This window comes from Bos mutus, chromosome 21 (genome assembly GCF_027580195.1).
Source record: "Bos mutus isolate GX-2022 chromosome 21, NWIPB_WYAK_1.1, whole genome shotgun sequence".
Taxonomy (NCBI): domain Eukaryota; kingdom Metazoa; phylum Chordata; class Mammalia; order Artiodactyla; family Bovidae; genus Bos; species Bos mutus.
In genome coordinates this window covers 29,651,144-29,755,205 of record NC_091637.1, presented here as the reverse complement: position 1 = coordinate 29,755,205, position 104,062 = coordinate 29,651,144, and the positions used below count along the sequence as shown (strand labels likewise).

The 104,062-nt window shown below is 46.8% G+C and overlaps 1 protein-coding gene and 1 long non-coding RNA gene across 2 annotated transcripts; one reads left to right on the top strand and one right to left on the bottom strand.

Annotated features, from left to right (window-relative positions):
* Positions 1-2,449: 2,449 nt before the first annotated feature.
* Positions 2,450-11,964, bottom strand: LOC138984358 (uncharacterized). The gene is made up of 3 exons (XR_011461622.1): positions 11,907-11,964; positions 6,672-6,803; positions 2,450-5,278 (listed from the first exon to the last, which is right to left on the bottom strand). It is a non-coding gene; the product is annotated as an uncharacterized lncRNA (long non-coding RNA).
* Positions 11,965-12,989: 1,025 nt separating this feature from the next.
* Positions 12,990-103,116, top strand: TBC1D2B (TBC1 domain family member 2B). Its single transcript, XM_005906610.2, has 13 exons — positions 12,990-13,425; positions 34,229-34,382; positions 46,560-46,725; positions 70,798-70,961; positions 74,387-74,619; positions 75,304-75,699; positions 80,640-80,750; positions 82,086-82,279; positions 85,127-85,621; positions 88,398-88,515; positions 94,143-94,328; positions 95,989-96,110; positions 99,893-103,116. The coding sequence occupies exons 1-13, from the start codon at positions 13,069-13,071 to the stop codon at positions 100,086-100,088; spliced, it is 2,892 nt and encodes a 963-aa protein (XP_005906672.2). The 5' UTR covers positions 12,990-13,068; the 3' UTR covers positions 100,089-103,116.
* Positions 103,117-104,062: the final 946 nt, after the last annotated feature.

Below are 104,062 nucleotides of genomic sequence, written 5' to 3'. Positions count from 1 at the left end.
AGAGAAGCAAGTGCAAAGACTATGAAGTGGGCCTCTGCCCTCTGATCCCCTAGCAGGGCTGCCATAAGGCCTTTGAGAGGAAGCAGTGAACCAGGTAGGGCCCAGGATATTTGTTCATGCAAACATCCCTGAACTTTTAATGTGCTTCCGAGTTTCATAGCAGAAATCCAGGCTTGGGTGACGGGGAGGCAGGGGATGTTGCAGCGAGCCAGCCCCAAGGACCTGGGTTAGAATCATTACACTGGCCGCGGCCTGAAGGCAGTTACTAAGTGGCTGCACATAGCTCAGTTTTTTCATGTGTAGAATGGGAATGATTTTTAAAAAGCTACCTTCTAGATTCTAGGGCCATTATGACAACTAAAGGAGATAGCACAATGGTTAAGAATAAGTTCAGTCACTCAGTCGTGTCCAACTCTTTGCGACCCATGGACTGTAGCACACCAGGCTTCCCTGTCCATCACCAGCTCCTGGAGCTTGCTCAAACTCATGTCCATCGAGTCGGTGATGCCATCCAGCCATCTCATCCTCTGTCGTCTCCTTCTTCTCCTGCCTTCAATCTTTCCCATCATCAGGGTCTTTTCAAATGAGTCAGTTCTTCGCATCAGGTGGCCAAAGTATTGGCGCTTCAGCTTTAGCATCAGTCCTTCCAATGAATATTCAGGACTGATTTCCTTTAGGACGGAGTGGTTGGATCTCCTTGCCGTCCAAGGGACTCTCAAGCATCTTCTCCAACACCACAGTTCAAAAGCATCAATTCTTTGGTGCTCAGCTTTCTTTATAGTCCAACTCTCACATCCATACATGACTACTGGAAAAACCACAGCTTTCTCTAGGTGGACCTTTGTTGGCAAAGTAATGTCTCTGCTTTTTGATATGCTGTCTAGGTTTGTCATAGCTTTTCTCCCAAGGAGCAAATGTCTTTTAATTTCATGGCTGCAGCCACCATCTGCAGTGATTTTGGAGCCCAAGAAAATAAACACTTTCACTGTTTCCATTGTTTCCCCATCCATTTGCTATGAAGTGATGGGGCCAGATGCCATGATCTTCGTTTTCTGAATATTGAGTTTTAAGCCAGCTTTTTCACTCTCTTCTTTCACTTTCACTTTGCTTAAGAATGAGGGAATGTATGTATAAACCCCAAAACTGGTAGAACTGACCAATAACAATAGAAGTTAGGATAATGTTTGCCTTGGGGAGTATATGATAAGCAAGGGATGAGGGGCTGCCAGGTGGTGATCATGTTTTATTTCCTGATCTGGGTGGTGTGTTAGGTAAATGTATTCACTCTGTGAAAATTCGTTGAGGTCTGGGCTCATGACCTATGCATTTTTCTATGTATATGTTCTACTTCAACAAAACAGCTCACTTACTAAAAAATGAGGATGCTGCAGTCATATTTCCTTGGTTCCAATCCCAGCTGACCAGCTATGGGACCTTGAGGAAATGACTTAATTTTTCTGGCCTTCAGTGTCGTCATCTTTGAAACAGGGACAAGAACATGACCTGTTGTTTGGAAGGTAAGATGAGTTATGTCCTTAGAACAGAGTTTGGAACACAAGCTATTAGGATCAGCTCTGATGATACTGTAATGACTCTAAAATACAGTGGGCCCTCCCATTGGTAATTATTTTCATTATTACTATTATTATTACAATTTCATCACGGTCACCTCAAATCAAGATAAAGTGATCGATGGCAAGTATGTAATACATACAACTTAGAGGAAAGGCCAGGGCATGCCACACACCTGCAACCTCCACCTGAACAGCTTATTCCCCGTCTCTGAGGCTCATTTCTCACATCTGTGAATAGGGCTGCAAGGCATCTACTTGCCTCACCTGTCGATGGAGTGAGCTATTGCAGGTCATGCTCTTCACATGGGATAGGCCCATAGGCACACAGCAAGGATCCCCAGGGTCAGCTACTGGGAACACCACTTTTATAAACAATTTCCAGCCTTGACAGAGAGGAGTCAACTCCAGCCAAGGGATCCTGGAGGGATTCATGTACTTGTGAAACTATCTTCCGGTCACAGCTGTAAGCCAGGGATACACTGGGGTCACAGTGGAAATCACAGGCCCAAACTGGCAAAGACTGGAATTTCCTAAGTTGAGGTGGGGGAGGAACAGGGTGGATTACATCTTTATCTTCCCCAATCTCTAACTGAAATTCAGCATTTCCTTCCGTGACGAGTGCGGAGAACAAACCTTATTAGTGTTCATAGAACTTGTGACTTGGTCACCAATGGAAATTACAGATATTCTCATATCACGTTACAGCTGTGGCAGACATCTTCAGATATTGATTTTGTTCACCATTACTTCAAAATAACTAAGCCCAAAGCCGGATCTTGTTCTTTAACATGCTAAAAGAGAAGCACACTGTATTACTACATCACAGATTTTTGAATAACTTTATATCAATATGATTGATTTCCATTGTGATTCTATGTATTTTATTTCATGCATTTAAAAATATTATTCTGAGAAAAAGTTCATGAACTTCATCAGATACCAGAGAGATCCACCGTCCAAAAAAGGCCAAGGAAACTGGGGTTAGACCCAGAGTTGATTTGCTGCCAACACAAAGTCCTGGAAGTATTCAAATACAAAGAAATGTGTTTCTGTAATTTTCCATGAGGTGTTATCTCTCCAGCTCCCTCTTAGGTGGGGTACTTTTATGAGCAGAACTTGGCTATTTGCATAAGGCGACAAAGGTTTTGTGTAGGGGAAGGGGGAGCCCAGGATGGCTGCGGGCCAGATATGAAGATTCCAAAGGCAGGCAAATAAAGGGGAGTCTATTTTTACACTCAGAGGAAATGGGGGTGAGGAGGAGGTGAGGCCAGGTTTGGGGGCATCCAGTGAGCTCTGTGAGAGACTGAGGGGTTGGTTTTCCTTGAAGGCACTCCATAACCCACTGTTCCGTTCATGGCCGTGTCACCTGCTGGGAGCTGGGCCCTGGGACGGAGAGAAGACTCCAGAACGCCCGCCCTGCTTCTCCATCCCTGGGTGCCCAGAGGTGTAGGAAGAGGAACTGAGAAGATTCAGGCTTTTGCAGCCAGACTAAGCCACTTACAATCCTGGTTCCCCCATTTGCTGGCTTGGTGACTTTGAGGGAGGTACTTAATCTCCGTGTGTCTCAGTTTCTCATCAGTAAAAATGAAAGGGATAAAAAGTACTCATAAAAAGTACGCACCTAGCAGGGTTTGGGGATCCAGTGAGCTGATCCAATGCAGAGGAGAGGCCGGGAGGCACGGGGCACAAGCAATAATCATCAGCCCCAGCTCCAAGTCATCTCCCCACTGGGAAGTCCCCAGAATTCTCTGTCTCATCAAAACTTCCTTCTCCTGGGTTCTCCATCAAGGCCGTGCTTCTGCTGTAGGACAAATAGATGGTAACTGATTATCCAGTAAATTACTCTGTCCCAAGGGTGCTCAGTCCGCTGTGCCTTCTCAGGCAGAAAGCCCTCAGACTTCTCCAGAAAGGTGCTCAGAGGCGGCGTTTTTCCAGTCCTTTGACCGAGGCTGAGTATGGCGCACCCCAGCACTGCCGCTTCCACTCCTCCTTCGCTGAGCCTGTGCTGTGGGACCCAGCACACGGCCAAGTGCTGCTGGCAGCCAGCCTCCATGCAGAATGCCAAAGGGGGCTTTTCAGTACATTTTAGTCATAGGTTTGCTTTAGTTTATGAACACTGCATTCTTGTGCCCCTTAGTTGGTTATTCCATTAGAATTTGTTCCACAATAGTAGGGAGTGCAGAATGAACAACCCTATTTCTTTTTTTCTCAGACTGTCTGCCTTATTCTCCACTGTGCTCTGTGCCTAGAACCATGTTTGGCATAGTTAGATGCTCCATAGGTATATTTTAAATTATCATCCAAATGTGTAATACATCCACATGGTTTTTAAAAATGAAAAGTGTAGTACTCCCCTGGTGGCCCAGTGGGTGGGAGTCCGCCTGCCAATGCAGGGGACACGGGTTCCATCGCTGGTCTAGGAAGATTCCACGTGCTGAGGGGTAACGAAGCCCACGTATCACAGCCACTAAGGCCCCGCGCTTTAGAGACCGTGCTCTGCAACAAGAGAAGCCACCACAAAGAGAAGCCCACACACTGCCATTAGAGAGTAGCGCCACTCACTGCAGCTAGAGAAAGCCTACATGCAGCAACAAAGACCCAGCGCAGCCAGAAATAAAAACAAACAAATAAATAATAAAAAGGATAAAAAAGATATCCCTAACAATCTTCTTTCTCCAGGCATTAAAACCCCATCCACCCAGTGCCACCTCATTCCCACAAAAACCCACTCTTATTCATTTCTTGCATGTTCTTTCTGGGTTTCTTTATGCATATTCAAGTAAATATGTATATTCTTATTTTCCTCCTTTTGTTATATAAGGGTAGAATCCTATGCAGTGTCCTGCACTTTGTTTTGTAAAGCTCTTTAGTAATACATATGAGTTCCTTTCATAAGAATACACAGAGGGATGCCATTCTTCGTGTTACAGCTACATGGCTGCACCATCATTTTTGTAACCAGTCCCCTAGTGACGATCCCTTGGGTTGCTTCCAGTGTTTTTATATTTCCCACAATGCAGCAGTGGATAACCTTATACAGATTTGATTAAGCACAAGGGTGAGTACATCCATGGAACACATTCTCAGAAGAGATGGCTCAATCAAAAGGGTATTTGCATTTGCCATTTTGATAGATGTTGCCAAATTGTCTTCTTTTGGAGTTGTAGTCATTTACACTCAAGAAATACTGAGTGAATGAATAGACAAATAGATAATATATCCAAGCTCAGTCATTTGGGGGCCCCCAGCTAGCAAGAAAAACTGGGAGGGGGCCGATGTTGCTCCAGAGAAGTCACCAATGTTACTTTGACTTTTTTTGCCCCTTTGATGTCACTGAGAAAGCTCATCTTCTCATCTGTAGAGCATGGCTCTTGGGGTAGGAGGGCGGTACAATCATCCCACCAAACAGGCAGTTCTGTTTTAGTAATATTTACAGGACAATGGCCAGGTACTGAGAACTTTACAAGGGCTGGTTAAAATGTCTGAGGCCTGAAAAACAATAACATCAAAAAACCCTACCAGTATTCGCTCCCAAATCCAAAAGAAGAAAGCTGCAAAATCACAACAAATGTATAAGCAAATGTCTATACAATGTATCGTTGCGTCAACTTCATTCAGTATTCATAAAAGTTTCACCACATCTGAAAATGGTTTGGAGGTCAGACTGTCTTAATCTCAGAAGAATCCCCAAGTGTGCAGGAAAACTGCCAACAGATTGTTACCAATTGTCAATTAAATGAATTCTCAAAGCCAAATCATTCCAAAGCAAAATTATAAAAGTAATCATTTCCAAAAGAGTTCAAAGTAAAAAAAATTATATATGTTGTATACATAAGATATAGAATATTATGTCATATATACATGTCATATTAATATTAATGATATATAATATAAAATGTTAATATTATAGTGTATACAATTTAAAATGTGACTGTGACTATATTTATATATATATACTATAAAATGTTAATATTATATTGTATATAATTTAAAATGTGACTATGCCGTTATATTTATATATTTATATATATATTTGTATATATTTATTTATGTGCTATGTAGTGAGATGCAGACTCCAAAGTGCCCTGGACCTTTGCAGGTGCACTCAGTCATGTTCAACTCTTTGCAGGCCCATGGACTGTAGCTGCCAGGTTCTTCTGTCCATGGACTCCGGACAAGAATACTGGAGTGAGTTGCCATTTCTTACTCCAGAAGATCTTCCTGACCCAGGGATCAAACCCACATCTCTTGTGTCTCCTACACTGGCAGGTCCCACTCCATAGAGTATCCTTGCTCTGGGCCTGTGGGCTCCTGACAATCCCAGAGGAAAGTAAACCCACCCCTCAGATCAGAGGGTCTCCCCCATCAGCAGTACCTCTCAGTTTTGGCAGCAAGAACAAGATGTAAATTAGTTTCTCTATATATTTTCTGACCTCACCGGTGAGTAGTTCTGAGTCCTGTGCAAAAATGAAAAGCTACAGAATTACATGCCATTTGCTCATGAGAACTAAAGAAGAGACAGGTATATAGGAACCTGTTGAGGAGATCAGGAGCCGAGGACCATATGTTGTAAAGCTTGTTCTACAGTTTCTTGGAGGCCAGGGGATTGCCATGGGTCACGGCACACCTGCCAGTTTGGACATCCGGGGCTGCCCCTCACTGCTGGGAAATGGGGGCCCATAGGAGCTCCGTAACGATGTTGAGCCCCTATCGTGTGCCAAACATTTCAAATACACATATGTGATTACCTTTCCCTTTTATAACAGGTAGATGAGATAGCATTACTGTCTCCACTTGTGCCCACTGTAAAGATGGAAACAGAGACTCAGGGCTGAAAACGGGCTGCTCGAGACAAAGAGTAAGTCACTGGCAGGGCCGAGACCAGAAGCTGGGGGTCCTACCCCACTTCCTCATATATGCTGCATCCACCTTCTATGCCTTTGCTCTTGACCCTTCCCCTACCTGGGGCTCCTTTCCTTGCTACTCAAACTCTGTAAGTACCTAAAAAATGCACTAAATCAAAATTGATTAATATTTTGTTAATATATTCAAGCTCCAAAATACAAAACCAATCTGAAAACGCTCTCCTTTTCTCACCAAATCAGCTCCTTCCAGGTCTCCTTACTGCCCAGTATCACATCTTGATTGCCTTCTGGGACCTTCCTTCCAAGACAGTGGCCTTCCCTCCAAGGCAGCGGTCCCCAACCTTTCTGGCACCAGGGCATGGTTCTGTGGAAGACAGTTTTTCCACGGTCGGAGTTGAGGGGGATGGTTCAGGTGGTAATGGAGCGATGGGAGAGGCAGATGAAGCTGCTCTGGCTTGCCAGCTGCTCACCTCCTGTTGTGCAGCTCGGGTTTCTAACAGGCACCACCTGGGGGTGTTGGGGACCCCTGCTCCAAGGTCGTGTCCCCTTATTGCTTTGCTTGCACAAGCACCTTTTTTTTAAAATTATTTATTTATTTTGGCTGTGCTGGGTCTTAGTTGCGGCTCATGGAATCTTCACTGCAGCAGGTAGGATGCAGTTCCTCAACCAAGAATGAAGCTGGGCCCTGGGCGTTGGGAGCGCAGAGTCTTACCCACTGGACCCCCTGCACAAGCACCTTTTAAACTCCTTTGGAGACCCCTTTGCCCAACCAAGATGATGTCTGTACTTCTACCATTAGAACAGCAACTCTTCAAGATTTTAGTTAAAATGCCCTTACCTCCCAGACTGGGCCTCACAGTGAGGGCTGAAGTCCCAGGGCTTGTGTAAGCAGGGAGGAAGAATCTGAGCTCAAGTTTGGCTGAGGGATAGGGGGTCCTGGGAAGGGGATGGCAAGAGGGCCCTTGGGAAAGAGTGGGGAAAGCAGAAAGGCTTACAGTGTCCTGGGCGCAGTGCCAGGCCCAGAAGCAGGACAGTGACCGGAAAGGACAGGACCTCTGTAGCTATAGCCCCACTGTCTTCCTGGGGATCCAGCCCTCCCCTGCTTCCTGGGCAGTATGGCTCTGTAATGCCTATGTGGACCTCCGCTGCCTGGCACCCAGCCCCTGCAAGCCTTCCACCCCACCCTCCAGTGCATCCAGGCCTCTACCTATCTGAATCCTGGCTCCCTTGTCCTTGGGACTGGGAGCTTGGCAGGCATCCCAGATGCCTTCCCTCTAGGAAAGAGAACCACAGGTGTGTTAGATTTGCCTGCCAATTTGGTAGGGAAACGAGGCTTCCTGGAAGCTGGAGATAGCAAATCCAGGCTGACAGGGTCCCCTGGTGGGGCTCTTCTCTGTGAAGCTCCCCCACACTCCTTTTCGGAGTTTCAGCATCACTCAAAACCAGGCAGAAGCAAAGAGCAGGGGCTGGGGATGTTTGTTGAATGAATCAGCTACCATTCTGAGGCCTTACCACATGTCAGGGACTGTGCCAAACACTTTTGCATTTATCTCGTTTAAGCCTCGTAACAGCTCTAGGAGGTAAAGTGGTCATTATGTCCCGTTCTACAGATGAGGAAACTGAGGCACAGGGTGGCTGGGAGATCCACCCAATGTCATACAGCCCCTCCTTTATTTGGGAGCCCCCTCCCCCACTGCCACTGCTTCCAGCGCCTCATCCATTTCTCCACTGACCCTCTATCAGGGCAGGTGGCGTGGCGCTGAGCTGTATGAAAGCACTCAGCCAGCACTCTCAATGGGTGGTGGCGGTGGCGTCTCCCAGTGGTCAATTCAGCCCCACTCTGAAGATGGTCTGCCTCTCCCTGTTCCTTCTCACACCCTCTGGTGCTCAGCCCATTCACAGCTGCAGTACCCCAGCCTTGACCCATGAACTCCAATTTCCTCCCCATCGAGGCCAACTTCCTCCAGATGTGCTCTGGGTTGAACAAAGCCCCACCAAAGTTGCACTGTGTCCCCCAGCCCCAAGCAGTGGAGCCATCTCTGCCGGTCCTCTCTGCCTCAGGCACAGAAGGCCTCCATGTGTGCCCTTTGTGTCAGGACAGCTTCTCCAGCAGGGCCAGGGGAGAGGCGAAGTGGTCAGGCTTGCACTAACCAGAGCGGGCGGCCAAGCTTGCAGGATAAGACAGAGTCCTAAAAGCAAGGGTCAGGTCTGTTGTAATAGCTAGAAGAATCAAGAGGCCTTTGAGCATGAAGGCTCAAAAAACAAAACAGAGCCTCTGCTGGTCTGGGGAGCTGTAGGGAGAATGACCAAAGGCCCTCACAGCTGTGCCTTATGCCACTGATACATTTCAGAGCAGGTGGGCAGGGCCCTTACAGATCACTTTGCCATCCAGTCCCTCGTGGAACAGATGGGAAATTGTAGCCCAGAGAGGGCACAGACATGCCAAAGGACACACAGCATATCAGGTGGTAAGGTCTACTTTCTCTCTGGGCTCCCCACAGGACTGCGGGCTGCTTCTGTGGCAGGTTTGGGTCTTAGCCAATTCCATACCCTGGGGTCTGGGAATTAAAAAGGCGGTGGGTGGCTGGGTGCTTCTTAGAGGCCTTTCACCCTGTTCCCTGCTAGGGAAACTTGACTAGGATGAGTCACTAGCTCTGTGTTCCCCCGGGGTTTGCCCAGAGGCTGGCCATGTGGGAGCAAGTTCATTGTCCAAATTTCCTCTTTTCAGTAAACAGCAGCCACTTCCTCCTGGGTTGCCCACTTCCTTCTGGTCACTGGGTTCCTGAGAGGCTCGAGGGGCAGGGGCTCACATGGACAGGCAGGACAGACCTTCTGGCACCAAGCTTGCCTGTACTGGACACCAGGCAAGCACACAGGCTGTGTAAAGCTGGTGTCTGACCATATGTGCATGCTAAGTTGCTTCAGTGGTATCCGACTCTTTGCAACCCCATGGACTGTAGCCTGCCAGACTCCTTTGCCCATGGGATTCTCCAGGCAAGAATACTGGAGTGGGTTGCAATGTCCTCCTCCAGGGGATCTTCCCGACCCAAGGATCAAACCAGAGTCTCCTGTGGTTCCTGTATCACAGGTGGATTCTTTACTGCTTGAGCCACCAGGGAAGCCCCGACCATAGGACACTGACCTTTAATCTACAAGACTGGAAACTGCAAAATGTCAAGAAGCTATTGAGGAAGAGTGCCAAGCAATTAGGAACCACCAGGGGCAGCCCCAGGATGACCATGTGGGAGGACCTTGAGGGGATGATCTGGCTAGAAAAGGGGGGGAAATGAAGCTGCATTTGTTTAGCATTTTACATAAAATATAAAATTGTCCAAAATGAATTTGGAGAGAGCTGCTAAGAGAGATGAGATGAAGGTCCTCCATATAGGCCCTTCAGCTTTTAGTTTTAGGAAAACAGGGGGGTGGGGTGAGACAATGCAGGGTTTGTTCATGAAATAACCAGCATCCCAGGATGACCCAGAGAGAACTGGCAGGGCAAGGGGCCTGGGAGAAGTCTGGAGAGTCCAGAGGGTGTCGGGGTTGGTGCGGGAGCCTTGGAATGCTTGGGCCACTTCTGCTTGGCTCTGCAGAGATGTGGGGCCCTCCAGAGGTCCCTGCTGAGATGTTGCCCCCAGTTTTGAGGCCTCCACATTTTGCCTGTCTCACTGGGGTCTCTGGGCTTGCAACTGCGCCTCTTCAGAGAGGGCCATATTCTGGCCCTGGCAAGGGCCAGGAGAGTTTATAGAGTTTTTAGATAGTGTAGGCTCAGCACCACAGGGATTCCCTTGTAGCTCAGTGAGTAAAGATTCTGCTCGCAATGCGGGAGACTCGGGTTCGATTCCTGGGTGGGAAAGATCCCCTGGAGAAGGAAATGGCAACCCACTCCAGTATTCTTGCCTGGAGAATCCCATGGAAACAGAAGCCTGGCAGGCTACAGTTCATGGAGTCACAAGAGTCAGACACGACTTAGCGACGAAACCAGTACCAGTACAAGTACCAGCACCTGGATCTGCCAACTTTCAAGGGACCTAGGAAATGTCTGTAGACTAGAAAAAAGGTACCAGCTGTAAACCTCAGGAAAAGAGGAAAGTCAAAATTAATAAACATTTCATTACATGTCTGAAAAGTGTAACATTATGTCTACTTCATTAAAATGTCATAAAAACATTCCTCCCTTTGAAAACAATTTATATGTTGGATTTTTCTCACTTGGCCAGGATTCCCACACAGACATGATATCTGCCAAGATGTAGTAGCCAAATGTATATTAAAAAGGATTCCTTATAGATACTCTCCAGAGCATAATTCTAGAAACTCCTTCAAACATTTTTAGAGCAAATATTATGACTATGTTTACTATGGAATGTGGGGCACTGTAATATGTTTGATATGATGTGGGGTATGGCCTTCATGAGAAAGAGGGCCTGCGAGTGTGTTAAAATGACAGGGAGAGTGGAAGTTCAAGTGCCGGAGGGTCAGGCTTGAGGCCAGCTTGCCCACTGAGAAGCACAGATTCCAGCTCTGCCAGGGGCTGCAGAGACCTGGCCAGCCAGGCTGGACCCACGCCCCAGGGTGAGGGGGCTCACTCCTGCTACCTGTGAAGGGCGCCTTCCTCGCGCCTAGCAGATATCTGCCTCCACCAGATACCCCACGGGCTTAGTCTGTCCTCTGTGACAGCAGGCTATTGCCATCCTTACTTTTTGGCCAACTCACTGCCAGAGTGGAGGATGGAGGGGGCTGTACCTGCTCCTGCCCTGTGGCCTCCTGTATACCTCCTGTGTAGCTGTGTACTGTCGCTGTACAGACCCAGTTCTCCCAGCTCTTCCCCTTCCCATAGGACTTCTTGGTCACACCCTACTCTGGCTTCCTAACCCACAACTCAACTAATCACAGTCCCTCTTGATCACGGCAAGGCACAAATGAAACACGGTTTCTTTACTCTCGAGGGTGGCCCATCCCACTCCTGCAGTGCATTCTCTGGCCTCCTATGTATTGGGGATGCGAGATCCCCCTCTCAGAATCTGCTGATTTCAGAGGATATCAGTGCTAACTGTACGACAGTAATAATCGATACGCTGAGTGCTTACTGTGCTAGGCGCCATGTTAAGCACTTTCACATGATCTCGTAATCTTTATAAGAACAATGGAAGTAACAACTCCTACTATCCCCATTTTATAGACGACGAGACTGAAGTTCAGAGAGGTAACATAACTTAACCAAAGTCACACCACTGGTTAGTAGCAGAGCTAGGAGACAGATTCCATCAGTCTGGATTCACAGTCCAGTCTTTAACTTGATGCGGTATTGCACTCAAAGAGATCCAAAGGGTGCTAAGATGGAGGTGCCGTTGCCACGGCTACCCAGGCAGATCCTTGAGGGGCCTGGGGAGAGGTGGGGTAACACAGGGCCAGCTAACAGAGCCCACAGCTGGTTGGCTGGCTGTGTGAGCTCACTCTTCCAACCTACCTCCAAGTAAGCAGTCTTATTCAGGGCCCATCCATCTCAGAAAGTTTGTTTTCCACCTATGTAAAAACATGCAAACCGAAGAAGGTGAGATATTGTTTTGATCTGGCCCTTTCACAAATATTGCTATGACCTTCCTTTTTTCATTAAGTAAAGTGAGCTTTAGTATTCACATTTCCCTCACAAACTTGCATGACTCATTCCCTCACATCATCTAGGTCTCTGCTCCAGGTCACCTCCTCAGTGGGGCCTCCCTGATCCTCTGAAACGCAGCCTGACCCTCCTGCCCTCCTCTTACATTATTGTGAAACAAAGGCACTTGCCTCTTGAAGTTACTGTGAAAGTTCAAATGAGCTAATATATAAAACACTGGTAACAATAAGGGCTATTTAAGTGGTAATCCTTTTTTAAGTTACATCACTGGCATGTAGACAACACAGTATACTTTTATATGCCTTTTTATGTGGGTATCCTCTCTCTCCCTTACTAGACTATTATCTCCATGAGGGCAGGGGAATGATTTTGCAGCTTGTTCACTATCTTGTCCTCCAGCATCTGGAACTGTACTTGGCACATAGAAAGGGCTCAGTACATATTTGTTGAATTCACAACGTGAACCCACTGAGGTCTGGAGAGGTGGGAAAAGTTTTGAGTTTCATTCACCAATTCTATAAACATTTACTGAGCACCCACTCGGCGCCAAGCAATAAGCTCTCTCGGTTGTGCAATACTAGCCTATGAATCTGGCAGGGCAGAAATTTAAAAACAAAGTTTTGCACTGAGGTTATAATTTATATAGAGAAAAATGTACAATTTCAAGGGGACACTGATGGATTTTTGAGAACTGCAAGTTCACACTCCCATAAAGAAACAGAACAATGTTTCAGCTTGGCAACGCGGGGTTTTGAGCCCAGGTTACACGAAGGCACAGAGGGCAGGCGGTGACGCTACCTGACCTGCCTCTGGGGTGCCTGCGGGAGAGCCCCGGGTCGAAGCGGGCGTTCCTGGGGGCGGGCGGAGGTGGGACTACAAGTCCCAGATTGCTTTGCGCGCTCGCAAGCCGTGCGGAGCGGCGGGGCTCAGGGGAGGGGGCGCGGCAGCGGCGGCGGCGGTGGCGCCGAGGCGCTGGGGGCCCGGGCGCCGGCGGTTGGCGCGCTGGCTGGCAATGCCGGGGCCCGCGGCCCGCGGGGAGGAGGGCAGCGGTGGCGAGGGCGCGGCCCCGGGGACCGCGGCGGAGCCTGGGGCTGGGCCGGGGCGGGAGCCGGCGCGGCTGTGCGGCTACCTGCAGAAGCTGTCCGGTAAGGGCCCGCTGCGCGGCTACCGCAACCGCTGGTTCGTGTTCGACGCGCGCCGCTGCTACCTCTACTACTTCAAGACCCCGCAGGACGCGCTGCCCCTCGGCCACCTGGACATCGCAGACGCCTGCTTCAGCTACTCGGGCCCCGACGAGGCGGCCGAGCCCGGCGCGGAGCCGCCCGCTCACTTCCAGGTGCACAGCGCGGGAGCCGTCACGGTGCTCAAGGTGGGACCGCGCCCCTGCAGCCCAGCACCTGCCTCCTGGGGACGCGCGCGCACTCCCTTCTTCGGTTCCCCCTACTTAGCCTTGGGACTGCCCCCTGGCACCCAGCTCAGCCCAGCTCCTCTGCCCATCTGACTTTGTCCGTCCACCCTCCCTTTTCTAAAGCCCGTCTGCCAGCCTTTCCCCGTTTCTTTCTCGGACTCTGTCCCCGTGTCCCCATCTCAAGCTCTTCACCTGAGTTTAGACCAGAATGGCTGGGCGCTCCTCAGCCCTTGACCCTTTATCACCCTCTGCGCCCTCCCTCGGGTCCTTCTCTGTCCACCTCCCCTCCCCTCCTCAGCCCTCTCCTGTGGATGTCCTGTGTAACCCTCCTAGGCATTCATGACTGTAGGCTTCCTGTCCTTGACCAAATTATTACTCTCTTCAGCTGCCTCATCTGTAAAATGGGGATAGTAGTAGTATCTACTTCTTGCGGGAGTTGGGATTACATGAAATATACGCTAACCACTGGTAAATGTGATGACATCCAAGGTTATAGACAGAGACAGTCAGAGATGGCAGGGCTTTTAGAGAGAATCCACTGCAGTCCCCTCCAGAGTGGGCAGGGACACTGCTGCTAAGTTCAGTCAGTCAGTAGCAGAGCCTGTTTGCTTCTCCCTGCTTTGGCTGGGAGAGGAGGGAAAGGGTTCCTTCAACCAGTCCTGCCTTGCCCATTTGAAGCTTCCTGTGTTGAAGCATGGAACTTGCATCAGGAGTCACCCTGGTGCTTAGAAGCCCCTCGTCCCCCCTCGTTCTTGGGGGGCTCCCATCATCTCCTAGGGGCCCTCCTGCTTCCAGCACCTGAGTGTCTGGGCCTTGCCCTGGAGTCTGGTCTCTCTCCCAGCCTCCCTCCTTGCCTGGTTCCTGTGAGCCTCCACCCTCACTCCTCTCTGTCTCTGTCCTCTTCCGTATTACAAGCTGGGTTTCTCCAGAGCAGCAGGGCTGGGCTGGGATGTATGAAAACTCTCTGCAAAGCTGGCCAAGTAGAGAGCAGAGTGGGCTGAGCCTAGCGCCCTTGGCGTTGTAAGCACAGGGCCGTTCCCGGGATCTCCGAAGCCAGCAGCAATTGGAGCTGCTCCCTGAGGTCGGTTTTCAGAGTTCTGTCAACTGAATTCTTGCTGTTGCAAGCAGAGTCTGACGACTTGTGTGCTTGTATCCTTTTAGATTCTTCCGTCCCTTCTTGAGGGGGGTGCAGACAGCCTGGTTCTCCAGAGGAAGCCAAGCAGAGTTGTAGTTCAACTGGGGTTTACTTAGAAGCATTTGTGTAAACTTGGGAGTACACAGCAAGTACACAGGGACTTTTTGCCAAAGAGAGACTTGTCCTCACTATCATGGACTGTCCCTTTGTACAGCTGAATTTCCTGTAGAATTGTTTGTCAAAACAGAAAATAGAGCATCCTGTTTCAGATTTTCTCAGATGACTTTGGAGCCCTCTATCAGATATTTTCATCACAATTTTTTGAATGGTGGAGGTATATACATAAGTGGGGCTACAAAATGCAGTATCAAGAGTGTGGCTTTAGAGTTGGGTGGACTTAAACTTATGGCTTGAATTTGCCGCTCACAGGCGTTGAGCAAATTATACAACCTCTCTGTCCCAGTTTCTTCTTCAGCCTAATGGGAATCTTGCCGTCCTCACTGGTTACTTTTGAGAATTCTGGAAAATGGCTGGCACAGAGTAGGCAGTACATGGCATCCATGAGAAACAAGTAGTGTTTTGGGCCATTATGTAGTATGGTCGTATAGTGGAATATTATGCAGCAGCAAACATATAGGAATGAGAGCCGTAAGTGTCAACATGGATGACTCCCATAAACATAAAATAGAGAAGGAAAAACAAAGTTACAGATCGCATACAGAGGTATGATTCATGGAAAAATTGAGATCATGTAGATGCGTATGCTGTGTGGGAATGGGAGAGCTCTGTTGGGGTGATGAGCCCTGCATTCAGGATGGTGGTTCCCACTTGGGAAGAGAGGGGAGTGTGAGTGGAAATGGGTGCCCGGGGGCATCCACTGCTAAGCAGTGTTTTATTTCTGGCACCAGGTGGTGTTTGTTTTATTGTTCTATTTTTCTTTTTCTATGTTCAGAATATTTCTCTCTCTCTCTCTCTCTCTTTTTTTTTAAATGAAATGGATCTTCACGTAGGTTACTGACTATGGAACATTTTGGTATGTAAAGCTGAATTAGTCATAGAATAAGAGAGCGTGTCTGAGGCCAAGGGTCTGCTTTGTAAAAACAGTGGAAATGGAAACACAGACTAGGCTCTTCAAAAGAAGAGAGCAGTCAGACTGCAGGGTTTCAGAGTAAGGAGTGTCTTTTAAGAAAGATGAATTTTAGGGTACGGTGATTCCTTCTGAGCTGTGGGAGTAAAAATTTTATGGTGGTAAAAGTGGGAACTAGCAATTTATCTTTCTTTTCACCTTTCACATCCAAGAACTGATTCCCATGAACTTTAATGCTTCGGTTTAGGGCTGCTCAGCTGTAGTGCAGACCTTGATTTCTAAGGGGATTGTAGGTTAGTGAGGATTAATCCCTACTCAAGGCTTAGCTAATGTATATAATTTTATAGATACCATTTCTTTTGATGGGTTAAAAAGAAAAAAAATCAGTTTGCTCATTGTATTATCATATGGTTCTTATTTTAAAGTGACTTTCTGCCTACTCTGGAAGAGCTGTGGTTTTGTTGAACTTTTCCAAAATGTTTTACTGCTTGAGTCTTAATGAAAGCTGATATTGGAATTTCTTAGTAAACTTTTCTGTTCCTAAACTCAGAGATGTGGTCCATGCCTTATTTTACCGATGAGGGAATGGAGGCCAGAGAGGGAATGTGATTTGTCTGAGATCATGAAGATAGACTGAGACCTTCTTGGATAGTAGGCTCTAGGAACAGTGAGTGTCCAAAATGCCAGATATCTAATTCTCTTATCTGTTTTGACAAGTCTTTTTTTTTTTTTTTTTTTTTAAACTTCTATTTCAATGGCTTGGGATTAGAAGTCATGGTTTTTTCTTGTAATGTATTAAATTTCTGTCCTTTTCATACAGAATGAAAGCACCAGCAACATTGTACCTACTGATTCTTTACCAGGATGTATGGTACTTGTTATTGGACGTTTGGAAACTGCTACAACAGTCAGATAGAAACTGATGCTTCTTGTGGTGCTGTGTGTGTGTGTGTAGAGGTACTAGAGGCTCCTCACTGAGCTTTGCTGGGATCTGAGACACAGGAGTCAATTCTGGAGTGAGCTGTCCCACAGAGAAGGAGAGCACGTGACTGACTGGGAGGAAAGCTTGAATGGCCCTGGCCTGCCCGACTTCTGCAGTCCCCAGAGTGAGGAGCATCATCAGACTGTCAGCAGATTCACCCCACTCCCCCTGCTCTGTTTCTTGAAGGCATGTGGTGCACAAATGGACATGTGTGCTGGTTTTTGAGCCACACGTAACCGAACAATCATGCATGCCTATTCTTAACCCACTTTTGTGGGAAGGACGCACATTCTCTGGTGTTGAAACTGCTCTCAGTTTAATGACAAACATTTGTTAGCTCGGGTAATCATAGTGTGTGCGGTACAAAATAGATGGGGTGTACCGGCATTCTTGGCTAAACGGTTCTGCTAAGCTGTTTGTCCCTGGGGCGTCTGCTCAGGGGTCTTGAAGTGTTAGTTAAATCTTTTATCAAGACGTAACTTTTCATGGGTTTGTCGTGGCTTCCCAACGAGTATGTTCCTTAAAAGTAGGTACAGTTTCGTGGGTGTGGAATCACAGAGTCTTTCTGTCTCCCACCGCCTGTCATACAGGCCTCACTGTAGTGTAGCTGCCCCACTATTTCCTGCTCAGGAGGACCCCCAAGGGCCGCTGTTTGTATCCTCGCCTCCCAGAACAGCGCCTGTATAAAGTAGGTGCCCAGGTAGACATTTGTTGAATGAATGAGTAGAAGGTGGTTACCCAGTAAGCCTTGGTTTTGGTGTGAGCTCCAACCCTTTAGAAGTGATCAGCCAGAATTCTCAGATGTCTCAAATGACATTCTCACCACGTGTCATGGAGGTGGCTGCCATTCAGGGAATGCTCAGTGAATATAACAGGCATCAGGGATCCAGAAGGGCGATTACCATCAGTCCTTAATTTTCATGTCTCTCGTATTTCATGCCTGCAGCTTAGACTCTGGGGGCATTGTTGTGGCAGTGAGTGAGTGATTACGTGGTAAATATTTGAGGTCTTGCACCAGTGCCGACTCTGGGACTACTCTGCTCTGATGTTCTAGTACAGAAACAGCTGTAGAATGAGCGTAGATGTGTTCCCATCATTTTTGTTTATGGACTATGAGATATGAATGTCATGTAATTTTCACATCATAAAATGCCGTTCTTTTGATTTTTTTTTTAACTATTTGAAAATGTAAAAACTGTTCTTGGCTTATAACTGTGTAAAGACATGAATTAGGCTAGATATGATCCTCAGCCATAGTGCACTGACACTGGTGTTTTAGGAAGGCCTGGCCGGGCACTTCTCATTCATTTGTTCACTCACTCTCACGCTATGCTTAGGCACTGTGGGTATAGATTGAACAAGGTGAGCATAGTTCCTGTCCTTGAAGAGTTTTCTGGGTTGCCCAGAGACAGGCTTTAATTAAAATAAAGCAACACCAACCAGTTCTGTGAAGTTTAAAAGTAAAGAGATGGGATGCCTGTGTAACAGGGGCTCTGGATCTAGTTTGAAGGGAGGAGGGAAGACTTCTTGAGGAAGTGACTTTTGAGCTGAGGTATAAAAGGCACATTGATGTTAACTGGAGGAGTGGAGAGAGCAGCAGAGTGTTCTAAGGAGAGGAACGGCAGGAGCAGAGACCCTCGGGCGCGTCTGAGTGTGTAGGGGATTCAAGGAATGCCCAATGGTAGCTGGGTGGCGGGGAGGGCCTTGTGGCCCTCGCTGTAGGAATACGCAAAGACTTTTCAGCTGGGCTTGACAAATAGTTATGTTTTTCTTTTTTTTCCCTCCCAAACTGATGGTTGGATCATGTCCAGTATTTTCGTCTAATTATGTTGGAAGATGTCTTGTGTATTAAGAGTTGAAATATTAATATGTTACGCACCGGCAGACAGGTTTTAAAGAAGATAAATGCAGAGTTGAAGATCTGGTAGTCCGTTGCCTCTTAAAGCAGCACTTAAGCTCAGAAATGAGCCGGGGCTGCTGGCTCAGGGCTCCCTGGCTGCACTGGGCTGCCTTTCCTGCAGCATTCCTCACGGCCGCCTTCCTTGCCTTCTCTCCTGTCCCACTTGCTCTGCTCACAGGCATGCATGTTGCCCATTTCCTTCCCTTGTGGAGGGACCTGTTGCTTGAGACATGGAGAGAGGGGCCACATGCATTCAGGTTGAGAGCTGGTGAGCACCAGCGCTCCCATCTCACTGAGGCTTTTGAGGGGCAGACGGTCTCCTTGTTCAGCTGCCTTCACCCATCAGCCTTCCCATAGAACAAAATATAGGTAATAACCCTCTGTCCAAAGGAAGAAAAGAACCCTATTATTGTAGAAATGACTCTCCAGTTGTGGGAGCGGAAGGGGTTTTGACTAGGAATTTTCAGTTCTTTTAGAGATGTATATGGTAGGGCAGGGGTCCCCAGCCCCCGGTCTGTGAACCAGTACTGGTCTGCAGCCTCTTAGGAAGCAGGCCGCACAGAGGAGGTGAGCGGCGGGTGAGTGAAACTGCATCTGCTGCTTCCCACCGCTCCATCACTCGCATCACTGCCTGAACCATCCACACCCCCGCCACCACCCCAGTGCAGGGAAAAGTTGTCTTCCACCAAAGAATCTGGTCCCTGGTGCCACAAGGTTGGAGGTTGCTGTAGTAGGGTCTTAATGACATTTGAGTGGGTGTTTACCTACATCCTGGCCGGGCAAGTCCTCAGTGGATTTTGCTCACTTTCACAGAGTGAATATTACAATATGGTGAATTAGGAAGTAGTGACGCTTCTGACTAATGTTCTGCTAAATACTGTACTTAGAGAACTTGGTGAAGTGAACACGCTGGGCGCTTGTATGTGTGAGGGAAGCCCCAAGAGTCAGGAGGCTAAGGCAGTCTCTGGAGAGGCTGTGGGTTTCATGATCATCCAGTAAATAATAGCTCACCAAGCAGCATAGGAAACCCCGAATGGACAGATTCAGGATGGCATTCCTCCCTAAAATGAGTCTTGTTCTGTTTTGGTTTTTGAGCATCTGATGCTATGTCCTGCTAGAGTGTAGGTTTCCTGAGAACTTATACTTCTTGGTCACATCAGCCTTAATACTTAGCGGAGTGTCAGCCACAGATTAGATGCCCTGTGTATATTGGTTGGATTGAATGAACACTTCAGACCCTTATTTCCTTTTGGGGTGGGAGTGTGGTGTGCTCGTGTTGCGTGGTCAGAAGGAGGTTTGCAATGTCCTTTTCTCCCTTTAGAAAATATTTTTGAGCATCCACCATGTCATAAACATCATGCTTTCTGTGCAGATAGAGCAGTGAAAATTTTCTGTTTAAGAAACTACAGTGCTGAGACTTTAAAAATAGATTAGCACCTGATAGCTTTGAAAAAAAAACTTTGGAGAGAAACCGTATTTGTCTGTAGTATTAATCGCTGGGAGTAAACATCAAGTGTCTGCAAGTTTTTTGATTGTGAGGGAGGTCTGGAATCTTTCCATAGTAAATGAAGAGGGGGGCAGGGAAGCCTGAAGGTAAAGTACAGATTTGGATATCACCCGGGGACAGAAATCTGTGGTTCGTACCATGATTTCCCTGGGCATTGCCGAATTGGGGAGGTCTGTGTGACTGAACATCGGGATGATCCCTGGAGAAATGGGCTGAAGAGTTGGCTAGGTTTTGGTGTAATTGTATAGCTGTTCAAAGATTTCGTTCATTTTGGGCGAGTGAGAAGTATTCCCAGTTGAATGGGAATCAGCATCTTTTCATGAGTTTGTATGCCAGGCCATTGCTTAACTTTTTTTTTGATTGATTGTGTGGGAGAACTGGAATCTGGAGGAGAAGGGAACAGTCAGGAGCTGAGATCCTTTGGCCTCCTTCCCTGGTGGCTCAGTGGTAAAGAATCTGCCTCCCAATGCGGGAGATGCGGGTTCAATCCCTGGGTTGGGAAGATCCCCTGGAGAAGAGAATGGCAACCCACTGCAGTATTCTTGCCTGGGAAATCTCATGGGCAGAGAAGCCTGGCAGGCTACAGTCTGTGGGGTTGTGAAAGAATCAGACACAATTTAGGGACTAAACAGCAACTGGCCCTTTCCAAGGTCAGCCCTCCTGGGAAGAGCAGACGTTCCTTGAGCAGTCTGCCCTCAGGCGAGAACCTGTCGGGGTGTCAGGCCTAGAGGTAGACTGGAGGCGGACAGGCCAGTGCTATCAGAGGTGTTGCTCCTGGGTTATAGGAATTATCTCTAGGCAGTGAGCCCAGTTTTCATTTCCCTTTCCAGCTCTCTGATGTCCAGGGGAGACTGTGCTTGCAGAAAAGGGGCCTGCATTTGGAAATCTGATGCAGCCACTGGCCATTCACTTAACAACCTTGGTTGGGCAAGGCCCTGATGGGCATCCAGCGCCAATCAGGTGTTGCCTCTGGCCTCGGGGAGCTTGTTCTGTCCAGCCCTGGGTGTCATTAGAGCATTGTCATCAAGTCTCTCTGTGAGGTGGAGGAGGTCATCAGTGTTTTTGTTCCAAGGGTCATTATCCCTGAGTCAGTACTGACAAGACCCTCAGATCAGCCTGTCTTGCTCCTTGTATGACCGAGTAAGAAACTGAGTCCCATAGCTAGTTAGCTGCAGCCCTGGCACTAACCAACCCCCTCCACACACACACCTGAGTGGTATTTAGCTATTTTAAACCCAGTGGTTTTATGCTATTTGCTTCACATTTCCATCTTACTCCCTTAGTAGGAAATAGGGCTTCTTCTGTTTTTAGTTGTTGGACACAGATTGTAAAATTACACATTTATGTCTTAGGTACTGTGGTACAGATGTAAGATGTTCAGTCATATGGAGATTGGAAATTAACAATACAGATGATAAACTTCCAGTGGGGGTTGATTGATAATAGACATTAGTGGTGTTTCCCTGGCAGGGACTAGACTTACACATTCCTGTTCAGGAGCCTTCTCTTTGGCGCCTTTCCTCTGTGCAGAGGAAAACTAACCCTTCATGTGTGTGTTTTTCTCTTTCTGCTCTGTCAGCCATGCCCTCTGGCCTCAGAAGTGAACCAGTTTTTTAAGCTTCACAGTTTACAGCTCTCTTACATTTACTGTCCCGGAGGTAACATGCTGATAAGGCTCTCTTTGCTTTCTGTCCTTTAAAGGACATCTCCTGGAGAATTGTGGTTCTCAAATTTAGTGTGGGGAAGGCGCCTCCTGGGATCCTGCTAAAATGCAGGCGGTGGGGGTTCCCCCCAGAGATTCCGGTTTAGTTGGTTGGCCAGGGTGGACCTCAGGAATCTGCTTCCTTATCCACTGTCCCGCCCCTTCTGCTGCAGACCTCTGGTCCTTTCTTTGAGAAACACTGCTCTCTTCTAGATCATGAATGAATGTCCTCTTTGACCATGAAGTAAAGACTGGCCCTATGAGAGGATGGTTTTCTGAGTGGACTAGAAATAACTAAACTGCGTGGGTGGAGACCAGTGAAGTGTGAGCCCTTTATCCTTAAGTTGACACTCTGTGGTTTATATCTGCCCACCTTCTTTGCATTCTGAGTTTCTTTGCTCCAGAGCAATGGTTTGGGGCCTGTGACTCCCTTTCCCCAGTGGCCCTGAGGTTTCTGTCCCCCCATGCTGATCACTTAGTTGGTGGCACACCACCATGTGCCAAGATTTCCTCCTGGGCCATTCAGAGGGAGGCTCCCGGAGGCCATCCTTAGGGTGTTTCTGGGAGAGGGGGTTTTAATAATCACCACCACCAAATAACTGGTAAGGAGACTTGTAGAGCCTCCGGCTTTTCACCCAGAGAGGGGTTTGATATAGGAGAACCATCTGGCACTTTCCTGAGATACCAGCTCTATCTTAAAAAGACTTAGAAATCAACATGCTTCCCAAACACTCCAGTAAATTGACTGAAAGTTCAAGTAGATTTTTGGTACCAGGCTCCCATGTTCCCCGTAATCTCCGATGGGTGGAGCCTGGGAGTCTGCCCCTCCCAAACCCCAGATCATAAAACTTCATATTAAGTCAGTCATTCCTGTGTCCTCCTTTTAAGTTAAAAAACATCAAGCCAGAACATTGCAGTGTTGCATGGTGTATGGAAATCATCGCAGGCAGAGGTGGCGTGCGGCTGTTCACCCGTTTGCTTGCCATTGCTACAGGAGTTCTTGTTTATCCTGAGCTCATAAAACCCTGGCAGTCTCTTATTGTGCAATGGCAGAGCTGATAGGGAGCTGTAGGAATGCAGCCCTGTGGCCACTCGGAGGCCACATGCTCGCCTTCCGTCTGAAACAGAAAGCGTTTTGACAGGCTTCCACATTTCCTGCAGGGAAGAACAGGCCCAGAGAGTGGCCTTGTCCTTGCCCGTGTCTTGGTGAAATCTGTCATCTAGGCCAGGCCCCTCACAAGCCCAGTTAACTTTATTGACCTCTTTTCCTGTAACACGCATTTGTGTGTGTGTAGGCACTCTTTTCCTAGTTTAATCTCTGTTAAACTGTTAAGGATGGGTTTAAGGAGTATCTGTTCTCTCAGGGTGTTTGCTTTTTAAAAGAAGATGCTTGAGAGTTAGAAATGGCAAAACTCCTCAGACTACCACCTCCCAGAATGCAGGAGAAGAGGGGCAGCTTCGGGGGAGAGGCTGCCCCCTCCCTCTCAGACCGTTTAGGGAAAGTGATGGTGGGAGGTCTAGGTTCTTTAGATGAGAATTCATGTAATTATTTTGCGTAATAAGTTATATGAAAATGCCAACTTCAGGATAGCAGTTTAAAAAGACAAAGCAGTAAGAACTTAGGGTGTTACTAAAGGAGTGGAGGTCCCTATAGTCGCACTTCGTTTTCCAAGGAGCCAGGAGACTCAGTATTATTTCCCTTCTCACTGTCTGTCGCTGGGCTGAAATGAGATTTCAAAACCTTCCCAGGGGTTTTTGAAAAAAACTGCTTCCCCCACCCCCACCATTGGTAGTGGGCCAGATCCCTTGAGATTGTTCGCAAGCTTATGATATTGAAATGTTCAGAAGAAAATTTGGAACCTAAAATTATTTATCAGATATGAGATTGTAGTCTTTTTTTCATCTGAGATGTGTTTTGCATTATCAGGCTATTTATGATATTCTTGTGCTTTTTATTGTTTATGGAAGAAGTACCTTGGAAATCCAAAATAACCTTCTTTCTTTCTGTTTTTTTTTTTTTTTTGCTGCACCTTGGGGCTTGCCAGATCTTAGTTTCCCAACTGGAGATTGAACCCAGGCTATGGCAGTGAAAGTGCCGAGTCTTAACCCCTGGATTGCCAGGGAGACCCCAGATACCCTTCTTTAGATTTAAGGAATGAAAATTCCTTCATTATGAACAGGTATTGCACATCCTTTTAAGATATGACTGAGTCAGACTATCCGTGCAGTCTCAGTCGCTTTATACGACTTAGCAGACTTAGTCTGTATTCTCCTTGTGACTCCGTGGTGACTGTCGGTTATGCAGTTGGCCCTGACCCTTTGGGGAGGAGCCCAGAGTTCACAACCTAAGTGGGCAACTGAAGTGCTGTGTCATCGTCATGTATGCAAGATAGGTTCTGTAAGAGATATCAGATGGCCTCCTAGATAGGATGTGTGAACTAGATCTTGAGGAGTGAGTAGGCATTTGCATGTGGGTTTAGTGCAATAGGAGCAGGGGTCATTGAAGCTCAGCTGGCTTCTGTGCGCCTGTTGGGTGGGGAAAGAAAGGCTCTCGTCCCGTGGAGTGTGGGGCAGCGTGGATCAGGTGACCATGCCACATTGCTCAGCACTTGGGAGCCACTAGAGAGTTCTAAGCATGGGACAAACATATGATTTTGTTGGCTGCGTGTAAGAGAGTTTGGGGAGGGAGGCTGAGGACAGCAAGACCAGTTAGGATAGTCTCGCAGAGGCCCGAGGTTGAAGAACCAGAGGAACGACAAGGAGCGAGAATCTGAGAGACTGACGAAAGGGTCTTTCAGGCTTAGAGACCTTGTGATCCTTTTATGTTGGAGAACAGTTCCTTTCTTCTGCATATTTGTTTATGTTTAGTCTTGTTATTGCTCACTGTAGTCTATTTTAAAAGAAATGTCTTTAGAGCAGAACTGTGGCTCAGAGCATCCAGTGGGAGAACTTTATAGCCAATTGATGGTCATGCTGTCTCCAACCCAGTAGGACTATGCTGACCTCACCCATTCCTTTGATGTCCTGAGGACCTTCTGTACTGTCAGAGAGCCCAGCCTCTGATGTGGGAGTTGTCTTTATCCAGGAAACCAACATACTATTTTTATTTAGTGTGCATGTGTGCTCACTCAGTCATGTCTGACTCTTTACCACCCCATGGACTATGCTCCTCTAGGCTCCTCTGTCCATGGAATTTTCCAGACAAAAATCCTGGAGTGGGTTGCCATTTCCTACTCCAGGGGATCTTCCTAACCCAGGGGTCAAATCCACGTCTCCTGCATTGGTAGGCGGATTCTTTACCACTGTGCCACCTGGAAAGCTTTATTTTTAATTGCTTATTTATTTTTGGCTACACTGGGTCCTTGTTGCTGCATGCAGGCTTTCTCTAGTTGTAGTGAGTCCAGGCTACTCTGCAGTAAGCTGTGCGTAGGCTGCTCATCGCAGTGGTTTCTGTTGTGGAGCTCGGGCTCTAGGATGCGTGGACTTCAGGAGTTGTGGTGTGTGGGCTCAGTAGTTGCGGCTCAAGGGATCTAGAGCTCAAGCTCAGTAGTTGTAACACATGGGTTTAGTTGGCCCATGGCATGTGGAATCTTCCCAGACCAGGGATTGAACCCGTGTCACCTGCATTGCAAGGTGGATTCTTAACCACTAGACCTCCAGGGAAGTCTGGCAACACACTTTAAATTGAACTTGGCTGTTGTTGAGGTCATCAACATTTCAGTATCTGAGAAAAACCATAGAGGAACTTCTAGATTTCTGCTGAAATGTTGAGAGGATAGACTTTGTCTTGGACATGCACTTCTCCTTCTTCCCCTTGATAGTAGGGAACACAGACCTGGGTTTGAATTTTGACTGTGCCAACTGGCTGTGAGATCATGAGTGATCATGATAATATGGATAGTTGATGCCTAATGAGTAGTTAGTGTGTGCCAAGCACTGTTCTGAACTTAACACGCATCAACTCATTTAACCCTCATAACAGCATAACGTGAAGTAGATTCCTGTTATTCACATTTTACCAATGAGAAATCTGAGGCACATTAAGTAGATTGGCTATTACAGCCAGCAAATGGCCGAGCTGGGATTTGAACTCAGTTAGGCTCCAGAATCGGAGAAGGCGACAGCACCCCACTCCAGTACTCTTGCCTGGAAAATCCCATGGATGGAGGAGCCCGGTAGGCTGCAGTCCATGGGGTCGCTCAGAGTTGGACAGGACTGAGCGACTTCACTTTCAGTTTTCACCTTCATGCATTGGAGAAGGAAATGGCAACCCACTCTAGTGTTCTTGCCTGGAGAATCCCAGGGACAGGGGAGCCTGGTGGGCTGCTGTCTATGGGGTCGCACAGAGTCAGACACGACTGAAGCGACTTAGCAGCAGCAGCAGCAGTAGGCTCCAGAATCCAGTAGGTGATACTTTGGGCAAGTGGATGATACCATCTTGTGAGATTACTATGAGCTTTATTTTTTTGTTATGAGCTTTAAATGATAGCGTGTATTAAGTGTTTAGTACAATGTCTGGCACATAGTAATCATTTACTTAATAGTATCTAATACTGTTAGTAATATGAATGTAAACATTATGAAATAGTCTATATAATTTTTTTCCATTTTTGTAAAGAAAATTGCCATGTGTATTTATGGATAGAAAAGTATCTGAAAGGATATACTCCAAAGTGCTGACTGAGGTTATTACTGGTGATATGGTTATGTACATTTTATTTTCTTCTTTGTTTTGCTGTGTTTTTGAGATTTTCCGCAGCAGACGTGGGTATTGTTATTATTTGAAATAAAAGTCTACGGTTTGTTATTGGGTTTTGTTTTTGTTTTTTAAAGCTACGGAGGCACTCCCAGGCATACAGGAGCTCTTTAAGCGCCAACAGAGTGAGGTGTCCCTGCAAGGCTATGGAACTCCACACTGTGCTCAGCAGCTTGGAGGCTGTTTGGTCTTTTTCTCACTTTGTCTTTTAATTTTGTATGGTGTTTTGGACACACACATTTTTTGCTGCTGTCTTTCTTTTGGAGTTTAGACAGGTGTTTACATTCCTAGAGAACAGAAATGTTACAGCAGGGATTATTTCCATGTTGCTGGGGTGAGTGATCAAGCCTGTGGAAATCAATGCCTCCCTGCTGCTGCTCAGCCTGGAGTCAGGTCCCTTGAGTTGCCTGTGCAGGAAGCAGCTGTGTGGCTTACAGTCTGAAGCTCTGCCCTCTGAGGACGTGGGGCTCAGTCCTGAGAGGGCGTTGGTTTTCCTTGTCCACAGCATCAGGGCGCACGGCATTTGTCGTGGCTGCTGGCTGTGCTTCAGCGTGAGCTCTTCAGGAGTTCTCTGCACAGATCTTCCTTGTCAGTTTCTGATGTGCCGATGGCTGGATCAAAAGTCACATCATCCCTGTGTGACTTGAAAATTTGGCAGAAATCTATGCACCTGTTGTTAACAAGATACAGAAAGAGACAGAAACTTTGATTACAAAGGCATCGTCTACTAATTTAAATGGTTTCTATTTTGCATTTAAATCTTGAATCAATGTTGACTTTATTTTCTTTTATGTTGTGGCCTAGGTTTCAAACCTATGCCATAATTCTTAATACTTTTATTTCTTTCCAAAATTTTAGCCAATTGTCATAATGCCTTTGTTTAATAATTAATACTTTTTCCACTGATTTGATTTGAAATGCCGCATAAATATTTTTATATCTACTTAGCCCTGTATTTTGATTCTCTGGCAGTAGAGTACTGGTTTAATTATTGTGACTTTATAATATGCTTACCCATTTGGTAGGTCAAAGCCTCACAACTTGTTTATTTTTTCAGAATTCTCAAAGGTTAAACTTCAGATTAATTTTGTAATCTCTTTGGTATGCTTTGAAGAACTTTTTAGAATTTTGGCTGGATTTTTTTTTTAAGTTTCTACTGATACATAAGGATTTCTTAAATATATACCTATGCATTTTATGTTTTGTTGTTTTTTTAATTTTTTAATTCTTAAAAATTTTTTCTGCACTGTGTGGCATGTGGGATCTTAGTTCCCTGACCAGGGATTGAACTCGTGCCCCTCTGCACTGGAAGTTTGGAGTCTTAACCACTGGACCACCAGGGAAGTTCCACGTTTTACACTTTGATTGTATTGTGAACATGTTTTTGACTGTCTCCTGCAGGTGTAAAGGAAGCCATTTGCCCACCGGGAGGGTCTAAGAGCCAAGAATTGACCAGGTCTCACCCAATACTCTGCCCCTAATGTTGACTGCTGCATTGGCCTAAGTCAGGCTCTTAATAAGTATTTGCCAAGTGAATGAATAAACATCTCTATATATGTGGTGTTTTCTTCTTTTGGATTCTTTTAGATAGATTCCTAGGAATGGAGTTTTGGATCAAAGGAGATGAGCATTATTATAGCTTCTAAAATGTGCTGAGTCTTGGTAGATGGAGGTTCTTTACCAAAGGGCTGGAGACCCAGATGGTAAGAGGGCTTGGGTCAGTTTGTGGTGCAGTGAGAATGCAGCTAGGAGATGAGGCCTGACTCCTGTGTATGTGCACGGTTGCAGCTCTGGCCCCTGTGCCCAGTAATGTGCTTGCCTGCCAGGGTAGGCCCTTAATAAACATATCTTGAGATGAATTAACTTTATTGTGGGACTTTTCAGAGCACCAAGGAAAGAGCTAGGCTTGGAGAGAGGGAAGTCCCTGGGGTCCAAGGGCAGGGACAGGTGTCTGGAGTCCATCTCCCCAAGAGTTGACTTCTGGGTTTTGGGCTTTTGGTGGTCTGGGCACAAAGGCTTGTGGGAACAGCTGGGGCGTCACATGGTTCTCCTCGCCAACTGTCAAGGGCTGAATTCCACCTCAAGCTGGACGTGGCATGGCCTGGTTTCCATTCTCTGAACTGGCATCTCAGGTTATGGCGCCTAAATGCAGCAGATGTCTGTCATCTCAAATCTGTCATCACGCAGTCCTTGTCTGCCCTCCCAGCTCCCCAGGACATTCCTGCAGCTGTGTAGGGACAACCAGAATGGCTTTCCCATATGTTTGGCTTGATTTCTCATGTTGGGATTGGTGCCATATTTGAACTAGAGTTTTAGCCGTTTTGAGGCAGTAGCAGTAGCTGAACGTAGGAGAGGATGAGTCAGATATTTGAGTGTTTAACTGTATTCCAGGCACTGTGCTAGGCATCTTGGACCATACTGAGGCCAGAAGGTTTTGCCTCTGCCTTCAAGGAACTTAGACTAATGAGAACACACAGGGAGGGCACCACTGCCGTGGGAAGCTGTCCTGGGCTGTCTAGTGTTCTGAGTTCCCCATTCTGAGTGTGCAGAGAACATTCAGGCTCAGGTCAGTAAGCCTTATTTGCATTTTGAATTGGGTTTTGCAGACTGAGTAGGAGATGAAGAGACCAGTGTTTATGGGAGACTCAGGATATGACCCTGGTGAGCCTTCAGACAACAGATGTGACATGTGGCCTGTTGGATGCTTGTCTGGCATCTGCTCTTATTCTCTTCTGAGCTGGAAGCTTTGCCTCATTTCTGCTTTTTCCAGCATGGTTGAATGTCTGTCTGGTTCTCCAGAATGTGGGACTAAAGCATTTTAAATGGTGATTTGGGTAGGGTGGGGCAGCGATTGATCCTCTCTGGGTCATGCTGGTGGTGGTGATAAGCCTCAGCACTGTCCGGCTCATTTGTCACCAGGTGGGTATAGCTCAGTGGAGGGAGTTCTGGTGATGGACTCCTTCAGGTGCCCTGTGTGAATGAAGACAGATCCCTCGAGGGTCCTACTTGCCCTCCTCTGGGAGAGGGCAGGGAAGATTCTGAAATGTGAGCCATCAGCTAGGCCAGCCAGACTCATTCTTTTAGGTCTCCAAATAATGTTGGCATCTCCATGGATATTAACAGAGCAGGAGGTGGTTGGGGATATGGGGGGTACTTAAAGAAGAAAGTTGTTTGAGTCATAAAGTTCTGTGGGAGGTGAAGAATGTTGGCTGCCCCACTGTCAGGAGCCCCATGCCCATGGCCATCCCTGAGGGCATTCCCACCTGCTGGGTTTCCCACCTCGCCAGATCTCCTGCCAGCCTTGGCTCTCCCAAATGGTACTTGCCATCATTATCTAGAACAGCCCCATTCAATACAAATACGATGTGAGCCAGATATATACTTTTAAGTTTTTGGATAATCACATTAAACAATGGAATTCCACTGTTTAACAGGTGCAATTATTTTAACTAATATACTTTATTTAATCCAGTGTACCTATATTTTATCATGTGGCACTAGCCATATTTCACATGCTCACAAGCTGTGTGTGACTAGTGGCTACTGAGTTGGCGGGGCAGATCACCAGACTGACTTGCATGACCGACTAAGACTGGAGCAATGAAGAGACTAGTTTGTGATTCTGCATTTAGTTAGGACTGAACAAGGCCAAATCTCAGTTCAGTCTGTTTAAAAGATATCAAGGGGAAACACAGAGGCTTTGTGGATTTCTGCTGATTTTGCTGTTTTACTTTTAATCCTGTCCTGTCTTACAACCTGTGTGTGCTTCTGTCTTTGGGCCTCAGCTCCCTGAGGGGAGGACCTCTGGGGGCTTTTCTGCCTCCTTGATCTTGGCACATGCCTGGGAGCCATGTGCCCCGAGCAGCCTTTCACAGCTGCTTGAGGATTGAAGTCAAGATACTTTTCCTGATTTCTAGGTTTTTTTCTTTTTCTTTTTGAAGAAAACAAACCCCAGTTAATCTTTGTCTTGAGATAATTTTGCTTGCCTTATTGACTAGATTTCTGTAACATGAATAATATGCCAGATATTGAAAGCATGTGATCTGAAAGTTTAGCCCCAGGAATTTAGTAAGAGATGATTAAGAGGTTACTAATTGTTCCTCAGTCAGATTTAATACTCAGAGATTTAAAGGGGGAACAGCTTTCTTTTCTTTTTTTAAAAAAACTTGTGCTTTAATTGAGTGATCGGTTGGCTGCACTGGGTCTTCGTTGATTTCGCACAGGCTTTCTCTAGTTGCGGAGAGAGGGAGCTACTCTTGGTTGTGGTGTGCGTGCTTTTCATTGTGGTGGTCTCTTCCGTTGCAGAGCGCTGGCGTCCATGGTTGGAGCACGTGCGCTCAGTAGTTGGAGCACACAGGGTCAGTAGTTGTGGCTCACGGGCTTAGGTGCTCTGCAAGCCAAACCTGTGACTGCTGCATTGGCAGGTGGATTCCTATCCGCTGTGCCACCAGGGAAGTTGGGAAAAAGCTTTCTTGTAACAGGCATATTTCTCATGGTGCCAGCATTTCAGGAAACAGCCAGAGAGGTCAGTGCTTAATCTGACTTCTCCCTGGGACAGGATTGGGGGCCAGGCATGGGAACTGGTGTGAGGACCAGAACACACACATGCACATGCACACACATGCACACACTGTCAAAACACACACACTTTCCCCTAAGCTGGAGGTTGGGAGACGAGGGGCTCAGTATAGACTCTGTGAAAGGAGGGAAGGGGGAGGGGCTGGGTGGGCTTTGGGCTCTGACTGGGCTTTGTCCCAGCCCCTTACTCTTCCAGTCACTCTCTCCTCTTCTCTGGGAATGCTGCGTTCTCTTTGTCTTGCTTCAGAGCCAGGCTGAGCCCCCGCTGTGCACCCTGCGACCAGATTGCCACTCAGACTCCAGCTTGAGGGCTCTTGGGCCCTAGCTAATCTCCTCCCCTACCTGAACCCTGGCCCCACCCCCTGCTTATCCCAGCCTCCCCCTCCCTCATTCCCCTGCCAGCCTCCCTGTCTGTGCTCTCTCTCCTCGGCCTTTGCACACACTCTTCTTTCTGCCTGGAGCTTCTTTCTATCTTGTCCTTCTGGCCACCACCTGCTTCCCCTTTAAGACCAAGATCATGCATCACTTCATGATTGTTTGTTCATTCATTTCTTCACTTATTTATTCAACAAAAATGTGTCTGGCACTGAGCTTGATGCTAGAAAAATGGAGACATCTCAGAGTTTATGTTTATTGGACAAGAAAGACATTAAGCTCACAGTATGAACCTTTGAATCTATAGGTAGCAGTTTTCTTAAACTTTCAGTACCTGACCCTTGTCCCATTTCCTCTGCTTGATTAATTATCTTCCCTCAGCATCTCCAGTCACACCAGCCCCACCTTACCCTCTCTGACCTCTGTCACAGCACTTAAAACACTCTTGAAATCACTGATTTATTTTTCCTATCTTTCTCACAAGCCCTGATTCCAGGTTCCTGATAGATGTTAAGAGTAAATGTTGACTGAATGTATGGATGAAATGATGACTTGGCTGATAGTTGGAGGGATTCTCTGTAGGATACCAGCAATCATAAACTGAGTGGTTTTCCTTCCTAGGGCCATGCCTGCAAGTGTCACTAAAAAGAATCCAGGCTGTAGCCAGAGCACTTGGAGGTTGTCCTTTGCTTGTGGACGGTAGAGGTTTGATCTCTGACTTGTCACTTGCTTTAAGCCTAAGAGCAGTTGTCCAGATTGCCTCTGACCCTGAGGCAGAATTTATAGGTTCTAAAACCATGGGGTCTGATGTCTGTACCCCTTACTGGATGCCAGTGGTTGCCACCATAATTGTGCCATGGCATCCTTCTCCTTGGGGCTCCTTTGTGGGGGCAGCCTGGAGACCTGTGACCCACACTTGCCATCTAGTTTGTTAGTTAATAGCTAGGTTCATCATTTTGAGTTCCCTCTATATCTTGTTTTTTTTTTTTTAATGTATATAGTGAAGGTCACTGTGGTATATAGTTCTTTGAGTTTGGACAGATAAGTAGAGTCGGGTATCTGCCCCCATTGTCATGATGCAGAGTAGGTCACCCTCCCCACCACATCCTCTCATGCTGCCCCTTTGTAGTCAGCCAGCCCTTTCTCCCAAGCCCTGGCAACCACAGGCTTGTCGTCTGTCCCTATAAATTTGCCTTTAGAAGAATGTCATGTAAATGGAATGTGTATGTAGCCTTTGGGGGCTGGCTTCTTTGATGTATGCATGTAACATTCATCCATGTTGTGTGAATCAGTGGTTTGCTCCTTTTTACTGCTGAATAGTATTCCATGGTATGAACGTTCCACAGTTTGTTTATCCGTTCACTGGATAAAGGACATTTGGCTTGTTTTCAGTCTTTGGCGATTATGAATAAAGCCTCTGAGCATTTGCATGCAGGGTTTGTGTGAATATGTATTTTGTATTCCTCTGGGGTGAACACCTAGGAGTGGGGTTGCCAGGCCATTTGGTAGGTGTATAAGGAACTGCCACCCCGTTCTCCAGAAACCTACTCTATTGTATATCCCCACCAGCAAGGAAGGAAAGTTCTAGCTGCTCTGTGCCCTTTCCAGCCATTGATATTGTCTGCTGTTTAAAAATATGGCCATGGTCATAGATGTTCCATCTAGTTTTTTTCTTTTTAATTAATTACTTATATTTATTTGTTTATTCTTGGCCTCACTGGGTCTTCATTGCTTCGTGCGGACTTTCTCGAGTAGCGACGAGGAAGGGCTGCTCTCTTGGTGCAGTGCGCAGGCTTCTCACTGAGATGGTTTCTCTTGTGGAACATAGGGTCTAGAGCTCAGGCTCAGTAGCTGTGGCACGTGGGCTGAGCTGCCCCATGGCATGTGGGATCTTCCTGGACCAGGAATGGAACCTGTGTTCCCTGTATTGGCATGTGGATTCTTAACCACTGGACCACCTGGGAAGCACACCACCTAGTTTTTAATCTGCAGTTTTCTTTGCTCACTTTCTTAGGTGCTGACAGGATTTAAATACTGTTATTAGATTTGATTTGGCAAGGATGTCATCCATACCTATGTGAGATGTGGTTTCCTCAGATAGAATTCATAGGTACTCAGAACGAAAGGGCACTGAGAATATCAAGCCTTCCAAAAACCTTTTGAGGAAGACAGTAAATTGTATCATTCTGTAATTTCAGAATTTAAAAAGATTTCTTATTATTAGGATTAAATTCTTTATGTAAAAGTTGCTGTTTTCTTGACCATTTGTAGTGAACGAAAGTTACTGATCTTGAAATTTCTTTGAGTTGTTCTTTTTAAAAATAATTTTGTATATTTATTTATTTTTGGCTGTGCTGGGTCTTCGTTGCTGTGTGGGCTTTTCTCCAGTTGCAGCAGGCAGCGGGTATTCTCAAGCTGCAGTGTGAAGGCTTTTCATTGCAGTGGCTTCTCTTGTTGTGGAACACGGGCTGTAGGGCATTTGAGTTTGAGTAGTGTGGCGCATGGGCTTAGTCGCTCCAACTGTGGGATCTTCCCAGACCAGGGATGGAACCTGTGTCCCCCTGCATTGACGGGCAGATTCTTTACCACTGAGCCCCCAGGGAAACCCCTCTTTGAGTTGTTCTTAACTCTCCCTGCCATGTGTCAAGGTGTGCAGTCTGTCCTCACAAAACTTTTTTTTTTTTTTTTTATGCTGTTTATGCTCTTGGTGACCATAACACTTTTTCCCACTCCCTCTTGTAGGCCCCTAATCGTCAGCTCATGACTTACTGGTTACAAGAGCTTCAGCAGAAGAGGTGGGAATATTGCAACAGCCTCGACGTGGTAAAGTGGGACAGCAGGACCTCCCCGACGCCTGGGGACTTTTCTCAGGGCCTCGTGGCCAGAGATAACACAGGTGGGTGAGGGACGGGGGCTCCCGTGTCAGTGCTTTTTGCACTGACGTTCCATGTATTAAGTCAACTTAGCAGAAGAACTGAGAATGAGAATGATGATGATGATGCCTGAGGAAGGGCAGCATCCCGTAGTTACTGAGGGCCTCTGCTTTCATGTACAGACTGTACTCAAGCCCAACAGCACCTCAGGAGTCAGGCAAAGCTGGTGCCTGGCACCCTACAGCGATGGTACTGCTGAGGGCAGTGGGCAGTGCACCGTCATGCTGAAGTCCAGTCTGACCCCAGGGCCAGCCTTCTCTCCACTCCCTCTGAAGGTGAAGCACCAACACCCACAGTCCTGTGCACAGATGTGTGTGCCCACTGGGAAGATGTTCTCAGAGCTCTCACTGTGATTCACCGATGCTTCTTGGGAAGACGTTAAACCAGACGATAAAACTCTGGTTCTGTTTTATCTTGGACCTGTGGCATTTTCACAATTCATGCTAAGCCCTGGCCAGTTGCAGTGTGGAGATAAAGCGGTTTTATATTTGAATATCAAAAACATTAAAGCCCCATGATCGTCTCACAACTGTTTGGTTGCGATTACCATATTAGAAGAGTAGGCGGATAGTTATTCAAAGCCCACCCGTCCAACCTGGCTCCTGCAGGGACTGTGGAAGTGGAGATGGGGGGTGCTGTACTTGTGGCTCTCTCTTCATAGAGGGAGCAGGGCAGGCCCAGAAATAGCCAGCCCCTGGGCCCTGAGGTAAGGTGTGAGAAGGCCAGGCCATCACACCAGCATTTCTTAAGGAGTGCACTTTGGAATTTAGCTGGAATGGGTGGTTCTCAGGCCTGTAAAGAGGTGTGGTGCGAACTTTTTAACACCTTCGAGACGTTCGCTCGGGAGAGCACAGGCTACTGTAGATTACCGGTGACCTGGCAACGTGTGCAGCTGACTAGTGGAAAGCCTTCTTGGACTTTTAAAATTATTTTTCCTCCAAATTCCTGTTTTACTGCCTACCTCGTTTTTAACCAGTCAGCAGGTTAACCCTCTGGTCAGTGAGAAATTACCGTATACTTCACACCTGTTAAAAATGCTATGCAGCGAGAGTTCTTAGGTCATTTTCATGGATGACTTAACACCAACAATAGCAGGAGCTGAAGGGATGCCTGCCTTTTCAGGCCAAAACCCCTCTATGTTTAGTTCACATGTCTGCTCATTGATGACTGAGTTTTTTAAAAAGCCACTATTTTAGAGCTTTAGATCAAAAGAATCTCCATAGCTCAGAATCAGTCACTGGGAATGTTTGGAAACCCTGCCGGGAAGCCGGCAGTATTCAAGGCAGTAGCCTTTGGCACAGGCAAGCCTGGCTTTGCCTTGGTTCCTTTCTTCTGAGGACACCAAGTGTTTCCATCTAAGGGAGACTCAGGCATTAGACTGAGAGGAGAGCCACAGGAATGGCACCCAGCCCTGCAATCCCTTCATAACACAACCTGCCTTCTTTTAAGCTGAGGTGCTGAGGCCGGGGAGCCGGAGAAAACACCTGCAGCCCCCCTTGGCTCTCTGCATTTGGTTTGGGGACTGTAGTGTGGGAATTTAGAGTTGGCATCCTCTGGCATTTACTCATTCAGGAAGTAGATGCTCATGCCAGGCCTGGATCCCCCTCACAGAGTTTATAGTCCAGCAGAGGGAAAAAAAAGTGAGATCACATGAGAGGGAAGGAACAGGGTACCAAGGGCCATGGATGGCTTACGCACAGCTTTGGGGTGGGTGGGGACCCTCTCTGAGACCTGAGGATGATCAGGTAAGAGCAGCGCAGTGCCCTCCAGGACTAGAAGGAGGTGAGGCTCGAGGAGGAAGGCAGTGGGCAGGGAGCCAAGCTGGGGGGCACACCCAGGGCCAGGGTCGGGAGGGCTGGACTGTGGGCTTGGGCTTCTGGACTTTGCTAAGAGCAGTGGGATACCTCTGAAGATTTTATGTGTAGAAATGACTAATTTTGAACTTATGCCAATTTTGTAGATAACTTCTGAGAATAAATAGTTAAACTTTGGATGACCAGGTGATTTGGAAGACTGTAGTTATTCAGGAAGACAGAAAGTCTAAAGGAGGTAGTCGAGAAGAAAAGGCTAGATTTTACCCCCTCCCCCATTTTAATCATCATTTTAGATAAAATTGGTTAACAGATAAAATGTGTTAAGGTTTGTCATGGTGCTCTGTGATGTTTCTGAAGCCATGCTAGTAGTCATCTGCTCAGCCTAAATCATGCTAACTCTAGCTAAGATTGAAGACACGTTTTTATTACTCTGATTTGCATTAAAAAATGAAACTTTTCCTACTCTCCTCTCCATGTTACCCAGTTTTTGGTACAGTCTTCATTTGTTGCTAATGTTGTGGTCCATCAGTACTTGCCTAGCACCTAAAGTCAACCCCGGGAAAGATACATGAAATTGACGTTTCCTGGACAGCAGCTCTGTCTAGTGGAGGAATCCCTGTGGGCCTGGGTTTGAGTCTTGTCTCTGATGTTTACTGTTTGTCAGACTCATGAGTGTGAGTCTTTTTTCTCTCTAGTAAAGAGTAGCGGACTGCAGCCTGTGGAAATGAAGTTTTATTGGAACAAAGCACCACTTATTTATTTCGTATTGTCTGTGGCTGCTTTTGCACACCAGTGGTAGAATTGAATAGTTGTCACAAGAGCATTTGGCTCACCAGTCTAAAATATCTACTACTATCTGGCCCTTTAAGAGGAAGTTTTTTTCTGACCCCTCCTGTAATGTCTTGAGCGTCCCCCTCTTGTTGAGCCTTAGTTTTTTCAACTATGAAATGGAGATTGTTTATTCAGTCTTTCACTCCAGGCCTTCTTATATTCTAGGCATTGTGCCACTGCCTGGGATATAAAGACAGATAAGTTGTGGGCCGTGTTCTTGGAGAGTATGTGGTCTAGAGAGGGACCCAGACAGGTAAAGAGGCCTGCACAATGCAGTCTGGTAAGCGTAGGGGCCTGAGGTGGGCACAGGAGGCTTACCTACACTTGCGTGTTGGAGGGTAGGATGTTGGTGGTGTCTGAGAAGGCTTCCTGGACTAGGAGATGACTGAACTGAGTCCTGAAGTCAGGTAAGAGCCAGCCTGGTGAAGCAGGGAGTGGAAAGGCCTAGAGGCCCTGGAGATCAGGGCCTGATGCACATGTAGAGAGGGTGGGCAGGAGTGTCAAAGAGAAAGCTGGATGGATGATCAGGGACTAAACCTGGAGGGGCTTGTAAGATAAGCAGCAGCACGACCAGTGATTGGGTTGGATGTGGATTTCAGATGATTAACCATGGCTGAGAGGGGGAAGAATGGATTCCTCAGCAAGAGGAGAGGAAGGGAGACCAGTTGGAAGGCTGGTCCAGCCTAGAAATCACAGTAGCGGGTAGCAGCAGAAAAGATGGAAAAAAGTGTGCAGAGTTGGAGATTGTGTAGTGAGAGAATTGGAGGATTAAAGGTGGGATTAGCTTTCTGGGAGCAAGAGGGCAGAGGGTGCTGTCCAGGCCCCAGGCCCAGGCAGTTGGCTGGATGGGATTGGGAGGAATACTCACCATAGCCTTGTCCCCCACCTGTCCCCACCCGCCATAGTTCTCTTATGTGGATCAGGTGGGAAACTGCGTTGTTAAGTGTAAAGATATACATTATATATATACATTGGAATATACATTATATTCCAATCCCAATATACATTGGAATATACATTATATTCCAATCCCAATATACACTGGAATATACATTATATTCCAATCCCAAAGAAGGGCAATGCCAAAGAATGTTCAGACTACCACACAGTTGCACTCATTTCACATGCTAGCAAGGTAATGCTCACAATCCTTCAAGCTCTAGGCTTCAACAGTATATATAAGCTTCCAGATATATAAGCTGGATTTAGAAAAGGCAGAGGAACCAGTGATCAAATTGCCAACATCCGGTGGATCATAGAAAAAGCAAGAGAATTCCAGAAAAAAACATCTGCTTCATTGACTACACTAAAGCCTTTGACTGTGTGGATCACAACAAACTGTGGAAAACTCTTACAGAGATGGGAATATCAGACCACCTAACCTGCCTCCTGAGAAATGTAGGTCAAGAAGCAGCAGTTAGAACTGGACATGGAACAGTGGACTGGTTCAAAATTGGGAAAGGAGTACATCAAGACTATATATTGTCACCTTACTTATTTAACTTTTATGCAGAGTACATCATGCAAAATGCTGGGCTGGATTAATCACAAGCTAGAATCAAGATTGCTGGGAGAAATATCAATAACTTCAGATATGCAGATAACACCACCCTAATGCAATGGCACCCCACTCCAGTACTCTTGCCTGGAAAATCCCATGGACGGAGGAGCCTGGTGGGCTGCAGTCCATGGGGTCCCGAAGAGTCGGACACAACTGAGCGACTTCACTTTCACTTTTCACTTTCATGCATTGGAGAAGGAAATGGCAACCCATTCCAGCGTTCTTGCCTGGAGAATCCCAGGGACGGGGGAGCCTGTGGGCTCGCCCAGATTCCGACACGACTGAAGCAACAGCAGCAGCAGCAGCAGCAATGGCAGAAAGCAAAGAGGAACTAAAGAGCCTCTTGTTTGAAGGTGAAAGAAGAGAGTGAAAAAGCTGGTTTAAAACTCAACATTCAGAAAACTAAGATCATGGCATCTGGTCCTGTCACTTCATGGCAAATAGATGGGGAAAAAATGGAAACTTTATTTTCTCAGGCTCCAAAATCACTGTGGACAGTGACTACAGCCACGAAATTAGAAGACGCTTGCTCTTTGGAGAAAAGCTATGACAAACCTAAAGCAGACACAGTACTTTGCCTACAAAGGTCCATCTAGTTAAAGCTATGGTTTTTCCAGTAGTCATGTACGGGTGTGAAAGTTGGACCATAAAGGAGGCTGAAAGTTTAAAGAAAGTTTAGTCGCTCAGTCGTGTCCGACTCTTTGCGACCCCATGGACTGTAGTCTACCAGGCTCCTCTGTACATGGGATTTTCCAGGCAAGAATACTAGAGTGGGTTGCCATTTCCTTCTCCAGAGGATCTTCCCAACCCAGGGATCGAACCCAGGTCTCCCATGTTGTAGGCAGACGCTTTACCGTCTGAGCCACCAGGGAAGTCAAAGGACGCTGAGCACCAAAGAACTGATGCTTTTGAACTGTGGTACTGGAGAAGACTCTTGAGAGTTCCTTGGACAGCAAGGAGATCAAACTAATCAATCCTAAAGGAAATCAGCCCTGAATATTCATTGAGAGGACTGATGCTGAAGTTTGAAGCTGAAGCTCCAAAACTTTGGCCATTTGATGTGAAGTGTTGACTCATTGGAAAAGATCCTGATGTGGGAAAGACTGAGGGCAGGAGGAGAAGAGGTCAACAGAGGATGAGATGCTTGGATGGCATCATTGACTCAATGGACTTGAGTTTGAGCAAGCTCCAGGAGATAGTGAAGGACAGGGAAGCCTGGCGTGCTGCAGTTAATAGGGTCACAAAGAGTCGGACGTGACTGAGCGACTGAGCAACAGCAACGTACACACATGTGTACGTACATATATGTGGGCTTCCCTGGTGGCTCAGTGGTAAAGAATCTGATTGCAGTGCGGGAGATGTAAGTTTGATCCCTGGGTCAGGAAGAACCCCTGGAGAAAAAAAATGGCAACCCACTCCAGTATTCTTACTGGGAAATCCCATGGACAGAGGAGCCACGTGGGCTACAGTCCATGGGATCACAAAGAGTCAGACACGACTGAGAAACAAACCAACAACAACAATACCTATATATATGATATTATCATTTTGAATCCCTTAGGGACCCATTCAGCTGCAATTAGTGGAAAACCTAGTAGGGACTTACAAGTAGAGATTTGTGTCTCACGATGGCAGTCCCTGGTTGGCAAAGCTCCCCTCCACCAGTGCCATTGAGGGACCCATTCTGTCCTCCTTTGGAAGTGACACCCATATCAAATAGGAGAAAGCTTTCCTGGAAACTCTTATCGCCTTATGCCTCATTAGCTAGAACTGTCCCAGGACCAGCCCTCGCTGGAATGGAGTTTGAGGAGGCAAGTGTTCTAGCTGAGCATGTGGCCACCGTCAAAACCAGGGTCTGTGAGGAAGACCTGGAACGGGGTTTGGATAGGCAGTTGGCACTGTCACATAATTGCCCACATTAAATTTGTTTTCTAGGGTTCATGTTTCCAGAGGAAGAATCTGTTCATCTGTGTGATTGAAATTTGCAGCCGTATATTAGTCAGACAGATATTATAAAGTGGGATGACTTTGTCACCGTTTTATCGGGTCTGTCCGCCTTTCATCTCCAGCCTGGCCTCTGAAAGTATGCCACGCCTCAGACGCTTCTCTGTATGTCTTCCACGTTTGGATAGATAAAGACCTAGTTTCAACACAAAGGAATAATTTGCAAAGATAAAATCAAGAACCTGCTGACCTGCAGAGCTGTTGGGAAAGAGGTAGCCAGAACCCAATTACCAGATGTACGTGCCGCATATTCTGTATACTCCATTTCCCATCTAAACGAATAGGCGAACAAGCGAGGGGAAACAGGACTTTGTTTTTTAAGACTTCTTGAGAATTCGGGAGTACAGAAGCCCTTACCATCACAGGAGGCTTCAGTGCCCAAGTGCCTGTTTGAGTTCGGGGGTATTTCTTGCAGAAAGTGGTACGGTGAGGACGGTTTGAGGGATGACTGCACGTTTCCTCCTCTGAAACAGCTGCGAGAGTAACTGCTGTGGTGCTGGCGGCTTGTGTGGGAGCGGGGGAGGGGAAGGGAAGTAGCCGCTGCGTCCAGTCCTCCCCCAGCGTGTGCTGGGCGCTCTGTGTACGTGCTGGGACTGGAGGGAGGGAAACCATAGGGTAGGATGCAGACCCCACATTGGCAAAGCTGCAGGAATTCCACCAACTCATTTAATGTCCCAGTTCCCCAAAGTCATCAAAGAAGCTGTGCTTTTATGTAATCCTGTTTGTAAAATTCTACAGAACGCTATGTGGTGTTGTAATGTGTAAGTCATGGTGATTATCAGCCTCGAGGCTGAGAGGCAGCCTGATCTAGTGCAGAAAGTGCATGGAACTTCGGGCACACACCATTTCCCCGCCTGGGAACAAGATGCTCCCTGAGGTTCCTTCTGGATTGGAGTTTCTGTGATTCCTGACATCAGGCTGTGACAGGGAGGGAGACGATGAGCAGGGTTAGATTCCAGCTGTATCTCTGGGGGAGCCCATGGGAGCCTCCTGAAGAAGATCTGCAGGAGACTGTCCACGGTGGGCTGGACCGTGGTGCCCGTGGAGACGGGCTGAGCCCAGCTTTGGGTGGGGTGGGGTCAGTGAGTGTGGGGGGTGGATGGGGGCGCTGGGCATGACGCAGGAGTGCATGGAGGCGTGAGAAGGCAAGAGAGAGAAGCCCTGGATTGGGGTATGCTCCCCCCATGTCACTCAGGGGGTCTCTCAGGGGCGAGGTGGCAGGAAGGGGGGAGTCAGGAGGGATGGTGAGCACAGATTCTTAGAGAATGGCAGGGCCCGCTGCCTCCTGTCCTCAGCCTGCAGCAGGCCCTTTCTCCACACCACGACCATCGTCCTTCATTTCTTCCTTCAGCCATTTACCAGTGTTTATCGAGTCTGCTGTGGGGTATGTGGCCATCAGCACATCAGACAGAGGTCCGATTCTCACAAGATTTACATCCTTGGTGAGGCTGGGGAGAGAGCGGATGGACAAGTCATTAACCAGACACGTGGGCTGGTCCACCCCGGGGCCTCTGAGACCCCAGCTCGCTGCCTCTGCTTCCTTTGGGGGTAGACGCCCACTGTGCCCTCACTTGGAAGGTGCCTGTGCTGCTTCCGACCACTCCTCCACAAGCTGGGTTAGACTCACTTTGATAAAGGGGAAAAAAGCTTTTTCAGGTTAACCCCACTCTGAGTGACCTCCTCCAGCTCCCAGTGGGGACCCACAGGCTCTCTTTTGCAGTAACTTTGACACACATGGGAATGGCCTTTCCCCAGAGCTCTTTCCTCATTTCTTGGATGACGCTGCATCTTGGCTGTCTGTTCTGCCCTCTTCAGGTGGCTGGCGGGGGGCTAGGAGCAGGAGAGGAAGGGAAGACTCACGGAGGTGACCAGATGTGAGCAGGAGCCTCCCCTGTGTGGGGTCCCCGGTGTTAGACTGCGTCCGGTGGGAAAGACTCCTGGAGATCTGGGAGTGGCCACACTGGGACGATAGAGGTTCTGCTGGAATCAGAACCCAGGAATGTAAAATTTGTAGTCCAAAACTTGCTCAGGAGTATCATTTAGGCATTTGAAAATTTTCAAAAATCACAAAGATCTAAACACCAAAACTCTTCAAGCACAGACTCTTCCCCCGCTGCAGCTGCACGGGAAAGCACATGTTTGTGACCCCAGTCCATCTCTTGGGGCTGCCAGGAAATACTGTCCTGTCCTAGTTTCTGTCCTCCTTGAAGTGGTCCCCTGAATGCTAATGTTGGTACGTGTATTGAGGAGAAGCCAGCAGCTCCGCTTTTAATTAAGGAAACCTCCACGTGGTCTTTTAAAAACCCCAAACCAGACAAAACAATAATAGCTGAAACTGGGAAATGGCTTCTTTTTCACGTCAGATAATGACTTTTAGAAATGGTCTGTTTTGCCAACATCCTCCCTGGCTCCAGTCCTGTTTCTGCACCCCACCCCCAGGGCCCGAGTTCCTCAGGAAGCATTTCCAGCGTGAGCCCAGGGCTGCTGCAAGGGCTGGGTGTCCTGGTCATGGGCGCTGGGCTGTGCTAGCGCCCTTGACAGCCTCACCCGCAGAAGGGCCGTGCGTCACCTTGCTGCCGACCCACACAGGAAGAAGGGGCTGGACTCGGCTCGAGCAGAAACAGGTGCAGTGTGCTGTGCTTATTTCCTGGCTTGGCTTAGAGCTGTAATGCTTCGCCTGCGAGGGGTCTGTGAAAGACCAGCCTCTGGAAAGCCTGGGTGTTGACTTTACCTTTGTCTAAAGAAGAGGTGTGCCCGTGTGCCCACTGACTGACACATTCTCACAGATGTCGGGTGTCCGCCTCTGCCCGGTACAGTCACTGCACTGCCATGCAGCTGTTGCTGCAGAGACTCTGGTCTTCCATGTCCTGACAGATGAAGTAGGTGGAGGAGACTGGACCCCATTAGTGGTGTTTGAACTTGGATTTTTTTCGTTTGTTTTTTGGAACTCTTTTTTTCTTTCCCCAAATGTAATCTCAAGGGGAACTCCAGGATATAAAAGAGTGAAAAGAGGAACCACTGTGGTTGAAGCTGAGGGCAGGACCCCTTCCTTCTGTCCTGTGGAAAATCCAGAGGAAGGTCTGGATACCAGGGACTCCATGCCTTCAGTGGTGACTTGGAGCTTAACATTTTATTATTTTATGTCTTTCTCCTAGATGTGTTCTCCTTTAGGGCAAGGACTCTGTCTGATCGTTTGTTGTCCCCTGAGCACCTCATGCTTCATACACAGTCATCATTTGAATCAGGAATCAGGTGGTTTGTAATTTCTGGCCTTCTTGACTTAATCTTGTAGTCCATTGCCAAGCCCATAGTTCTTCTGTCTCCCAACACAAATTCTTGCTCTTCCTACTCAGAACCCTACTATGAGCCAGGTGTTGACTCTCCTGGCCAGGCCCCAGTTCCCCTGAGGGATACAGAGAGTCAGTTCGTGTCACACCCAGCCTACTTTTCCCAATGTGTTTCCGGAGCCCTTCCCACACTGGCTACGGTCAAGTGAGTGACCTGCCAGCAAAGTACGAGCCCGCCGATAGGTGTTCTCACTTGGAGCGTCAGTTTGCAAGGACTCCTGACTCCAGTGTTTCCTGTGCTCTGCCTTCTCTGTCTTCCTGTGCTCAGTGACCTTCACAGGGACTTGTCCTGAGTGAGCTCAGGTTGTGTGCTCATCTGATTAGAAAGTAAATGTTTTCTTGGATATCTGTCCAGCATTCCATTCTGATTGTTTCCACAGAAAGTGATGATTGACATTACCAATCTAGGGATGTTTTATTCCAGGGAAGTATGGATCAAATTGATGATCATGAAACAGTGTTAAATTCTGTTTCAGTTCAGTTCAGTTCAGTCACTCCGTCGTGTCTGACTCTTTGCGACCCCATGAATCGCAGCACGCCAGGCCTCCCTGTCCATCACCATCTCCTGGAGTTCACTGAGACTCACATCCATCGAGTCAGTGATGCCATCCAGCCATCTCATCCTCTGTCGTCCCCTTCTCCTCCTGCCCCCAATCCTTCCCAGCATCAGAGTCTTTTCCAATGAGTCAACTCTTCACATGAGCTGGCCAAAGTACTGGAGTTTCAGCTTTAGCATCATTCCTTCCAAAGAAATCCCAGGGCTGATCTCCTTCAGAATGGACTGGTTGGATCTCCTTGCAGTCCAAGGGACTCTCAAGAGTCTTCTCCAACACCACAGTTCAAAAGCATCAATTCTTTGGCGCTCAGCCTTCTTCACAGTCCAACTCTCACATCCATACATGACCACTGGAAAAACCATAGCCTTGACTAGACGAACCTTTGTTGGCAAGGTAATGTCTCTGCTTTTGAATATGCTATCTAGGTTGGTCATAACTTTTCTTCCAAGGAGTGAGCTGGAAGAAATTAATTACAAATTAATTTCATGGCTGCAGTCACCATCCACAGTGATTTTGGAACTCAAAAAAATAAAGTCTGACACTGTTTCCACTGTTTCCCATCTATTTCCCATGAAGTGATGGGACCAGATGCCATGATCTTTGTTTTCTGAGTGTTGAGCTTTAAGCCAACTTTTTCACTCTTCTCTTTCACTTTCATCAAGAGGCTTTTGAGTTCCTCTTCACTTTCTGCCATAAGGGTGGTATCATCTGCATATCTGAGGTTATTGATATTTCTCCCGGCAATCTTGATTCCAGCTTGTGCTTCTTCCAGTCCAGCGTTTCTCATGATGTACTCTGTTTACAAACATGTATATTCTCAGAGAGATTATACAGTTGGGAAGAATACAAAATATTTATTATTGGATACATTTTACCAGAACTTTAGAAAAGTAAGTTTTTATTATGGGAAATTTTAAGCATATGCAGAGAGAATAACGTAATATTACCCACATGTTTATTAGGTAGTTTGAACGATTAGTATTTCATGGCTCATTTTGTTTCATTGATATACTTACCCACTTAATTTTATTATTTGGAAGCAAATAACATGTTGTTTGGGGTGGATATCATTTATTTGTTAAATAACAAAATATTGTTATCTTGAAGCAAATTCTGGACAGCATATCATTGCAACCTCAAATATTTCAAATGTTTACATTTTTAAGATATAGTTTCGGATTTGATCAGGCTTTAGCATCAATGCATTTGCCTGTGAATTTACTGAACTGCTGGCCTTTGTGTACAAACTTATTTTTTCAGTGTCACTATTTGCAATTAGTAAGTATGTATATATTCTATTCCCCTCTTACAAAAAAGGGCATTAGTGTAATCTGGTCTGCAGTTTTTTTTTTAACATAACAGTTTATCCTGGAAATTGTTCCTTATTGGTATAGGTAAGTAGACCATGATCACAGCTTTATACTGGGTTTACTGATCTACAAGACAGCAGAGATGAGCTCTAGCTATTTTCCCTGTGCTTTTGCTGTTAACACTTGGTGGTTTGAAGTATGTACAACCTTCCTCTGAGGAACGTGGATCAGCTTTAGACGAAAATGTTTACAGAACACCCTAGTCATCTACAGATTGTATTTGTATGTAGTACACATTAAAAATATTCTGTAATATTGGATTTCCCTGGTGGTACAGTGTATAAGAATCCACCTGCCAGTGCAGGAGGCACAGGTTCAATCCTTGGTCTGGGAAGATCCCACGAGCCTTGTAGCAACTAAGCCTGTGCACCACACTCCTGAAGCCCGAACGCCCAAGAGCTTGTGCTCTGCAACCAGAGAAGCTACCGCAGTGAGAAGCCCGTGCACAGCAACGAAGAGTGGCCTCCACTCACCCCAACTAGAGAAAGGCTGCGTGCAGCAACGAAGACCCAGCGCAACCAAAAACAAACACTTAAAAATACTGTAATATATATTATGTAAAATTTTGTATAGTTTATCAAGATAGTGTATTATGTAGGATATCAAGTTCCCTGTGGAATCGTTGAATAACTGACCCTTGTTTGCCTTTCTTTCAGATTTAATTAACCTGCACTCAAATGCTTCTGCAGAAAAAGCCAGAAATGTCCTAGCTGTGGAAGCTGCCCCTGGAGAGCTGGTAGGAGAGCAAGCTGCAAATCAGCCCGCCCCAGGGCCTCCGAATTCTATTAACTTCTCTTTTAAACAGTGGGGCACGGAGCTCAGGTGAGTCTTTGGAAAGCATTATGTGAAACTGAAAATGGATTATTTCTGATAATGTATAATTTTATATGTGAGATTATAAAATCACCTGGCATCTGTGAAGGTATTGGTCACAAGGTACTTTCGCATACTTTTAGCTTGTATGGGACTCCTGTTAAGTGCCTGATGCTTTCACACTCAGGGTTTAATTGTTTGAGTATTACCATACTCGGTGATTGACATATGGTCATATGGTTGACATTTTCTGGAGACAACAATTGGCTCAGGAGGAGTCCTTGCCTATGGTCACAAGGCTCCCAGGCTGCAGAGTTGAATGAGTATCACCACAGTCAGTTTCAGAATAATTTTCACCATGCCAAAAGGAAACCCCAGGACCCATTAGCAATCCCTTCCTGTTTCCCCCAAACACCTTCTTCCTATCCTGCCCTTATCTACTTTTTTGTCTCAGTGGATTTGCTGATGCTGCATATTTCCTAGGAGTGACATCCTACGGTACCTCATCTTGCTTCTTTCACTGAGCGTAATGTTTTTAAGGTTTTCATCCAAGTTGTAGCATGTGTCAGGACTTCATCAATATTTCATTTCTCTTTATTGTGGAATAATACTCTGTTATGTGGGTATACCACATTTTGTTTATTCGTCCTTCAGTTAATGGGCGTTTGGATTCTTTCCACTTTTGGGCTACTGTGAATATAGTTGCTGTAAACATCTGTGTGCAGGTTTTATGAAGACATAATTTTTCAGCTTCTTTGAGTAAATATCAAGGAACATGTTGGATCCTATGGTCAGAGCATGTTGAGTTTTGTGAGACTGCCAGGCGGTCTTCTGAAACGTACCACTTTGCCTTCGTTTCTACCAACAATAAATGAGAGTTCCTGTTGCACCATATCCTTGCCAGCGTTTCATGTCGTCAGCGTTCCGGGTTCTGGCTGTTTCAGTAGTTGTTTAGTGGTAGCTTGTTGGTTTAATTGTCATTTCCTTGATGACATATGAGGTGGACCATTTTTCATATGCGTATTTGCCGCTTGTTTATCTTCTTTGGTGGAGTGTCTGTTAAGGTCTTTGGCCATTTTTAAGATTGGGTTGTTTGTTTTCTTATTGTTGCATTTTAAGGACTCTGTGTATTTTGAATAGCAGTCCTTTGTCAGATTTGTCTTTTGTAAATATATTTTCCCAGCCTGTGACTATCATCTAATTCTCTCAATATTGTCTTTCACAGAGCAGAAGTTTTTAATTTTAATCAAGTCCAGCTTATCAATTATTTCTTTCAAGATCATGTCTTTGTTATTATATCTAAAAAGGTTTCACCATACCCAAGGTTCTGTAGGTTTCCTTCCATGTTAATGTTAACTTGTAGTTCTGTAGTTTTGAGTTTAACATTTACATCTGTGATCCATTTTGAGTCAATTTTTGTGAAGCATATATGGTCTCTGTGTCTGGTTCTTTCTTTTGCATGTGAGAGTCTAGTTGCTCCAGCACTGTTTGTTGAAGAGGTAGTCTTTGCTCCGTTGCATTGTCTTTGCTTCTTTGCCAGTGATCAGTTGATTGTATTTATGCGGTTCTATTTCTGGATTCTCTCTTATGTTCTATTAATGTATTTGTCTTTTCTTTTGCCAGTACCACACTGTCTTGATTACCATAGCTTTATCAGTTCAGTTCAGTTTGGTCGCTCAGTCGTGTCCGACTCTTTGCGACCCCATGAAGCGCAGCACGCCAGGCCTCCCTGTCCATAACCAACTCCCGGAGTTCACTGAGACTCACGTCCATCGAGTCAGTGATGCCATCCAGCCGTCTCATCCTCTGTCGTCCCCTTCTCCTCCTGCCCCCAATCCCTCCTAGCATCAGAGTCTTTTCCAATGAGTCAACTCTTCGCATGAGGTGGCCAAAGTACTGGAGTTTCAGCTTCAGCATCATTCCCTCCAAAGAAATCCCAGGGCTGATCTCCTTCAGAATGGACTGGTTGGATCTCCTTGCAGTCCAAGGGACTCTCAAGAGTCTTCTCCAGCACCACAGTTCAAAAGCATCAATTCTTCAGCTTTATAGTAGGTCTCAAAGTAGAATAGTGTCAGTCTTCCAGCTTTATTCTCCTTCAGTTATTGCGTTGGATAGTCTAAGTCTTTTCCCTCTCCATATAAACGTTAGAATCATTTTGTCGATAATCACAAAATAACTTGCCAGGATTTTGACTGGGATTGCATTGCTTCCCAGGTGGTGCTAGTGGTAAAGAACCCACCTGCCAGTGCAGGAGATGGAAGAAGCGTGGGTTCAACACGCTGGGTGAGAAGATCCCCTCTAAGAGGGCACTGGGACCCACTCCAGTATTCTTGCCTGGAGAATCCCAAGGACAGAAGAGCCTGGTGGGCTATGACCCATAGGGTCGCAGAGAGTCAGACACAACTGAAGTGACTTGGCATGCATGCACACATTGAATCTGTAGATAAAATTGGGAAGAACTGACAATACTGAGGCTTTCTCACCATGAGTGTGGAATATTTCTCCATTTATTTTGTTCTTCTTTGATTTCATTCATCAGAGTTTTGTAGTTTTCCTTATATATAGATCTTATATGTATATTTTGTTAGATTTATATACCTAAGTATTTTACTTTCTTGGTGCTAATGTAAATGATACTGTATTGTTAATTTCAAATTCCATTTGTTCATTGTTGGTATGTAGGAAAACAGTTGAATTTTATATGTTAATCTCATATTGTACAACCTTGATATAATCACTTACTAGTCCCAAGAATGTTTTGGTTAATCTTTTCAGATTTTCTACATAGATGGTTGTGTCATCTATGAACAGTTTTATGTCTTCCTTACCAATGTCTTTACTTCCTTACCGGTACTTTCTTTTCTTTGCCTTATTGTATTAGCAAGATTTGCAGTACAGAGCTGAAAAGGAGTGGTGGGAGGAGGCATCTTTGCCTGGTACATGGTCTTAGTGGGGGCTTCCCCAGTGGCTCAAGTGGTAAAGAATCTGCCTGTAATGCAAGTAACACAGGAGACCCAGGTTCAATACCCGGGTCGGAAAGATACCCTGGAGGAGGAAATGGCAACCCACTCCAGTAATCCTGCATGGAGAATCCCATGGACAGAGGAGCCTGGTGGGCTACAGTCCATGGGGTCACAAAGAGTCGGACACAACTTGGCACATGCTCACTCAGCCTTAGCCTGGTCTTAGTGAAAATGCTTCAGGTTTCTGGCCATTAAATAGGATGTTAATTTTAGGATTTTTTGTAGATGGTCTTTATCAAGTTGAGAAAGTTCCCTCTATTCCTAGTTTATTGAGAGTTTTTATCATGAATGGGTGTTGGATTTTGTCAGACGCATTTTCTGTGTGAATTGATATGATTATGTGGTTTTCCTTTTCTAGTCTGTGATATGAATTATGTTAATTGATTTTGAATGTTGAATGAGTCTTGCTTACCTGGGATAAATCTTAGTTCGTTGTGAAGTATAGTTCTTTTTATACATTGTTGAATTTGATATGCTAATATTTTGTTGAGGATTTTTATATCTGTGTTCATGAGAGACATTGGTCTGTAGTTTCTTTTCTTATACTGTCTTTAGTAGGGGAATACTGGCCTCATAGAATGAGTTAGGAAGTATTCTTTCTGCTTCTATCCTCTCAAAGAGACTGTGGATAATTAATATAATTTCTTTCTTAAATGTTTAGTAGAATTTACCAGTGAACCCATTTGCACCTGTGCTTTCTGTTTTGGAAGATTATTTATTCCATTTAAAGAGCATGTATATCCTATTCAGATCATTTATTTCTTCTCATGTGAGTTTTGGCAGATTGTGCCTCTCAAGGAATTGGTCCGTTTCATCTAAGTTATCAAATTTATGGGAATTGAGTTTTTTTATTGTATTTCTTGCTTATTCTTTTAGTTTCCAAAGAATCCGTGGTTATTTTCCCTCTTTAATCTCTGGTATTTGTAATTAGCATCATCTCTTTTTTCCTTAGTTAGCCCAGCTAGAGACTTACCACACCAGTTGATCTCTTCAAAGAACCAGCTTTGTTTTCATTTTTTTCTGTATTGATTTCCTGTTTTCAATTTTATTGATTTCTGCTCTAATTCTTATTATTTATTTTCTTCTGCTTACTTTGGATTTAATTTTCTCTTCTTTTTCTAGTGTCCTAAGGTAGAAACTTAGATTACTGATTTTAGATCTTTCATCTTTTCTATTATATACATCCAGTGCTATACATTTCCCTCTAAGCACTGGTTTTGCTGCATTGTGCAAATTTTGATAATTTATGTGTTCATTTGTTAAAAATATTTTAAAACTTGTATTGAGATGTCTTCTTTGACTCACATGTCAATTGAATATGTGTTGTTTAATCTCCACATACTTGATTTTCTTGTTGTTGATAACCTTTCTGTTACTGATTTCTGGTTTAATTCTACTTTGGTTTAAAAGCAGACATTGTATGATTTCTGTTCTTTAAATTTGTTAATGTGTATTTTATGGCCCAGAATGTAATCTGTCCTGATGAGTGTTCCATATGAGGAAAATGTATTTTCTGCTCTTGCTGGATGAAGTGATTTGTAGATGTCATTTATACAAGTTGATGAATGGTGTTGTTGAGTTCACCTGTGTCCTTACTGATTTTTGCCTGCTGGATTTGTCTGTGTCAGATAGAGGGGTACTTAAGACTCCGTCTGTGTTGGTGGATTCATCTATTTCTCCTTTCAGGGCTATCAGTTTTTGCCTCACATACTTTAAATGCTCTGTTGTTAGGTGCATACACATTAAGAATTTTATGTCTTCTTGAATAATTGACCCCTTTATCATCATGTCCTGGCCTCCTTTATCCCTGATAACTTCCCTTACTTGGAAGTCCACTCTCTCTGAATTTAATATAGCTCTCCCACTTTCTTTTGGTTAATATTAGCACAATATATTTTTCTCTATTTACTTTAATCTATTTGCATCTTTATTTTAAGGCGGATTTCTTGCAGATAACATATAGTTGTGAGCTGATTTTTGATCAGTTCTGGCAATTTGAGTCTTTTAATTGATACATTTACACCATTGACATTCAAAGTGATTATTGATTTAGTTGGATTAATGTATACTGCATTCATTAGGGTGTTTTCTGTTAACATTTGTTATCCTTGTTCTTTGTTGCTATTTTTGTCTTCCACTTCCTTACTGCCTTTTGTAGTTTAATTGAACATTTTTTATGGTTCCATTTTCTTTCCTTTCTTGGCACATCAGTTATACTTCTTCCTGTTTTTTTTTTTTTTCCTTTTTAGTGGTTACCCTAGGGTTTCCAATATATGTTTACAATGAATTCAAGTCCACTTTGAAATAACACTATTCCACTTTACAGGTTGTGTGAGTATGTTATAACAACAAAATAATCCTAATTATCCACTCTAGTTCCTTATATTATTGCTATTATTCATTTCACTTATATATGAAGCATAAATAGCACATATATACAAAAAATATATACATAAGCATCCACAATATATGCATAATAAGTTTATACATATGTAAAACATATATCAGCATAACATATACATGGCAAAAAATGGGGAAACAATGGAAACAGCGAGACTGTTTTCTTGGGCTCCAAAATCACTGTAGATGGTGACTTCCGCCATGAAATTAAAAGTGCTTGCTCCTTGGAAGAAAAGCTGTGAGCAACGTAGACAGCATGTTAAAAAGCAGAGACATTACTTCGCCAACAAAGGTCCATCTAGTTAAAGCTATGGTTTTTCCAGTAGTCATGTACAGATGTGAGAGTTGGACTATAAAGAAATCTGAGCGCCAAAGAATTGATGTTTTTGAACTGTGGTGTTGGAGGAGATGCTTGAGAGTCCCTTGGACTGCAAGGAGATCCAACCAGTCCATTCTAAAGGAAGTCAGTCCTGAATGCTCATTGGAAGGACTGATGCTGAAGCTGAAACTCCAATACTTTGGCCACCTGATGTGAAGAACTGACTCATTTGAAAAGACCCTGATGCTGGGAAACATTGAAGGTGGGAGGAGAAGGGGACAACAGAGGATGAGATGGTTGGATGGCATCACCAACTCGATGGACATGAGTGTGAGGAAGCTCTGGGAGGTGATGATGGACAGAGAAGCCTGGCATGCTGCAGTCAATGGGGTTTCAAAGAGTCGGACATGACTGAGCAACTGAACTGAACATACACATAACAGATATACATAAGTGGACATTCCTAGTATTATTATTTTGAATAGACTGTTATCTATTAGATCAATTAGAATAAGGAAAATAGGAAAATGTTTTTATTTTATTTATTCCTTCTTCAGTACTCTTCCTTTATGTTGAATCTGAGTTTCTCACCTATATTATTTTTCTTCTTTCTAAAGAACTTAGTGTTTCTTGCAAGCCAAATCTACTAGCAATAGATTCCCTCAAAAATTTTTTTTTTGCCTGAGAAAGTCTACTTTTTAAAAAATTCTTCTTCACTTTTGAAGGATAATTTCACACTTTACAGAGTTCTCGATTGGTGGGATAATTTTTTTTCTCCCGACACTTTAAATATTTCAGTCTGTTTTTATTTGCAGAGTTTCTGAGGAGAGGTCACATGTAATTGTCTTTGTTCTTCTATAGGTGAGGAAGTTCTTTTCCTTTGCTTCTTCCAGAGTTTTTTATCTTTGATTTTCTGTAATTTGAAAATGGTGTGCCATGCTGTGGGCTTTTTGGCATTTATCGTGCCAAGTACTTCTTCTTTTCCCTCTCTTTCTTCTGCTTCTGGATGCCCATTGTGTGTGTGTTATACCCTTTGTGGTTGCCTCATGGGTGCTCTCTTCCTTTTTCTTTTTTTTTCCAGCCTTTGTTCTCTTTGCCTTTTAGTTTTGGGGGATTCTATCGGGATATCTGTATACTCAGTTTAACTGTGTCCGGTTTATTCATAAGCCCATCAAAGACATTCTTCGTTTTTTTGCAGTGTTTTTGCCTCTAGAATTTATTTTTTGTTCTTTTTTTAGCATCTCCACCTTGGCTTACGCTGTCTGTTCTTTTTCATTGGTTTTGAGTCTTGGCTGTGGTGGGTCTTCGTTGCTGTGTGCGGGCTTTATGTAGTTGTGGTGAGCGGGTGCTGTTTGTTGTGGTCCTCGGGGTCCTCATTTCAGTGGCTTCTCTTGTTGCAGAGCATAGGCTGTAGGGTGTGCAGGCTTCAGTAGCTGTGGCACTCGGGCATAGTACTGTGGCTTCCAGGCTCAGTAGTTGTGGGGCATGGGCTTAGTTGCCCCATGGCATGTGGGAATCTTCCCAGATCAGGGATCACACTGGTGTCCCTGCGTGGCAAGTCAGATTCTTAACCACTGGACCACTAGGGAAGCCCTGGCTGGCTGTTCTTGCATGCTGTCTTATCCATCAGAGCCCTGAGCACATTAATTATAGTTGTAAATCCCCAGTCTGATACTCCAGCATCCTGGCTATGTCTGGTTCTGATGCTTGTTTATCTCTTCAAACTGTGGAGTTTTTTTGCCTTTTGATATGCTTTGCAGTTTTGCCTTGTAGCTGAACATAGTGTTCTGGGTTGAAGGAACTGCTGTAAATAGGCGTTTAGTAATATGGTGATGAGGTGTGGGAGGTGAGGAAGTGTTGTATAGTCCTGTGATTAGGGCTCAGGCTCTTAGTGAGCCTGTGCCTCTGCAGTGTGAACTTCACAAGCGTTTCTCAGTATTTTTATTCCCCCTTAGATGGGGCAGGATGGCTAGAATGGGCTAGAGTTGGGTATTTCCCTTCCCACAGGTCATTTGGGCTCCAGTAATACCCAGGTTAGGCTCTGGTTAATAGTTTTCCTGGAAGGCAGGCCTTGTTAAGAGCAGAGAGCTCTGGAATATTTAAAAATTATTCCTTTTCCCCTCTCCCTGCCAGAAATCAGAGGGGATTTTTCTCTGCTATTCACTGTGGGAACGTTGTTTAGCCCTGGAGGTAAGTCTCACAATACCATGAGCTCCCTTGTGACTGGGTCCCCTGGAGTTTTTAACTCACAGAGGTGTCTGTACTGAGCCTCCAGCAAGCCAGCAGTTACAGTGAGTTTTCCTCCCCTGGCACTGGTTCCCTAGTTGAGTTTCTGCTCCAATAAGCTGTGACTCCCTGTATCGGCCTGCCTCTCCAGTATTGGGGGGTAGCGGCATGCCCTGTGTCCTCCCCTCACTTATGGATCCAAGAAGTGGCTTGTTCCTTCAGTCACTGTTTCCCCAAGTTCTCACTCCTTGAACTGCTATTTTCTGGCCATTCTGTGCTTTGCTCTTCACCCAGGACCATCACTCAGGGTGTGTCCTTCTGCCTGGCGTGCCCCATCTCCTCTGATTCAGTCCCTCGCCAGCCAGCACTGAGGGGAAGGTGGGAGGGAGGAGGCAAGGCGGGGCTCTCTGCCTGGATGCCTGCAGCTAGAGCAGCACTGCTCTCACTGACCTCAACCTGTTAGACCAAAGAAAGGGTTCTACTCTCCTAAAAAGGTTAGAAAGTCGCCAAGAGATGACCCCTTTATTTTACATGTTAAAAAGTTGGCACTTAAGAGAGGTAAAGAAACCTCAGAAAAGTGTCTCAGGGGCTCTGAGGAGCTCGGTTCTTTACGTCTCAGGACAGAAAGAATTCATTGAGAGGCAAAGTGATAGAGAAGAAGTGATTTATTGGAACAGGATGCTCATGAGATTTACACGCAGGCAGGCAAGAGGGTGCCACCCCAAGAACTTAGTGGGCTGCAGTTGTATAATCAGAGAAAAAGAGGGGAGGGGAATAAGACCACCTTCTTCCTCATTCTTTGAGTCTTTAACTCTCCCAACATGTTGGGTGGGGGAGTTTTTGGCCCTGGATGGCCCATCCAGGACTGTCATGGTGCTATGGAAAAATGATTTCAAATCTCAGTTTAATGAGGGTCTTTCACTTTGAAATGTCACCTTACCCAAATTATTGTTTTTTATGTGTGCAGAGAGCATGTTTAGGGGTCATTAGCTTACTGACAACCCACTCCAGTGTTCTTGCCTGGAGAATCCCAGGGACGGGGGGAACCTGGTGGGCTGCCGTCTAAGGGGTCTCATAGAGTCGGACATGACTGAAGCGACTTAGCAGCAGCAGCTTACTGACATCACTGGGTAGGATGTGGGTCTCATTCCACCGTTGACATATTGTTTGGGGTGTGTCTTACGCTTCTGTTCCATGGTTTTGTTGCTAGGCAGACCTGTTTTCTTGATTGATCATTAACTTACAGGAATCTCCCATACTTTAATTACTGTCCCTTATTGGAATTAACTATTCAATCACCTACTGTTTCCCTTTTCTCTGTCCCTGTCAGTAAGGTGACTTGCTCAAGACACATAGCAAGTGTGTGGAAGATCTGAAAGGCACCGTGGTGCCTTGATTGGAGCCCAGTGTTCCTTCCACCTCTTGTTGTAAGAACATAGTTAGGAAATGATTGATGTGCCAGATTTTCATGCCTGACTAGTTCCATCTGCCCTCAAAGTTAGATAATGGAATGGGGAGACAGACTCGTAACACTGGGGGCTTTCTGATTACAGAGTGTGTTTCCCCTAAGCAAGTGAGCACGTGTCACCTTTGCCTTAACAACGACAGTTCACATTCAGGGTTGAAGGTCACACTAGGAGTTATCTTCTATCAGCTGTGCCTTCCCACCATAGCCCAGTGATTAAGAACCAGGCAGCCAAGTTCAGTTCCCAGCTCTATGACTTGAAGCTGCATAACTTGGGCGGATTACTTAACGTTCATTTGTAAGATGGGGGTAATAATCACACTTACTCTGGGAGATCAGCATGATGGTGGTGGTAATTTAATGCATATAGACTACTTTGAGCAGCACCTGACCCTCACTAAGTACTGGATGAGGGTTAGTTGCTGCCTTTGTTGGGGGGACACAGCCCATGGCAAAGCCATTCTCCATGGTGGTCCAGGGGGCCACTTTCTGTAAAAACCCTGATGTTTGTTGATTGGCATATGGATCTTAGGTGTTTATGGTTTTTGTTTTCTTTTTTTGTTTGCAGCGTGCTTAAAAAAGGTTTAAATATCCAGTAAAATGCTTTAGATGCACAGAGATTTTTTTTGTTTGTTTTTTTGAGAGGTTTTAATGACCATAGAAATATTAAAACAAATTTCTGTATTATAAACTAATGGCTTAAAAATTACATATATTTTATATAAATTTAAATGGTATTTTAGAGTGTCATCAGGGCTTAAGGGATAATTGAATGCTTGTCTGCTGTGTTTTTATTCTGTTTATCAATACAGTTGAAACTCTCCTAACCAGCTTCCACCAGCTGCCCTGTTTACCTGGTATTTTAAATTGTCTCTATAGAGCCGTGGTCCTCAATGACTGCAGGAGATTAAGGGCTACTGCAGGGCACTCTGTGCCCCTACTCCCACCAGCCAGCTGCAAACTTACCAAGAGCTGGCTGACTTTGTTCCTAACTAGTTAATGCTAACTAGTTGTACATGTTACTGTAATTATATAATTGAGTGAAACACTTAGTAAACCCATAACATGTTAAAATCAGTTGCTTTTTCTGTGAAAAAGCAAGTTAAATGCATGGGGGAAATTTGATAAAGGTGAGTCACTAAAAAATAGCCAGGATGTGGGTGACACAGTTGTGAAAGATAGGAGAAAAAAAATTGTTCAAAACCTATAAAGATTCTATGCTTAGATTGTTTTTCAACTTTAAGTCCCTAAACTACTTTTTAAAAAGAAGCAGAACAAATTTAGAAAAGTCAGATAATGTCTTATGGGTGTGATTTATCCAGGAAAGATACCAGGGAGCCATGGTCAGTAGCCCCAGACTCAGGAGGAAGCCTTGGCCGGCCTCCCTTAGGGGGCTGGCACGCCAGTGCACGCTTCTGTGTGCCTTCAGCGGTCCATGTGTCTAAGTTACTGGTAAATGGTTTCCTGCTTTAACCAGGGTTTTCATTAATCTACTAACAGTCCAGATCACTTCAGGTAGAAGAATTGGCTCTTGTGTGTAGTTCTAGCTGATCCTTGTGTGAGTGTGCATGCTCGGCGGTGGGAGTGTGACTGTGTGCCCTGGAGCTGTGCAGAATTCGAGTGAGGTGGGTATGCGTGGGAGGTGCTCGGGCTGCAGCCATGCTACAGGTTATGTGATGATGGTGAGCACGGCCCTGTGGTTCTGTGGGTCTGGACTGGGTGTCCATCCAGGAGCTCAGCTGTGCCTGACACACGAGTGAGCGGCAGGAGTGGGGTCTTGCTGCGGCTCGTGCTCTTTGTAATCAGCCTGGGTTTTGGAATCACAGCTCTGCTACTCATTAGCTGTGTGATGTTGAGCCAGTTTTTTAAGTTCTCTGAGTCTTATATTCTCCATTAGTAAATTGGCGTGTGTGTGTTTGTGTGTGTGTGTGAATACCCTTCCCTATTGGTTGGGTGTGAAGGTGAAGGTTATTAGTAAGAACTGCCTGGCTGAGTGTCTGACTCAGTGTAAGTGCTCAGTGGAGAGTGCTTACCCGATGCAGTGCTGCTGGTATTGCTGCCACTGTCGTTACCCTGCCCCCGCTGAGCCAGTAAGTGAAGTGGGTCTTTATTATCCATCAGTGGAGAGGGTGTCTATCTGGAGGATGGGTGTGGAGACTGGGTTGGCTAAGAAAGCGTCCTTATCCTTCCAGTCTTGCCTCTGATGGGTCTTCAGCTGGCCCTGCCGCTAGCCCTGCTCTGACCCTTTGTTTTTTGCTCCCCTCTTGAGCCCTCAGGCCAGGTAGATACAGTTGTTCCCGTGAATGGCTGGTGCTCTCAGGAGACTGTTCTGGTTTGGTTAGCTAGGACCATGGCTGGTGGCTCACCCTGTCTGTAGCAGAGGGCCTAAAGCAAGGGGATGATTGGTGAATTTGGGGAAGTCATTCATGCCCAGTAGCTGTAACGTGGTATTCATCTGTGGTTTTCCCTATAAAGCTGAGCTATGTTTATACCAAGAAAGAATTTAGTCACCATACTGCTGCCCCACACTGATGATTTAAAGCCTGGCCTCCCAGAGAGGCGAGTGTGGAGGAGGGTGGCCAACTCCTTGGCCGGTGGAATTTCAGTGATTGCACAAGCTGGTCGGGCTGTCTGCGCCCTGCTGCATCAGCGCCCAGTCCTTGCTGACATCTCCTGGGAGTGGGGTTCACGCTCAGCACCTCTGTCCCAGCTGTCCTCGCCACCTCCACTGGCCACGCACTTCCAGGAACCCACACGTCAGAAGGGGCATGGTTGTGTGACACCACTCTGAAAATCGCTGCAATTGTGAGAGGAGCCATGGCTGTGGCATATAACCCTGGCTGGGATGTGTGGTCATCCTCCTTGACATGGGAAACAGAGAACTTAGGTGCCTTATTCAGGGCCACCAAGGGAGGACAAGATTGGCCCACGTCTGCCATGGTATTTAGAATTGGGGGCTGGGAAGGGGAAGCTGCCAGCTCCTGTTACCCTCTGCAGGGCCTGGGCCCACCTGTGGCAGGAACCCTACTCTCAGTGACCTCAGTCAGTTCTCACCACTAGTTCAAGGTTTGCAGGAAGAGTCTCCTCGCCTTAGGCTGCAGGCCATACTGCTGAACGTGGCCTCGAGGGCCATAGGGCTCATCTCCCCCTTCCGCCTCCTCCCCGCCCGCCCCCACCCCTCCCCACCTGCTTGGCCTCTTTGAGTTCTGGAAACACGCTGTCTTCCCTACAGGCCCTGCCTCAGGCTGACTTTTTGCTGGTGGGACTCCCTCCTCCTAGTGACTCCTGGTCACCCTTCATAGGAGCCTCGTTCTACTCACCCCTGTGCTTCTTGTTCACAGCCTTACTTCCACTTACAATTATTCTGTTTCTCTGCGTTCTTGTCTGTGGCCACCTCCCAGGTGGGGGCTGGGAGCTCCAGGGCAGGGACCCGTCTGTCCTGGCGTGTGTATCCCCAGCTCTGCACACGGGCCCTTGTGTGTGTCAGGTGTCTGCAGCCTGCTGGAGGAAGGAATGATGAGTAAGTGAAAGGCTCAGTACCCTTCCCGGCCCAGAAACAGCCTCTCTTCCTGCTCCTCAGGGTTTTTCTGCCCTCAGCCCCGAACACATGTGTGGGTGGCACACACCCTCCTGCTGGGCACTGCAGTTCCTCGGGTGCTGTATTTTCTATTTGGCCTCCTGGGAAGGGCTTTCTCTCTAAGGAAGCGTTATTTACCTTTTTGACTGGGAATCCACAGCAAATAATATCTATTCATACATAACTGCATAGTGTTTGTAAGCACACAAAACAGACATTTCATAAAATTTTAACTATTACATCTAGTAAGGCTAAGGTTTTTTCTTCCAGTGTATTAAAACAGTTCTCATCATGACCCTCAAAATTGATTTTATGGCTCTTTAATTCAGTCTCCTGACCTGCTAATGGGTTGCCACCCACAGTTTGAGAAACACCGCTCTGAAGGCTGCCCCTGGCTGGGTACCCCCACTCTCCAGTCATCTTTGTGTTTTCTTCTCCCCTCTTCCTGTGTGGCATGCATGCTCCCTTGGATAAGAGGTGGTCCCTCCCTGCCTTTGAGGTACTTACAGTCCTCCGGGGAGACAGACAGGCAGGTAAGGAGTCCTGTCACAAAGCACTGGAGGCTGCAGTTGAAGGCTGAACCTGGCATGTCCTCCTAGCATGAACCTCCCTAGGGGCACTGAGTGGGTGGCGGGGGAGATGTTTGGGAGGGCAAGGATGTGCCGTGGAGGATGAGTTTTAACTTGGGACTTGAAGTGTCAGGTGGGACCTGCCAAAGGAAAGGGCAAGTGCAGAGACACCTTTGCAAAGGTGTGGAAGGTAGAGCAGGGTCTCATGAGTTCACCAGTTCATGCGCTGGGAGCGGAGGGTGCTGAGCGGAGGTGATGACTGAAGAGTTGCTGAAGAGGCCAGGAGGCCCAGGGTGAAGTGATGGGGTAGTGTCTGTCCTATGGGCAGCAGGGAGCCAGTAGAGCTGTACCTGCCTGGAAATTCTATGATGAGATTATTTTCACTTTGATTCTTTTTTTTTTTTGGAGGCAGTGCACATTTTTTTTCCCCCATCAGTTCAGTTCAGTCGCTCAGTCGTGTCCGACTCTTTGCAACCCCATGGATTGCAGCACTCCAGGCCTCCCTGTCCATCACCAACCCTGGAGCTCACTCAAACTCGTGTCCATCGAGTCGGTGATGCCATCCAGCCATCTCATCCTCTGTCGTCCCCTTCTCCTTCTGCCTTCAGTCTTTCCCATATGAAAGCCCAGTTTATATATTTTTCTTTTTTCCTCACTTTATGTATTGTATTCAGGTTTAACTATACCTTACGGCATTTCAGGTGCACAGCATGGTGATTCAGCTACACAGAAACACGTATATTACTTTTGAAATTATTTTCCATTATAGGTTATTATGAGATATTGACTGTAGTTCCCTGTGCTATACAGTGAACTGTTGCATATCAATTTACTTTTATTAGAAATCTAGCATTCTGTTCATACTAAGTCAAATGTGGAATCAAAATGTCTTAAATTTTTTAGTTAGGCAAAAATCCGTTAAGTTCTGTAGGGTATATATTATGCATATTATATATATGTGTATACAAAAGCTTTTCTACTGCGCTTGGTAAAGGCTTGAGAAAGAACATAAAAAAAAAAAAAAAGTAAGAGATGGGGAAATTGGAAAACAAACTAAGTGAAATGGGAGCACTGAATATGAAATAGAAAAAGTGAAACAAACTAGATAAAAGTAAAAGATCATCATATAGTCCAGTTGTTTTTAAACATGAGGCAGTGCACATTTTATTAAATGTTTGTTCTGGTGACTTTAGAATTGGTGAACTCATTATCCATATTAAATATATAGGATGATTTGGAGAGGGCCTTTCTGATGACACTTCTTTCCCAAGTCATTATATCAACAGTAAATATATTTTAACTTTAGACATGATGCTCCAAACTTCAATGCCTGTTGAAATATGGACTGTAACAAAAAGTAGTCTTGCAAAGCCTATGATTCTAAGAGCGATAGCTTGTTGGAGACCAGCTGTATTTGTTTGCTCTGGCTGCTGTTAACAATTACCATAAACTCGGTGGGTTATAACAACATGAATTCATTCTCTTAGAGTTCTGGAGACCAGAGGTCCAAATCAGTCTCACTGGGCTAAAGTCAAGGTGTCAGTGGGCTGGTTCCTTCTGGAGGCTCCAGGAGAGAACGCTTCCCTGGCCTCTGCCAACTCCTGGAAGCTGCCAGCATTCCTCGGCCCATGGCCACATTGCTCTACTCTTCCTCCCTGGTCCCTTACCCAGCCCCTTTTTTTATAGTGGTATTTTCCTGTGCCTCCCTCTTATAAGGACACTTATGATAACATTCAGGGCTGTCTCAGATCATCCAGTGTAAACTCATCTCAAGATCTCAGTCATGTCTGCAAGTCCCTTTTGGTTATTTCTGCTTTTTAAAAAAAAAAAAATCAGATCAGATCAGTCGCTCAGTCGTGTCTGACTCTTTGCGACCCCATGAATCGTAGCACGCCAGGCCTCCCTGTCCATCACCAACTCACGGAGTTCACTCATACTCAACGTCCGTCAAGTCAGTGATGCCATCCAGCCATCTCATCCTCTGTCGTCCCTTTCTCCTCCTGCCCCCAATCCCTCCCAGCAACAGAGTCTTTTCCAGTGAGTCAACTCTTCACATGAGCTGGCCAAAGTACTGGAGTTTCAGCTTTTGCATCATTCCTTCCAAAGAAATCCCAGGGCTGATCTCCTTCAGAATGGACTGGTTGGATCTCCTTGCAGTCCAAGGGACTCTCAAGAGTCTTCTCCAACACCACAGTTCAAAAGCATCAATTCTTTGGCGCCCAGCCTTCTTCACAGTCCAACTCTCATATCCATACATGACCACAGGAAAAACCATAGCCTTGACTAGACGAACCTTTGTTGGCAAAGTAATGTCTCTGCTTTTGAATATGCTATCTAGGTTGGTCATAACTTTTCTTCCAAGGAGTAAGCGTCTTTTAATTTCATGGCTGCAGTCACCATCTGCAGTGATTTTCGAGCCCAGAAAAATAAAGTCTGACACTGTTTCCCCATCTATTTCCCATGAAGTGATGGGACCAGATGCCATGATCTTCGTTTTCTGAATGTTGAGCTTTAAGCCAACTTTTTCACTCTCCACTTTCACTTTCATCAAGAGGCTTTTGAGTTCCTCTTCACTTTCTGCCATAAGGGTGGTATCATCTGCATATCTGAGGTTATTGATATTTCTCCTGGCAATCTTGATTCCAGCTTGTGTTTCTTCCAGTCCAGCGTTTCTCATGATGTACTCTGCATATAAGTTAAATACACAGGGTGACAATGTACAGCCTTGATGTACTCCTTTTCCCAAATAAATCATTTCAAATAACATTGTCCTGGTGTCCTTGTACATATGTCTCCATATCCTTGTGAGAATCTCTCTGAATAATTGATGTGTACAAGAGGAGACACTGCAGCATTGGAAAGCTGTTGCCGGTCAGAGCCCCTCCACCCCTGCTTTTTCTTTCTCTTGATGGGGCTCGTAGTCAGGAGGGATAGAGCCGATTGGGCACTCCGGAGGTAGCCTGCCCTCCTTTTGCAGCTGTCTTCCTGCCATAGACAAGGTGATGATAGAGCCCCAAGCTTGGTTGTGCAGGGTGTTTGTGGAGTTTTGAGCTCTTGAAGGATTTGATGATGTATTTTTCCAGCCATTCTGTCAGCCTATAAAATTCTAGCTGATTATCAGAGTCAAAATGAATATTGAAATTATTACGTTTTAGATAAACCTTTTAAACTGTATGTAGAAAAATTGAATTAAAATATGTGAACCTAGAAATAGAGGTTTCCTTATTAATTATATAGTTGCTGCTGTTTGGGTTTTTTGTTTTTTAACTTTCATTGGAGTTCAGTTGATTTGCAGTGTTGTTGCTGGTGTTCGTCTGTAAAAGTTCAGCCTGCACACTGCAGCCATCAAGGTGACATTTGGCTGCCCGGTGGTCCCTGACTTTACCTTTCAGATCAGAGTAGCTGAGTGTTTAGTGAATGAAACAGCAGGCACCTAGTACAGTGCCTGGAAGGACGCAGAAGTTCTGCTCAGAGGTGAACAAGCGCTGAACGAGAATGGCCCCGAGCATCGGCCAGCAGAACCCTGTTAGACTGGTTGTGAACTCGCAAGAGTGCGCTGGCAGGACACTGTGCAGAGGCCTCTGCTGACTGGAGAGGACACAGTGGCTTGAGGAGCATGTACTCTACTGACCCCCATGTGGCACGGTCACAGAATTGGCTTTCACCGCGTAAGATCAAAAAGCAGCAATTAGTGTTTCAGCTTAAAGAGGCTTTCGTTTTGAGCCTGATCTCATTTCTTCATCACATAAGGCTTGGCAGATGGTACCTCCCCCAACCAAGGCTCAGTCCCTTGGCCGCAGGTGAGAGCATGGTGTTTGCACATGTGGGCCCCGAGACAGGGTAGGAATGACAAGGCCAAGCTGGGAAAGTCCTAAGTCATGTAAATCACTCTTCTCTCTCCCCAGACAAGTTCAGTTCTTTCCTGCTCTCTAAGTCCTTCTTCTGTATCCCTTTAAGGACCAGAGCTGAGTAGCATAGTTCTAAGGCTCAGGCAAATGGCAAGAAGAACTTAACTCCTCAAATAGATGATGATGGAAGTAACATGTGGCGTGTGAGTGAAAGCTGCTGTGAGACCTTGGCTCTAGCAAGGCCAGGGAAACTTTATAGTGTAGAGGGTCCAGGGGCGCCTCTACTCAGCAGTTGTATCAAAGAAATGAGAAAAATTATACGCAGCTTTTGTTAGAGTTTCTCCTTCTTCTGAGCAACTATTTTGAAATAGCTTTCTCCCCAATGGTATAATTTTTATAAAATCGGACTTTACCACAACATTGCATATTGGGTTATAGTGGGGAATTTCTTGGGGAATTCCTCTATGCAGTTGTCTGTGAATTTCAGTAGAGTGAGGGAAACATAAGTGTATTAAGTAATTTCTCTACATTGTTCTAAATTCTTAAAGTGCTTTGATGAAATTCAGACAAGGCAAAAAAATCATGCTTTCAGAAATGTAAAACATTGAAAAAATGACTGTTTTACATGAGAATATCATCTGATTCACACTAGAGATGAAGCTACATCCCCCCCTTACTTTTAATCTGCCTCAGAAAACTCTGAATGATGCACATTTCTTCCTCTTCTTTATTTTAATAACCTTACTGAAGTATAATTTACCTATGTTAGGTGTACAGGCTGATGGAATTTAGAAATTACACATAGTCATGTAAACACGTCTATAATCAAAATATAGAGCATTTCCACAACCCTATAAAGTTCTCTCATGCCCCTTTGTATGAAATTTTTAAGGATTTTTTGTATATGGAGTCATGCTATGTGTAGTCTTTTGTATTTGTCTTCTTTCATGAGCATCATCTTTTTTAGACTCATCTATACTGTTGAGTGTTTTTATAGGTCCTTCTTTTTTCATTGCTGAATAGTATGCAGTAAGTATGGATATATCACAGTTTGGTTATGCATTCACCAGTTGATAGACTTTTGGTGTATATCCGGTTTGGGGCTGTTATAAATAATGCTTGCTCTGAGTATTCACATCCAAGTCCTATGTGTAGTTGTTCAGCCACCAAATTATGTCCGACTCTTTGTGACCTCGTGAATTGTAACACGCAAGCTTCCCTGTCCCTCGCCATCTCACAGAGTCTGCCCAAGTTCATGTCCATTGAATCAGTGATGTCATCCAACCATTTCATCCTTTGTTGCCCTCTTCTCCTCCTGACTTCAATCTTTCCCAGCATCAGGGTCTTTTCTAGTGAGTCAGCTCTTTGCATCAGGTGGCCAAAGTATTGGAGCTTCAGCTTCATCATCAGTCCTTCCAATGAGTATTCAGGGTTGATTTCCTCTAAGATTGACTGGTTTGATCTCCTTGCTGTCCAAGGGACTCAAGAGTCTTCTCCAGCACCACAGTTTGAAAGCATCAATTCCTTGGCACTCTGCCTTCTTAATGGTCCAGCTCTCACATGCATACATGACTGTGGGAAAGACCACAGCCTTGACTATATGAACCTTGGTCAGCAAAGTGGTATCTTGGCTTTTTAACACACTGTCTAGGTTTGTCATAGCTCTCCCGCCAAGAAGCGATCATCTTCTGATTTCATGGCTGCAGTTATACATCCATGTGTAGGCATATTTTCATTTCTTTTGGGTAAATATGGGGAATCGGGATTGTGGAGCTCTTTAGCTGAGTGTGTATTCAGCTTGTGAAGATGCTGCCCTGCTGTCCTCCCGTGGCTGCCCCGTCTGTGCTCCCAATAGCAGCCCTTCTGTCCTCCCGTGGCTGCACCGTCTGTGCTCCCATTAGCAGCCCTGCTGTCCTCCCGTGGCTGCACTGTCTGTGCTCCCATTAGCAGCCCTGCTGTCCTCCCGTGGCCGCACCGTCCGTGCTCCCATTAGCAGCCCTGCTGTCCTCCCGTGGCTGCACCGTCCGTGCTCCCATTAGCAGCCCTGCTGTCCTCCTGTGGCTGCACCGTCCGTGCTCCCATTAGCAGCACATGGCCTTTGCAGTGGTTGCACATCCCTCCCAACACTTGGCATCACCAGTGTTTTTAACTTGGCCATTGTGGTGGGTGTGGTTTGCTTCAGTTTTAAGTTGCATTTCCCTATTGATTAATAATGTTGAGAATCTTTTCCTGCGCTTGTTGGCCATCTGTGTATCTTTGGAGAAATGACTGTTCAGGTCCTTCATCCAGTTTTTAATTGAGTTGTTTGTTCTTTTATTATTGAGTTGTAAGAGTTCTTTGTATTTTCTGAATACAATTCTCTTATCAGATATAGGTTTTGCAAATATTTTTCAAAGAAGAAAATATTTTTAATCTTGATAAAGTTCATTTTGTCATTTTAATCTTTTACACATTGTGTTTTTTGTGTTCTATATAGGAAGTCTTCGCATAACCCAGTGTCACAAATATTTTCTTGCCTCTTTTCTTCTAGAATTTTAGTGGTTTTAATTCTTATTCATTTATGTATTTTAAGCTAATTTTTATGTGTTATGTGAGGTAAGGGTTGAAGTTCATTTTTTCCCCATACAAATAACCAATTGTAGTACCACTTTTTGAAAAGACTGTCTTTACTCCATTGAATTTCTTGGCATCCTTGTTGAACATCAGTTGACATTATTACTTGTTTAACATTGTACCATGCGTGTTAACTTTCTTCCTTTCGTCTTTCCTCTGTTTTATTTGGATAGTTTCTGTTCCACTGTCATCACATTCACTAACCTTTCCTTCTGTGGTGTCTCGTCTGCTATGAATCCCATCAAGTATATTTTCACCATAGACATCATAGAAAATCTCTAGATTTAAAAAAAAATTAAAGTATAATTGATTTATGATGTGTTTCAGGTGTATAGCTACGTGTTTCAGTTATATATTCTCTTTTGAGTTTCTTTTCTATTTTAGGTTATTACAAGATACTGAATATAGTTCTTTGTGCTATACAGTCAGTCCTTGTTGTTTGTTCTATATACAGGAGTGTGTGTGTGTTAATCCCAACTCCTAATTTGTCCCTGCCCACCTCCTTCCCCCTTTGATAACTGTAAGTTTGCTTTCCATGCCTGTGAGTCTGTTTCTGTTTTATAGATAAATTCATTTGTGTTAGTTTCTTCGATTCCACATGTAAGTGATACCATATGTTTGTCTTTCTCTGTCTGACTTACTTCACTCAGTGTGATAATCTGTAAGTCCAGGCCTGTTGCTGCAAGTGACAGTATTTTTTTTTTTTTGAGGTTGAGTAATATTCCACTGTGTGTGTGTATGTATGTGTATGTGTTGCTAAGTGGCTTCAGTTGTGTCTGACTGTTTGCAACCCCATGGACTGTAGCCCACCAGGTCCTCTGTCCATGGGATTCTCCAGGCAAGACTACTGGAGCCGGTTGCCATGCTCTCCTGCAGGGGATCTTCCTGACCCAGGGATCAAACCCACATCTCCTGTGGCTCCTGCACTGCAGGTGGATTCTTTACCTCTGAGCCACCGGGGAAGCCCCGTGTATGTGTGTGTGTGGATGTGTGTATGTATATTTACACACCACATCTTCATTATCCGTTCATCTATTGAAAGGCATTTAGCAGGTTGCTTCCATGTCTTGGCTATTATTAACAGTGCTGCCGTGAGCACTGGGGTACATGTATCTTTCGAATTCGAGTTTTCATGTTTTCTGGATATATGCCCCGGGATGGGATTGCTGGATCGTATGGTCACTTTATTTGCAGTGTTTGAAGGAGCTTTCATACTGTTTCCCATAGTGGCTGCACCATTTACGTTCCTATAACAGTGAAGGAGGGCTCCTTTTTCTCCATACCCTCTGCAGCATTTGTTACCTAGAGACTTTTTGTTCATGGCCATTCTGACTGGTGTGAGGTGATACCTCATTGTGGTTTCGATTTGCATTTCTCTAATAATTAGCAGTGTTGAGCATCTTTCCATGTGCCTGTTGGCCATCTGTATGCCTTCTTTGGAGAAATGTCATATTTAGGTCTTCTGCCCATTTTTCTGTTTGTGTTATTGTTTTTAAAAATACTGAGCTGTATGAACTGTAAGCTGTTTGTATATTTTGGAAATTAATCTCTTGTCAGTTTCATTCTTTGCAAATATTTTCTCCCATTCTGTAAGTTGTCTTTTCATTTTGTGTATGGTTTCCTTTGCTGTGCAAAGCCTTTTAAGTTTAATTATGTTCCATTTGTTTATTTTTGCTTTTGTTACCATTACTCTAGGAAGCAGACCTAAAAAAACATTGCTGCAATTTATGTCACAGAGTATTCTGCTTATGTTTTCCTCTATCTCTAGAAGTTTTGATTTGAATTTTTTAAACATCTTTCATATCTCTATTTAACTGTTTAGCTTTTCTTCTAGCTTCTCAAACATGGGGAAACAGTTTTAATAACTTTTGAAATTCCTTTCTATTAATTTTATTACTTGTCATTTCTGAGTCTGTTTATTGATTTTTCTCCTGAAAATGAGTTCTATTTTCCTACTTCTTTGCAGGCCTGATAATTTTTTTTATTGAATGTCAGTATTACGAGTTTTACCTGAGTGCTGGATTTTTTGGTGTATGTGTTCCTACGTGCATGTGTCTTTTATTTATTTACTTGGTTTGGCTGTGCGGGCCTTCGTTGCTGCGTGGGCTTTCTCTGGCTGCGGCGACGGGGGCCCCTCTCTAGCTGTGGTGCGCAGGCTCCTCGTGGTGGCCTCTCTTGCTGCAGAGTGCAGGCTCTCGGCCCTCGGGCTCAGTGGTTGTGGCGCACAGGCTTTGTTGCCCCTTGGCATGTGGGATCTTCCCAGACCAGGGATCGCACCCATGTCCCCTGCCTTGGCAGGTGGATTCTTAACCACTGGACCACCAGGGAAGTCCTACATATATTCTTAAGCTTTGTTCTGGAATGTAGCTTAATTATTCAGAAACAGTTTAAAACTTCAGAAGTTCACGTTTAAGCTTTTTAGGTAATATAAGAACAGCCTTTAGCTCAGGGATAACGTCAGTAACCTTTTTCTGAGTACTCAACCTGATGCTGCAGGAGATTCCACTCTGGCTGGTGGGGCTTTACAGTATTCCTGGCTCTGTGTGAGCCTCAGGGATAGTCTCTGCTCCTGTAGCGAGTTCTTTCCCCATTTTCAAGTAACTTTTTTACACACAAGCCTGATACTACTCAGCTGGAGACCTAGGAACCCTCTGACATTTCTGTAGCCCTCTGTACAGCCTTCTCGCCGATACTATGCCCTCTGAACTCCACCTGTCTTGGGAGTCCCATCTCTGTCTTATCAGTTCATGGCAGAGCTACCCCTGCGTCCCCCCTGCCAGCTCTGCGGCCTGCAAGTCTCTAGGCACTACTCTTGGACAGGGGAAGGGTCTGCCTTGTTCGTGTTCCACCGCTCAGGGGCCACTGCCCTGTGCAGCCTGATGTCGTGTCTGAAAATCATTGTTTCCTCTGTTTTGTTCAGTTTGTCAGTTGTTTCAGATGACTATAAATCTAGTTCCTCTTAGTCCATCTTTACTGGAAGTAGAAATCCCAACCTAGTTTTTAGAAGTTTTAATGAAATAATTTTAGCATACAGGCAAGTGTAGATTGTAGTGAGTTGACTACCTGGGTAGCACTACCAAACTATGTAACATTGTCATATTTCTGCTGCACTTTTAAAAGCACAAATTAAAACATTACAGATACAGTTCAAACTTTCTCTTGTCTCCACGATCTCATTCTTCTCTTGCCTTTTATGGAAGTAACCAGTATTCTCTATTTGATAATTATCATTGTTATGCAGACTTTTAAAGTTTTGCTACATATGTATGTATAATGATGTCTATTAGTAGTATTATCTTGAAGTTAAAAAAATAACATGAACCATGTCGTGCTTCTGTTTTCTTTCTTTTCTCGTTCAGCATTTAAAGAATATCTGTCCATATGTTTCATGTAATCTTAGATAGAATGTACATTCCACAAGGACCAGAATATTTGTTCACTAGCAAATCCCAAACACTTAGTGCCTGGCACGTAGTAGGCACTTACTTAGTATTTGTTGAATGAGCAGATTCACTTTGTGATGTATAGTATTTGGCTCTGTGAATGCGCTCCAGTTCATGTGTCCTCTTGTCAATAGATGTTCGGGTCGTTTGGGTTTTGCTAATACGAGCAGCGCTGCAGTGGGTGTTGCTGCTCGTGTCTCCTTGTGCACATGTTGAAGAATTTCATGCTGAGGTGTTGGGCCTTCGGGTCAAAACCTCTTCAATTTATCTGTATGTTGCTGAATTGTTCTCCCTGGTAATAGTTCCAATTTATACGTGCCGCCAGCAGTGTATGAGAGTTCTCATTTCTCCATATCCTCACCAACATTTGCTATAATCGTATTTTAGTTTTTGCCTATCGTATATATGTGATATTTGTTGTTGCTGTTTTTCAGTCACTAAGTCGTGTCCGACTCTTTGCTACCCCATGGACTGTAGCATGTCAGGCTTCCCTGTCCTTCAGTATCTCTTGGAGTTTGCTTAAATTCATGCCCATATGTGACATTACATTTTGCTTTGCCATTTTTTAAAAAGTTAAACATTTTGTTTTTCCCCATAGAAATTCAATGTCTTCTTTCCGTCCCGGGAAAGGGCATAATGATAGTCGGAGGAGTGTGTTTTACACCAATGAAGAGTGGGAGCTTCTAGAGCCAAGCCCTAAGGAACTGGAGGAGTCCATGGTGCAGGAAGAAAGGAAGAAGCAGGCCCCTGAAGGCAACAAAGGTATGGACGTGGTCCCTGTTGTCTGCCGCTCTCGCCTCTGCCACCTGCTAACCCCTGATGCCGTGGGAGACCCTTGGTCACAGGTATCGCTGGGAGCATGAGGCCCAATGGGAGGTGTGTTCTCTCTGTGGGAAACAAAATATAAAAGCTTAAAAATGAGATGTCACAAGAAATAAATAAATGTCCTGTCCTGGGTTCTGAGACTTTTTCAGGAAATGGGAAATCCAGAAGTCATGGTGCTCTTTACGAAAATACTGATTTAAAAAAAAAAAGAAAACTTTCTATTTATAGAGATGTGTTAATGCACACAAAAGTAGAAGATGCAGTGTCATATTCCACAGCTTTGGCTTCTTTCTTCTCTGAGCTCCTGCCCCTCCTGGCATCTACCACCAGCTGGGTTATTTTAAAGTAAATTCTAGATACTAATCCACTGCATCTGTAAACATTTTAGTATGTATATCTAAGAGGTGATTCTTTAAAAGAACCATAGCTTCAGCATTAAACCTAAATACAGCTACAGTAAGTCCTGCTTGTCTTCTTCCCCAGTTGTTCTGTAATTCTTGCAGTTGGCCTGAGCAAATGAGGTGCTAACAGGGCCCCCAGGTGTGTTTAGTCGTGTGTCTTTTTAGGTCTCTTTTAGGCTGAACAGCTCTCTGTTTTCTTTTTGTCTTCCATTTACCTTGCTCTGCTTGTTGAAGAAAACAGAGTCTTCATGCTGAGGAATTGCCCACATTCTGGATTTTGATGACTGTATTTCTGTAAGGTCGTGTAACAGGCTCCTCCATCCCTGTATTTGCTCATATGCTGTTTACACTGTACACAATATTTCCTGTATACACTATACACAGTATTTCCTATATATGCCGTACATAGTATTTCCTGTATACACTGGTCGCTAGAGCAGAGGCCTGCACAGATTCAGGGTTGACTCTTAATTATGACTAGAGTATATTTTGGGGTGGAGTAGGGGCTGGGGATGTTGTTTATTTCTTGCTGAATCACATCCGGAAGATGTAATATCTGGTTTTCCCTCTTTCTGTGATACGAAGGTCCACCAGGATTTAAGGTGTCAGCCTGACTCATTCATACACTTCTCCATCAGCATTTTGTTAAGCAGCCTTTCATGGTCCCACAGCCATGGACCCATTGAGGGAATATCAATGTTTTAAATGTAAAAATAGGAATACATAATTTTGAAATTCTTCCTTGTACTCGCTTCTGGCATGGGCTGGCAGGAATAGGAGGCAGAGTTTTAGGAAATCTTTACTGAGAGCACATGTTCACTAAAGGAAATATTTTTCTGTCCCCTGGAAAAGGACCACCATGACTTGCTTTGGTGGGGAGTTCACTTGTGATCTGCAGGATGGTCACATGGAAGCCTGTGGTCCAGTGTGACGTGGTGAAGATATGGCCAAGCTGAGCATGCCTTGTGACCCAGTGTGTGGCACAGCTAGGGGGGCACCCAGTAGAGGGGCTCCTTGTGAACTGGGAAAGCCTCCTGGAGGAACAGGGATTGGGGCTGGGGATTTGGATTGTTGAAGGTAAATATTGTTGGTTCTGATTTCCCCTAGAGACTCTAGGATGAACTGGAAGGGTGCACAGTAGAAGACTGGAAAGGAAGAATCAGTGAAGCTTAGTGACTCGATCAAGGCACGAACTGCCAGCCCTGCTGGAGGGCAGTGCCTTCTTAGTCTGCTCAGCCCCTGGCCCTTTGAGAGGCAGCCCATGTGAAAGACACAGAGAGACAAAGATGGCTCTGATTTTTATCTTGTTGATTCATGGGTATTTCCTGTGAATCAGGAATCAAGACCACCAGCTTCTTGTCCACGTTATTCATGGGAAATAAACTAATCTCCATGGGCTTCCCCGGTGGCTCAGTGGTAAAGAATCTGCCTACAATGTAGGAGATGCAGGTTTGATCCCTGGGTCAGGAAAATACCCTAGTGAAGGAAAGGACAACCCACTCCAGTATTCTTGCCTGTGAAATCCCAAGGACAAAGGAGCCTGACGGGCTACAGTCAATGGTGTCCCAAAGAGTCGGAAACAACTTAATGACTGGACAACCACAGCAGCAACAAGCTAATCTTTATACATGCAGAGAAGCCCTCTAGTCAGAAATGTATAGCTTGATGGATTTTCGCAAAGTGAACATATCCATGTAGCCAGCACTTACTGAAGAAACAGCACAGTGCCGGGGCCAGCCCCGTCCCCAGACCCCTTCGCGTCACTTTATCACCTCCCACTCCCTCCACCCCACAATCACCCTCCTGACTCCTGACATCGTAGATTTTGTTTTGCCTGCTTTCTAAATTTATATAAATGGAATCTGTATAGTATGTACTCCTGTGTCTCCTCTTTACATTTTTAATATATATTCAAATCCACCTACACTAAAATTTGTTTGGCTATCTCAGTATTTTTAAGAAAGAGAATAAAATGGATGTACAATTAAGAAAACATGAACTGGGGGTTTTTGTGGGGTTTTTTGTTGTTGTTTTTTCTTTTGTAGTAAATACAGATGAGCAGAAAGCAAGCAGCCAGGGATCCCTAGTGTATCTCTAAGTCCTGCCGCTAACCTTGTAGATGTCGGCCCTGTCCTCACTGAGGTGCCCAGGGGAAGGGATACCTTGTGCTCAGGATGCTGATGCTGTAGGAACTTGGAGCACCCGGGTTTTTCCCTGTCTGTTTCTGTTCTCTTTGGTCCTCAAAGTACCTGAAATTGGAAAATGGTGACGTGAACATACAGGCTTAGAACGGATCTTATGAGAAACAAACAACATTACAAAAGAATCTTAAGAGATGTATAGTACAGTTTTGTTATAAATTCCTCATTAGTACTGATGTACAGTCTAACTTTTTTTTCACCTGTCTTAACGCAAAAACTGAGCATTAAACATTAAACCTCGCCGGTGGTTTAGTGGTTCCACCACCACGGCCCAGGTTCAGTTTCTAGTCAGGGAAAACTTTCTTAGCTTCCCTGGTGGCTCAGTTGGTAAAGAGTCTGTCTGCAGTGCGGGAAACCCAGGTTCGATCCCTGGGTAGGGAAGATCCCCTGGAGAAGGAAATGGCAACCCCACTCCAGTATTCTTGCCTGGAGAATTCCATGGACAGAGGAGCCTGGTGGGCTATAGTCCATGGGGTCACAAAGAGTCACAAAGAGTCAGACACAACTGAGTGACTAACACTTTCTCTTTCAATGCAAAAATTGAGCCATCGAATAGAGAAAGTTTTCCTTAAAAGTGATCATGTGAAAGATCATCTTTGGTTCTAAGTTTGGTTGTTATCAGGAACAAGGTAGGAGCACAGTGATGCACGCAGAACTCCTTAGACGATGATATTAATGTATTTTAATGTATTTTACTGGAATTTCTGGAAGGAAGATCGGGGCTGAACTTAAAACAAGCTTTTTTTTTTTTTTAATGTAGGAATAACTGGCTCAGGATTTCCCTTTGATTTTGGACGTATTCCCTATAAAGGAAAGCGCCCTTTGAAAGAAATGATTGGATCATACAAAAATCGTCACAGTATTGGTGACCCTTCACCCGAGGTGCCATCGGGCAGTGGCAGCGCCAGCAAGCCGGCCTCTGAGATGCAGCTGCTTGTCCAGAACCAGCAGGAAGAGCTAGAAAGGTTAAGAAAAGACTTAGCCAGTCAGAAGGTAATTCTCCTTCCTCAACGTTTGTATCTTATCTCACATCAGCAGGCCAGGGACCGGAGGAGAAAAACCCGGCTTTCTTGTTTCTCTGACTCTGTTATTTCCCAGAAGGTGCTTTTCCCCTAAGAGTTCTGTGTTGCCATGGCCACTGACATAGGCACTGCTGCTCTGCTTGATCGTTTATTCATAGATACTTGAAATTCTGAGGAGAGTGAAGACCCTCAGAGTGAGTTGGGGAGGGTGTTGTCTGCACCTCGCCCACTCTCTTTGAGTGTAATTCCAGCCCAAGCCCTGTGAATAGTTTTAAGAGTTTCCACATCCTGTTAAACAGCAGCTTTTTTTTTTGAGCTGATCACACCTAATTATACTTAATTCCTCAGCAGATCAGTGAACTTAGAGCTCAGATGTTTTAATATGGATGAATGTTCCCTGGGAACCGTTGCTAATTGCAGTCTGGCTGTCCACCATTTCCTGCTTCCTATCATTGTTCTCTGCAGACAGCCTTTATGGAACAAATATTTTTCCTTCTCTATTTTTTGAGATCCTTCAAGAGGAAGTTGGGTATTAAGGTATTTCCATTAAATTTCTGCATTTGCTCAAACTCTAATGGTTGCTCCGTGTAGACTTGTCATGAGCTCTGCTTTTCCTCCCATCCCTGCTCCCTGATCCATCTTCCCTGGCTCCCAGGAGCTCGTGCGGCTGCTGCAGCAGACGGTGCGGTCCTCCCAGTACGACAAGTACTTCACAAGCAGCCGCCTCTGCGATGGGGTCCCACAGGACACACTGGGGCTTCTGCACCAGAAGGACGAACAGATTCTGGGCCTCACCAACCAGCTGGAGAGGTTCAACCAGGAGAAAGACAGTCTTCAGCAGGAAGTGAGGATGCTGAAGAGCAAAGTGGGCGAGCTCAGCGAGCGGCTGGGGATGCTGATGGAGACCATCCAGGCCAAGGACGAGGTCATCATGAAGCTCTCCCGGCAGCTCAGCGAGTGTGAGGGCAGCGCGTCCTCTCCCACCTGCATGCCCGGCTCTCCCGCGGCTGCCCCCGCGGGCAGGGACCAGCTGGAACTGGACTGGTTGAAAGTAAGAGCAGGGCGTGGGCTCCTGTTATGGGAACAAGAAACCCCAAATCCTCTAACAAGTCTGTCCGTTGATGGCAGGCACTCTAGAGCCCCTGGCCTTGGTGAGCTAGTTCGGCATGACAGCAGAGCAGCTGTGCCTCCTTTTTTTAAAAAAAAACAAAACAAAAAAAAACAACAAGTGTCACAAGACTTCTAGTCAGAGAACTATTAGTTTCCTAAGAAGCTTCCTTGGAAAATGAAACTCTGAGTCCGTCGATGTCGCCATAGCTCAGAACAGTTTCAGATCTTCCCCTTCCCTTGCAGCTGTGACTTCTCTATTCATACACCCTTAGAGCTTCATTATTCCATGTAACCTCCTGCAGCTGTTTCTTGCCTCCTCTGTGCATGGACCACCCCTGGCACAGCTGCCTTGGCACACAGTGGAGGCCAGGTGAGGGAGCAGCGTTCCTGACAGCTGGTGTGGGCTCAGGTAGAGAAGCAGACCCTGCCTCCCAGCATACTTGAGAGAAGGGCCTGCACAGAGTCAGTTGCCCCCACGCCTAAGGCAGGAGCGTCCTGACGCCCAGGAGGGAGGGCAGAGTCTCATCCCAGTGTGCCTCTCTGGGCTGCCCCTGGGGATGGGAGGCTGGTTCTTGACCAGAGGTGGCTCTCCCTGTCACACCTGGGGCGGTGACCAGCAGATGAGGTAGGAGGAGCACAGAGAACGCTGGGAGGCAGGGGGCAGGCAACTGCCCTGTGGAGAAACCTACCTGGCCCCAGGGGAGAGCCGAAAAGCCTTGGGCCACTGTCAGCCAGGCCACCGAGAGGGTCCCAGAAGTTTTTCTGCCATCAGCTCTCGATTTGGAGAAGTTTCAGGTGGAGAAGTGTCCCCTAGGATAGAGGCATTTGGTATAACCCAGACCCCAGCTGTCCCCACGCAGGTCTGCAACTATCAGTCCCACCAAAGTCTTCCTCACCTGGCTGCAGTTAATGTGGCACCGAGGGTATTTTGTCCCCCAAATGCGGTTTATCCTTGAAGGGCAAAGGTTTGCACGTTTGAGATGGTTCCTGAGCCTGCTTCACGCCTGGCCGTCCCTGTCATGCACCGTCAGTGGACTGGTTGACTGATAGTCATGCCTGGACCTTAGAGATAATTCTTAAACGGAAAGTAAAACTCTGGAATAATAGATGACTTTTTTGGAATATGTTTGTGGTCTCCCATGGTGACCACTTCTTAGGGACAGCCCCCAGTAGAAATGTGAGGCCAGAAGGATTTATTGGTGAGAAAAACCTAAAGGGCAACAGCAGCATCACAGCCCTCAATCTCTTTACTTTATAATTATAACTGCTACAAAAATAGCCGTGTTAAAAAAAAAAAAGGTCTTGGTTAGTGTTGCCAGTAAAAGTTGGTTTTGTGTATACATGCGAGCTAGAGTGTACCCAACCTTAAATATACATCCCTTTTTTACAGTATTTTTTGAGTCTCTTTTTATAGTCTTTTTTTACATCCCTTTTTACAGCCTGTTATTTAAGGTCAACTGAATTTTTAAATTATTAATTATTTGTATTTATTTATTTGGGTGTGCCAGGTCTTAGTTGCAGCACATGGGATCTTCAACCTTCATTGTAGCACATGGGGTTTTAGTCGCCTGCTGTGAACTCTGAATTGCAGCATGTGGGACCTGGTTCCCTGACCAGGGATTGAACCCAGGCCCTCTGCATTGGGAGGGGAGGGTCTTAGCCACTGGACCACCAGGGAAGTCCCTCAACTGAATTTTAAGTTTTCCAAGCATATCTGTTTTTGTAGTATTTAGAGAGAAGCACAAGGGTGTTTGGTTTCCAGGCTGCAGTGAGTGGTGCTCTGCAGGGGAGCACGTTTTACCAGGGAGTGGAACCGAGGTGTGTGTGTGGGGGATTCCAGATTGTTCATCTTTTGATTCTGTCATCATTATTTATCAGCCTCTCTCTTCTTTCCTGCGATTTGCTGTTCCATGAATATCTTCATACATACAGCTTTTCCTGCTTAGTACTCATTCATTCATTCAGTCAGCCAGCCAGCCAGCCATGTGGTGGGCTTTGTACTCTGCACAAAGTAGGCAGTCTCTGTCCTCCTGGAGTGCAGAGTTTAGTTTAGAAAGCACAAAAATGGAAAAAGCAGAATCACAACTGTAATAAACACCAATGAGGAAGGGGGTGTGGCCCAGTATGGTGAGGTGGTTTAGATTGAGCATGGGCTCTGAAGCCAAACTTGGCTATATTCAAACCCGGCCTTATCACTGATGACCTCTGACCTGAGGCAGGCTGGTTCACCTCTCTGCCTCAGTGTTCATCTGCGAAATGGCACTTACCTTATAGTCTTGTAAGGGTTTAAAGAGGTAGTCCATGTAAAGCCTTCACAGAACACCTGGCATCCCATAGAGTTTTATTTTAATCGTTATTTTTTTGGCTGCTTCAGGTCTTACTTGCAGCGTGCACGATCTTTCATTGCAGTGTGTGGGCTCAGCAGTTGCAGCTCGTGGCTCCAGAGAGTGGGCTCAATAGCTGCGGTGTGTGGGCTTAGTTGCCCCACGGCATGTGGGATCTTAGCTTGTTTACAAGGGTGGAACCCTCATCCTCTGTGTTGGAAGGCAGATTCCTAACCACTGGACCACCAGGGAAATCCCCCTGCTAGAGTCTAAGTTAAGGCTGTGGTCGTCATTCTAGAGAAAGAATCCTTGAGGTGCACTATCAGGACTTCCTTAGACTCAAGCACGAAGTTTAACTCAAAGACGTGTCCTGCTCCCCCAACCCACCTTGTGGTGCCCAGTCTCTGCCCATCACGGTCCACTGTATTCCTCAGTTGCCCTCTAGGTCACCTTCCTTCAGTCAGCCTGCCTTTTGGTGAGGTTTGTTCATTGTTTCCAAATACGAGAGCTTCCAGACACCAGAAGAAAGGAGAACGTCATGATTTAGATTAGAAAAGGAAGTCTGTGGACCTCATTCAGGGTCTGACAGCGGCTGTCTCCAGTCCTTGTCATGACACATGTTCTTGCTGAGACCGAGAACGTGTGATGCGGATCAGAGCTCCGGTGGGAGTTGGGGCCAAGCACCCAGGCCAAGGGCCCAGCAGGCCTGGCTCCCAGACCCACACTTAGTCATCGCATGGCCTCCCTGTGACTCAGCTCTTCATTTAGGAAACGGAGATGATGAGCAGTTGCCAAAGAGTAGAGTTGTGAGGTTTAAGTGAGACTGAGGGTCTCTCCCATGCTTAGCTGCTCTGTAAGTGTTAGCGATTACAGGGACTCTGTAAGTGTTAGCGATTACAGGGACTGTGGGAACATTTTCAGTTCTTCTGTGTTTTCAAGGGAAATTGTATGCCGCCACAGTGGTTCCCAGTTTGGAGATGTGGGCATCTCTGGACACATCTCTGGGGAGGGCTGTGGTCTCTGTCCTGGGACAGCACAGAGGTCAGGGCCTTTCTTGACTGCCTGGCCTTGGACCAAGGTGCTTGGTGACCACCCTTGGACCTATCGTGACTAGCTCCTCCTGAGGTTGAGGGATCAGAGATTCCTCGGGAACTTCACACACAGTAGGGGACAAACCCATTTGCAAAAGACTGGATTTTGTAGGGAGCATTTAGAAATCACTGCCCTAATTGTCTCAAAGATTACCTTTCCCTTCCTTGGCTCCGAGTGTCAAGGGCTGAAGCTAACACACAGCATCTGCTCCTGCCAGACCTGAGCTTTTCGTTGGACCTGGTGAACTTGTCGCCAGCTTGTGACGTTCTCTTTGTTTTGCCGGTGCTGGGTCTTGGTCGCTGCGCGTGGGCCTTCTCTGGTTGTGGAGAGCGAGGGCGACTCCAGTTGAGGTGCGCGGGCTTCTCACTGTGGTGGCTTCTCCTGTTGTGGTGCGTGGGCTCTGGAGCACGCAGGCTCTCCTTGTGGCCCACAGGCTGAGTTGCTCTGTGGCATGTGGAATCTTCCCAGACCAGGGATTGAACCCATGTCCCCTGTTTTGGCAGGCAGATTCTTAACCACTGGACCACCAGGAAAGTCCTTGTGATGTTCTCTTAAAACATAAAGCAAACGTGTCAAAAGTTAACCACTGGCAAATTTAGGTGAAGGGTATATTGTGTTTATTGTACTTTTCTTCCAACTTTTCCATAAGTTTGAAATTTTTTAATGTAAAAAAAATTGAGGAACGTAATCTCTTTAAGTGCTTTATACACTGTAGGCTATAGGTATTCATTATTAAGTGTAATTCTTTAGTTAAGAACATTGTATATGTGTATAGCCTTTTCTACATAAACTGGATAAGTAAAAATGAGAATGGACAGAAAATTTGCTCAGTTTCTCTAGTTAAAAAACAAGATGAATACAAGGCATTACCTTTTGTACCACCTCAGTGAATGTGGGTAGATAAAATATTTGCATAGATTTAGGACATAAGTCCTACTTACTTCTCCTAAGGTCAGTTGAGAAAAATCACCACCATCAAGTAAATTTATTTCCCCATCTCCTTCATTATGCAGTGGTCCCTACTTTCCTTCCCCTGCCAAGGGTGGCCATAAAGCTTAATCAGAAAGTGCCTAATTAAAAAAAAAAAGAAAGAAAGTGCCTAATGATCATTTTCAGTTCCTTAGAACTTGGTCTAACTTAGAAAGGGCTAGCCACAGCGTCCCCGTTGGGCTTCCCTGGTAGCTCAGCTAGTAAAGAATCCACCTGCAATGTAGGAGACGCAATGTAGGTTCGATTCCTGGGTTGGGAAGATGCCCTGGAGAAGGGAATGGCTACCCACTCCAGTATTCTGGCCTGGAGAATTCCATGGACTGTATAGTCCATGGGGTTGCAAAGAGTCAGACACAACTGAGCAACTTTCACTTTCAGAAAGGGCTATTTGATTGGTAAGGGAGCAAAATATTAATTATAAAGGATAATCAACATTCAACCAGTGTGAGTTGATGAACTTTTTTCTTTCCAACAGGATAATCTACAGGGGTACAAAACCCAAAATAAATTTCTAAATAAGGAAATCTTGGAACTTGCAGCTCTACGGAGAAATGCAGAAAGAAGAGAGAGGGATCTGATGGCAAAGGTGGGTCAGTGTAGGTACATTCTGTCCTCAGGTGGGAAGTGATGTGATTCAGAAACAATTCAGAAATGGACATGCTTTCAAATCAGTTCAACCCCCATGCTTGAAGGGATGTGGTTACTGATACCAGAATATATTTAAAATGTAGTGATAGCACTGTTTAATTTCACTTTGTGATGAAGACAGTAGAAGCTCCCTGAGATGTGGGTTTTATTCACAGGTAGTGAAGTTTATAGGAAAAAAAGACACAGTTCTGAGGTCCCCCAAATTAAGATTGTTTGGATTTTTTGATTTTTGCTGTTGAGTTGTGTGAGTCAGTTCCGTATCTATAAATGGGGGTGGTGAGCATGATGCCTTCTCTGAATCTGATAGGGTTGGTGTGAGAGTCAGATGTGACTATGCTGATAACTCAGTTGGTAAAGAATCCGCCTGCAATGCAGGAGACCCCAGTTCAGTTCCTGAGCCAGGAAGATCTGCTGGAGAAGGGATAGGCTACCCACTCCAGTATTCTTGGGCTTCCCTTGTGGCTCAGCTGGTAAAGAATCTGCCAGCAGTGCGGGTTTGATGCAAACCCATGTTTGATCCCTGGGTTGGGAAGATCTCCTGGAGAAGGGAAAGGCTACCCACTGCAGGATTCTGGCCTGGAGAATTCCATGCAATGTATAGGCCATGGGGTCGCAAAGAGTAGGACACGACTGAGCGACTTTCACTTTCACTTCACTTTCAAAGAGGGCTTTGCGAAGTGTACAGACATCACAGATATTCCAGTGATAATCAAATGAAATTCAGTGACACTGTGTCAGCAGCTATTAAATGCCTCATATACCTTTTGAACAGTCCTCAGAGCATCTTCCCAGACCTTGTTCCTGCATGTTTTCAAGGGATGTGTTGATTTGTCTGAAAAGGTAGCAGATGGGAGCTGGTGCTGGGTCACAGCATCCTAGGAAAGTATTGAAATACCATAAGGTGGCTGCCTGGGGCCTGTGTGCCAAGCTGTGCTCAGCTGGACCTCAGTAATGAGTGTGTGGCCTGGTTTCTGCTGTTCACCTCAACGCTGTCCAGAACTCGTGTGTTGACACACAGAAGCCTTATTACCAGTACTTCTCTGCTTATTACTTTATTACCAGTACTTCCCCCAGAGGGAAGAGGGGGCCCAGTGGACCGTTTAGATAAGACAAGTGGCCTGTGGCATAAATTCATCTCTGCCTGGGATATAGTCCCTCTCTGGCTCACTTCCTGGTGGTTCTGGGCTTGTCATTCGTTGATTGCTTGAGGTACTTGAGGATTGCTCTTCCCGTGTGTCTGTCTGGACGGAGGTAACTATCACATTCTCTGCAGTATTCTAGCCTGGAAGCCAAGCTCTGCCAGATAGAAAGCAAATACTTGATACTGCTCCAAGAAATGAAGACCCCAGTTTGCTCAGAAGAACAGGGGCCTGCTCGGGATGTCATAGCCCAGCTGCTGGAGGACGCTCTGCAGGTTGAGAGTCCAGAGCATCCAGAGCAAGCGTTCATTAAACCTCATCTTGTCAGGTAAAGGAGCTCACGACTGCTGGGGGTGGGGGGGGGACCCATTTCTCAAGCCCCCCTTTAACCACAGTGGCCACTCACCAAGAACTTTACACAGTTCTCTGTGTCCCCTTCGATGCTCATAACAAGGACTGTCAGTCCTTGTCAGGTAAGCTCATCAATCTTGCTGTCATAATCAAGTAACAGAGCTGGGATTCAGCCCAGGTCTTTTGATTTCAAGACTTTTCTTGCATGTACCGTGCCACTGTGGATGCTTGCCAGTCTTGCTATAAGAGGAGCCAGTCCTCCGAGGAGTAGAATCTTCTCCAGAGACCCATGGGTACAGCTGCACTCCTGGGGAGTTTGAAAGCAAAGGAGCCCCTAAGTGGGTAACTGGGCCTTCTCTGTAAGGGAAGCACACTTGGGTAACCTGATCCAGTGGTTCAGAACTCACTGAGGGTCTGATGCAAGCCATGGACACGCTTGGCCCCAAAATGCGGTTGGACACACACACAGTATTGCATATGTTTTTCAGAAAATCACGGAGTCTGGCAGCCTGTAAAGTATCTTGGATTAAGAACCTTCATATCCTAGTTTCTAAAAAATGAGATTCATGAAACATTGGCAGGAGGAGAAGTCTGTGAATGCGCTCAGTCCAGTCTCCTCCTGTTTCCGCCCCCACTGTGCGTGGCTTCTCCTGCCCCGCCCTGGTCCCAGGGGAAGCCCTGCCTCAGCCTGACCCGCCCTTTCCCTTCTCTGTGCCTACAGCACTGGCCTGCCTTGTCCGTGCTACTCAGATGACAGGTAAAAAATATGCTATCGGAATGCAACCAGTGCCGTCGTCACAAAACTTCTACTGAGGTCTGTGTGCCAGGAGCTGTGCCACTGCTCATGTTTGACACTCAGTGAGGAGGGTGTTTATATCCTCAGCAAATGCAGACGCTGGGGTCAGGGAGGGGATGTGTGACTCGCCCAGGTCACACAGCCAGGGAGTGGCGAGGACAGGACCCCAGTCTGGCCAGCCGGGTTCCCCACGCGTGCACTCCTGCTGTGTTCCAGGAGCGAGGTGGAGGGACAGACTCCCGTGAGGGCAGAGCCCAGCTGTCTGCCCCCGGGCACCACGTCGTCTTCATTCACATGTTTGACTTTACTGTTTACGTTGTATGTTTTCAAACTTTATGTATAAGTAGAACGATAACTGTGTATGTTGAGTTACTTTTAACTTTTCGTTACGGAATTTCAAAGTAGTAGCATCATATGACACCCCCGTATGTAAGTGTAACCCAATAATTTAACAATTAACATTTTGCCAATCTTGTTTCTTCTTATCTTTCCCCTCTGAAACTTTTTTCCTGATATATTTTAAAGCAAGTACCAGGCATGTCATTTGCACTTTCAGCACTTCAATATGTACCTCTAATTGAAGACACTTTTTAATATGCTAATCCTACCATATTCATACCTTTTTGTGACTTATTTCTTTCAACATTGTTTTCTGAAATTATACAGATGGATTTATATAGCTCCTGAGCAACTTTTTTATCTGCCTTACACAGCTTCATTGTATATCACTTTTTTATTCCTCCATCTCATGGTAGACACTTTAAGAGTAGTTCCCTTTTTTCTTTTTACAAACTGTGATACAGTAGACATCGTGGTGTGTGTATCCACGTGTCCATGTGTTGGTGTGAGAGTTTCTCCATGTTGGATATGCTTATCTTCAGCTCTGCTGGATCCGATTTTCAGAGTGCTCCTACAGGTTTACAGACTCAGCAGCAGTGTGTGAAAGGCCTCCTTTTGGTTTCCCGTGACTGCCATCACCATCAGTGTTTTAAGTTGCTAAGTTTGTGATACATATTTACTGTCTAACGGTTCTGTAGGTCAGCAGTCCAGCATGGTCTTACTGGATGAAATCAGGGTATCAGTGGGGCTGCATTCCTTCCTGGAGGTTCTGGGAGACAGTTTGTGTCCTTGCTTACTCAGGTTGTTGGAAGGATACAGTTCCTTCTGGTTGTAGGGCTAGGTCTCTGTTTCCTTGCTGGTCATCAGGTGTGGCCATTTCCAGCTCCTCGAGGCCACCTGTTTTCCTTGGCTTGTGGCCACTTTCTGATGTCTTCAAAGCCAGAGACCGTGGGTCCAAGCCCTCTCCCACGTCACGTCCCCCTGACTCTTCGTCCATTGTCACATCTCTCTGGTCCACTCTCCTACCTTCCTCTTCCTTGAAGGGCTCCTGTGATTACTGTGGTCCCACCTGGGACACCCCGGATCACCTCCCTGTCTTAAGTGCCATAGCTGAAATTCCACATACGCTCTACCTCTTGCCACGTAATGTGACATATTCACAGATTCCAGGGACGTCTTTGGGGGCCATTATTCTGCCTACCACAGCCTTCATTCTTTTTCATCCCTAGTATCCTATCCTCCTAATGTAGTGTTTTCTCCTTTGTCTTTCTACTTTTTAAAACGGTATTTTTTGAGCATAAGTGTTATGCATGTGTATATGTATGCTATATAAATATACATGCACATGTATTAATATATTAATGTAGCCAAATTTATCAGCCTTGTGTTTGCAGTCTTGCTTGTATTTTCTGTGCCTTTTACATTGAGTGCTTTGACCATCTAGAATTGAATTTTTTTTTTCCCGTGTAGTATCAAGAAGGGATCTAAAGCAGTTTTTTTCTATACAGATAGCCAGTTATTCTCACCCTGTTTATTGAGAAGTTAATTATTTTCTCACTGAATTGAAATGCCTGATGATATATCACAGTGCCATTTGAATATGAGTAGATTTCTAGGTTCTTTTTCATGTTTCACTGACCTTTTGCCAGATTGCATCATTTAACTTCTCGTTTTGTTTTTTCTCACCAGTGAATACGACATTTATGGGTTTAAGACTGTCCCAGAGGATGACGAGGAAGAGAAGTTGGTCGCCAGAGTCCGGGCGTTGGACCTGAAGACCCTGCACCTCACAGAAAACCAGGAGGTGTCCACTGGGGTCAAGTGGGAGAACCACTTTGCGAGCACAGTGAACAGGGAGATGGCGTGTTCCCCGGAGTTAAAGAACCTGGTCCGTGCGGGCATCCCCCACGAGCACCGTTCCAAGGTGTGGAAGTGGTGTGTAGACCGTCACATCAAGAAGTTCAAGGACAGCACTCAGCCCGGTTACTTCCAGACTTTGCTTCAGAAGGCGCTGGAGAAACAGAACCCGGCCTCCAAGCAGATCGAGCTGGACCTGCTGCGGACTCTGCCCAACAACAAGCATTACTCGTGCCCCACCTCGGAAGGCATACAGAAGCTGCGCAACGTCCTTCTTGCCTTCTCCTGGCGGAATCCAGACATTGGCTACTGCCAGGGTCTCAACAGGTGGGTCTCCAGCCCATGGAGGGCTCCTCCTCGTTCTTAAGATAACTTGTAGCTCCACGGACTGCCTGATAGCCCCCTTGCCTTCCCCGTGAGCCAAGAAAACCCAGTCTTTTAAGGGAAAGAAGTATTAATAGCTGCAGTAAGCTAATTTTAATTATGCCCCATCACCAATTCTAGAATAATTGAGAAAAACAAGCATGCTTTCAAAAAGTCTTAAGACACTAAACTGTTTGAAACAACTGGGTTTCTCATTTAGATTTCCTTGCTGCTGTCCTCACACTCAGGTTTTGATCTGCAGTTTGTGTTCATTCATTTAAAATGCATGATGTGACATCAAGGGCACTCCCTGTTTATACAGGATCTTTGTCAGTCATGAGGTTGTCCCAAACAATTTTGCAGCTGGTCAAAACGTAGCCCTTGAAGAGCCCAAACATGTTTTATTTTGGACTAGCGTCTTCTGCAGGTCTGGCATGCTTCCCTGCTTCCACAGGCAAAGGACACTGAAAAGCCTCTCACCTTCTCTGAACAGTCCAGGCTCCTCATTCCGAGCTGAGCTGCCCTGGCATGAAGCCACGGGAGGCACTGAGGTCTGTGCTCTGAGAAGCTGCTCCTGTCGCTGGACTGTGACGCTAGTGGCTGCTTTTTGCCTCTGTCTGTCTCTTACCTAGCTGGCGCACTCCTGCCGCTTCTACTTGCTGCTGTCAGTAGAGTCCATTTGTATCCCTCCCAAAGTAGATAATCCACTAGATCATTGTGGATTATGTTCATGTTATGTTTGTATTTGATAGCAGTATGAACAAAGAATGAAGAAGCCCCATGTGTGATCTTTAGCAGTTCTCCTGTAAGTCAAGTGCATGCATTGCGTTTTGAATGCTGACATTTATTCTAGCAGCTCTTGGGCCTTTTTTAATCCTCATCCATGCTGGATACAGACCTCTGGATACGGACTGTCTTTTGCATCTGAGATGAGAGCATTGCAGGAAGAAGAGCTTTTAAGCTGGAATGTTAGTTGGTTAAGACCTGAAACCAGTGGTTTCCAGGAAGTCATTGTTTCTGTGCTGGTCAGGCTAGGGTCCCCTTTCTGTGCCCTGAAGGTAAGAGGGACTTCAACTGCTCCTCAATGGTCCCCTTATAAAAAAAAAAAAAAAGGCTGTAAATAAAATATTGCCTAACAAAGCAGCCTTGTTTTGCTTAAATGGACAGTTCACATTGCATACTCAGTCTAAAAATTCCTGAAAGCTAAAACCTTCTGAAACTCAAGGGATCTTGGTGAGGACTTGAGCATGCCTGTTAGGGGTGCAATAGCACCCCATTTATCTGACACTGGTATAGAATCAGCTCTTCCCCACTTTAGAACACCTTCCAGCTTTAATTTAGACTTTCTCTGCACCATCACCATTGGGACTTCTAACCATTTTACTGGATTTTTTTCCATCCACATTATTTTGTACACACATTCTGAGAACCCAGAACTTTAGCAGAACACTAGCCTTTTCTACGGAGAAGGCAATGGCACCCCACTCCAGTACTCTTGCCTGGAAAATCCCATGGACGGAAGAGCCTGGTGGGCTGCAGTCCATGGGGTCGAGAAGAGTCGAACACAACTGAGTGACTTCACTTTCACTTTTCACTTTTATGCATTGGAGAAGGAAATGGCAACCCACTCCAGTGTTCTTGCCTGGAGAATCCCAAGGACGAGAATCCCAGGGGGAGCCTGGTGGGTTACCGTCTATGGGGTCGCACAGAGTCGGACACGAGTGAAGCGACTTAGCAGCAGTAGCAGCAGCAGCCTTTTCTAAGTGATTCTCACCTACCATCGTGAACATCAGTTAGCTTAAAGTGATGTCTTCGAAGGCTCTGCGGATCTCAGTCTCTCTGCCCCTTCTCGTGACATCCTCAGGTGCTGAGCTCATCCTGTTTCTCCCTCCTTACCCATCTCTACTCGTTGTAACCTTTCTACTCTCCATCCCATTCATGCTGACTCAAGGCGTCCCCTTCCCAATTTTTTTTTTTAACCTCTTAATTTGAGATTTCATTATAATTTTATCCAAGGAAGAAAACAAAAACAAATTCTAAGAAATGACTTCAGGTCTCTCCCTTAAGTGATGCACAAGCAGAAGTTCTCGGGTGTGTAGAGAAGGGCTTTTCCGTTGCCTTTTCCTTCCCATCCTTCTGTCCCGAATGCCTGCTCAGAGCCAGACCTGATGAAGTTACTGGGTGAGTAACCTCTCGGTGGTGACAGTGACCCAGGTTTCCACTCTTGAGTGACGGAACAGCTGATACACACAGCCCCCTTTCCCGCCCCACGTGGATGCCGTGTTTTGAGAAAGCCCCCAGGATGGTTCATTTGCGTGAAGCCCCATTTCAAGTAGATTGGTATCAAGAAAGTTGTTTTTAAACCATCGTATGTTCTTTCTCTCTTGTATTCACCCCTCAATTTTTTGTGCGTAAAAGGATTAGTTGGAACTTAAACAAAAAACTCAAAGAATTAGCTGCATTAGCAAAATCTTATCATGAAAAACATTTTTAAAAATCAGGCCGACATCATTGGGAAATAATTTCATCATCTTTAAACAAAAACCAAACGAAAGGGAAGGTGGATGTGGCTTTGCTTTTCAAACTAGGAAATGCTTCCCTTGCCACAAGATACTTAACTCATTGTTATTTCCTGGAGAATAGCAGCTGCATGGGTGTGAGAGAGGCCTCTGTGAGGACGGGCTGTGCTGCCTGGGTCTGGGCCGGGCTGGCGCTCACCTTGTTCTGCGTTTGCTTGCAGACTGGTGGCCGTGGCCCTCCTGTACCTGGAACAAGAAGATGCCTTCTGGTGTCTAGTCACCATAGTGGAAGTTTTCATGCCTCGGGACTATTACACAAAGACTCTTCTAGGATCCCAGGTACTCTAAAAATATTGTGCTTCAGTCAGCAGCTTGTAGAATTAGAGCTGAAATGTGACCTGAATTAAGCGTTGATCGGGGAGGCTCCATGGGCGTGACAAGGTGCACACGGAGGCCGCCCCCGCACCCGCCCCGCACCCGCCCCCGCCTCCCCCAGACTGGGCCAGGCTGCTCACAAGCCAATGAGTGCCTGGTCGGGCTCACTCAGTGCCCTGGAAGCCATCAGATCTGCTCTGTGGTCACTGCTCAGCACTGTCTCCCCTGGACTCTGCCTGGCTGGCAAAGCCACAGTTCAGGGGTGCCTGGGGAGCCTGGGTGTGTTAGCTCTGGTTCTCCAAGAGGCAGAGGCCGAGGCAGAAGCAGACGTGCCAGAGACTACTGAGGGGAAAACCCACGAAGGATCAAGGGGAGGGACTGGGGAAGGCCAGGAGAACCCCCAGACCAGCGAAAAGAGGGAGGTTTGGATGGCGGGGAAGACCCCAGCCTGCTGTACAGTTCTCAGAAAGCTTTGGTCAGGCCAGTGTGGAGTCCTCGAGCCAAGGTCACCTGTTAAAGTGCACACAAGACCCGCCTGCATCCGTGCCCCTGCCCTGCTCACTCACTGGCCGGAAGCAGCAGGGACAACACATCTCCTGTGAACAATGTCGTGATGGATCCAGAGGGACAGCGCTGGGGCCATGAGCACTGCCCGCAGCAGGAGGTCTGAACAGCACAGTTCCTGCCCACTGCTCCTGGAATCTGAAGCCAGGGGCTGGTAGGATGATGTGGGCTGGGAGGGCCAGGGGCTCTGGTCCCACTTGTGACTTCCCATCTCAGGACCAGACCCTTGGCCCTTGCAGCCCAGGGCATCTCTTCCTGTGCTGGACTGGGGCTTCTGCTGTTGTTGGCTTCTGGATGGACTTTCTCTGCTCCCCAGCAGGCAGCCCTCCTCCTCCTGTGTCTGACCTGTGTCCATTCCTCTTCCCTGAGACCTCTGTGTCTCCTGACTGCAGCTGGGCCTGTGGGCTGTCACATCCTTGTCTCAAGCCTCGTGCTGGTAGTTGGTCTGCTTGCTCACGGCCGCTCCCTGCCCTTCCCTGCTCTTCTCTGTTCCTACAGCTGGTCCACAGGCTCGGGCCATCTCCCAGCCCCTGCGTGGCCAGCAGAGGCACGTGGGGAGCCTGGAGGAGGGCAGAGAGCTGAGGGCCGTTCTCCCCCTCTCTGTCTCGGGCACTTCCTGCCGGTGACTTCTGTCTCCTCCATGGCACCAGCTCCTGTCTGTGCCACTGGGGTTCCCCCTGCTCCAGGCTAGGGGTGGCTTCCTGCCCTGGCCTCTGGGCCACCTCACCATCAACTATTTGGGTTCTCGCCCTCTCTGTTACCAATGTGACCACTGCCCTGGGAAAATCCCTGTTGTAAATGTTTCATGTGGTTTCTGTTGGCCTGGTTGGGCCCTGTGTTTTACTTTCTATTTTCATTTCTGTCTTGGGAGGGATCCCTCTTGTTGTCTTCTGTTAGCACCTCCACTGCTCCCTCATCCATAGACCCCAGGCCAGGAATTGGGTCAGCCCACACTCCCCCTTCCTGTCCCTCTGTGCCCCTGGAGTTGCTGTTTCTGATCACTGCCACCTGCCAGGTGGCTCAGATCTGTTCCCTTGTCCTCTCACCACTGTTAGGTCACTGTCCCCTCTCCTGCATCATTGCAGGTACTCCTCTCCTCCCTTTCTGCCTTTACCCACCCATCCTTCCATCTGTTTCACTCACGGATTCAGACACGACCTCCCTGTACTGGGCCCAGGCCTCTCACAGCCTTCCTCAGACTCTTTACCATCTGAGCCACCAGGGAAGCCCAATAGGTGCTCGCTGAAGTTAGGTAATACAGAAATGCATATTAAGAGGGAAATGAAAAGACACCTGTTACCCTACCAACTTGAGAACCACAGTTAGCGTTTTGATATATTTCCTTTGACTTTTCCCCAGTACATTCAAGTATCCGGATTGACAGCTGATTATCCTGGCTGGTTCACATTCACATGATAGCCTGAGCATTTTCTCATGATGTTATCTAGTTTTCAATGTCATATTTGGTAATATTCCATCGGTTGATTGGACATGAGGTGTTGAACCATTTTTCTGTAACGGATGTTGTGTAAGGCCACTCTTCAAATGGGGATAGCCTTGTGTGTGCGGTCAGCCCCAGTGCCGTGCCTTGCAGCTCACCGTCAGCTGCCTCCTGCCAGAGCTGAGTGCTGAGCCCCTTCACGCTGCACGCGGTCCAGACACTCAGCAGCTTCTCCATCTGTCCCTTCAGCTGAGTGTACATTGAGCGCCAGGACCTCACTAGACGCTGGGGACACAGAGATGAATATAGTCATTCCACGTCCTCTTGAGCTCAGAGAGCTGAACAGAAGCCTGAGCAGGCGTCCCCTGGCAGCCTTCCCCATACCAGCCCTCTGCCAAGCCCCAGGCAGCCTCAAGAACAGGGCACCATCTGCCACCTACCTGGCAGGAAAGGCATGTGCCTGGGTCTTCTCCCACTTCAAGGCCAGCTGACTGGTCCCTTCCTCTCACGCACTTTCACCCCAGTCCTTCTAGGCAGAGGGTATCACATCTCCATCACTTGGCCCAATAGTCAGCTGTTGTCTCCCTTGGCTGTTTACAGCCTCTTAAAGGCAGTGTGTATGCATGTGAATGGCGCTACTGGTAAAGAACCCGCCTGCCAGCGCAGGAGACGTAAGAGACGCAGGTTTGATCCCTGGGTCAGGAAGCTCCCCTGGAGGGGGCACTGCAGCCCACTCCCGTATTCTTGCCTGGAGAATCCCAAGGACAGAGGAGCCTGGCGGGCTACAGTCCATGATGTCACAGAGTCAGACATGACTGAACGACTTAGTATGCATGCAAAGGTAGCACCTGCTCCTATTGTTTCTCATCCCCAGCACTGGCCAGTGCCAAGTGTGAAGTGTGTGCAGATTCGTAGTTGTTGTTTATATGCTGAGGGATGGAATATTATCAGCAGAAATACCATCACTAGTGAGTGATGCTGACCTTCCTGTGGGAGGGTCTGGGCTTCCAGGGAAACTGACAAAAGAGGACGGATGCCCAGGTATGGCTTGTCACGGCTATCGCCACACACCCATAAGATGTTTTGACAACTTGCTTTTCAGTAGCTGGTCCACCTATCAGAATCTTACAGCAGTGGGGAATAGATGTAGGTGAGAAGGTGATACTTTTTGCATACCATGAGATGGTTTTATAACTACATATGTGCTTTTGTTTAAGTCTTCTAAGAAAAATTAATTATAATTCATTTCAGCTAATTCAGGTCTTTGAAATTTTGTCTCTTCTAGCCAAAATGCAAACTGGACAAAAATGTATGTTTCCAACCATGATTCCTGCATTTTATCCTTTGTATACCCTAAGGTGACTTTACAATGCTTTAGAATCATTTCTGTAGTAAATAATGTTTTATAAGTTACTTTGCCTTTAATATTTTTACATTTCAACCAGTGATACTTAACCTGTGTAACATTCTTTAAAAAAAAATTTTTTTTTTTACTATAATGACTTCTATATTTAAAAAGAAAAAAAAAAAAGCCTTCCCATAAGAGTAAACAATTGAGTTTTTCAAAGTTTTAGATTCTCCTTAAAAAAAGGATATTTTAAAATGTCATTTTTTAACATTGATCTAGATTGTTTCTAGTTGTTTTAGTATCTCAGTCATCCCAAGAATTCCCACACCTTCTACCTTGACTGATAACGCAGGTGAAAGTTTGGCGGGTTTTCAGGGATCCATTCCTAGGAGCAGGCTTGCTGCAGGGTGTCTTCCTGTCTCCTGGGTGTTGCCGGATTGCTCTCCCAGGGGGTTGCACCAGTTCACACTCCCATCTCAGTATGCCAGGGCACGCTAATGAGGCCGACATTTCCTGCGCAGCTGCCCTGTTCCTGGACAGCCTGGTTGTGGCCCGCTGTGCACGGTCGCTTGCTCTCTTGTGCGGGTCTGTTTCTTCTTTGATGCTTCACTGCTCGCTGGTGGAGCGGTGACCTCACTGCACCCAGGCCATGGAGCCTCAGCCCGGATCTCTGGTGAGCTGCAGTTGTCCTGCTCAAGATGACCCCCGGCAACAGTATGTCTCAGTCTGCCCAGCCCTCATTCCTGTGATCCGGCCTCAGGGGACCACACTCTGCCCTCTCCACGCCCCTCTGGAGGCCTGTGTATTCCGAGCACCCCTCCTCCTCACCTCTGACGGCAGAGGGTCTGCATGGTTTACAGACGTTACCTCCATGTAGTTCCGATCTAGGTGTTCCTCCCCTCCTACCACCTCTCCTTGGCTCAGATTTTCATCCCCTCTGCTCTGGGTGTGGGGGGCCTCCATGGGCCTCCCCTTTAGCTCAGCCCCTGTTCCAGGTGGAGAGACAGACCTAAAGCACAAATCCAGCCCCATCACTCTCCTGCCCAAAGCCTCTTGATGCTTCTCCTTCATTGCCTGTTGCGTTTTTCAAACATGAGTAGAGAAATCAGTATAGGGGGTTGGCAGTAGCGTTTTTCATCACATTAAGTTGAATAGACTAGAATTGAGGCATCAAAGTGTGTCCTACTGTGTGAAGTTAAGTAATGCTTGTGAAAGATTTGTTTCTGTTCGATGCAGACTGGGTGATGTTGACGTATGTTTTCTTGTGGGTCACAGACAAAGGTTGGAAAAGCCCCTGGCCTGTAGTTGAAGTCTGACCCTCGGGCGTGGTGCCTCTGCCAGGCCGGGCTGCCTCCCTCACACCCCTTCTGCCCACAGTCCTGTGCTCCCCGCTGTAGGGCTGGTCTCCCCCAGACTTGGCTGGGACCCGTCTTGGGCTCCGTAATGCTCTGCAAACACATCTTTACCAAGCCCTGCCATGGCTGGCATAACAGTCCATACGCCTCCTTCCTCACTCATCTTTTAGCTCCAAGAGGTCAGGGCTGAACTCGATTCAAGCCTCTGCCCAGCACTGGCCCCAGCTTGACACAGAGAATGGAGAGATAACAACCACCTATGTTGATAGGTATTTACCTGAGTCTCTTATAGTCTTCACAGAAGCCCTGGGAGAAAGTGACTGTTGCTGCTTTCCAGACGAGGAACAACTCTCCAGAATACAGTGTGCCCAAGGCCACTCTGGAGTCAATAGTAGAGCTGAGAGCCAAGCTCAGGTGCTGCTGACTCAAGTCCTGGCTCCCTCACTGCCCCACCCAGCTAGTAAATACTTGGTGAATGGATGTGGTGATGCCACACTTCCTCTTGGGCCAGGGACTCAGGTTTGTGGCCCTGTATAGCCGCACCCTCTGTACTTCCATACAGATTAGCAAGGCTGACTGCTCCACCGGCTCTGCAGCAGCTGTTTTCATGGGGCATTTGGAGTGTATGAGTGGCTTCAGGCCATAGCACCCAGCGCCCTGCCCTGTGGAAAGGATGACAGTCAGCGGGTACTCGGCGAGCACCTGCTGTGGGGTCAGCTGCTTCTGGGGCACAGAGCCCTCCGCTCTGGGGTGAGCCTTCCACGCATTTGGAATGGCTACGCTGCTGTGCATTGTGATGGGCCTGCAGCTCCCCGGGGCCCTGGATGACCCACTCTGTGCTATGGCAGCCCCTATACACTTCTCCCCTTGGCTCCCTCTCCAGGTGGACCAGCGGGTGTTCAGAGACCTCATGAGCGAGAAGCTGCCTCGACTGCACGCCCACTTTGAACAATACAAAGTCGACTACACCCTCATCACATTCAACTGGTTCCTGGTGGTGTTTGTGGATAGCGTCGTCAGCGACGTCCTCTTTAAAATATGGGACTCGTTCCTTTACGAGGGACCAAAGGTGGGTCTGCTCACTGGATGATTCCGTGGGCAGTGGCAGAGGCAGCAGAGTGGTTGGCTTAGCTGGGACGTGTGACGATTACCAAGGGGCAGAGTGATCCAGCACTGCGGGCCACTGGAGGGGTCCCAGGAGACTGCAGTCAGTTGCTTGTTCATCAGAAACAAGTCTGTGCCAAACCCTGTGCCTGGCACAGGGGCTTCGATGGTTTGCAATCTGAGCCTCAGCCTCTATCAAACAGCTGGCAGCATTATCCCATTGTATGGATGAGGAGTTAGAGGCCGAGAGTGAGCAGATGATTGGGGCAGACTCGGGGCCAGCTTCAGAGCCCTACTGTTCACAGGCCTCCCACCCAGACTGTGTATGCTTTTAAAAAGATCAGTTTGTGACTAAGTAATACATGATAAACTCAAATCATATAACTCAGATTGTGCAGTAGAAAGATTCCCAGTCTCCTAACTGTTCTTCTCAATGTACTGTATCTCTTTTTCAAGGTATTTGATATATATCTAAAATATGATTGTTCAATTTATTATTTATTGGAGATAGTTCCATATCAGGGTATATAGATCTGGCTCTTTTTTTTTTTTTTTTTTTTTCAACTCTGCATAGTATCCCCTTCTCCAGATAAACCAGAAATTTACCAAATAGGTCCCTGATAATGGACATTCACCTTGTTTCCAGTCTCTTGCTGTTTCAAACTGTGCTCCAATAACTCCTTATAACTGTCTTTCTATAGGTACAAGTGCATCCATAGGTTTAGTCCTAGAGGTGGATGTGCTGGGTCCAGGGTAAATCCAGAATCAAAAGACCCTGTAGTTTTCATCGAGAATGCCAAATTGCCTGCAGAAGGGCCTTACCAATTTCTGCTCCCACCAGCAAAGTTTGAGTGTGTATATTAATCCCCTGCTGTGTCCAACATAGTACATTATCACCTTTTAAATTCAGTCTGTCAGTATTAAGAGTTCTCAACCAGGGCTTAAACAGTGTTTCCCACTGGGCCGCAGGTAGGGATGCTAAGAGAAGGATTACCTATTTAAACTCCATAAGTATTGTTTTCTGAATAAGAGAAAATTCACATTGTTGCAGACCAGCCAACACCCTTAGATGTGGGTGAAGTAATTTGTTCCAGAGCTGCTAGAACTTGCAGGAGCACCCGGAGTCCATTTCCTCTGTTCTCAACACAGTGACCCAGAGACAAATCAGAAAAAAAAAAATTTTTTTTTTTTCTTTCCCCATATTCAGAAGTCAGTAATTCAGACCCTAATTTTAGTAGGTGAGATAAAAACTACCTCTGGAGGTGGAGCTTTTGAAGAAGTTTCAAAATCTTTTGAAGTTTCAGAATCAGAGGACCCTGGTTTTGATTAATTTAACATGTATCTCTAGTCCCGTATAGCTTATGGACTAGAACTGTGAGCTGAATATGGAGGAGTCCACAAAGATTCTACTCCTTAAGGGAATTTTTGGTTTGGGCTGAAGTGTTGCTGAACGCTACCAGAGAGTTGAAAACGTTTTTCTTTTGAGAATGGCAGGCACCTGAGGTCGTGTCTGCCCCACGGCCCGGGCGCAGGCTGCGCTCCCAGGGTTCCGGCAGGTCTCCCGTCCCTAGTGCTAGTGCCTGGAGCTTGGTGCTTCTCTCCTCATGGATTCCGTCCTTCTGCAGGTTATCTTCCGCTTTGCCCTGGCACTTTTTAAATACAAGGAAGAGGAGATCCTGAAACTTCAGGATTCAATGTCCATATTCAAGTACCTCCGTTACTTCACACGTACTATCCTGGATGCTAGGTGAGTCCTTGGGGGACCCCCAGATGTCCAGGAGAGCAGAGCCCTTGAGCTTTTATCCTTGACCCAATAAACATAAATCCTAGCAACCAAAGTACATCCTTCCTTGTCTCAGGAGCACTTACTGAGTATCTGCCACATAGCAGGCCCTCTGCCAGGCACAGAGGGTGGTGGGTGAGGAGCAGGTCCTGTCCTCGGAGAGCTCGTGAGGCTGTTCCAGCAGGGTTTGCTCAGAGCTGTGGTGAAGGGAGCCTGGGTAAACTGGGCTTGGTCGGGGCAGGGCCTGGGCCCACTGGGCAGAGAGCACCCAGGAGCCGTGTGCAGGGCGTGACAGTACAGCATGTTTAGGGAGCTGCCCCAGAGGCTCGGCCAGGGTGGGGTTGGCACGGCAGGATTGAGGCCGGGCCTGAACAGAGCAGGGTTGTTAAGGCTTTTGTAGACTCTCCCCAGGAGGCTGCTTCATCCTGAGTGTTGGGAAGTCCCTGCAGGTTGGACATGAGCAAGGCATATCTGGTTGGAGCAGGACTGGCTGCAGGAGGTCCAAGCTCCAGGTGAGAGAAGTGGTAGCCTGGAGCGAGGTGCCCCCAGAGGCAGATCGGAGTGGGCAGGTGGAAAGGAGTGGAGAGGAAACTTGAACTTGGAAGGGCCCTGGCTTTCTGGCCTGGGTGGCAAGTGGTCAGGCATCCCCGTCGCTCCACAAACACAGGGGCCTGTCTGGGCCACCCTTGTTGTCCTTGTGTCCCCTGAACCACAGTTCGCAGCTGCTCAGGCCCTGGCGGCCCAGGCGTGTTCGCCAGAGGGTTTCTGTGGAGCTGCTGTTGGTTAGGCAAGTGGGGTGCACATCCTTGTGAACCACTGCTACTGCTAAGTCACTTCAGTCGTGTCCGACTCTGTGCGACCCCATAGATGGCAGACCACCAGGCTCCCCCGTCCCTGGGATTCTCCAGGCAAGAACACTGGAGTGGGTTGCCATTTCCTTCTCCAATGGATGAAAGTGAAAAGTGAAAGTGAAGTCACTCAGTCGTATGCGACTCTTAGCGACCCCATGGACTGCAGCCCCCCAGGCTCCTCCATCCATGGGATTTTCCAGGCAAGAGTACTGGAGTGGGGTGCCATTGCCTTCTCCGTGTGAACCACCGAGTCCCCGTTAATGTTCACTGCACTGAGGTGTTGGGAGCCATCTTTCCTGTATGGGAGTGGATCCCTGTAGCAGACTTGTGGCCTCATGAAAACCACAGGAGTCCTTTCACTGACAAACATTTGGAGTGTATTAATGTTCTTCGAATTGTTGACTGCCACCCATAAGAACATTTTATCTCACAACCTGGGACACACATACTGGGGAGTCTGTAACTGGAACAAGAGAATTTGTTTGTTGAAGTTGTTCAGTGCTTGGTACAGACCTGTGCTGTACCCTCTGATATTTTCTGATTACTCTGTGTATCACATATTTAAAATGCTCGTCATATAAACTGACGCTTTGATCCACTGATGGGTGACCACCTCCTTGACAAACACCAGTTGCCCCTCCTGATGCTCATAAGAAGAGAAGGCGGCTTCTCTTCTTGGCCAATGTCATGAGAAGTGGTTGGGCAGCATCAGCCAGGAGGAGCTGCAGGGCACCAGTGCTGAGGGGTCCTGGGACAGCGGGTGTGTGGAGCCAGAGAGAGGGGCCTGAGGACCATTCTCCCCTGTGGTTCTCTTGAGTGAGGCAAGGGGACCAGGGAGGTGGATGTTGGGAGAAGATACTGGCTGGGGCCATACCTGGCATCCTTACATGTCACCACTACTGTTAGGATCTTTTGCTTGGGAAGTGGGTTTTCAGATTTTATTCAGCCTTGTTGCTATATCAACAGTAGGATATCCGAGGGGTGAACCTTGGGAGTATTCGTTAATCCCACATCTGGTCAAGACAACAAGAATGGTGTGAAGTGAACTTCACTCCGACAGCTAATGCATGTGGAGGGCATCCTGCTCCAGCCCGGGACAATCTTGTGAGGGTTGTGGGTGATGCCCTGCAGGGTGGCAGAGACACAGGCGGAACTGGGACATGGTCTGTTGTGCATGCTCCTGCAGCGCCACCTGGTGAGTGCCTGCAGGAAGTCAAGGTCCCCTGGACCCAGAGTTCCTGACTGCAGCAGGGTCACCCAGGGGGTGTTGTTAGGACTGCAGATGCCTGCAGTGGAGCCCCACCTCTGTAGTCGGGCCCCAGTGCTTAATAAGCTCCCCAGATTAGCGGTCCCAAGTTGCAGCAACTGTGCAGTACACTGGTTCTGCAGAGGAGGAGGCAGGGAATTCCCAGTCAGATGTGGTCAGGGGAGGTGGGTAAAACAAGATTAGACCAGTCTCTGAGTCAGGACTCTTGGGGACCTCTCACGTGCAAAGTGTCGTCTTCTGAACTTAGCTGACACAGGGCACTTCTCATCTCTCACTTGGACCTTCCAGGCCCGAGGCAGAGCAGGGTGTGGTTTCCGTGCTGCTGCAGGCTGCGTTAATGGGCAGTAGTGACGGCCTGGTGGAGGCAGCGGACAGTATCAGTCTAATTTGGTTTTTCTGTAGCAAGGAAGGGCCTGGACACCTTGATTCCAGGTGTATGGAACCCGCGACTAACAGCTGTCAGAGGACAGGGGCTGGCCCTGCAGATCTGGATCCCCGTTCCCGGCCAGCATCTGGTTTCACCGAGACCCTCTCTGAGCTGTGGCTGTGCTCAGGCCGCTCCTACTCATTGGCTCTAGAACATGCTCTGGGAGCTCAGCTCTGAGAGCCAGACCTTCTGACCCTTTACCTTCTGGCAGGAGCATCGTCTGGCTTGGTGTGAGGCATGTCTAAGAAGTGGGTGTTTAAAAATATAAGAGGGAGGGATGCTAAGGGTGTGTCTTCTTACCTGTGTACACCTTACAGTAAAACGGCCCACGTGACTGAGGAGCAGCAGGAGTGGATGGGGAGGAAGCTGGGGGAAGTCCAGTGACATTTCTGTTTCATCACAGCCTCTCTCGGGGTCTGTAAGAGTGTCAGGCCTTTAGTCCCTGCTGCTGGGGCCTGCAGGAGCAGGGCAGGGGCTGAGGGATGGACGACTGGCTTCTGTGACAATTGCAGAGACGTGGCGTGGTTAGTGCCAGAAGTCCATAGCCAGGCCTTGGGCACTTTCTAGTTCCGTTTTTACTAAACTGCTGGCCAATGGTAAGGGGCAAAACCCATGATTTTTAAATGTTTACTGTGGTGGGTTTCTAGACCTGGGGATAGTACGAAACCTATGAACTGCCCGCTTCTCTGTACGCTGCATCTCAATACCTGTCACACCACTGACTGGGCCTGACAGTTGTCCCCAGGTTTGCTGGGGCATCTGTGCGTCAGTTCACCCCGTCAGTCGGTCCAGCAGCAGCGCCTTCCTGAGGGCGCCCCGCACCAGGCCTCATGCCGGTTCTGAGGACGCAGAGGCCCACCACCGCCGAGCAAGTCCTGGTGCCCCCTGGCGGCGACTCGAGTAAACCCACGTGGGAGGTGGCACTGCTGTTACCTCAGTGTATAGATGACGAATTGGGGGCCCGAACAGGGGGGAGCTTCCCACGGTCCATGTCATGCAGGGAGCGTGTGGTGGAGCTGGATCCAGGTCGTCATCCGGGGTTGCCCTGCGCCTCTGCGTGGGCACTGGCCTCCGAGTGACATACCCGTGTCAGGCCCTCTGCACGGCGTCTGGGGTCCGCCTCCCCACGCCCCCGGGCCCCCAGGCCAGGCTGAGCTCTCGCCTGACCCCCCGATGCTCTGTCTCTGCCGTGTTCTGCCAGGAAGCTCATCGGGATCTCCTTTGGGGACCTGAACCCGTTCCCCCTGCGGCAGATCCGGAACCGGCGGGCCTACCACTTGGAGAAGGTCCGGCTGGAGCTGACGGAGTTGGAGGCCATCCGGGAGGACTTCCTGCGTGAACGGGACACCAGCCCGGACAAGGGCGAGCTGGTCAGTGACGAGGAAGAGGACACCTGAGTGCTGCCCCACGCCCCCACCCAGGACGCTGCTCTCCTTGCAACCAAAGTGTGCCAAAGGGTGAACTGCAGAGACGCCTGCGCTCGTTCCACATCCAGAATGTAACATCCGGGGTCTCTGCAAGTCTGCTGGGCAGACATCCAAAGCCACACTGCACTTTGTCGTTTCCACTCGGGTCTCCTCTGTTTACAGCCGTCTGCATGCCGCGGCAGATGGCTACTCCTGTCCCATCATGCTTTCCGCCTGATCGGTACCTCACCAGGCTTAGAGCTGGCTAGTTTCAAGAGCCTGTTTACAGTATCTGTCAGCCGTGTTGATGTCTCTGCCCTTAGGAAACCTTCCATGTGCCGTCTGCCCTGTGGTAGCTCCAGTACATAGTAGGTGGTTGTAGGCACTGTTTTGAATGGTAGCCGTGGAGGACGCCCACCACGCCTGCACACTCTTGGGCCAGGGTCTGACTGCTTTGGGTGACATAAGGCTCGTGTGAAAGAAGGGATTTTCTTAGGAAAGCAAGTACATCCCTTGTTCAGAAATGGCCTGTGGAAAGCCCACAGACCTCATGCTGATGGCTTCAAGGTGCTGGCCATGCCCCACTTCTGGAATAGCTTCTGCCCTTTAACGCACAGCCTTTCAGACAGTAACTCCCAACCGGCTGGTGGAAGGCCTGGCTCTCCAGACACCCCATGCTCGCTCCTCTGCCTACACTGCTCCAGATGGGTCTGTGCAGAGCCTTTCTTTCCATCTGAGAGTTGACCTGGGCTCATTCTACACGTGTGCATAGGGTTCCAAGGAAACCGCGGATCATCGTCCTACAGAGCAGGCCCGCCCCTGGGCCGGCCTTGGTGGAGGGGTGCAGGGAGCTGTTCCGGGGGTGCTTTCAGGGTGGCAGTGCAGCTGCAGAGTGACTGCTGTCGGGCAGCTGGAAGCCATGGCTTCCTTGGGAACAGCCAGTGTGCTGGGCTGGGGTGGTGGGAGGCCAGCTGCCAGGGCCTGGGGCGCCTTCACTTGAGGTCAGAGTTTTGGTGAGCCCTCCTGGGGCGTCCCCTCCCCACTGCCATGTTGAGACACCCTGTACTCAGCAGCTGTCCTCCCTCTTGGGGTCACCACCGTCCCCAGGGTGTCAGGCTGCCCAGAGAGTTCTGGGACTTAGAGCATGACCTTTCTGAAGGCCCGGAAAGAGGCTCTGTGCAAGGAAGATTATTTTTGCATAATCATTCTGTGGACCATCCCTGATGTATTAATGTGAGACTGTTTTCCGGGACAGTATTAGTCAAATAGGAAAGAAAAAGTTTTTAGTGGATTTTTTTTCTTTTTTTACACTACCTGGAAAAAATTGGAAATAATCCTTGGTGGATATTAAACACACTCAGATTATTGAAGCACTGTAACTTGAAGAAGTGCTTTTTTTCATAAGCATAGTTTTTCTTTTCTTACTGTCACCCTTCTAGCAGTCTCATAGCCAGGACAGCATTTCAGCATATTAGACCAAGTTCCATTTTTCTGTCTTTGGTTAAGCTGGTTGGTTTGATTTTTCACTGTGTCTGGGGAGCTGGCCTCTATATGTGGGTATCAAAATGTATTTTATCATTGTTTTGGTCATCAGGAGCAGTTGTTTGAGGCCAGACATCTCCAGGAAGTCGTCTTGTGAGTGGGTTCACTCTGAGGCGAGGCTGCAGCCTCACTGCTCTGCACAGACCCCCACAGGACCGACCACTGGGGCTGGCGGAGCCCGCCTCCCGCCTCTGCCGCCAGCCTAGGGGACGGCAGCAGGAGTGGGGCTGGACAGCGCCAACTTCCTTGAGATTTTAGTTTCCCCTAAGTTGATTTCCCCTGGAACTGTCACATCCTGGGGACTAAAATGCTGCCTTTAGCAATAGGCTTGTGTTGTCCTTCCTGCCTTGAAAAGACTTATCTTACAAGCACCTGAAGTGGGCCCGGGCACCTGCCGCGTGTGGCTGAAGCCCCTGGTGCCGGCTGTTCCCCGAGCGTCAGTGGTGTGTTAGTATTTCCAGGCTGTCACTGTCAGTGGCCAGGCAATGGGTATGGGAGAACAGAGAGAGGTCGTGGAGGGAATGGGCCGGGAACACTTGCTTGGAAGTTCTCCTTTCTGGAATAAAGCACTGGGTGTCCAGCGGTGGGAGAGGGACAGCTTGACCTGATTCCACACTGGGGACAGGATGTGGCCAACTCCTTCTCCACAACTGTAGGGGCTGTTCCCACTCCTTCGAGCCAGTGCTTCCCTTCTCCTTGTGCCGCTGAGGAAAGAGTAGCTCCATATCCTCCCCTTCTGACAGGCGCTGCCTCCATCCCAGCCTGGGGCGGGGCAGCCTTCAGCCAGCTTCCCAGACGCGCACACCACGGCCAGGGGAGCCGCCCTTATCACACCAGGTGGGAACTGCCAGCTTTCATGTTGGTGAGTTCTTTGTTTTTTTATGGGTTGAACATTTGTTTATATTTTTGTATATTTTCACTACAGTTTATATTTTTATAGGCTATTTTTATCAAGGTTTTCTAGATTACGTACATCTATTTTGTATAACATGTTCTCTCGTGTATATGTAAACCTGAGCCTCCAGAACCACTGTTCACGTCTGTACCCTCTCTGACCCCCAGCCTCGACCATCACTGACTTCCCCTATGTACACACGGGCCCACTTCTTACCCCAGGTAGCCTTGGGGCTACTTGCAGTCATGCTGACAGCTGACCCACACCAGCCAAGACTGTCGATTGCTGGGAACGGCTCTGGCTTCTACGTTACATCGATATAGGAAGTACTCTAGGCAAATAGCCAGTCTGCTGTTGTTGTTTTAACTAAATGTATTACTGCACAAGTCCCTACTCCTCACTTTGCACACCGTTGCCTTCCTGCCTGTGTTCTGGGAGGCTGGATGCCAGCCGTGGAGGACTCGGGGTGTTGCCAAGTGACTTTTCCTTCCATGTCCCAGCAGCTTCTGTGCTTATCTTCTAGTTAAATTTTGGAATTGTCCTACTAAAAGGCAAAATAAACTAATTTGTATACCATTCTGACTTGAAATGCAGTTACATTCACTTGTGAAGGGACTCAGTCCCAAAGGCTTGAAAGGCGGGCAGGGCTTAAGTGGGAGGTGGGGCGGGGGGCTCTCGACCTTCCACTGTGTATTTCTGCATCCCTGCCTTTGGCTTGCTCTGAGCAGGTGGGACAGAATGCCTTCAGCCCTGGGAGGCCCCAAAGCCATGGCCAAGCTGCACTTGAGGGCTAGGAGCACAGGGTGGGTCAGGGATCAGGAGCCAGAGTTCCCTGTGTCCGGAGCAGCCCCTAAACCACCGGGCGGCAGGCACCCCTCCTTCCACCAGCGGGGACGTGCCCTGCCTGAGTCACGGGTTGTTTGCCTCCTGCCTAGGCTGACAGCTCAGGCCCAGCTGCCGCTGGGGACGCCACTCCCCTCACCCCCCATCATCGGAAAAACACACGAGAATGATTAAGACCAAATGTCTTGCCACAGTGTGACGGTGTGGGGGAGCTCCAGTAGAGATTCCCAGACAGAGCAGGCGAGGAGCTGGGGAGTCTGCCTCCTCCCGAGACACGGATTCAGAGAGGCTTGGTGCTCCTGGGGTCACAGAGCACAACAGCAGTGGCCCAGCTGGGACTGGGACCAGCGCTGGCCCCTGCTCCCCGTCCCTTGTAAGGGCTTGCTCTTGCCGCAGTAGAAAGCCCTGGGAAGCCATTCCTCAGAGCAGGGGTCCCTGGAGCCACAGAACAGAATGTGAGTGGAGAAGGGGACAAGCCCCTTCCAGGAGCAGCACTCATGAGCAGACTGTAAAATGGTCAAGTCCAAGGTTCATGGCCAGAGGTGAGGGCCGGAGCCTGTTCAGGTCACTTCCTGGCCTTCTCCAGCCTCTGCACCCCTCACCAGGGCCCAGGACACACTTCAGAACACCTCGTGCCCATCTGCTCCCTGGTGTATTCACCACAGTCTGATTCCGTGGAACGAGG

Bases quoted from the DNA above. Each gene is read 5' to 3' on its own strand.
- TBC1D2B (XM_005906610.2), top strand. From the start codon at position 13,069: ATGCCGGGGCCCGCGGCCCGCGGGGAGGAGGGCAGCGGTGGCGAGGGC. The intron at 75,700-80,639 runs GTAAGAGCAGGG...TCTTTCCAACAG, and splicing joins TGGAACTGGACTGGTTGAAA to GATAATCTACAGGGGTACAA. The intron at 82,280-85,126 runs GTAAAGGAGCTC...TTTTCTCACCAG, and splicing joins ATTAAACCTCATCTTGTCAG to TGAATACGACATTTATGGGT.